We start from the raw sequence: 144,179 nt of genomic DNA on the forward strand, positions 1-144,179 counted from the left end.
TAATTCATGAACGCCCTTGAAACATTTGGTTGCCCAAGATTGGGTTATAAGGGGTATACAAGGCTTCTCAAGCCCAATTAGCCTTAGAACATTGCAAAGGAGACCTTTGTGTAGAGACTTGCACATAGTAGAAACACCGATTAGAATTTATAAGAAACAAAGCTAGATCGAGAGGCTACCTAATCAATAACCATATCTTCTTTTCCTTTGTTGGAGATAATAGAGTTGTCGATGTTGATGATGCCATTGATGGAGGCCTTCTAAGTGAGGAGACAAGAGCTAATGAAACTTCCAATTAGTAGATCTTTGGTATGATTACCAACAATACACCATTCCCTCCCTCAATCAAAAGAACTTTGGTTTCTTGGTGACGATGTATGTGTGTTTTTTGGTAATAAAGAGAAAAGAGGAAGACTTATTGGTTAAATAAAAGTTTGATGTACACTACAATCATACAAGATATATGACAGAGAGAAAGATAACCGAGTTATCATGTGATTCCTTGACTTTTATACTTCGTCCATTTTTCATTGGATGGACATAAAGAAAAAATTGGATTTGTACTATGTTAGCATTATCTCTTTTATGCTATTCAAATGAGTGTTGCTACCCCTCCCTGCCTCTCTCAAGCGTGTAACTCTCTTTATCTCTCAACTTGGTGATGCCACATATAACCACAAAAAAGCTTTGCTTACAAATTCACAACTACCTATCATTTTGAGGTGAAGTTCATGTGATGAAGCCCTTCACATTTCTCTCTAGCTTTATTTATTGATTTATTTATCTTTTCTATCTCTTAACATGAATGCATTGAAAGGTAGTACTCCGTACCACTAGAATCTAGCCAAGCCTACATGGCACCCTCCTAATTATCCTTCGAAAAAGAAAGGAAAAATTTCTAAAATTTTTACTGAGAAAAAGAAAAATATTTTCTATCTCTTAAAAGGAATGCACTGAAAGTTGCACTCCATACCACTAGAACCTAGTCAAACATACATGGTGCCCCCCTAATTTTCATTCGAAAAAGAAAGAAAAAATTTCTAAAATTCTTACTAAAGAAAAAGAAAAAGCTCTCCTATATATGCACATCTCTCTTTTTCACGCGGCTCATCAAATATTCATGTGAGCATCATTGAATACAACTCTCTCCAAGCTCATCAAATGAGTTCTCTCCCTCTTTATCATAGTGTAGGTAGAACATGAAATAACCCCCCTCCCCCCCCCCCCCCCCCCCCCCCCCCTCCCTCTCTCTCTCTCTCTTTTCGTAAATCTCTCTCTCTCTCTCCCTCTCTCTCTCTCTCTCTCTCATGTAGTAGGTAGGGCTAGCCACAATCTTACGAATCCTCCAATCTCATTGAATCCTTTGTGTGTGGGTGTGTGTTTGCTATAGTCCCATATGTAAGTTGCTTTATTTCTTTGTAATTCTTTTATTGTGAATAAAGAAAGGTGGGTGTGTGTGTTTGTTGTAGTTCCATAGGTATGCCACTTTATTTCTTTGCAATTCTTTTATTGTGAACAAAGAAAGGTGTGTGTGAAGGACATATTGCAGCTACAACAATAACAACTATGCAAAGAGGTGAGATGCAAAATCCCCCTCATAGTGAAAGAGGGTTGAAAGCTCTCTCTCTCTCTCTCTCTCTCCTACCAAATACATGTACATACACATGACTCAAGACTTGATAAGGACATGCAAGCTTGGATGGATGAAGGACATGTTGGAAAGGCTAAACATGGAAAGAATAGATGCAAAGTTGCATGACCAATTGGTTCACAAGGGGCCATGCTAAGCTTTGAATTTTAGGGAGAATATTAATATTCTTTGAATGCAAAGCCAATCCAAAACAATGATGCATAATAATAGAGTAAGTCAATGGAGGTGAAGCACAGGTGATCCTTAAATCACTTGCTTGAATCAAATCCTCTTCAATGCAACATTTCTTACATTATGCCTTATTTCAAGTCATTAGAACTTGAGCATGCACACCTTCCCTTCCATGAGAGAGAGAGAGAGAGAGAGAGAGAGAGAGAGAGAGAGAGAGAGAGAGAGAGAGAGAGAGAGAGTACCCTGTCTATGCTAGCGTACATGTTTTGGCTACCAAGTACTTTAAAAAAGCTTCATATTTGGTCCCTTAGTTTGGTGCAAAAGATTGTGACTATCTCAAATTTTGCTATGGATTGTAAATTGATGCAAAAGATGAGTGTGGAGATGGATTCTTAGACTTTCATTGTCTCTCTTTGAGGCAATAGGTAATTCTCTACAAAGGATATTGTTAGCAACATGATCAATTAAAATAAAGATGTTTTGATAAGGGATTTTTGGTTGGCCGGTAAGAGTAAGATTCAATTTCTATTTTAACATTATGGGAGTATGTGTTAGATTTAAAAGTGTGAAGAGGGGGGTTTTGTATGTGCATGTGGGGGATATGTGTGTATGGAATAGAAGGTTCAGTCATAAAGTGCATATATGTGTGAGAGAGAGAGAGAGAGAGAGAGAGAGAGAGAGAGAGAGAGAGAGAGAGAGAGAGAGAGAGAGAGAGAGAGAGAGCAGTCATCCATCTCTCTATAACAAACTTCTTTTTTTTTGGTTTTCTATGTAGGAAAACTCCTTGATAGACAACACTATTTCAGTATGTTTAGGGTTCAACTCCCCTTACGTTTAACTTGCTCTTTCATTTGCATATGTGCAATGTGAAAGCACACTATTTTGATTGGAGTTGAATGCCATATACTTTCTTACACCTTTTCACAGTATCTATTTAAATTTAACAATTCTTAGACTTGACATCAAGGAAGACTTAAACATGCATGGGACTTTTTTTGATGTAGCAACATGGGTTGCCAAATTATGAAAAGCCTCAAGCTAGATTATACTAGGAATATGTTTAAGACATGCACTAAGTATGTGGGACTCTTTTGGGAGCTTTTCCCTTTCTATATAGAATAAGGGGAGAAGGTATTATGTATTAGGATGATGTACAATTTTGTGTCTCTTACAAGCGCAGGACTCCGAAGTAGCCATCCCCTTGGGACCAGCAATGCAGGTCGTCGAACTCTAGTTGATATTGTAGGAAGCGTTAAAATTGTATACAATTGTGACCAAGCCCTTCGCTTTTGTCTCCTAGTTTGAGAGTGAAGCCTGCCGAGCCGAGAGAGAGAGAGAGAGAGAGAGAGAGGGGTTAGAGCTCTTGTATCATGAGTTCTCCATTCTCACCATCGATTCTCAAGGGCAAAGTGGCACTCATTACGGGTGGCGGGACCGGTATAGGCCTCGAAATTGCGACGCAGTTGGCTCAGCATGGAGCTTACATCGCCTTGATGGGCCGCCGCGGGCATGTCCTCGACGATGCCGTAGCAGGACTCCAGGAGGCAGGCTTCCAGGTATCATCATCTAATCAATTGAAGTCATTTTTAATTGCCTGCAACTTTAACGTCTGATCTTCGTGTCTGCCATTGTGACTTTCTATGGCTGCAATCATTCAGAGTGTTTATGGCTGTAGTCGTTCATCATGACTCTTAATGGCTGCAATCATTCAGTGTTTAGCCATTCTGTATCATTGTCAGCTGATGCAATAGCTTTGCTGCGAAAAAAGTCTTTATAGATGCAGCATATATGTACACATGTGTTTGTGTTGGTCTCCGAGTCTTTATTATATGCACATACCTGCATACACATATGTGCGTGTGTCATGCCAGCACATGCCACCACCATTTATCCACTAGTGAAATAAATTCGCTGATTATCATGTGCAGCTGCTGTGGCCAGTATAGCCAATATTACAAAGAATAGCAAAAGCATTGCAAAACCATGAGTTAAGCTAACTGTTCTATCGTGTGAAAGTCAATCTGCTGTAGCCACCTGTGGAAGACAATGAAAGACTGAAACTTTGCGTCTTGAAAGGCAGCATGTTGGTTGGCCATATGGTGGTCCCTAATACCAAAATTCTTGTCCAAGCAAAAAAGTCAGCGTTCTTCATATGGGCGAATAAATCTTTTCCAAAATGCCATTAAAAGCTTTTTGGGTATCAAGAAGATGATGCTTCACCATTGAGGGTGTTGTAGCTCAAGTGGTTTGAGCATATGGGTGTGTACATGGGTGTGTGAGTTCAAACCTTGGGTACACCCTTGGGGCATCTTTCAAAATTCTAGCCTTTCTCCAAAAAAAAGAAAAGAAGAAGATGATGCTTTTTACATGATGCCACAATAGATGTGGAAGTCCGTTTTCCCACTGCATTTGCTACAATGAGAGCAAGATATATGTGTTTTTTGCAAAATCTTCTATTGTTGCTTAAATTCTTACAACATATCATTGATTCAACAAAGGTTTGCTTTTCTCCATAATCCTTGCTTTGAGGATGAGCCCTTTGTATATTAGTGACTCTATCAATAACCACTTAGTAAAAAAAGACCAAGGTAAAATTCAAGGAGTCTATAATACCAAACTGATAGAAGTGGTGCAGCAATGGAAGCATAGACAAGTGCTGAAATAAATTGCTGAACACAAGACAAAAGAACAAAAGAACAATGCTAACGGAGAGAACTCAGAGATTTGCTCAGAAAATGGAATCCATATACCAAACATGAGAGTGGCGCGCACAATAGTGAGTCATTGATTGCGTGGGCACCGACACTGGCTCCTCTCTCCAACAGGAAGACCATGTGAAGAATGATGATAATTGAATGAGAGGAGGAGGAGCCACTGAATAAATAGGCCCAAAATATGCAAAATATGGTAGGTGGTTGGCTAGCAATAAATGCCTAAATAATCACTAAAATGACCAATATAAAATGACTAAATAATATGGAGTCATATGAAGAGGATGATGCATTGAAGGAGGCCGCATCTCGCTTCTTCTTCTTCTTCTGTAAGGTTGCTAACTCCTTGCAGTCCCTTTGCAAGTGACCCTTCTCACCATAGTGATAATATTGGGTCTTTGGCTTCTTCTTCTTGTTGTAAAGGTCTCATTGGAACTGCCATAATGAGATGAGAGCCTCCCATATAAATGCAAAGATGTCTTATGCTCAAGCAACATCGATGACATGTGTAAAGCTCACAGGTGTAGAAGATGTCTCACTCTCAACGCATTCGCCGCTCCAAACTCTGGGGGGAGCTTATAGAGTACTGTGCCCACTAGATGTGCCTTTGGAAGGGCGGACTGCATATGTCGAAGCTGGTCTTGTATTTGCGTAACACGGAGTAAAAATGACTAAATGGTGTCCTTGGACTCAAAACTTCATCCACTGAAGCTATCCATAAAGGGTCATAGCACGCATGGGAGAAGGTACCTCGTACAACATCTGAAGCTTCGATCATATTTCAGGTGATGTCCTATAGGAGGTATTTGTCGGGAGAACTTCTTTAGAAATACACCAAGTAGTGTAGAATACACATGGGCATCGTCCAAATCCCATGTAAGCACAGCTTCCTCATGATTGTCCTCATCAAAATCTTCGCGAAGAGGAAAAGGACGTTGAGGCCGAGGAATAGCTCCATACACAATGTACCAAATCTGCTTCTGCACAAGCCAAGCTTTCATCACAACACTCCATGTAAGATAGTTAGGTCCATGTAACTAATGAAGTACACGGAGGAGCCATCTGGAGATGAGAAGAAGAGAAGACAGAGGATAGAGGGTATACGGAGAGGGAATACAGCCAAACCAATAGCAAAGTCTTCACAAAATAGAGTTCACATGCATTGTAACAAAAATTTTGATAAAAAATGAAGGCCAATGGCTGCAAAATGAAGAAAAACTAGTTAAAAACAGCCAAAAACAGTAAAAATGGCATGTGCAAGCAATCGCCTAGCCACGGTTAGGGGCAAAAAACAAAAAATGCAGGTTGGTGGAGCATTGAATGCAGCTGACTGACGATTGTAGGCTGAAATCTAGGCACAAGCTGAAAATGCAGGTTGCTGGTCTGAAAAACGTAGGTCTGATCAGTAGGGGGAAGAAAAACTTGTAATCAACAGAAAAATCGCAGCAAGAGCCGAGATACTGCAATGTGATACGATATCAGAAGTGGTGTAGCAATGGAAGCATAGACAAGTGCTGAAATAAACTGCTATACACAAGACAAAATAACAAAAGAACTTTGTAAAGGAAGAAAACTTGGAGATGTGCTCGGGAAATGGAATCCATATTCCAAATATGAGAATGACGTGTACAACAGCGAGTCACTGGCTGCATGGGCATGGGCATCGGCTCCACTCTCCAATAGGAAGACCACCTCCACTTGAAGAATGATAATAATTGAATGAGAGGAGGAGGAGTCACTGAATAAATAGGCCCAAAATATACCAAATATGGCAGCTGGTCGGCCAGCAATAAATGCCTAAATGATCCCTAAAATGACCACTATAAAATGCCTAAATTACCGAGTAAAATCAAGCATAGCCCAAACTTACACACAAGCTGACTAGATTGCTAACAAAACCACATGTGCCTCTAAATAGAAGAAGGTGCTAGAGTCCTATGGGACGAGAAAAGTATTTCCTCCTCCTTGTCCTCCTCCTCACGCTTATGTAGTCTTCTCATGATGATGAAGTGTTGAAACTTGGGAGGGGTGAAACACAAGATGTGCTAGACACAAAGAGGGAAGAAAACTCTTGAGAGTGATTCTTGATAAAATGGAATAAAAAACATATATAATACAAGGTATAAAGCCTTGTTTATATAGGTTAAGAGGTATACCAACTAGCTTGACCTTTCCTAAGCGCACATAAAGCATTTTTCACATAGTGCTTATGATCTCATGAAAAAAAAAGGAAGTGTGTTGTGCTATCAAAATTTTCCTTATCTTCTTTTTTTGGCACTTTCCTAGCTCATTAGACAGCCTCAAAAATGCATTTTTTCTTTTTTTGTATGACAATCTCATATTTTTTTGGATTTAGAATATTCTATAAAAGGGACTCAATGTTGCACATCATAGAAAATGCAAAATGTACAACATGGAGAATACAATTTGTACAATGTTGAAGGAAAATGAATGAATGAGAATGTAGATGATACAATTAGGGGACCTCTACTCCAACCTCTATGACTTTAGGATTGGGGTTGAGATGTGGGTGGTGGTGTGAGTGTGAAAGCACAAGAGTAGCCCACTAGGTTGAATGATGATGTTGATGGTAGTAGAGAGAGCAATACTCAATCCTTCACACAAAGAAAATGTTGGAGAAGACAGTAGATAAAGTTGGTTAATAAGGGAGCGAAATGCAGTCCTTCGTAGTTGTAGGTGATGATGCAAATGATCCCTTGGGACAACCACAAAAAAAAGGTCTACTGATGGAAGGACCTATAGTACTGAAACCAGCCTTCCTTTCGTGGATGGGTGGTAATTCCCTGATTACAACTTAGTTATAGCAACAACATTTATTACAAAACTGAGAAATGCAAATTAACTCATAATCTTGGACAATGGACACCTTGTTGGCCCCAAAATTGGCCCCTCTTGCAGTATTTCTGTAACTTAATTGAAGAAGAAGTTGATATACAATGGGATTTTCCTAACCCCTTTCGGTATTCCTGTTAGCAGTCATGTTTGTCATGCCTTGTCATCTCCTGCCTGTGAGCCTCAGTCTGAGTCAGATGAGGACTTTAGGAGCTCTGACTTGTCTGTCACTTGTTTTGACGGAGGAGGTAGCTTATTCTAGAGCACTCAGTTTATTGCTTGTCAGTGCATTTTCTCCTCCAGTCTGGATTTTATGTGCATTTCCCGGGGCAGTTTTTGCATTCTTCAGCCTGCCTCACCTGCCGGACATTGTCCACCCTTTCCGGGATTTTTCTGAGCATTCCTGGCATTTTTACCAGCATTAAATGCTGGTCAGATCAGCATTAAATGCTGGTCGGACATATTTATGGCCTCAAATTTCAGGTCGGCCAGTTTTTGGGTTTTTTGGCTATTTATAGCCATTTCCCACTTGGCAGTCAGTTGTATTATCATCTTCCCTCCTTCTTTGGCAGGTGCACACTCTGACTCCGTCATCTTCCTCTGTCTTCGGTGCTGCCGTCATCATCAGCCTGATCTGGTGCCCTCACTGACGCTTCCGGCTGCGTGCAGGGGCTGATCAGTCCATAGTTTTGTATTCAGCATTCATTACAGTCAGTGCAGATTTTCTTCCTTCATTTTCTGCTATCTCTCTCTCCTCCTCTGTGTTCGTGTTCTTCTTCCGTTGTGCACTCTCACATGGTATCAGAGCCGAAGGAGAGTACACGGAGCTGAGTTTTATACGGGAGAACACCCACAACTTTGTGTTTGTTGGTCAAGACGTCTCCAATAGCTGAGGCGTCACCTTCTGCACCATCTCCTTGATCAAGGCGGCCTATTTTGGTGTCACATATTTGCATTTGCTGCTGGCACCTTCTCCAGTGGCTGCCACGTGATCACCAACCTCTTCCTGCTTGCGTTTTCAGCCTGGGCGGCCCTCCTCCAGCTGGGCAACACTCCTCCAGCCTGCGCCTTGCTGTTCTGGCGGTTGTTCCATCTTCAGGCGGCTCTTTTCTTGCTGGCGACCTATTCCCAGGCTGCGTTTTGAGGCAGGAGGCTGTTTTTCTGTGGTGACTGCATCGTTAGCATTTACGTTTGACGTCATCCTTGCGTTCTGTGCAAGTCGGCCAGCTCAGGAGCTTCTGGTGTTTGTGTTTCGGTACCGGCAACCTTCCCTTGTTGTGTTTTGGTGTTTGCAGATATCGAAGATGTCTTCTCATCAGTTTACGGGCTTTGATGACTCAGATGACGAGCTTTTGTCTCGACACTCATCTGAACGGAGGCGTGATTTTTATCACGAGGACCGTCGTCCGGAGTCTATTCCTCTTTCCCGTCCCCCTTCTATTCATGTATCTCGGCAATCCCCTTCCAGTGGGCCGACGATGCAGCCTTTGGTACCCCCTGTACAGGTATCCGTACTTCCTCGGCTGCCCAAAGAGGACCGGTTGGATGGCTCCAACTTTTCTCTATGGTCTTGCAAGGTGGAGTGTATCTTGGACTCCTTCGATCTTTGGGAGCTTGTTTCTATTCCTATTTCCCGGCCTAAGGTGGATCCCATAGATGGGACATCTATGGATCGTACAGCCTTATGGGATCGGCTTAATTCTAGAGCCAGATCTTTCCTCTTTCTGAGTTTGCAAGATTCTGTCCTTGTTCATGTTCACAGGTTGAAGACTGCAGCAGACGTGTGGAGAAAGCTCGCGTCTCTCTATCAACAGAAGACGTTTGCCCACCGGATATCTCTCGAAAAGAAGTTGCGGATGCTCGCGATTGATGATAGTCCTTCCATGAAGGACCACATCAACAGATTACAAGATATGAGGGATGAGCTTGCATCCCTCGGTCGGACGATATCTTCTGAAGACATGGCTATGATTCTTTTGACTCAGCTGCCATCGCCTCGGTTTGATGTCTTCTACACCAGCCTTCTTACATCGAGGACCCGTGAGAAGCTTCTATGGGAGGAGCTATCCCCGCTTGTCTTGGAGCATGACGAGCGACTCAGAGAGGTCAGTGCTAGTGGATCCGACTCCACTAGAGCCTTTGTTGCAGGTTCGGGAGGACAGAAGAAGAAGAAGAAGAAGTCAAAGGCTAAGAAGAAGGACAGTTCTTCAGGCTCTGACTCAGATTCAGAGAGACTGAAGTGCCCACACTGTGGGAAAGGGACACATCCAGAGGAGAAATGTTGGAAGAAGTACCCTCACCTTCGTCCGAGAGCGAAGGGTGGATCTACATTGGAGCCTTCTTCTACCTCTACACCAGCTGTTACCCATGAGTCAGTGTTCCTTCATATCCATGCTTTGGAGGAGGATCCTTCTTCCGTGGCTGCAGTGTCTTCTGCGCAGCCTTGGTTAGTGGACAGTGTTGCTTCGAGTCATATCACTCCCCGAGGTGATTTGTTACAGGATCTCCGTCCATCAGAGGGTTCAGTCACTGTTGGTGACATTTTATCGGTACCTATTAGTGGTGTTGGCACATTGCCTTTGTTTACCGACTGACCTTCGAGCTCTTTTTCACAGGCCCTACATGTTCCGGATTTGGGCCTTTCCCTCCTCTCAGTTTATGGCCTTACGAGGCTTGGCACACGCGTGATCTTCACCGAGCATGCCGTTGTTATTGAGGATTCTTTTACAGGAGCTGTCTTATCTACAGGTTGGCAGGAGAGCGGGCTTTACAGGCTCCATTCCCCTTCTTTGATGTAGGGTCCTCCGAGGCAGTCTACTGCTACACCCATTCCCGCTTATGCACCTTCTATTCCACAGGTTCCTTCCCATCCCCCACGTTCTCCTCCGGTGGTTCCCTCGTACCCCCCATCCCTTTCAGAGGGGGACGATCTCGGTGATGAGGCTGTGGATTCCCTGGCCCCTAGTGTTTTAGAGGGGGATTCCCAGGATCGTGAGGAGCTCCTTCAGCGGCGGTCTTCATCGACGGACTTCATCGACCTTGGCATTCCTCTTGCCACCCCAAGATCCGTTTCTCCCTTGGCCTTCAGCCACATCTAGGATCTGAGAGGGGGTGTTAGCAGTCATGTTTGTCATGCCTTGTCATCTCCTGCCTGTGAGCCTCAGTCTGAGTCAGATGAGGACTTTAGGAGCTCTGACTTGTCTGTCACTTGTTTTGACGGAGGAGGTAGCTCATTCTAGAGCACTCAGTTTATTGCATGTCAGTGCATTTTCTCCTCCAGTCTGGATTTTATGTGCATTTCCCGGGGCAGTTTCTGCATTCTTCAGCCTGCCTCACCTGCCGGACATTGTCCACCCTTTCCGGGATTTTTCTGAGCATTCCTGGCATTTTTACCAGCATTAAATGCTGGTCAGATCAGCATTAAATGCTGGTCGGACATATTTATGGCCTCAAATTTCAGGTCGGCCAGTTTTTGGGTTTTTTGGCTATTTATAGCCATTTCCCACTTGGCAGTCAGTTGTATTATCATCTTTCCTCCTTCTTTGGCAGGTGTACACTCCGACTCCGTCATCTTCCTCCGTCTTCGGTGTTGCCGATATCATCAGCCTGATCTGGTGCCCTCACTGACACTTCGGGCTGCGTGCAGGGGCTGATCAGTCCATAGTTTTGTATTCAGCATTCATTACAGTCAGTGCAGATTTTCTTCCTTCATTTTTTGCTGTCTCTCTCTCCTCCTCTGTGTTCGTGTTCTTCCGTTGCACACTCTCACAATTCCAACTCCCCTTGCTATCCAAAATGACCAGCAAGTTTTCAATCTGATTTGCCCCTTGATTCAGGCAGCCAATTGGCCTTCACCCACTTTGATGGAGATGGAAAATGCCCCAAATTCATTGATTTGCTGGTCCCTCCGCTTGAATTTGATCGAAAACAACTTCAGCCCTATTGAATCCAAGTCTTGGAGCTTTCAAATTCTGGCACGTTTCTTGAGGCTATTGCTAAATCCTAATTTGTACTGCAGATTAGGGTTTACCGCAAAGAAATCTTAAATTTCTTAGCCTTTGGTGATCTCAATGCTGTAATCTTCAGAGCAAGGCTCTAGAAAGGTTGGGAGATGAGAGAGAAAATTCAGACTCTTTGTAAATAATGGAAGAAAATCAGTCATTACTGTTGTTGCCCTGTGTTAACAGCCTGTAGATATTGTCGCTTGCTCTTGATTGGTCTTCTCTTGCCCCTGGTTGCCTCAAAAGATCCTTCAATGGTTGTAAATCTGACCAGTAGCATCTTCTCTCTTTCTTTTGCAAGCCGAATGTACTAAATGTCTCTCTCCAATCTCTAAAGACGTTTTTCAGTCTTGCACGGGCATTTTTGCCAAGTGATAGCCTTCCCAAATGGTATTTCTAGCATTATCCATAATTAAATATTAATTTTCAGTCTTTAAATACTGAAAATTAATTTAATAATTATTTCATGCCTAGAAAAATAATCTGATTGGCCAATAATTAGATTGGCTAGGCAAATTCCATTCCAGAGTGTCTTTACACTATCTTTAACTATCAGATTGGCGTTAGGTACCATTAAACGCCACTTCTCTAGTGTCACCGATTGACACTTATGGCCAAATGAATGACCTAAGCCAACAACTGGTACCAGATACCGCCAAGTACCTATGCAACATAACTTTTAGCAACTTTTGGCTTTGATATCCCGTGATTTCCTTGGGTCTTGGCCTCATAAATTTACTCTAATCCCAATTACACCTCACACGGGCAACATTTACTTAACCATGTGATTAAAAATTAATCCACATGTTAAGTGAGGTCTCAAAAATACATGTGCTTATGACAATCCTTCCTCTTAATTTCCACAAGGCACCATAGTTAACACAACATTGCGCATTGTTGCTCAACCATTCCATATGCCTAATACATGCTGAAAGTTACCAGTCAACATAACATAACATAACATTAGACTCACAAAGAATCTCAAAAATATTGCTAGATTATCATGTGATATATCTATTTCTCATGAGCTCAACTCATTTGGCAAAAGCAAACCATAGCATAACATAAACCATGGCTAAAACATCAATGGCATCATAACATATGTGTCAGAAGTGGTGCACCAATGGAAGCGGAAAGAATATGCTGAAATAAATGCTGAAACACAAGACAGAAGAAAGAATGAACACAGTAGACAGATGAGAACTCAAATGTATGCTCGGGAAATGGAATCCATATCGAACACGAGACAACAGCATACAACGGTGAGTCACTGGCTGTGTGGGCTCCTCAGCACCGGCTCCTCTCTCCCAGAAGGATCTCCACTGATGGCTGAAGTACCAAAGACTGTGGAGGAGGAGCCCTATAAATAGCCACAAAAGTGGGGAGCATAAAATGCAGGTCGGCTAGCAATAAATGCTAAAAGTACATCATAAATGGCCACAAATATGCGCCATAAAATACTGCATAAAATGCTACATAAAATGCCTAGCCTCTGCACACAGACTCACACCATGAGCTGACTAATATCTGCTAACACCCTCTCTCAGATCATGTGTGATCTGATACAATAAAATAGTACAATGATGGAGAAGCATAAACTACACAACAAAGAAACACCAGAAGGACCATGGATGTCCAAGCGGTGAGTGGCCAGCCCACCACCAAGATGCCTCGGAGAGTATCTGATGTCGATGTCGATCGTACCAACAACACCTGAAAATAGAGAAGACTCATAGCAGCTCTCTGTGTAATGTCACCTATGTCACTCAGGACATACAAAGCCAATCTGCCAAACATGTCTCTGAACATGTGACCATGGATTCCCCGCCTTTGGCCAAACCACCAAAGTGTCCCCTCATGTGAGCTCCAGACGAAAGCCTCTCGCTCTCTGTCAAGAAGAACATCTCATCATGAACCCAGAAATCAACACCAGTCTCTAGGATTTCACTGCCAGATACCGTCGATGCGTCAGGGACATCCCTCTCTGGATCCTGTGCATCTATATCAAAATATAGATGAGGCACTGCAGCCCCACCAACACCCGCTCACACTCCCTCTCTGGCATAAGAGAGTCGTGAGGGATGACCTCATCACCACCACTAGAAAGCAGCCGAGGAAGGGGCAACCAAGCCCTTCCCGCGATCCGAAGAAGAGGATCCCTTCCGCGCCTTGGACTTCCCCTTGGTCGGAGGATCGGAGTCGGAGTCTGATGAAGGAGAGGACTCATCGGTAGAGTCAGCATCCCGCTTCGTCTTCTGCTCCTTCTTCCTGGAAGCCGCTAACTTCTTGCAGTCCTTCCGCAAATGTCCCTTCTTGCCACAGTGGTAACACTGGGCCTTTGACTTCTTCTTCCCGTCACCCCTCTCTGAAGCTACATAAGCCTCACCTCCATAATGTGCCGGAAGCCGCCCCTGTAATCTCAAGGATGCCTCATGCTCAAGAAGCATCGAGGTCATATGTGTAAAACTGACAGGAGTCGATGATGTCTGTGCCCGCAAAGCATTGGCCACTCCATCAAACTCCGGGGGGAGCTTGTAGAGGACCGTCCAGACAAGATGCACCTCGGGAAGAGCAGATTGCATGTGCCGAAGCTGGTTCTGTACCTGCGTAACACGAAGAAGAAAAGACTGAATAGTATCTTTCGGCTCAAACTTCATCTGCTGGAGCTGGCCATAAAGTGTGACGGCCCGCATGGTGGAAGGTGCCTCGTACATCTGCTGCAACTTCTGCCATACTTCAGGAGACGTCCTACAGGAGGTAACCGCCGGTAAGACCGCTTTAGAAATACACCGAAGCAACGCCGAGTAAGCACGGGCATCGTCCGAGTCCCATGTGAGCACCGCTTCCTCATGGTTGTTCTCATCAAAGTCTTCAAGAAGAGGAAAAGGACGGAGAGGTCGAGCAAGAGCTCCACAGACGATGTACCATAGCCGCTTCTGCACAAACCAAGCTTTCATGACAGCACTCCATGTGAGATAATCAGGTCCATGTAACTTATCTTCACTTGAGGTGCACGGAGGGGCCATCTGGAGGAGGTAGAAAAGAGAAGTAGAAGAAAAGAAGGTCGTTTGGAGAGTGAGCACAGCCAAAACGCAACCAAAAACACCAAAAATAGTGAGTTCATATGCAATATAACCCAAAGGCTGACCAGAATAAGCCAAAAGCTGCTGCACAAAGTGAAAAAATCAGGTTAAAACTGCCAAAAACAGCAAAAACGGCCTGAATAATCAGAAAAACAGGCAAAAATAATGCTGTAAACAGCAAAACGCAGGCTGCAAACTGAAGAAACAGGGGCTAAAGACTGTTGCCAGCAGTTTGATGAAGGAAACATGGGCAGCAAAGAGTGGAACAGCAGTAAACGCAAATCTGTCCAGAAAAACGCAAAACACAAATGCTGAAACACTGTCGCCAGCAGCAAATCAGCAGTCGCCAGCAGGAAGGACAGCTGGCTGATCAGCAAGAAGGGTGTAAATCCTGAAATCAGCAAGAAAACACAGCACAAATAGGTTGCAGCCTGAAATTTGATACCATGTCAGAAGTGGTGCAGCAATGGAAGCGTAAAGAATATGCTGAAATAAATGCTGAAACACAAGACAGAAGAAAGAATGAACACAGTAGACAGATGAGAACTCAAATGTATGCTCGGGAAATGGAATCCATATCGAACACGAGACAACAGCATACAACGGTGAGTCATTGGCTGCGTGGGCTCCTCAGCACCGGCTCCTCTCTCCCAGAAGGATCTCCACTGATGGCTGAAGTACCAAAGACTGTGGAGGAGGAGCCCTATAAATAGCCACAAAAGTGGGGAGCATAAAATGCAGGTCGGCCAGCAATAAATGCTAAAAGTACATCATAAATGGCCACAAATATGCGCCATAAAATATTGCATAAAATGCTACATAAAATGCCCAGCCTCTGCACACAGACTCACACCATGAGTTGACTAATATCTGCTAACAATATGCTGCTGTCCACAAAACTGTTAGCAGTCATGTTTGTCATGCCTTGTCATCTCCTACCTGTGAGCCTCAGTATGAGTCAGATGAGGACTTTCGGAGCTCTGACTTGTCTATCACTTGTTTTGACAGAGGAGGTAGCTCATTCTAGAGCACTCAGTTTATTGCATTTCAGCGTATTTTCTCCTCTAGTCGGGATTTTATGTGCATTTCCCAGGGCAGTTTTTGCATTCTTCAGCCTGCCTCACCTGTCGGACATTGTCCACCCTTTCCGGGATTTTTCTGAGCATTCCTGGCATTTTTACCAGCATTAAATGCTGATCGGATCAGCATTAAATGCTGGTCAGACATATTTATGGCCTCAAATTTCAGGTCGGCCAGTTTTTGGATTTTTTGGCTATTTATATCCATTTCCCACTTGGCAATCAGTTGTATTATCATCTTCCCTCCTTCTTTGGCAGGTGCACACTCCGACTCCGTCATCTTCCTCCATCTTTGGTGCTACCGTCATCATCAGCCTGATTTGGTGCCCTCACTGACGCTTCGGGCTGCGTGCAGGGACTGATCAGTCCACAGTTTTGTATTCAGCATTCATTACAGTCAGTGCAGATTTTCTTCCTTCATTTTTTGCTGTCTCTCTCTCCTCCTCTGTGTTCGTGTTCTTCTTCCGTTGCGCACTCTCACAAAAACCAGTTGAATACCACTGAATATTAATGATCATATATTGAAAAACGGCATTCGTTAATCAATCCGGAATGACCATTAATCAATGCAAATGTACAGTTTTAGAGTTGTAGTGAAAACCATACCCATTTGCATACCAAACATAGTGACTAGTACATTGAATAGTGATCTCTTGGCAAACATACTTTCAGCTATAGTACCTTGGATGTATGTTGAATACATTTGAGATCCACTACATCTAGAGCTGTCCACCCCACTGAGGGGCGGAGGTGCTAGCTTCCTCATGAGCATCAGGTAATACTTTGGACCCCTGTTTTACTGAACCTAGTTGAGCCCAAACTAAAGTGGGCTCTAACTGGAAAGCATTAAGGTAAAGCTACAACAACTGAGGATGGTTTGCCAAGTCATCCTCCTCCATCCATTTGGCATCCATTGCTGAATAATTGTAAAACTTTACCAAGTACCTTCCGGAAACCTTACTCCTGATCTTCTGCTCTTTGTGTGCCAAAATTTGCTTTGATTTGCAGCTTTATTTTCAGATTTACCCTATTTCTGAGCCTTGGCCTCAATGACATGTGGCTTGGCATCACTATCTTGGAATCTTGCATTCTTTCCATGCAACAATGTTTCGGTTGTAGTAGTAGTTTCTATAAGTTGAGACATGTTGGAAATAGTGCACGTAATGCAAAAATCCTGAATACCCTTTGACAAACCACAAATATACTTCTCCACTCACTCATGGAGGGGTAGTGTGCGGTGAGGAGTAAATGGCAGCAATGCATCCCAAAACTTCTTATTATATTGATCCAAGCTCCTGCAATCTTTGGAATTAAACTGATTCCAAGTTGTCATAATGTCTACTTCAAAGGTACTTGTCAACTGATTTGAAGCAAACATTTGCTTGAACTAGACCCAAGTAGTAGGTGACTTCCCTTGAATAAGAAGTGTTGACCACCACTACAATGCATTTCCCTTAAAAAATGTGGCTTCCTTTTGTATCTTAGATGCCTCTGTGAAGTTGCCTCCAGAGTAGGCTGCATCAAACTGTTGAATAAAAACAAGTGTTTGAAGTCTATCTTGTGCACTACTAAAAGGCTCAATCTTCACACTTTTGCCACCTTCATCATAGTTCTTTGGTGGACCTATGGAAATCAAGTTATCATAAATGGGCCGCTATAAAAAGGGTGCATTTGCTGTATTTACATGATATTAGCACTATCAAATGCTTCTACGTGACCAGAATCAAATCCTTGTGCTCCAAAGGTCCTTGGGGTTGCAAATACATATCCATATGGCTCAGTTTGTGCCTAGGGATCATCCCTATGTTACCATATATGGGATTAGACATTCCACTTGCATTACTCGGATACATTTGTTAGTAGTCATGTTTGTCATGCCTTGTCATCTCCTGCCTGTGAGCCTCAGTGTGAGTCAAATGAGGACTTAAGGAGCTCTGACCTGTGTATCACTTGTTTTGATGAAGGAGATAGCTTATTCTAGATCACTTAGTTTATTGCATTTCAGTGCATTTTCTCTTTATTCGAGATTCTATGTGCATTTTTGGGGGCAGTTTTTGCATTCTTTAGCCTCCCTCACCTGCCAGACATTGTCTGTTGGGATATAAAGGCTTGGTAACCTCCATGTATAGTACTTCGTGTATAGTACATGCACATTGTACATGTGAACGTACCCTTTACGTGCCCTAAGTATAAATACATTTTATTCTTTGTGTACCAACACAATTGTTGGTACACTCTAATCGTCTCGTACTTTTCACTCTGCTCACAATCTCTCCAGTCGTGACACTCATACGCTTACTTCTTCTCGATCTCCATCTCTCTCAGTTGTGCCCCTCCAGATCTAACAACTGGTATCGGAGTTTAAGGTTGTGTGCATGCTTCCCAACGTCCTACCAGTCGAACATGACCAGCAAGCGGGCGATTGAGCATTCGTGTTGTGGACCAATAGGCGTCAACTGGTAGCAAACGTGCGACTTTCTGCAAGCAGGCGACATGCAGGATCACTTGCTGTAGCTGGGACCAGACAGTCGATGTTTTCTTTAGGTGTGCGATTGGGCAACAATAGGCAGCAACATGCATGTGGCGAACCAGGCCGAACTGGACGCCATGCGATGGCCACGTGACGTGCTTGATCGCTTGACGAACCAGGTTAATGTGACCCGCTTGACCGCCTGACGACCCATGTTAGTTTTTTTTTTTTTTTTGGTTAAAAATAAAAATTTTTCAATCACCATTCACTTCTTAGAGGCAGCTCACACATCGGAGGCACAGGTCCCAATTCTGTGCAAAATCGAGCCTATAATTTGGGGCTTTTCCTAGATTTGGCATCATTCATGCTTGTCAGTGACTTTTGAGTCAGAAATTGTAGACATTGCGAGCGGTGACCTCAATTAAATTGGGGATTTTGCCAATTTTGTCGAAATTTTTCATTTTTGAGTAAAATTTCTTGACATTGGATCCAAGAAATTTGGGGCATTTCATGTATTGGTAAAGCTTTACTTAGCTGGGTCAAATTGACTGACATTAATGCAATTTTGGGGATTTGGGTAGAATTTGGTAAATTTTTGCATCTTTTACCCATTCGTTGGCTGGTTTATGTACAAATAACAGAAATTTACTTCTGGTTGAGAAAGAACAGTAGTGCATCTTATTGGTACAACTTGTGATTTTGTAGATTGGTGCATTTACTCTTGTGTTCGTGATAAAATGGTTGCAACTTCTTCCAATTCAGACATCAAGAGTTTGATGGAGATTAAACGATTTGATGGTCATGGATTTGACCTTTGGAAAGACCGTATGCAGGGCATTTTGTTCCTAAAGGATTGTGAGGATGCTTTGCAGGAAGATAAACCCGCACTAATGTCTGATGTTGATTGGTCGAGAGTGAATAAAAAGGCTGTGGCTTACATAAAGATGGGTGTCACTGATGACATTTTGATAGACATTAAGGGTTTAGACACAAGTTATGGAATATGGGAGAAGCTAAAAACTACTTATAAGATCACCACACCTATTAATTAGGTGCATTTAATGCGCAAGTTGGTGAATATGCAACTAGATGAGTCAAAGTCTGCAGTTGAGCACTTGAATGCATTTACAGGGATTCTAAATCAGCTCAAAGATGCAAACTTGGACTTTGATGATAAGTTGAGGGCAATCTTTTTGATCATGACACTGCCCGATTCTTGGGAGACCTTGGTGGTTTCACTCAGCAGCAACCCCAATCTCTTATATGATGGGGTGAGGGGTTCTATCTTGAATGAAGAAATTAGATGTATGTCTAGAGGAGAAGGCAACAACTCAGCTTACAATGTAAGAGGCAAGGTTGAAAAGAAAAGTGCAAATGCAGGACATAGAAACAGGAGCAAGAGCAAAGGAAAGGATAAGAGTGACATTACTTGCTATCACTGTGGTCGGAAGGGCCACAAGAAACCTGATTGCAGGTACTACAAGAAGGAACAAGAGAGAAAGAAGAATGCATGAGATAAAAAGAAAAAGGAAGAAAAGATAGATGCATGGGAGACAACCAAAGGCAAAGAGAAGGCCAATGTGGCCTCTAGCGTGGTCATAGAAGAGCTTTCAGATACAGAGGCTGATGTATTATGTGTAGTTGATTATGATGCCCTTGTATGTCACATGCAGGATATGCAGATTACCAAGGCTGATGTGATTGATGCACTCTTGTTTGTTGATGATGGTCTCACTCAGACTTGGATTGTAGACTCTGGTGCCTCTTTCCATGTAACTCCTTGCTTGGAGTATTTTGCTATGTTCAATGCAGGCAGTTATGGAAAGGTGTATCTTGGAAATAACCATGCTTGTAGCATTGATGGGATGGGCACAGTACACTTGTCTTTAGACAATGGTCAAGAGCTTGTGTTGAATGATGTCAGATATGTGCTTGGCATTAAAAAGAGTTTACTATCTGTTGGTCAGCTTGACTTGCATGGCTATACCACACTGTTTGGTGGTGGTTTGTATTGTGGGAAGCTCTATACAAGTGGTGCAGCTCGGCTTCTCCAACATCTTTCCAAGACGGGGGGGCAAGTTGCTCCGCGCAAGGAGATCCCTCAAAACATCGTGGATGAGATTCTCGCCAAAATGAGAGGGGGATCTACAACAGGAGGAGGAAGTGGCTTATCGCCACCAACTCCTATGCCTACTAATGAGGAAGCATTAAATATGGGCGTATCTTCAATCAATGCGAGAGAGGCCTCTACCATTGGTGGTGGGGGCTCCACGTCCACATCCGGCTCCGGTAAAAGACAAAGAGTGGAGGCTCATACGGTGCCGGAGAGACAATCCTCTCTCTCTCAAGTTCCCGGTCATGTGTGTGGATCGGTTGCCTTTCTTAGAGAAAGGCAACGACTTGTGGACATTGAAATTGCACGCATGGTGATTGAGTGCAATCTTGCATTCAATGTCCTAAAGTAAGAGTAATGGAAGAAGATGGTAAAAGCCATTGCCAATGTGGGTCCATGTGAGGGATGGACCGGTGTTACATACAATGACATGAGGACAAAAAAGATTGATGAAGAGAAGGAGAGGATTGATAGAGCCCTTGATCCTATTCGGGCGCATGGATAAAATATGGTTGCTCCACTCTTATCGATGGATGGAGTGATCGTAAGAAACGGGGTATCATCAACATACTTGTCTCATGTCCACTTGGCACTTACTTTTTGCGGGCTGTTCGACAAGCTATCATTGAGGTATACATTGCAAATTTCCTTTTAAATTTATTTTACTTTCTTTCATTATGATAATATCATGATTGAATGATTCATAATTGAAATTTGATTTATGCATAACTATTTATCTCCCTATTCTAATAATTAATTTTTCTCTAGTATCTATGATCTATCTCGATTCTCTCTTTTTCCCCAGGCCACAAGGCCTGCCACCCTAGACCCTCGGGCCCCATCTCTCTTCATTCTTGAAAGTTGAAAGTTGAAACTTGACTTGAAAGGCTTAAGTTTCAACTCTCTCTAGACTCTCTCTCTCTAACCTCCAATTTCCAAGTATTATTAGTAATAAGTATACTTACTTGTAATTTGTAAATTGTGGTTGTAGGTGGGCCCCTCAAATGTGGTGCAAGTTGTTACCAACAATGCATCGAATTGTCGGCTCATGGGCCGTTTGCTTGAGGCCGAGTTCCTTACGATTGTGTGGACTCCATGTGCAAGTCATTGTTTGGACTTGCTCATGGAGGATATTGGGAAGCTTAAGTGGGTGAAGAGGGTGGTCCGCAAAGCTACATCCATTGTCACATTCTTCACGGTAAAGGTAAAGGTGCTTGCGATGTATCATGAGCATAGCACACTAGAGTTGAAGAAGCCTTCTTCAACTCGCTTTGCTTACATGTGGTTATTGCTAGAGTGCCTTTATAAGGTGCGGTCCGCCGCCTTGCACCAGACAGTGGTATCCACTCTATGGAATGAGTGGGATGAGCATGAGACAGAGGAGGCCAAGGCCATGCAACGCTTGTGCCTTAATGAGCAGTTTTGGCAAAAGGTCCGTGCCGTTGTCATTGTTGTGACTTCCTTTTATAGGGTGTTACGCATGAGTGATTGCGAGGGGTCCACCATGGGCCTTCTCATTCACTTCTTTAGGGCGGCATTGGTGGAGGCACATGCTTGTATAGTGATCACAGAGACACAAACGTGCACATGTTTTAGAGATAGCAGAGAGGAGATGCGCGTGGATGCATAAGCCCATCCATGGTTTTGCCGCATTGGTACATCCGGCCTACAAGTCATCGGCAGTCATGGATGATAGAGAGTTCCGTTCGGACCAGCTTGCTTATTTGACTCGTGTGGTCCCTGTGGATGACCACAATGCAGTGCTGGAGGAGCTAGGATGCTATGCAGATCAAAGAGGGCATGTGGCTTTTACTTCTCCCACTTGTTGGAGGAGAGAGTCACTTGTGAAGTCTTTTTTTTGGTGGCAAAAACTTTGAATACGTACTGGAGATCCTTCAGCCTTTAGCCATGAGGGTCCTTGCCTAGGATTGCTTTTCAGGTGCATGTGAGAGAAACCGGAGTACCTATTCTCTCATTCACACAAAGATTCGCAATCGGCTTAGCACACGATAGTTAGAGTGGCTAGTCTATTGCTTCACTAACATACGCATGATGAGGGCTATGAGTATGGGTAGTTCGAAGCAAGTAAAGTTTAAACACTTAATCATAACATTTAAAATTTGTTGTTTTAACTTTTAAACTTTGAACTTTGAAGTTTATACTTTACAATTTAGACTTTAGCATTTACAATGATCAATCTTACGTGCATCACTGCATTGTGTAGGTTAATGTTGATACATTCAAGTTGACGGGCGACACTCTTCCGAGTATACATAAGGAGGTGGACGAGGAGGAGGAGATGATTTTTGCAGAGCTCTATAGAGAGCTTATAGCTGTAGATACTCGTAACACTCGCAATCAGTGTGCTTGTGGGCGAGGAGTTTGAGTAGGTGGTAGCAGGGGCATAGTCATTCGACGCCCTCCATCATCGAGGAGGGATGGTTCAAGTGGCTTGCAGACATATGTAAGGCGGGGCTCTAATAGCCCACATCCTGTGCCTCATGATGGCATTCCCCCCTTGCCTACACAACCGCTACCTAGGGAGGCATCATTTGATGATGATGGTAACCTCATCAGTGAGGATGAGTATGAGTGTGTCTCATCATCGGATGTCAAGGAGTCATCTTCAGACTCTCTTGATGAGCACTTAGATGGTTCTGATGATGATGATGATAGTGATGCCTCATCATAGATTCATAGGTCTCTCTTTTTTTTGTATCAGATATATCATATACTAGACTATAGTTGTATCGCATGTTTTGCGTAGCCCATGCGACCGTGATGGTCACCCTCATGTATTCATCTTATTCTGTAATGAAATCGCTATTTCCACTTTAAACATGCATTCTATGATCCATAATTTACTGATTTATGGTTTTTGTTATTTAAAAAATCATCTTAAATTTTTTTCGTATTAATATCGTACGGTACCTTATAAAATCATAAGGTACCATTTAGTACCGTATTTTATCGTACCGTACCTTTCGTACTTGACAACTATGTCTACAACAAAACATAGGTAGAATAGCATTTATGTGGTGGTAGACCGGTTGACTAAATCAACTCATTTAATCCCTACCAAGGCTTAATTTATAGCAAAACAAGTGGCTGAACAATTTATGGAATGTATTTTAAAGCTTCATGGTATGCCATTGAAGATCGTATCCGATCGTAATACTAAGTTAATGGGAAGTTTTTGGAGGAGCTTGTTCATTTCTATGGGAACAATTTTGACTCCTAGCATGGCATATCATCCCCAAACGGATGGCCAAACGGAGTGTGTCAATAAATGGTTGGAAGTCTATCTTCGACATTTTTGCCATGACACTCAAGCTTTGTGGAATCATTGGCTACATCTTGCTGAATTTTGTTATAATAATACTCATCATATGAGCATTGGTATGTCGCCATTTGAAGCACTTTCCTGATATAAAGTGCAAATACCTTCAGCTCTCTTTCATGAAGATGTGAATCCCCAAGCTAAGATTGAAGTTGAGAAAATTGAAGCTCTTTTACATCAATGCAAAGAAAACATTAGAAAGGCACAAGATGTTATGAAGGCTTATGCTGATGAAAGAGGCCTTTGGAGTTTGAAGAAGGAGATTGGGTATTTCTCAAAGTGCCTAAATCTAGGTATGCTTCTCTCAAAGGCGGTCATAATAAGTTGGCTCATCATTACTATGGGCCTTATCAAATCCTCAAACGAGTTGGCGAGCTTGCATACAAGCTTGATTTGCCTTCTTCAACAAGGATTCATTCTACCTTCCATGTTTCCCAACTTAAGAAATATGTGGGTCCAGCCATAAAGGTTTTAGAGGAATTACCTCCCATAGATGAAGATGATCTCATCATTATGAGCCCGAAAAGATTATTGGCAAAAGAGAGAAGGTTTTAAGGAACCGTTCACTGCTGGAATACCTTATGAAATGGCGAGGTTTGCCCATGGAGGAGTCTACTTGGAAACCATCATCATACCTTGATTTCTTTCCATGGCTTTTGCAAGAAACAAAGTAAAATCTGAATAGGATAGCTTGTTGTATAAAAATTTTGTCATAAAAATAATTACTCTACTGTCATCAAAATTAGATTTTTATGCAATGGCTGGATACTAGGGATTGTCCTATGTTTCTATAGCTCATATATAGTGATTGGACATTTTTTCTTGAAGTTATGGCCATTCTTGGGCAGTAGCCTATTTTGGACAATTTCCAGCAGTATACTCAGATTTCATACTTGTACTTCATTGACATATGAGATCTTCTTCAACTTGGAGTTTCATTTCAGCATGGATCCATTATTTACAAAGCTATCCTTGTAATCTTTCCTTGTAAATTGTCCCAATTCTAGCTTTGAGGACAAAGCTCTTTTAGGTCAGGATGGCTTGTAATAAAGCATAAATACCTTAGCTTAGGGTTAAGTATAAAAGGTGGAGATGTAATATGTGAAGGATCTTTTGCCATTTCGAAGAATATAAGATTTGAGGTTTCCTTCCTCCCACCATCTAAGAGGGTGCATACTCTTAGCCACCAAGTTCATGGGGTGCATACCATGTCCCACCTTGGCATGAGGTGAGTATTCATGTTGCAACATTCATCTATGATTCTCAGCCTTCCATGGCAATATAATTTCATGCCTAGCTACCTTGGCTATGGTTTCTTGGCACATATGGTAATCATTCTTTCTTTGTGTCACAAAGGTATATGATTAGCTTCGACACATGTAGTTCACCCTTTCAGAGGCTCATCTTGTGGGGATTGTGCTTTACAAGCTTCCTTCGGAGTTTACTAGAGTAGCCAATGCTTTGAGGGCTCAGATGTCATTAACACTTGCCAATTTTCTACATATGTCCTCAATGCTGCTTGAGGATGAGACATCTTTGCAGTTACAGGGGAGACTTTCATCACAATTTGGTGGTTCTAGTAAGGCCTTTGCAGCTTTAGAGAGGGGATGACATGAAGAAGAAGTCAAAGGCTAGTGTTATCATTGTGGTAAGAAGGGGCATTTGCGCAAGGATTGCAAAGAGTTAGCTTCTTTTTGAGGAAGAAGAAGAACAAGAAGAAGAAGTGGGATCTAGACTCTTCCACCGAGTCATCCTTTTTCTCGGACTCGGACTTGGATCCTTTGGCCAAGGCCAAGGCTAAGGCGTGGACATGATCATATTCTTTGGATCGTAGAAAGGGCTTGGCAGCCCCTCCTTATTTTGCTTTCTATTACAGGTGATGTGGTTATCCCTCACGAGACTCTAGCGCTAGAGAGGGAGTGTGAGAGAGTGGTGAGGTGAGGCCGGTGAGCCTCATCTATACAGGTATACAGGTGCATAGGTTTCAGAGAGGGATGTCCTTGATGCATTGATAGAAGTATGGTAGGCTTTGAAATCTTGGAGTTGGGATTGACTTTCAGGTTCATGATAGTTAAAGTGCGGGATTGGCTCCTAGTTCGAGCTCACATGAGGGGACACTTTGGTAGTCTTAGCCAAAGGTGGGAAATCCATGGTTACGTATGTTGAGAGGAATTTTTGAAAGGATGGTCTTGTATGCTATTGCGCAACGTTGTTGATAGATACAGAGATGTGTTATGATTCTTCTCTATGTTTAGGTTTTGGTATAATCGTTATCGACACTCAGGCTCTCTTCAATGCATTTGGTGGTGGCTTGATCACCCATTGCTTGGGTATCCATGGTCGTATTCTAGTGGTCTTTGTTGTATGGACTATGGTGGGTCATTATCATTGTATCATTGTATTCTATTAGATCACCTATGATTTGAGAGGGGGTGTTAGTAGTCTAGTAAGCTCATGTGTGAACCTGGGCTATGTGTGACATTATTAGATATTTTAGGTAGTTTATGGTGGTCATATTAGTAATTATTTTGGCATTTTATGTTGCCCGACATGTTGCCATTTGTGGCATTATTTTGTCCTATAGATTCTGGGCTCCTTCCTCAGTCTCATTCATTCATCGCTTGAGGTTCTGTCGGAGAGGGAGCCAGTGCCAATGCCCATGCAGCCAGTGACTCACTGTTGTACACGATTGTCTCGTGTTCCGTATATGGATTTCATTTTCCGAACATTCTTATGAGTTTTTTTATTTGCGGTGTTCTTCTATGTTTTTCTCTTCTCTCCTTGTGTTCAACATTGTATTTCAACATCTGTTTATGCTTCCATTGCTGGATCCACGTCTGATAGATGTATACTCCTTGATGGAGCCCCGATCCTTCTCATTTGGCAATGATAGCATGTGACAGTGCATACCAAAATAGGAACACAAACATGGCAAGGGAAGAGGAGACAATGAACACGAGAATGAAGGAACACTTTGGTCCGAAACTAATCCAAGGCTGTACACAATTAGCTTGTGCATGTGCAGAGGGTGGTAGAATAAGTGAAAGATGATGAAAGATGCAAGTGATGGGAGGATGATGGAGATGATACCAATGATGAGTAGCTGAAAGGTAGGTGACAACATCCTATGTAGGCGATGAAGCTTGAGGATGGGTGGCCTACTGCTGAAAACTGGCTGACCTGCTGCCCACAAAATAGCCAAAAAATGCTTTTGCCCATAAATGCACCTAAAAAGAATCGATGAAAAAGTGTGAAACGGGATGGAAATGATTGAAATGCTGCACTAAATGCATGCACATACCTAAAGCATGTCAAAACTCCCAATGACTCTATTAGACTCTCACGGAGCTCACAACTAGAAGATGACAACATAACACACTAAATACTAACACTCTAACCTCTAGGCACTCCCTACTTCACACTCCAAGGCACATTAAGGACATGATATTCCAGGCTAGTGTGGTAGACCTCTCACCTAGAAATCCTCTCCATTGCACCACCTCGTGCACTAATTGGATCTTGAAGTGAAGCCTCAAGTGACATAACGTCAGGCCTATCTTTGAATCACACACCCATCCACCCACCTTGCATGGTAAGCCTAGCTACACCCTTAGGGAGTGTATGTGTACTTGTAGATATGGCTTGGAAAGTTTAAAGCAACATAAACTATGACCATCAACCACCATCATTTTATTTATATCTATTCTCTTTGCCCATTAGGGTGGGGTAAATAAGGTGACATCCCCCATGAGCAGAATGCACCCCACCCCGATTTAGTGATAGCTTTGCATAAAAGATGCATTTTTAAAAGCCACTTAAGGCAATGATACAAATTTTTATATTGAGCACTTTCTTGCCATGGTTCAGAACCAGTCTAGGTATAGACTGAAATCCCTACGGTCTTACAATGGGGGCGCGAGCATGTGTCTAAGGCTTTTAAGTAGCTATGTGATGAGAGGGGTATCAAGCATTAGTTGACCACCCCCCTATACACCCCACCCCAGAATGATATTGTAGAGTGCATGAATAGGACTATTTTGGAAAGAGTCTATAGTATGCTTAGTTAGGCAGGCTTACCACAACACTTTTGGGTTGAGGTAGTTACTACTTGAATAACGTTTTCCAAAAAACAAAAGTCCTCTCAATAGCTAAGCTTTGTTTGTGTGCCACAGGCTACTGGTTTTCAAGGTGATGTACGGAAGAAAGAAGACGCAATTCGTGTTGTTGAGTCAACTGTTAAGAGATTTGGGAGATTGGACATTCTTGTAAATAATGCAGCGGGGAACTTTCTTGTTGCTGCAGAAGATCTCTCTTCTAATGGCTTTCGAACTGGTCAGATTCTTTTTCTTTATGGTCATGTAGATTGATTACAGGCAAACTTTCTTTTTATCTCCATGTCTAATATTTAGAATTTCAACCGCAGTGTTAGATATAGATACCGTAGGCACATTTACAATGTGCCAGGCTGCTCTGCATCATCTTAAAGCTGGAGGCACAGGGAAGGCTGCTGGTGAATCTGGATTGATATTGAATATAAGCGCGACATTGCATTATTCTGCACAGTGGTATCAGATTCATGTGTCAGCAGCAAAGGTATGTAATGTCTTTCTATGCTCTCTAGCCTAGTTTCTTTGTGGTCAATTTAGTCCACATGTGCATGTGTGTGTTTAGGTGCTTTGTTTTGCTTCAGGTTTGTTTGCTTTTCATGCTTGTAAGTTTACATCTACCTGTCAGGCAGCTATTGACAGTTTGACGAGATCTTTTGCCCTTGAATGGGGAACGGATTATGGTATTCGTGTGAATGGCATTGCACCTGGTCCAATAAAGGGTACACTTGGAATGGAGAAGTTGGCTCCAGATGAAGCTGGCTTATCAGATTCCTACGCAATATCAAAAAGCAATTGGGGGGAAAAGTGGGATATTGCAATTACAGCAGTTTTTTTGGCTTCAGAGGCTGGTACTCTTTCTTGTGCCTACTCTTAATGTTGCCTGCATGCAACTTTAATTTTCATTTGCCTTGAAGATCCTTGGTGCAATGACTCATGAAAAGAGATTAATGGAATTAGCTAAACTGAAACTTTTATTTTCATTCGAAGCCAAGAAGCTAGGAGCTATTGTTTTGAGCATCATCATCTGTCTGGCATTTATAAAATGTCATTTGAAATTGATTGTTCCTATTGTTTCTGAGCACACAACTGAACACATGGTGAAAATTTTTCAGCTGAGGACAGAGTCAAGATCCTTGAACCTTATGCCATGTCCAAGATTCAGAGAGGGGGTGTTGGAGGATACACCTCTTGGATGGGCAGCCTTTGGGCAGAAGGATAGGTGTTGGCAGGCAGGCAGGGGCAGCATGGACGGGCAATGGACGTGCAGTTGAGCAGCACGACAGGCAGCTGGGGCAATGGGCTGCAGGCAGTTGGACTGCCATGTGGCAGCAATTGGCCACTTTATTCTGGTTGACCTGATCATTTCCTTTGCCCCCTGCGCAGTGCAGCTTCTGAGTTCTTTCTCTCTCTCTAGTTTCATCTCTTTCACTTTGTACATCTGCTTCTGCAATTCGCAATTCTCGACAAGCATTCTCTGTTTGTCTTGTTCCCCTGTAGGGAATGGGCAGTCAGGGACCAGGTGTTGCAGTCTACTCATTGTGGTGTTCATTTTTGCTTTACTAGTGCAATATGGCCTTTAAAGTGATTCTTTTAGTGTCATTGCATATTTTCTAGGTATTTGTTTTGGAACAATGAGAAATTCTTAAGACCCGTTGCTAGAATGGGGCTTCCACAGTTCTATGCTATTCCCCACTTTTGTTCATCTTTTCCTGTTTTCAGCTCCTAATAGCTATCTTGAATGTGTACTGAAAGCCTCTATAGTTAAGATGTCGTGTAGTCTGAACGTGCCCGAGGGCTAGGGTGGTTAAGGAGTTCTCAATATATATGGCTCAAGGGTTATATGTGTGACATGTCTTGTTGTGAGATCACATTTCAACTCAAGACCCTAGCCAATTCCATCCTCACATGAAGATGGTGTGGCCTGATGATATGGGACATTAATCCTTGCGATGGGAGTTGGCCCAATATGTTGCTGATCCCAGGCTTGGGGATGATCCCGGTTGGCTCTATGGCTGGGGGTGAGCCCGATATTGATCTCTTTATGTTTTCTTTGACTTGAACCATACCACGTGTGCAAGTTGGTATAGATGGGCATGGTGTGGGCATCCCATTGTTATTCTCAGACCACCCTCATTGACTCTCAGATTCCCCCAACCACTCTCCCTCTTGTCCAAGTGCTGCCCCCTTGCTTGTGCTGGTGCCTGGTGGATGATATTATGATGGAGCTGCTGCAGCTCTATTTGGAGCTTCATGGAGCTGCTGCCATTTGAGATTGGCTGTCACCCAGCGGCTGCCTACCTTTGACGACCTTCTGTCCACCTGCATTTTGCATTCGGAGGCCTTTATCTTCATCTACAGCTGTGTTTATTATTGCTGGCCCTTTTAAAGGCTGTCACCTACGTATATCAGCCTTCCATGACATCATTGCAGTTGTCATCTTCATCTCACATCAGGTACCTTCTGCATTTCAAATGTTGTGTGATCCTACAACAGTCGCTTGGTCACTACAGCCTGTCATAACCCAAATGCAGCAGGTTTTACTATCAAACACAAAGTTGTCTTCTACATTTATGCTGGTTCTTGTCTCCTACAAGCCAACGACCATGTCTACATGGGACTACTGCTTTCACCTAACAGCAGGGTTTCTTCCTCTCTAGGTAATCACCATCATCCACATAGGGCTGGACTTGTGTTTTATGCTGCTATAGTCAGTGATACTTCAGCTACAACAGCTGCACTACTTGTTGAAGGTCACATTCGATGGTACATAGCTGCGATTTGTTGCTAGAGGTTCATTCCATCAGCATACACTTGCTTTTCTGCTATTGCAGCTTCTGAAAGTCATTCTTCTTCATCTTCGTCATCACCTACAGCTACAAAGGTTTGCATTTCATCCACCTTCATCTGATGTCTTCGTCATAACCCCTTGGCTTGGAGGATCACATTTTACTCCCTCCACAAAGCATCCTCCTTCAATAACTGCTGCTACCTTGATTAGTTGGGATAGTACAGTCATCTCAAGCCACTCCATCAACTCCAAGCTTTGTGGCTTATGCCTCATCCTTGGTTGAAACTAGCCTTCCTTTCTACAGAGGGGTGGTGGAATCCTATTGCATGAGTTAACAACAATCCATAGCAAGCAATAAATTCAAATAGTAAATGATAAATTAATTCCAAACTCCTATAGTACAACTAAGAATCGACTCAAATCCTCGAGAAGAGTTAAGACCTTGCCTAGGATCTGAGAGGGGCTCAAAGGATCGCCTTTGCCTCTGTTGGCCAAGCCAACTCTCCACACATTTGGAATCCTTTGTTGTCCTTTGTAACTAGCAATCATAGAATCTAATTTACCCGTTGATTCCATGATTAGGGAGTTCCAAATTGAATCCATCCTTGTTGCATGCACATCAGTCCACTATTAGGCGTAGAATCTCACCCATTCTGTTGTCCTCTAGGAGAATTTACATCAGCAACCTTTCTCAATCTGCCCTCATTGTCACTAGCACATTGTATAGTGGCCTCTATTAGCTTGATCTATATGAGAGTGATCTATATGAGAGGAGAGCATTAGAGGATGCATTACAAGTTGATACTACCATTATGGATGACATTGAGTTATGGCATGCTCGGTTAGGTCATCTGAATTATGGCAGTTTGCTTCGTTTGAGAAGCAAAATTATTGTGCTTGATCTCCCTCCATTGAAAACACCTATTGATTATGGATGACTTTGAGTTATGGCATGCTCGGTTTGGTCATCTTAATTATGGCAGTTTGCTTCGCTTGAGAAGCAAAATTATTGTGTTTGATCTCCCTCCATTGAAAACACCTATTGATAATGTATGTGAGAGTTGTGTATTTGGCAAAATGCATCATGCTCCGTTTCCCAAAGGTGGATCTATATGTGCTGATTAGAAATTATAGCTCGTGTGCATAGTGATGGTTGTGGACCCATCCATGTCAAATCCATGGAATGATACTTGTAATTTGTTATCTTCATTGATGACATGACTTGTCATTGTTGGGAAAATGCTTTGATGTGCAAATCAAAAGTGTTTGCATGCTTCAAAACCTTCTTGGTCTTGGCTGAAAATGGTAGTTGATGCAAGCTGATTACACTTTGTATAGACCGAGGGGGGAAATACATGTCACGAGAGTGTAAGCCCCTTAGTTGAAAGGGGCAGTATACATCAATGTACTACGTCTTACACTCCTCAATAGAATGGTGTGGTTGAAATAAAAAATCACACTTTGATGGAAATGGCACATCGTATGCTTTCACACTATATGCTGTCCCCAAAATTTTGGCTTGATGCTATTGTGTGTGTAGTGTATGTGTTGAATCATAGCTCCGCTAGTGCATTGGCTGAATGTATGCATTATGGGGCTTGGAATGGCCGGAAACTAGTGGTTTCACACATTCGTGGCTTTGGTTATTTGGCATATGCCCTGGTGCCATAGCCACGAAGACATAAATTGCAAGATAAGGTTGTCAAATGCATTTTCATTGGTTATAGTGCAGAAAGTAAAGCGTATGGCTTGTACCAACCCTCTACGAACAAGATTTTTGTTAGTAGAGATGTCGTATTTGCTGAACATGCTGGTCAGCCCTTCATGGACTGCAAAATTCAGCCCAATGTGAGGGCTATGGACATGTTTCATAGAATGTTATCATTGTTTCAGCAAAGTGCATCCAACTTTGGTTAATTTCAGCAACCTATTGAGGGTTTACAAAATCAGTAGCAAACACATGCTGAACAACAGCTTGATTTTCAGCTTTGTTGGGTATGGAGCTTGTGAAGATGGACTAGCAGGCTATGGCGGATGAAACTCCATGGAGAGAGAGAGAAAGAGAGAACTCTTTCTTTATTGTTTGGGCGAAGTGTGGATTTCTTGGCAGCATATGACTACTCCTAAAAGGATGGGAAGGCAACTTTATTGGATGTTAATCTCCATATGGTTTGCTTTGAGACTAGCACTTTTGTAGGCTTTATGTATGCAGAGTTATCCTTGGACAAATATTGCAAAATTTTTCATTGAAAAGATTGGTAACTTGCATGGTCGCATGGTTATTCAAGTTTCTTAGTGGTATGTGTTAAATTCCACGAGACCTATTAAGGTCTCCTAGTCTTTTCTCATTTCTCATTTGATTGCATTCTGGCAAGAGATTTTGCATTTCGTAGTTTGGCGTCCTCCTGATCGTTGTAAGGGGGAGAATTTGTGCAAGGAGAAGTGCTGGCTACCTTTAGGTTGTTGGATTGACTTGATAAAGACTTGCAGTGAGATAAATTTAATCGGATGGCTTGCTTGGGGTTGTAGACAGTCCATGATGGTGTCATTCTTGGGCAGCCCTGTCTTTATTCTTTCTGACACATTCGTCAGTACCTTTGGGTGCTTGATGGCTATCATGACATTTGGTCGTCCTTACAGGAGTAGCTTGTGAGGTACTCTCCATTACTTACTTTACAAACCTCATCTCCTTGGTGGGATTGGATGTTTGTGCTACTTGATGATTTTGAGAATAGGTCATCTTATCAGATCTATCATCAGATGGTAGAGGTTAAGAGATGGGTCATTGGAAAGGCTTATAAAATATGGCATATTCGGGACAGAAAAAAGAAGTGATAGGAAAGGTTTCTCCAACTCTGGAAGTCTAAGATTCCTTATCAAGGTAAAGTTTTTATACGGAGGCTGCTTATTGGGGGTCTTTCAATTGGGGATGGTTGCATGCTCGCAAGATCTCTCGTGGTCGCTGTGTATTTTGCACTAATGTGATGAGACATTGCTTCATCTCTTTGTCTCTTGCCCTGTTGCTCAATAAATTTGGAGTTTTGTTTCCTATGTGTGGTGCTCAATGACTCAGCAGTGGATATCGGCTCGTTCGTGGATTATGGGAAGGATGCCTTCTATGTCCACCTTGCAATTAGATCATTCTTGCCTTTTTCATTTCCTTAGTTGGACAACTCTGTGGCATATTTGGCGTACTTAGAATGTCTTCATTTTTGATTTTGCCTTGGGTATCCATGGTCATGTGGCCCATGTTCGTGGTTTATTGTTATGACAGATATCTTTGGTTTTAGTTGGCTCGATTCTTCTTGACATTTTTACCACTTGGCTGGATATTGTTTACTCCACTCTGGATGTCCTTTCTGTGTGATATCTGTGTGTTATGGTCTTAGAAGCCTTTTCGCTTGATTTGTGTTGTTTTGTTTTTCTTAGCTTACTTGATGGCTTGATGTAAATATTGCCATTTAATTCAATTATCTTCATGAAAAATGAGAGAGAGAACTCTTGCAAGTACACACAAAGTGAAAGATAGATTGATATTGATAAGTGAGATATGAGGGATGAAGGTACAAGTGATAGGGCCTAAATATATAGACTAAGGTATCTACCTACACCTTTGACTCTTACTTAATGCTAAGTGGTGTAAAAGGTGTTCATACCTAAACACACCCTTTTATACAGAATAATGTGTGTTTACACGAGGATAAATAAATCTAACAAAGGCCCCTTTGGGTCATGGGTGATTAAACTCGTGACACGTAACATATGAAAACGAAAAAGGGAAAGTCTTACCTTGAAGAGGTAGTGTCTAATCCTGTACAATGATTCCAGAAAAGGAGACACATAAGTAAGAGAGATACAATATGAGATAGGTCGTGATATGGCCTATTGAGAAGTTGAGAGATCCAAAGCAAGTCATGATCTAGAGGTGCGCGTGTATGACTTCGAGACTGATCAAAAGCTAGGGTGGTTCAAAGGCATTGGTTATATGACCAGAGGTCAAATATGTGGGTATAGCTTTCGGGATCAACTTAGAGATCACGCACAAAGTGGTTAGAGTCTCCCCTAAAACATAACTCCCTAGTGAATCGGATGGAAAGGAAATAGAAAGTAATACAACTCATTTTGGATTAAATCTGGGCAGAGAACCCCACATAATTATTTAATAAGCGATGGAAAAGTCCGAGCACATGCATGAGCATGGCTAGTGTCTAATTCCAATGACACATTTATATTTATATTTTTAAATATTTAAATATTTTTTTAAAAAAAAGTCAAATGAAGAATCCTCCATTGATGTTGATGTCGAGGACATGGTGATCAATGTTGTTCGCTTGCAATGGCATTGGCAAACATTGGATGCTTGGCGGGTCCTTTTTCGATTGATGTTGAAGGGGCGAACTTGGGTGGTCTTCAATGTGTCGTCAAAGGCCCCAATTTGATGTAGAAAGGCTCCAGTATGATAAGCCCCAAATTTGGATGAATTTGAAAAAGCCCCAAATTTTTTGGTGATGAAATTTGGAAAATTTTTGTAGAAAATCGAAAGTCCCAAATTTGTGTGAAGGAATTTCAAGAATTTCGATAGAGATCGAAAATCCCCAATGTGCATGTGGACTACCTCTTACAAAAGTTAAGATTTTGAAGTAATTAATGTTTAATGTTAGAAACTTGTGTTGGGAGGAATGATCGTGGCATGTGCTACTGGCGTAGACAGATATGATAGGCCCAATCATGTGAAAGGTTAACAGGAGATGGCAGAGTCAGGCGGCAGATGGGATGTATGCAAGCAAATCTGATGGCTGATGCAAATGTGTTGAGACAGGAAATGAGGCAGGATGGCACTCAGTCTGTCAGGGGCCTAGTTGATTGCCATGCTGGAAAGTCAGGTGCCCAGATGTAGGCAGGCTGAGCGATTGCTGGAGCAGGTGGACTGCAGAAGCTGGTTGTCTCTCTCTCCTTCTTCTTCTTCTTCTTCTTCTTTTAATGTTGCTGCTCTTTTTCTTCAGCAGTGACTGTTTGGCAGCAGTCAAGCAAGTGTGCAAGCAGGTCACCATTGGTCAGAGACCACAAACTGGGTGGTAGAAGACAGAGCACACATATAGGGCTGGGCTATCAAGGCAGCACCAGTGTCTCTCGAATCGAACCTTGCTTTGATACCATTGTTGGGTATGGAGCTTGTGAAGATGGGCCAGCAGGCTATGGTGGATGGAACTCCATGGAGAGAGAGAGAGAGAGAGAGAGAGAGAGAGAGAGAGAGAACTCTTGCAAGTACACACAAACTGAAAGATAGATTGATATTGATAAGTGAGACATGAGGGATGAAAGTACAAGTGATAGGGCTTGAATCTATAGGTTCAGGTATCTATCTATACCTTTGATCCTTATTTAATGCTAAGTGGTGTCAAAGGTGTTTACACCTAAACATACACTTTTACACAAAATAATGTGTGTTCACACACGAGGATAAATAAATCTAACATGATCAAGGAATTGCTAAAGATGACGTGGTAGATGAGAGGGCTACTATTTTGGAAACTAAAACAGTCTCTAGATAGCTGTTAGATACATTACAGGACAACAAATAGCCCGTTCCATTTCTCGGAAAAACTAGAGCAGCCACTCGCCATGCATAGGGTAACTTGGTTGTGCAGGCACTTGTAGCTACTATATGCAGTGAGGAACATCTCTTTACATAATGCTTTAGAGGATGAGCATTGGATGGTAGCTATGTAGTCAAAAAAGAACTTTATTTATAAAATTGGCACATAGGAGTTATGTGACTTGCGTATTGGTAAGTGTGCTATAGGCACAAAGTGGGCTTACAAATTGAAATGTAGCTTTAATGGTAGCATTTATTGCTACATGGCACATCTTGTTATTGAAAGGTATGCCCAACAACATGGAATTGACTATGATGAGACGTTTGTGTTAGAGATCATAGCTAGGGCTGCACAGTCGGACTGCCACGTGGCAGTCCGACTGTCTGCAGCCCAGTCGGCTGCATTAAATGCAGCCGACCTGTCCTATTTTTTGGGCAGATTTCGGCTATTTATACCTGACGTCTCCAGCAGTCTCGTATACCTCTCGCACTCTTCTCTGTCGCAGATTACAGACCGGTGCCGTGCAGATTTCTGTCTCTGTTCATAGATTTCAGACAGCAGACAGTGCAGATTGCAGCAGACTTCGAGGTGGACAGCAGGTCGCATCGTCGAGGTGGAGACACGCAGTCCAGCGCATTGCGCCCATGTATATCTTTGTATTCAGCATTCTATATACAGCAGATCTTCATCATCCACTGTCTCTTTCTCTCCCTTCTCTCTCTGCGTTCTCTCTCTCTCAGTCCTACGCTTCCGCACCGCTGCACTCTGACAGTTTGCACCCACTTACATATGATCACCATTCATAGTGTCATTGCTTTGGCCACTCATTTTGATTTTCATGTGTATTAGTTGGATGTGAAGATTCCTCTTTGAATGGTGATCTTAATGAGGAGGTTTATGTTACACAACCTCTTGGCTTTGTTTAGAAAGGTTTAGAGAGCAAACTGTGCCGGTCGCATAAGGCCCTCTATGGTTTGAAGTAGGCACCTAGGGCATGGTATGATAGACAATTATTTTAGTGCCTAGAAAATTAATTCCACTTGTCAACAATTAAATTGGCTAGGCCAATTTTTCTCTTAAGTGTATGTGAATAATTATTGACTCTTAGACTAGCATTAATGAATTAATTAATGCTTAGTCTCTAATGTCATCATTGATATTAGTGGCCAATAAATTGGTAGAGGCCCAAATTTGACATTGGATAGCACCTAGTACGTGTCAAGCATAACTTATTACAACTTTAGCACACCAACTAATATCTTGAGATCTTGGGTTTCACATTATGAAATAATTAAGTTGCATCTCACATGTGCAAGTCACATTTGCACATTTGATTTACTTTTAATCAAATGCTAAGCAAAGTGTTGTGACAGAGAGCGCAAGGATGGAGACACGTAATGGTTTCTCACGGCAGAGAGACAGAGAGTGTAGAGTAGTAGAGAGGAGAGTGAGCACGACTTGCGGATACAAATGACGAGTGTACCTCTTTAGGTTTTATATATATATATATATATATATATATATATATATATATATATATATATATATATATATATATATATATACACAAATGACGAGTGTACCTCTTTAGGTTTTATCTATATATGAGAGTACAAATGTGCTAACGATGTGTTTACACCCGTGTACATATAAAAGGCATGGTGGTCCTTTATTCCCAACAACCTCCCACCTAAAGGCAATGTGCCTTAAGGGGAGAAAAGAATCAGCTAAGTCTAGGTATGTACAAAGTTGAAATACATATATCTATCCAACTCCCATCATCTGTCGGCAATGAGCAAACCGCTCTGCTGGAAGACCCTTCGTGTGAAGATCTGCAGGATTATCATTTGTATGCACTTTGATAAGCTCAATGCTCTTGCTGTCAAGTACATCTCTAATGAAGTGATACTTCACTTGTATGTGCTTCATCTTTGCATGAAAGACATGATCTCGTGCTAGCATGATAGTACTCTGACTATCACAATGGAGAACATGTAACTCTGTAATGCCAAGCTCTCCCACCAAACGCGAAAGCCATAAAGCTTCATTGCATGCCTCAGTGGCAACTAGATACTCTGTCTTTGTAGTAGACAATGCAACACACTTTTGTAGCTTGGAGATCCAAGAGACTGCTCCTCTTGTGAAAGTAAACACATATCCAAAATTGGACTTTTTGCAATCCGCATGACCAGCATAGTCTGCATTTGTAAAGCCAACGACAGATGCCTTTTGCTTTCCAAAGCAGATGGATAAATCCTTTGTGCCTTTGAGGTATCTCATAATACCTTTCACTGCTTTCCAATGCTTTTTACCAAGGGTTCCATGTATCTGCTAACCACTCCTACTACAAAGGCAATGTAGTAGTGCAGGACGTGTAGTAACCATAGCATACATCAAACTGCCAACAGTTGAAGCATATGGTATCTTGGCCATTTCAGCCTTCTCATCATCAGATGTAGGGCTGTCCTCTGCACTGAGTTTCACATATGGAGGCAATGGAACCCCAATTGTTTTCCCCCTTACATATTGAAATGCCGCAAAACCTTGGAGATATATTCCTGCTGAGATAGATAGAGTAATTCTTTTGACCTATCTTTGACTATTCGCATGTCAAGAATGTGATCTGCATCACCAAGATCTTTCATGTCAAAGCTGCCATGAAGACATTGCTTCAGTGAGTCCAAGGCATGAGTATCCCTGCAAGGAATCAGCATGTCATCAACATACAGAACCAAGATAATCAGGCTACCATCTGCTGCCTTCTTGGTGTATAAGCAGTGATCCACTTGACTTCTATGAAAACCTTGAGACTGCATAAATGTATCAAACTTACGATACCATTCTCTTGGTACTTGTTTTAGCCCATACAAACTCCTTTTGAGTTTATATACCATCTTCTCTTTCCCTTTTTCCACAAACCCTTCAGGCTGCTGCATATATGTCTTCATGCAAATCACCATGTAAGAATACAGTCTTTACATCCATTTGTATGAGCTCCACATCTTCAGCTGCAACCAAGCCCAAAATGGTTCTCAATGTAGTCATCTTGACTACAGGAGAGAAGATCTCATCAAAGTCAACTCCATGTTCCTGTTTGTATCCCTTCGCGACCAATCTTGCCTTGTACTTTGGCGAGGAACCAGAAGTGACCTTCACCTTGTAAACCCATTTACATGGAAGGGTTTTGTGCCCTTTTGGCAACTGCACCAAGTCCCAAGTGCCATTTTTCTCAAGAGATTCCATCTTTGACAACATGGCTTTATACAATTTCTTGCTGTCCTGTCTGTCCATTGCTTCCTTGAAGCAAGATGGTTCACCACAGTTTGTCAACATGACATAATGAGCCACATTGTTTGCACCAGGAACGAATCTATTAGGTTGTCTAGTAGCCCTAGATGATCTTCTAACCCAATGATCATTGTTTGTTGGCTGTTGAGCTTGCAAATTCCATTTTCAGCTGGCTGTCTTGGCATTTCAGCCTCCAAATCAGCATTAACAGCTTGCTGTCCTGGCTGTTCTTGCACATTGAGTGGCTCAACATTATGGGCAGTGACTGGCTGATTATTTCCAGCATTATTTTTTGCATTTGTAAGTTCATTTAGAGCAGGTATTTGCTGCTGTACAACGGGCACATTTTGTTGTCCAAAAGGTATTTCTTCTCGGAATACAACCCTATGAACCTCCTCAGTCTTTTCGGGCTGTTTATGCATGTGATCTTCTCAGAAGATAACATCATTGCTTCACACTACTTTCCTTTTCTCGGGATCCCATAATCTATACCCTATTTTACCTTCATTACCATATCCTAGGAAAATACATTAATAAGACTTTGGCTCAAGTTTGCTATGTTTTTCCTTACGTATGTGCACAAATGCTTTGCAGCCAAACACTTTCAAGTGTGCATACAAAGGTGGCTTGCCCGACCACGCTTCTTGAAGAACTCTCTCCTCCCAAAGACCTGTTTGGTGACTGATTAATCAAGTGTACAACTGTCATAATAGCCTCTGTCCAAAAACCATGGGGTAATGCAGCATGAGACAACATCGTATGGATCTTATCTTGTATGGTCCGATTCATATGCTCTGTAACTTCATTTTGGAGTGGATTATGAGGGGCAGTGAGCTTCCTCTTTATCCCTTTGCTGTCATAAAATGCTTGAAAGGCCTTGGATACATATTCCCCACCATTGTCAAAGCGAAGACACTTAAGTGTCTTATCAGTCTGATTTTTAACCAATGCCAATAAATTTTTAAACTTGTTAAGCACTTCATCCTTGCTACGAATAGGGTAAACCCATACCTTCCGTGTAGCATCATCGACAAAGGTGACAAAATATTTATTTCTCCCTAAAGATAACTTTGGCATCTGACATACATCGGAATGTACTAACTCTAGAGGAGAAGATTTCAGCGAAAGAGACTTCTTATGAGACGTCTGTGTATGTTTACTATAAACACAATGATTACAATGCTCAAAATCAGCATAACAAAGACAAGGCAAGTAACCCAAACGAGAAAGCACTTTCATTCCAATTTGACTCATGTGTCCTAACCGGCCATGCCACAAAGAAACACTTGGTTGCTCGATCGCGACAACAACACGATCACTCACACCAGATACATGGAGAGGATACAAGGTATTACTTTTACAACCTCTGACAATCACTCTAGATTCCTTACAGATTTTCCATTTCCCATCACGAAAGGTGGTATGAAATTCATCGTCATCTAGCGGCCTTGTGCTAATCAAGCCCTTCTTGAGTTGAGGTACATGCTGTACATGCTGAAGTGTGAAGACAGAACCATGCTGAAACTGCAACTGCACATTGCCAATACTTGTAATGTCACATGCATAGTTGTCCCCAAGATGGACAACACCATGTCGACCCCCTGTATAGTCAAAGAACCACTCACGATAAGGGGTGACATGAAAAGCAACACCTGAATCTAGAATCCAAGTATGCATGTCATCATCCGTATCTACAAGTAAAGCATGTGTAGTAAAGTGTGAATAGACCAAGAGTACATCATTCCCACTGTCACTGTCATGAGTGACTACATTCACCTCTTCAATTTTAACACTGCTCTTCTTAGGTTGACTCTCTTTCTTCTCTTCCTTACTATCATCCGTCTTCGTGCCCTTTCCTTTCTCTTTCTTCCATTTGTAGCAGTCACGTTTAAAGTGACCCTTCTTGCCACAATGATGGCATTCAACATCCTTGCTACGTGATTTACTGCGTCCCTTGCTATCAGATTTGTCTTTCTGTTGTGATTTGCCCCTAGTATGCAAAGCACAGGAAGACTTACTGGATGCATTGTTCTGCTGATTCATTTCTTCCATGAGTAGAGCACTCTCTACGTCAGCATACAAAAGGATCACATTAGAATTGCTCATAGCAGTCCTGAATGTATCCCAACTCTTTGGCAGAGTGCAAACCAAGAACGCAGCCTTAAATTCTTCATCAATCATGAACTTCATGGCAACCGGCTGGCTGAAAATGGAGTCAAACTCACTTAAGTGAGTAGACATTGTTGTACCCTCTTTCATACGGAAATCCATAAGCTTTTTCAACCAATACACTTTGCTTGCGGCACTCTTTTGTGCATATAGTTCTTTCAGTCGAGTCCAAAGAGCATAGGCAGAATCCAAACCTTCAATGTTAAACAGCAAGGCATTAGAGATCGATAGCTCGATGGTTGAGCATGCAAGCTTCTTAAACTCATCCCAATCTTCCTATTCCATATTTGCGGGCTTTGCCCCTTTGGTCTTAATTGGCTTTGCTTGCTTCTTTTGCAACAGGATATTGTAGCATTGTTTTTGCTAGATTGCAAAATTATGTGCTCCTTCAAGCTTCTTAATGTGCACGAGATTACTACTGTCACTGCTGCCAGCCATGATTTTTCAGCCCAAATGTGACCAAAAAATTCAGCAAATGCAGGCCCAAACAGCACACAAGTGACCAAGGTACAAACAATTACCCACTAGCAATAAATAACTAGATAGAAGCAGAAATTTCAGACCTGCAAATAAATTTTCAGAAGCAGTAAACCTTGTGCTACAGCACTCCACAACTGATTACAGCTGTTCCAAGGGCAAATACATCACATTACATGAGAAGTCCCAAATTTTAGCTGCAATTTTTGTTGTACATGCGCCCACAGGCACAAAATTTGACACACACGATTAAAAGCCCCAAAATTTTTATGCTCAAAGCATCAACCATACATCTGCACTGTCTTTGACATGCATAGAACAAGCTAATTTTGCCAAAATAGAGCAATTTCAGCAAAACCCCCAAATTTTCCAAGTGCTAGATGTCCAAATTGCATGAAATTAAACCCGCATCTACATAAAATGACCAAATGGTACACAATTTTGCCCAAACAGCAAAAACCCCAAATTGCACGGGGTCTAATGTGCATCAATGTCGAGAAATTGGGTAAATTTCAGCCCAATTCTTGCATGTACATGAAAAGCCCCAAATGTCGAAGCAGGTCGTCGCCCGTCACCAGTCCGTCGCGTGTTGTCCCCGTCTGACACCTGCAGCAGCCTGTTGACTAGTCTTTGTCAGTCCTATCGCTTGTGATGCCTGCAGCCTGGTTGCGTGTGGTCTATTTAGCTGCCCTATTGCGTCTGCAGCAACTGTCGCCTACTCTCCAACAGCCTGCCTTCTGCAGCCCACAACCTGCTCGCGTGTGACAACTCCTACTCGCCTACTAGCCTTCTATTGTTTCTTGCAGCGTGTGGCTTGAGCTTCCTGGTCGCCTCAACCATGTCTCCTGCAGCTTGCGACCTGTTTAGTCTTGAGAAGCGTGCACTCCTTGCTCGCTTACCAGTTTGTTGTGACAGAGAGCGTGAGGATCAAGACACGTAATGGTTTCTCAAAGCAGAGAGAGAGAGAGAGAGAGAGAGAGAGAGAGAGAGAGAGAGAGAGAGAGAGAGAGAGAGAGAGAGAGTGCAGAGTAGAGAGGAGAGTGAGCACGACTTGTGGGTACAAATGACGAGTGTACCTCTTTAGGTTTTTTAGATAGATATATATATGAAAGTACAAATGTGCTAAGGGTGTGTTCACACCCTTTCACATATAAAAGGCACGGTGGGCCTTTATTCCCAGCACAAAGCATCAAAATTTCACGTCCTTGTGACAGAATAGAGTGTTCTGATGGAGAGAGTCAGTAAATGAATGTATAGAATAAAGGTAGTCAATATCCTATTTATAGAGACATTGGTAGTCTTGAGTGGCACCCCAGAATGTGGCTGCCCAATACTTTGTGGGGCGGTAAGTGTGAAACCATGATCAATTAATGAACAACAACCAACACAACTCCACCCCCACCCCCCCACCCCCCCCCCCCCCCCCCCCCCCCCCCCCACCCCACCCCCCCGGGACAAAAAAAAGAAGGCCCAAAAGGGTGCCATAAGAGGTGTGAGATAGAGAAAAGATCTATCCTATTACCCAAGTGTTCCACGTGTAAGGTGACCTCTAGTGAAGAACAATAGACATGATGAGTTGATAGTACCTGAAACTCAACCTTGAGAGAGAAGTCACAAGCTCCGTGACTCCATGCTAGAAGGAATACAAAGGCCTAGCCACCAAGTCATTGTTGAAATATTCAAGGCCATGAACTGGGGAGAATATATAGATCCTAGGTATCAATGAGTGAGATGGCATGGAGATGTCAACTACCCAAGAAGGTAAAGGGTTTGTGAAGAATCTCACCATGAGTAGGGACCCCCTTTGAAGCTAGAGGAACAAGATCCCCCTCGAAAGTCCAAGAAAGATGATTCTTGTTGAATCCCTTTTGAGAAAACAAGGGAATCTAAAAACTCATGGATCATAGGAATCATGGCCTTTGGAGTGTCTGATGACAAAGAAATGTTGCTTGCGGTGCCGAAGAAGGTATCTGGGACTCCAATGGAATAGAAGCTAGGGAATCTAAAAACTCATGGATTGTAGGAATCGCCGTCTCTGGAGTGTCTGATGACAAAGAAATGCTGCTTGTGGTGCCGAAGAAGATATCTAGGGCCCCAATTGAATAGAAGCTAGACAACCCCCAAAGGTAATCTCTTGAACCTGAGTAGAAGAGGGAGTGGAGGGAGGGGTATCACATAGAAACTCCTTGATACCTGCATTGGAGTTGGTGTCTGTAGGTGTTGAGAAACCCTTCACTCGCAGTTTGCATTTTTTGTGTTTTTGCGTTTTGTGTTTAGGGTTTGCGTTTTGGGTTTGTAGTCCCAAAAAAGGGCGCCATCCTTGACTGACTGTGCCTATTTATAGGCCACTCTCTCATTCATTCCTAACGGCTGATTCATTCAGTCTGTCACCTCTTCTCTCCAGGCTCTCCACTACCGTCACACCCCTTCAGGAGGACATTGCGGTTTGTGGTTCGTGGCTGTCTTCATTATCTTCTTTGTGCTACGGCACCCTTGGTCCCTTGTATCACATTCACTCCATGATTCAGAACTTCATCATTCCATTCATCAGAGTTTTTTCTCTCTTCTTTTCTCTTCTCCATGTTTGGCAAGTTCTCTCCGTGTTTCTTCCCACAAACCCTACTGTCTCGCTGGTACGTCATCTTTTGACATGGTATCAAAGCTGGATCTGCTCAAACAAGGGCAAAGATCCTCCACTCCAGTGAAGGCAAAGACCGGTAGCGGGTTCGGCAACCACTTCTCTTCTTCTTCCGCTACATCAAAATCTCGTTTTTGCAGATTTCAGGTGTTTCAGCTTGCTGCCCATACCCCGTTCACGAAGGACATCTCAGTGGAAGTTGTCCATTGCTGTCTCCATCAGTTGACGCCTGATTTCGAGTTCTCCTGTAGGCTGTCCTGCTTGCGTTTTTAGTCTTTCTCTCTCCTGATGCCTGTGTTTTTAGTCTTTCTTTCACTATTGCCTATGTTTTTAGTCTTTCTCTCCTCACTTGCATTTTTAGTATTTCTCTCTGCTCTCCTGCATTTTTCTACTGGTTGCAACCTGTTACTGCTGGTAGCATCCTTCTCCCACTGGTAGCTCACTTCTAGCCCTTCCACCACTTGCGGCGGACATTGCGGTTTGTGCTTCACACTGCCCTCACATCCGTTGAGGCAGATATTGCGGTTCATGGTTTGTGGCTGACCTCTTCCACCTCTTCCTTCTTCAACAAGGCACACTGGTACCCATGGCTTCTTTACCAATAGATTGCCAGATTACTGGGCGCTTCTACTGTGGCATCATCGGACACACCACAAAAGATTGCCGACTTTGACCTTTACTTCCCACCCCCCTGGAGTATATGCGTCTTTCACTAGGCACTTTTGTGCCACCTCTGCTTTCTGGGCTACAGAGATCGTTCTGCATCGGCTATTAGAATAATATGCTCAAGGCAATAAGACGCATCCGATGTGCACTAAGTCCTTTCGAGCACATGGAGGATTAATTGGCGCTACAACCTCATGGAGATCATTGCAATGCCAGTGGCAGTCTTTTTCCACTTATTTTTAGGTACAATGGTTTCCATGATCTACGGATTTGTAGTCCACTCCATTGAGAGACAGCGATTGTTTGATATCGTCTCCTCCTCAATCTGCTCCTTCGAGAGATAGTGGTTGCTCCACTCCTTCCTCTTCTTCGGCTACCCAGTCTGCTCCAGTGAGAGACAACAATTGTTGCCCACCTCTTGTTCATTTTGAGCTCCATCCTTCCCCACCCTCAACAACTCAGGTTTGAGAGGCTACCTTTGGGTGCTCTTCAGCACCCTAGATACCTTCTTCGGTATGACCAGCGGCACTGCCTTCGTCATCAGGCATTTCGGAGTCTGTGATCCATGAGTTTTTGGATTCCCTATCTACTTCAGAGGGGGATTCAGAGGGGGATGTTATTTCTTTGCCCTCAGAGGGGGCATCTACTTCTTCTTCAACTTCAGCGGAGGCCCCTCCACCTCCCACCTCAGAGGGGGAACCTACTCCACATGAAGTTCTTCACCCATCCTCTACTTTCTTGGGGTGGCTGTCTTCGACCAGTCATCTCTTCTACTGATACCCAGGATCTTCAGGTACCACCTAGATTGGGACCTCGAAGGTTCAGCGGCGACTTGGTGACGAGGCCTTCGTATTCCTTTCAGCATGGATACACGGAGCTAGTGGCTTCTCTCCCGAGGTTGAGTTTTGGGTTCTCTAGCTCACTCTGTTTACTGTTCTTTACTACAAGTTCCCTTTCTGGTGGAAATCTTGGATCTTTGGGATCCTCTACATCTTCTTCCTTCTCTTCTTTTTGCCTTCGTCCCTTGGTCAGCATGGAGCCACCTCCCGAGATCGAGTACGGGCATATCCTTATGGTTCTCGGCACCACACAAAGCCTGATATTCCTCCTATCCATTGCATGATTTCATCATCTTTGTACTAGGGCGCTTGGACAAGTGAACAATTTTCCCACGAGGGACACTGTCCAAGTGGCACCTGCCGCATGAGCATTCTTCAGCATATAGCATTGTACCTCCATCTCACTCTTCTCTTGTTCCCCTTTTTGGGCCTGAGAGGGGGTGTTGAGAAACCCTTTACCCGCAGTTTGCGTTTTTGCATTTCTGCGTTTTGCGTTTAGGGTTTGGGTTTAGGGTTTGCAGCCCCAAAAAGGAGTGCCATCCTAGATTGACTGTGTCTATTTATAGGCCACTCTCTTATTCATTCCTAACGGCCGCTTCATTCAGTCCGTCACCTCTTCTCTCCAGTCTCTCCACTATCGTCACACCCCTTCAGGAGGACATTGCGGTTTGTGGTTCGTAGCTGTCTTCATCATCTTCCTTATGCTATGGCATCCTTGGTCCCTTGTATCACATTCAATCCATGATTCGGAACTTCATCATTCCATTCATCAGAGTTTCTTCTCTCTTCTCTTCTGTTCTCCATGTTTGAGGAATTGAAAATGGGTAGGGGAAATATTTGTAGCGCATAATGTTGGTCTCCAAGATGCCTCATTGCCTCATGGGGTCTTAAGAGTCTCCTTTTGCTTTTCGAACAGTATGCGCTGTATCATTCTTTTTGAAGGTAAATCTGTGCATCTTGCCCAAAATACATCCCTTGCATGCATAAGGAGGTGGAGTCTCCATTGGAGGCAATGTATCTACCATATAACACCTTTGAAGGGCCATCAAACTCCCAAAACTCATATGTCCATAGCGGGCACGCCATAGCTCTACATTTTGCATAGTGGGCGATAGAGTAGTGACTGCCAGAGTATCATGAGACTATGCGCCATAGGTATTTAACGAAAACAAACCCTTATATAGGGTCCTAGACAACTTGAGTGCATAATCAATCTCCCTGTTGCTAACAATGCGTTTGTCATCTTCAAAGATGGCCTAAAAGCCATGCTTGTTAAAAGTAGAGATAGACAATAGGTTCTTTGTAATGCTAGGTACAAACGAGACATCTAGAAGCATGAAGTCAGAGCCATTTGCAGCAATAATAGTGACTGTCCCAATGCCACAAATATCATAATTGCTGTTGTTCGCGCATGTAACACGCTTCTCAGTAGGGGCTGAGTGCAAAAAAGGAAACAAACTTCCTAGAAGTGATGTGCTTTGAAGCTTCACTATCAAAATACCATGTCTATGTTGCATTTCAGCAGCATTAAATGTTGAATCAAGCATTGAAGAATCATAACTACAAGTTAGAAATGCATAGTTGTTCTCCATAAATTTGGCTGAAGCATCACCATCATCAAATTTGCTGACTGATGTCTTTTGGACAGCCAAACTGGAGTCCTTTTTCTTCTCTTTGGCTAATCTCTTACGCCATTCATCAATATAGTGACCAGACTTTTTGCAATAATGACATTTTTCCTTCTTTTTAGAATTTTGTGTGTCTTGGACAGCCTTATTTGATGGCTGTCCAGCATCATCCTTTTGCTGATTTTTTACATTTTGCTTGACTTTTTCTTTGTCTTTGAACTTGGAAAGCATAGCCACATCTCCTGAACACAATGCAACATTCTTTCGAGTACATCTCCTGAACACAATGCAACATTCTTTCGAGTCCGTTCCTCTTGCAATAAGAGGCCTTCCAACTCCACAAATGTAAGGGGCTATTGCCTCCCCCCCAAAAGACAACATCGAAGAGGTGTGGAAACCAAGATACAACTTTGGAAGAGAGTTTAGTGTGGTGTTTACCAATTCAGCATCTTGAATGATTTCATCCACATTGAGCAGTTGCTTGCGCAAATCCTATATGTGAGGAAGGTGATCTGTCATGCTATCACCCTTATCCATGTCCACATTGGCCAACTCTCTATGGAGTTAAGATATTTTGGTCTCGTTACGTGCTGCAAACATATACTCAAGTACATTCCATGCTGATTTTGAGGTCTTACAAGATCGGATGTTTGGAATGATCGATCTTTTCACTAACAAGGTAATCAAAGAAAGTGCATGTGCATCTTTTGAGTCCCATCTCCTCTGATCCGACTTTGGAGGGATTTTAGTGTGGTGTTTACCAATTCAGCATCGTGAATTATTTCATCCACATTGAGTAGCTACTTGCGCAAATCCTACATGTGAGTAAGGTGATCTGTCATACTATCACCCTCATCCATGTTCACATTGGCCAACTCTCTATGGAGATAAGATATTTTGGCCTCGTTACATGCTGTAAACATATGCTCAAGTATATCCCATGCTAATTTTGAGGTCTTACAATACCGGATGTGTGGAATGATTGATCTTTTCATTGACAAGGCAATCAAAGAAAGTGCATGTGCATCTTTTGAGTCCCATCTCCTCTGATCGTTGATAGTAGGAGTGGTAGTAGCACCAGCAATCTTTCCTCTACCGTTATGCTGAGATGTTTGAGGTGCAAGATTTCCTGGTTGTTGCAAATCACTTGTAACATAGTCCCACAAGTCCTTCGCTACGAGAAGGTTGCAGACCATAAAACTTTACAACAGGTGGTTTGATCCATCAAGTTTGTCCTCCCATTAGTCCCTTGACATGCCATGCTATCAGTAATGGACAAAAATTTGCAACCGAATACTTCTCTGTTGAAGTACGGATTGTACTCCTCAGAGTATCAAAAATTCCCTTAAGATTATGCAACAACTACAGATAAACGCCAAAGTGTGCCCAATTTGACCCAAATCAGTTTTCAGCCAAGAAATAACAGCAATGCACTGTTGTACCACACCTGCCTCGTAATACGTGACCTCAAAAGTACAAATTATAGCAACTTAATGTCGATTCTTACCAAAATTTACTGAAATTTTCCAAAACTTTTTGCTCAATTTGATTGTAAGAGTAATTAAATGCTGTTGTACCGCTTGTTTGTTACCTTGGAATGCATGCGGAGTAAAAGCCTTAAATTTCTTTCTAAAATTTAAAAGAAATGGAAAAATTTGTACATTTCAGCTTGAATTTTTGCAATAATGTCACCTTGGTGTGCATGTCAACAATGAAACTGCCTCTTGATGCGTGCTAGAGCATCTAGGACAAAAAGCTTCGAATTTCTTGCACAAATTTTGATGAAATTGTGCAATGTTGGCATTTCCAATGAAGATTGCCATGTGGGACTGCAAATCGGGCAAAAGCCCCTAAATTGTTAGCAGGAATGTCAAATAAATTGTGAAATTTCTTCGAGTTGGTGGTCAATTTCAACTCCAATAGTGAAAATTGACAAAAGCCCAAATTTTGGGTGGTATGAGTGAGATTCGGAAAGAGATTGCCAAAATGGATGAGAAATTGCAGAAATTTCGAAAAAACCCCAAACCTGAAAATTAGAATTTTTTCACTTTTTAGGGTTTGCAGAAAATTGCAGCTAGGGCTGAGAATATGGCGGACAAAGGTGAGAAAATAAGGGGCAGAGCTGAAAATAGCAACAGCTCCTCCAAAACAGTAGCTCCTCGGGTTGTGTATGGGACCGCACGTAGGGCTACGTGCAGGCTGAAAACAGCAGTAGCTCATCCTTCTCTTCCTCGGGCTGAGAGTTGGCTGACAGCAACAAGACCTTAGGCGGGGTAGCACTCGTTGATGGTGGTTGAATGGAATCTGCGTGTAGAAGTTGCTTTGATACAAATGTTGGAAAATGACAATCAGCTATGGAGGAGAGAAAAGAGAGACAATGAGTGTGCGCTAAAGCAAAAGAGTAGAGTGTATTTGCTAAATTGAAAGAATGAGAATGAAAGGTACAAAATAGGTCTAAGATAGACCTAGCTTTAACTCAACTAGAGTTAACTGACTCTAACTCTAGCTCTAAGAGTGGTGACACAACTTATAACTTTTGCTGTGTACACAGTAAGAACTAAAAAGTAACTAAAGACAAACATTGGGCATTGCCCATAGAATTGGCAAATTCTAGCAGAAGATGCATGTGCTCCAGTGGGATAGGGAGGAAAGGTCGATGTTGACAATCTTCGGTGGTATGATCGTTTTTGCTGCAAGAGGAGCACCTAGTGGTTGGTTCTTTTGTCTATGGAGAGGCCATAGCGTTGGTGTGGCAAACCTATAAAGGGAGGGTAAGGAAGAAGAAGATAATCGTATCTCCTGATGATGTAGTTGAAATAGGGGGAAATTTGAAGGTTTTGTCGGACCTACAACCTTTGTTTGCCATCTTAGATAAAGAGGATCTTTAGCTTTCTGAGCACCTCTGCTTTGATACCATGTCAAGAAAAGTGACAGGATGATATGCACTCATACCATATCAGAGAGACATAAGGGTTTGTGGGAAGAAACATTCTATGGCAAACACTGAGAGCAGAAAATTCAAAGAAGAGTGAAGAATGATGAACATTGAATCATGCAGTATAGATCGTGTTGATACAATGGAGCAATGCTGTAAGATGACTGCACTGTCTTGGTTGATGAAGTGGTAGTACCTGTAGGGAATCTGCATAGTGAAGGGAGTGAAATTTAGTACTGTGTGCAATAGGGTATCGAGGTAAATGCTGAATGGTGAAGGACAGCTGTCGAGGGAGCTGAATCTAGACCTCAAGTGCCATTGGAGAGAAGAACGAAGATCACTAGCAACCATTGCACTCTAGAGTTAGGAGGACAATAGGGCAGCCAGAGGCCCAATCTTGGTATGGACACTCAGCATGAGTAGTGTGCTGAAAGTGCAGGCTTCAATTTGGAGGCGGGTCGTTCAAGGCCTCATAATACTGAAGACCAGCAACAAGTGGAAGAGGATTTTGATTCCCATTTTTTGAAGGCACAACCAAGGACAACAACTGAAATGTTTTCCCAACTTGCAAAAGATCCTCGGTTTACTGAATTCTTGAATTGAACTAAGGACAACATGGGTAAAAAGAAGAAATCACAATCAAAAGCTTTCAAGAAGCTTGAGTCGCCAAAGGTTGATGCAACACCGTCTCAAGAAGCACAAAATGCTAATAATGAGCAAAATTAAATGTTGACATTGGGGCAAGGACAATAGATGCAAATCCATACTAAGCTCTTGCTATTTACTCTCATGATCACCTAGATTCTTAGAAGTTTCAAATTGTTGCAAAACGGTTCACTTTCAGTAATTCCAGCTTGACTAGCATTAAACATTGCATCTAGCAGACCAACTTCAACCTCATGTACACCAAACATGCTAGTAGCACCAAATGCATTACTAAGCATCCTCATTTGCATACTATTGGGGACCATTCCAATGTGATCGTACATGGGATCTTGCATTTCACCTTCCAGCCTAGGATACATTTGCCTATACATTCCATGCATTATTGGGGTTAGATGGAATGGAGGAAAGAGTGGAGTGGGGTTTTTTGAGTTCTTAGCTGTGTATCAAATACGTTTGTGCCTTGCATACCAAATGAACTGATACCATTACTAGTCATAGCATGAAACACAGATCATCCTTCAAAGTACTCTGAATGTCCCACATTTGGATGCATATCTTACTCTCCAAAAGGAATAATGTTTGCATTTTTAAGATTCCCATATGTTTGCTATCCTTGCTTCAAAGGAAACATCTACATTTGCTCATTTGTTACCGTGAGTGCATTCAAAGGTGTACATGCTCACCTTTATTGGTACATGCTATCCCAGACCATTGGATCATCTTCTGATGATGCATCACTATAATGTGATTCTTCATTTCTTAAGAAATGGTTGCTGAGTTTTATGATAGTTGAATACAACTTTAGCAAATTGCTTGCAATCTTGACTTGCAATCAGGTGCCTCGGTCCACCTACTTGAGAGAGTTGATGTATCCTAGCGATGAAACCATGGAGCCAGCCTTTCATTTTACAAAAGGGTGGTGGAGTCCTAAAATTAATTGATTTATGGCAATTTTCAAGTAATAAATTCGCAAAATTAATAATAAATTGAAAATTCAGCACTTTATCACTTTGAGCTAGAATGCCCTCAAGAATTTGAGATGAGGTGACACCCAATTGGTCCCAAAACATTGGTGCCCCTTGCGGTATGTCTTTTCACATGAATTCTGAACTCTTGTTGTACAATTAAGAATCAACTTAAATCCTCGAGAAGAGTCAGGACCTACCTAGAATTTAAGAGTGATTATCGCTCCAAGGATTTAGATCCAAGTGGACATTGTCTAGCTCTCTAAGTATCCTCTCCACTTGTTGATTGAGCCAATTCTCTGTGACATTTGAAATACTTTGTTATCCTCTATAACCAACAATTACAAAATCCAATTCGCTCCTTGCTTCCACAATCAGGGAGGCCCAAATTGAATCCAATCTTGTTGCGTGAAAATCAGCTGACCTATAGACCCACAATCTTACCCATTTTGCTGTCCTTTAGTTGAATTTACATCGGTAGCCTTTCTCAATCACTAAGGCAGGCATATACTCGCTTCCCAATGTTGTTATGCCTACCCTAATTCTTGTTGAATATATATTGAGGATAAGAAATTGGCAATCCCCAATACATTTAACTTCAAATCTAAGGCTCCAAGCTTCAATTTTCATTGCAGATTCAGCATGCATCTGACATAGATGAGGGAGAATGAACAAGAGGCAGAATTCAGTTCCAGCCCTAGAGATAATGACCAGCAGTAAATATCCCCGAATTGCCTCTTGATTACAAGCACATTTGGGCAGAAATTGGGTCTTCTCCTCTTGCATGCAAGCCACTTTGACTGCAGATAAGAAATCTTTTTCAGATTTTTTGTTCTCTTAGTTTTCTAGAGAATCCCTATGCTGCATGGCTGAAATTCGAAGGCACACACTTCTCAAGATAGCTGAGAAACCCTAAATTTTGGAGAAATTTAGAGCTGTACCAGAAAATTCATCTCTGAATATCCAAGATTGATCAATCTAGCAGTGCATTGGAAGAGAGAGAAAATTGCTGAAGATAGAGAGAGAATTTTGATTTTTTTTCACATAGAAACTGTCCTAACAGTGGTCACCAGCTGCAAATTAGGGTCCTATTGCCATCAACTATCCAGATTAGGGTTCAGTTACTGTCCTTTGCTCGAGATTGTCAAATTAATTGTTGTCAACTGCCCCCAAATTGGTTTTCATAGCCTTCTCCAACCTTGCATAGCCCAAAATCCACCGTAGAGTGGAAAAGAAAGAGCCCAACGTGGAAGATACACTTGCATATCATGCAGAAGATGCCCTAATAGTAGCCACCAGCTGCAAATTAGCATTCTACTATTGTCAATTGTCCATATTAGGGTTCAGTTGCTGTGCTTTGCTCCGGATTGTGCATTAATTGTTGTCATTTGCCCCCAAACTGGTCTTCACAACCGTCTTCAACCTTGCATGGCCCAAAATCCATTGTAGAATGGAAGAGATAGAGCCCAACATGGAAGATATACTTGCATATAGCCCAAACCTAACTCAAACTTGACATTTGGCAAATTCCCATTCTCATTAGGGCCTCCACATGCAAATTTGAGCTGCATAGCCCTTTGACCTTGCCTTCATTAAAATAACTTTAAAGTGCTGCCTAACACCAAATTTTGAATTCCTAACCTCTTTGAATGTGTAAGTGTTGAGACTTTTCACAAATTGCTGCCCATACTCAATTTTAACTTCTTAATCTCTTTGAACCTGTAAGTGTTGAAACTTTTTACAAACCTTAGTCTAGGATATTAAATTATATCAATGTCTAACCCCCATAACACCAGTAGTCATTTCCAAGGGAAATTCAATGTTCTTGATCAAGATCTGTTGACCTAGGTACTCCATTGACACCTATCCACAAATACTTCCACCAATGTCCCCCATTGCCCAAGCGAGGATAATTTGTCATCATGATACACATTCAACTTTATCTCTCATGTGCACCATGCGTGCATAACTCAAGCGTTCCAACTTAAGTATCTCAAGAACATTAAGTTAAAAATTCATGTCCTCATGACATTGGTCCTAGAGGCATGGAGGCATGAGACACCATTGTATCATCATTGTACATAATTCATCATTTCATTCCTTCTCTAGTTAGTTACTTCATTCATTATTAGTGTTTTTGTACCTTTTGTTGTCTTCACTACAAACCCTTCCTCTTCTTCACATTCTCTTAGACCAGTACTAGGGTTTCCCTATGCTTTCTTCATATAACCTTCATGGGAGTGGGGGAAGGGATGGCAGGGATGATCTACTGACAAGAGGTCAACTTACCAGCTTGATAAGTTGCTGTGGACAGAAGAGGTGGTGGCATGCCCTTGAGTAGAAAACTCAGGCATGGAATGTGTAAATTGCTTTAGGATGTCTGCCAAGGATTTTGGGCTTCACCCATTGCAAAAACAGAGGTCTGTGCTGTGGATGTCTGCCAAGGATTTTGGGCTTCACCCATTGCAAAAACAGAGGTCTGTGCTATGGAGCATGAAAACACAACATTCTTGCAAAGACAGCTCCTCCAACCTTGAAAGTGACCTTATGCATATTGCTAGGTTGTTCACTCGTTAAGTGAGAAGTTTGTGTATTAGAGGGAAGGCTTCAAGCTGCAAATGCAGCCTCTTGCAGCCATGAACTGTTAGCATACTGGTTGATTGGCAGCAGAAACCGTTGTTCCGCAAAAACACAGGATCCTTCAGTGACAAGCATATTGCCAAGACTTAATGAGGTAGGAGAGAAGCAAAACATAGCTTTCTAGCTTGCTGCTCTGTGAAATGGGATTGAGGTAGTCGATTTCTAGTCAAATGTAGCTCTCTTGGCCTTAAGGTTCTGGCAACCGCATGCTGGCTGCTGTCTTAGAATGGAGGAGTGAACATTAAGAAATACTGAGGTTTCTTCTCCTTCATGATAGGATTGTTCTACCATATGGGAAGAACATGATATGACGATAGAGTGTGTAGCAATGCACTGATCCATGAAAGCAGTGTGTACAGAGTTGGTGGGACGAATCTCCAGACATAACACGAGTTAGTGGAGGGGGGCAAAAAAGATGCAATGCACATCCCCTAACCATAGTACACGAGGACATAAGAACTGCACAGAAGAAAGAGGGTAGGATGATGGGCTAACTAGCCCAGAAAGAACAATGAGGCCAAGGGATGCCTATATATGCATATGCGTGTGCCAAACATGAGACAATGAGGTAATGGTAGCCTCGAAACTGTTTGCAAAAACATGGGATGGGGGATGGGAATGGGAATGGGATCGATGATGGGGATGTCCAAACCCATACAATGAGAATGGGGCTGGGACAACCTATTAAGAACTATATAAAAATGAGATTTACAACTACTTACACTACTTATATTAGTCCGGGGGGACTGTCTCCTCCATCACCTAACGCATGTTTCCAATAGACTTAGTGTAAGGCTTATACTAATAGATGACTATACTCTTAACACATAAGAGAAATCCCATTATTTTTGGGCCCGTCTTTTTGGTTTATTTATAATATCTCACTAGTTTCAAGTAATGGGTATGTGGACAATGAGGGTGCGTCCGTGTGTCTGTCTCTGTGTGTGTGTGTGTGAGAGAGAGAGAGAGAGAGAGAGAGAGAGAGAGAGAGAGAGATTAATGGTGTTACAATCGTTGATGTGTAATAGCAAGACATATTAATGGTGTTACAATCCCTGTTGATGGTGGCAATTGGTTGAAGAACCCTCGTCTTGTGCCCAAAGAAACCATTCGAGCTATTTCTCGTTCTGTTGAGGGAAGGTCGCGAAGCAAAAATACCAATTCTATGAGCAAGCTTTAAGTGTTCTATGCTGTGCAGGTGTCCTTTTATCGCGCTCTCTCTCTCTCTCTCTCTTTCTCTCTCTGTGCTTTTCATGATAATTCTCAGTATCGCAAATTTGTATCCTTAATTTGACACGGTCTTTCTATTGTTCTGTTTGGTGTAGATAAAGATACACGTTACGGTTACATGTTGCTAGAAAGTTGCATATGGTCTGTTAATAAAATTTTCCTAATATTGTAAAGGAGACGTGTTATTGAGAAGTGTGCTTTTACGAGTAGAACGCCATTGTTATAGAATTGGCCATTTGGTTTCAAGAATGCACGAGTAATAATTTGACAATAGTAATGCCGATAATGACACATTCTTACTAGGTTTTCAATATGGAGTTAATAGTAAAGGAGGGCTCAGAAGTTTAGGGTCCTTGTTTTACAATGCCATAATGCTACTTATGTGGAGGTTTTCTATATCTTTACTTTCTAATGAAGTTGCGTGTGGCATGTGTTATGTCACTAATATATATATTTGAAGGTTCTTTGGCAAGCTTAAACATTAGATGATATATTTTGGTATTATTAAGATTTGGATGTAGATATTTGGCTATATGTTGATAATAGTAAGTTTATCTTTAGCAGAATGGCTTACAGGTGCATGAAAGGCAAGTATTTGCTACCACACTTTCTTTTTTGATTGCAATACATGCTCGCACATGTAGGCATGCGTGCACCATGCACACACACACAGATTGTTTCCTGTAAAGGCTACTTGAACTATGCCCCCAATCATTAATTTCCATTTGTTTTTGGGGAGAGATATTGGACGACATTGACAGCCACATTTACTATGCTAAAGATGGGTAAATATTTTGAAGAACCATCACATCTAGACACGGTGACAAGAGGTCACATGCATGAGAGGTCTTCAACTATTCATGTCTCATGGTGTTGGGTGCTTCCTGTTTTTAAGTTTGCAAGTGGAGGTGGTAGAGCATTTAAGGCATGGAAAACAGAGGTGATTAGCTTTGTAGGCCATATTGCAATTGGGTGATGAAGTTTTTTAGTCATATCAATGGCATTAGCGTCGGTGGGGATTGTGCAAAAGCATAGTGATAACACGGCCAAATCACATTGAACTTTGTCTTCTATCAAGTCACTTGAAGTACATATTTTTTCTACTCGTTTTTGAATTATTCTTTTGTTATAATAGTCATCTTCCATATGGACTTGTAGCGGTAATTCAGCTTAGTACTTGGAGTTCCAATATCTTTGCAAGTACATGTTGGAAAGATGATGCCTTGAGAGTTTATTAACTTTTCAAAGTTGACTTATCTTTTAGGTACATTTTCAAAACTGTGTGAAGCTTGAGATACATTCTATAGAATGGACTATCTTTAAGAGATTGGCAAGTCAAAACACTCTCCTATACATATTACCTTCTCTATTTGGATATGTTTTAACGAATGTTTTATTGCATGATCATACACCCATTATGGGTGGACTAAGTTTTCTAGCATTCTTATTATGTAGTAGTTAAAAGGGGGATTTTATTGCTTAGTCATGTGGTCACACCATTATCTTTTGTAAGTTGAGTTACTCTCTTTTTTCAACTCTACTTTTGTTAAAATCGTTTCTAGCTTAGAATACTTGTTAGCTAGGAGCTTGGACACCATACACTAGTGGCTAACTTATTTTGGTGTTGTCACTCCTATTAGTGATAATTAGCTTTGACATACTCTAAATACTTGAATTATGTACCAAATCATTACTTGTGCTCAATACATCATGATGTGGTTTGTAGGTAGGCCCTTTCATTGGCAATTTGGGAGTTCTAATACTTCTAGTAGAACCATCTATATCTGGTTTTCAATTTCATAAATTTGTTGTGTAGTGCAATTCAGACACAATGCTTAAGATATACCAACATAACTCACTTAAGCATGTTCTCATGAATTTAAGCTTTCTATTATCTTAATGTTATTCTCAAATTGGACCGTTTGAGTGCTATGTCCAATGTTGTAATAAATTACTCTTTAAGATGAGTGAAAAAAAAGAAGAAAAAATGAATGTTGTTGTAGTGTTGTGTTACATTTTGGTAATTCTTTTGAAAACACACACACACACACACACACACACACACACACACACATAGCCAATTGGTGTTGTCACTCTTATTAGTGTTAGCTTAGGCATACTCCTATTAGTGATAATTAGATACTTGTGTTATGTGCCAAATCATTACTTGTGCTCAATAGAACATGATGTGGTTTGTAGATATGTCCTTTCATTGGTGATTTGGGAGTTCTATTACTTCTAATAGAACCATCTATATCTAGCTTTCATTTCATAAACTTGTTGCTTAGGGCAAGTTAGACACAATGTTTAAGATATACCAACAAAACTCACTCAAGCATATGTCCTCATTAAATTAAGATTTCTATTATTCGAATGTTATTCTCAAATTTGACACTTAAGTGAGGTGTCCAATGTTGTAATAAATTACTCTTTCAAGATGAGTGGGAGAAAAAAAAAAGAAAAAATGAATTTTCTTCTAGTGTTGTTATATTTTGGTGATCCTTTTGAACACACATGCTTGTGTGTGTGTGTGTGTGTGTGTATTCTCTCCTTTTTCCCCTTTGTTCCACTTTCATATTATGTGGTTATTGTTTAAATACGGGTTCCATTTAATATTGTTGTGTTGGTATTAGCATGTTCGGATAACATTCTTTGATTATTGTCATTTTATTCACATTGGTCCAAATTATGTTTGTTTAGGAATTTTGTTTATTGGTTATCTTCCTTATGTAATTTAAAATAATTTTTATTTAGAGCAATGTTGGTACATCTATGATCACCCTCTTGATCACTTTACTTAGTTTTTCTATTAGAACAATTTTTTCTTCTTAGTTGATTATAATTAAGGCCTCTTGGTGATTATTGCATTTAATCTCTAAAATTGCAATTTTGTAGGAGTACATTACTATTAACATTCCTTTTATGTTGGATTTTCTTAATTTATAGGGGGCTTTACTTGGCCCTTTTGTAAGCCTCTTACATGTTCTAAACCTTTATGTGGTTATTCCTTTTAATCTTAGCAATTTAATCTTTTTATGTTGAACTGTTTGTTATTTATATGCAATCTATTCCTTCAAAATATGGGGTTGGTGACAACTTATACCTAATACAACTGGCAAGGATTGTAGCTTGCTTGACTACTCTTAAGGTCACTCTACATAGCCCCTTATTCACTATGGTTGGTATTTAAGAAGTTAATGGTTTTTGTAATTTGAAAATTAAATAAGCTTATTAAATCCCACAATCTTTTCTTTAGATAAGTTATTGCTATGATACACTCTCAAGTGCTTTTATCTCTCCCTTTTTGCCTTAGGTACATATTATTAAACAGAATGAAAATGTTTATCCATTTGTAGTATCTTCTGTCCTTGACTATAAGTGTTTTGATTCTTGTGATCATTGTCTTTATAGTAGACAGACCCATTGTTCGCATAAGAAGTCTGGCATTATGCACATGGGTGAGTCTTTGGCTCTTATTCATTTTGATGTTTGTGGACCTATGCCCTACAAGTCATTAGGTGGTGTGAGGTATTTTGTTGCTTTTATTGATGATTACTCACATAAGGGCTAGGCATATCCCATAAAGCAGAAGTTAAAAGTCTTGGCTATATTTCAACGTTGGCTTGCTTTTGTTGAGAACCAATTTGGGTATAGGTTAAAGTGCGTACGATCTTACAATGGGGTTGTGTATATACCTAAAGTCTTTGAGCAATTTTGTGATGAGAGGGGTTTCAAGTGTTAGTGGACCACCCCATACACCCCACCTTATAATGGTATGGTTGAGTGTATGAATTTGATAATTCTAGAGCAAGTTCATAGTATGCTTAGCCACGCAAGCTTATTGTAGCACTTTTGAGCTGAGGTAGTTAGTATTGCTGTACATTTACATTTGATTAATCGATCCCCATGCAATACTCTTGACTATTAAGGTTACAGAGAAGGTACGATGTTTGAAAATCCTCCATTATATGCTTATTTGTGTGTCTTTGATGGTGAGGCTTTTTACTATGTTTCTAATGACAAACGCAATAAGTTGGATCCTAAGTCTATGAAATGCATCTTTCTTATTTATGGGATGCTGTGTTGAGAAATAGGGATCCTTGAGCAAGATCTAGCTATGGAGGACAGAAGTCATTGACAAGAAACATGATGACTGAGATTAGACATTGATTATTACTCAAGTGAAATAGGTTTCAACATAGATTAGCTTGGACTCATAAACACAATCTTGAGTAGAGAGAGACAAGATTGAAAGTACAAAACAAAGTACAATAGCATTTTTCATTTTACTCAATGTCAAGTACATGCTTTTATAGTTGTAGGATGGTTCCCCTTTTCTCACTGTGAATATGGAATTCAGGTAGCTTCTCCTAGGCTATTGCATGTCCCTTGTCCTACTGATCCATTCAAAGAGGGTGTCTTAGGAGTGCAATTGCATAAATCTCAACACCCCTCCTCAATCACAACCATAAAAAAACACTAAAATATACAGAGGCTGTCATGAGTAGAACCTTGCTAAGTGTAGAGATGGAAAAACCAACCATATAAATCTAGAGGCTATCACAAGGCCTCACTAAGTTTGCATAGAGACTGTAGTGCATATGTTACATGAGGGTTACAAAGCTTATGATAAGAACAATAAGGCAAGTACATATAATGCTCTAAAAAGTCTAGTAGTTTAGCATGATAAATCTTTTTTTCCTTGTCCTTTTTTACTTTGATGCTTACTTCTTTGCTTGAATCTTTTTTGACTTTGATATTTCGGTCTTCTTTTTCATGGTCTTCTTCTTTTTTGACTACTTTGATATTCTTTCCATTGTTCTTTTTGTCCACTTTGCTTGCTTTGATTTTCTAGTCCCCCTCAAGTAAAGAGTTCACAAGCTTTGGGTTTTGCATGATGATTAAGGTGGATGAAACATATTCATGTTCTTTTGATAAACTCTTTATTAGTAGCATTTGAATACAAGCAACTCCATTTCTTCCTGCAAGTAGAGTAAAAACATCTTCTATGTAGTACAAGTGAGTAAGAGCAGTTGTGTTACTTTTCATAACAGGTATCCATATGAAACACTTCATTTCCATGAATGAGGATTAGCCTCAAATTTGTAAGTTTTGACTAGAGAAAGAGTTGAAAGCAATTGTTTCAAAGGACACAAGTAAGAGTAGCGTCAGATAACATTATGTAGTATCAAAAGATATAAGCTTGAATATTAAGGTTGGATTTTTTTCTTGATCTTTAACTCGAATCTTCTTGCTGATGGCTTTGTTGGGAACAAAGTGATGCACTAGCTTAGAGTGGCAATGACTTGGTTGAGCCAAGAGAAGTGAGAAAATGAAGTGAGCTTGAAATCAAAATGGATATGGTTGTCCTGATCACTAATTGGTAAATCAGCTTTCATGAGCTCCATAGGTTGAATTTGCTCAAACCCTTTGAGATGGAGCACCCTCACTAATGGCTCTAAGTCCCCCTAAAAGGGTTTATACTCATTTTGATCGAGTTGAAAGATCTATGTCTTCAAAGTGATTGTTGTCAAAACTGTACCTAGTTTTGGGGAAATGTAAATGCCAAGCATGATGCACATTAGTCTCCTCAATTTTGTGCCATGAAGTTGCATCTTGACTTGAAGAACAACTATCGAGAAGAAAGCTTGAAGAGATATGGCCTGGTTGAAGAGACATGGCTGCTGGATTAGAGATAGGTGCTATTGGCTTTGGAGGTCAGGAATGGTAGAGTGAAAGTGAAGCGAGAGATCAAAGATTCTTGTGGAGCTGAGCTAACCAGAGGTTGCGGGGAGCTAGAGAGGTAATGAGAAGAGATAAACTGATCTCCCTATGGCTTTGATATCATGTTGAGAAACATGGATCCTTGAGCAAGGTTTAGCTATGGAGGATGTAAGTCAATGATAAGAAGCATGATGATCGAGACTAGACATTGATTGTTACTTAAGTGAATTAGGTTCCAATATAGATGATCTTAGACTCATAAACACAATCTTGACTAGAGAGAGACAAGACTGAAAGTTCAAAGTATAATAGCATTCTTCATTTAACTCAATGTCAAGTACATACTTTTATAGTTGTAGGATGGTTTCTCTTCTCTCACTATGCCTATGGAATTCATGCAGCTTCTCCTAGGCTATTGCATGTCCCTTGCCCTACTACTCCATACAAAGAGGCTATCTTACGAGTGTGATTGCATAAATCTCAACATGTTGGTGAGATGGGCTATCATATGGGATCCACAAGCTGAGGTCATTCATAGTTGTGATGTTATTTTGCATGAGAAGATAATGCATAAGCATCTTGAGTAGGTCGTTGAGGTAAGTAAGATGATATTTCAAGAGGAGCCTCGTGTTATTGTATAGCCACCTAAAGAGTTTGCTGCAGTTAATGCTTCAATGGCCTAAGACCATGATGATAGGTAAGAGGTACATGCCCTACAACTTGTTTTATGGCGGTCTGGTAGAGATAGACTTCAACCAAATCGATTTTCATCCTCTGTGGATTATGCTATGGTGAAAGATGTTGGTGAGCCTCTTACCTATGATGAAGACATGTGTAGAGAGGTGATAGTCACTCTTGGGAGAGGCCCATATAGTTAGAGTACAACTCACTATAGAAAAATTATATATGAGATTTGGTTTCTTTGCCTAGTGGAAAGTGTGCTTTGCCACACAAGTGGATGTACAAATCGAAAAGTAACCATGGACGCTCCAAGCCAACCTATAGAGCCAAATTGGTTGTGCTAAGGGTTTCAAGTAGGGGCATGATATTGACTTTGATAAAGTCTTCTCTTATGTAGTCAAGATGACTATCCTATGCTTGTATTGCCTTTGGTTGCATAGCTAGATCTAAACATTTATGTATGTGAAGATGACTTTCTTACATGGGGATTCGCATGATGATTTAAATTAATATGTAGTAGCCTAAGGGCTTTGAGAAAAAAGACAAGGAACACCTAGTGTGTAAGTTGAGAAAGAGCCTTTATGGCCTTACAGAGGCACCTAGGGAATGGTACCACAAGCTCGATGCTTTCCTGCATTCATTGGGATATAACTGTAGTGGTATGGATCCATGTTTATACATGGAGAAGTCCCACGATAGCAGCCTTATGATTTTGGTACTATATGTGGATGATATGTTGATTATACTGAGAGTGCTTATGATAAGTTGGATTCCTTGAAAAGTCAGCTCAATAAGAGCTTTGAGATAAAGGACATGGGACATACCTCACATATTCTTAGGACGCATATCACACACAATTTCTCTAAGGGCATCCTTTACTTGTTGCAAAAGAAGTATGTCTAGAAGGTCCTTGAGCAATTTCATATGCAAGATGCTAAGTCTATTGGTTGTCCTTTACCTTACCATGTAAGGGTTAGTCAAGTTGATTGTTTGCAATCTCATGAGTAGAAGGTCGAGATGGCCAAGATTCCTTATGCATCTGTAGTGGGTTGTTTGATATATGCCATGATAGGCACTCATCTTGACATATCATTTGTCGTGGAAGTTGTAACATGCTATATGGCTACACCTGGCAGATGGCATTGGGATGCTGCGAAGGGTATCATGAGATATCTTAGGGTACTGCAGATATGTGCATATATTATGGTGGCTAGGATATAGGAGTTGTGGGATACATAGTCTCTAATTATATAGGATATGCAGATAGAACACAATTCACCTCTAGCTATGTCTTCACCTTTGCTAGAGATGCTATTTCTTGGATGTCCAGGGTGGACAAATGCCCAGCTCTATCCACTATAGAGGAAGACTATGTTGTAGGTCACTGAGGCTTGCAAGGAGGCTATCTAATTGTAGACCCTGGTATTATTGATGTGGTCCCTATAGTATATTCAGATTCTATGACTGCTATTTAGTTGGCCAAGAATACATTCTTCCATGCGAAGATAAATCACATTGAGATGTATTACCACTTTATTCGATCATTGATGACAAGAGCATCGAGCTTTGTTAAGATCTCAATCGACCAAAATCTTGCAGATCTACTTAGTAAAAGTCTCTCAATGGAGCATTTTGCCTTCCTTAGGAAACTAATTGGCATTGGATGATATGACATCTTTCTTCATTCATGTTCTACTTTATATACATTTATACTTTGTTACTTTTTTCTTATTCTTTTCTCACTAGGGACACATTTGCCTTTAAGAGGGAGATTGTCGGAGGTAAGGGTGCATGTGCTTAACCGCTTCTATATTTATTAGACTTATAGTACTTGCACACTTGCACACTACTTACATGTGGTAGAGCCTATTAGTGTCACTTCATTCTTTATTCTTTTAGTGACATTTGATAAGGAAAGGTCGGTCACACATTGTGATCATTGAAGTTCCCACATCTTGTCTCTCTTGCTCTTGCTTTCTTACTTCTTCCACCATAGCTCTTGCTTTTGCCTGTGTGCTTCCACTCAAGGGTTCTTCCTTTGGTTTTGAACCAATTGTGGCCTTTAGTTCCCCCTCACCATTTTGGTTCACAAGGCCAAATTGGAAAAGGAAATTACTTGGTGACTATTCCTTCTTTGGGATTGACCACTTGAAATACTAAACATCCTCCTCTAGTACCTTACTAATTGGAGGTTTTTAAAATAAGAACTACATCCATTTCAATTCTTAGACCAATGTATTTTTTGCATTACATCAAACATTCATTTTATGATGAATTGTTTGTTATATGGTACAAACTTTCATTGAATTGGTAATGATTGTAGCTTGCTTGACCTTTCTTAGGTCACTCTACATAGCCCTTTAATTACTATGGCAATGGGTAGTCGATAAGTTTGTGTTTTTCATAATTTGTAACTAAATCTAAATAAATAAATAAACCAATTAAATCCCACCATCCTTTCTTGAAAATTATTTGTTAGTATGACTTTGTTTTTACCCCTCCCTTTTACCCCTTATCTATGTCACCTACTTGATAACTTTCTTATCGTGGGTATAGCTTGATATTTGTTCAAAGATTCAAACCAATTGGGTCCTTTAGTTGGCTCCCTAAGGTTTTGGATCTCATCACCAAATTGGAAAAGGGATTTACTTGGTTTCTCTAGTAACCATTTCTCCTTTGAGATTGATCACTTGAATTACTAAAAGTCCCCCTTAGTACCTATCTAGTTGGAGATCATTAAATTTTTTTTGCATCTAGTTCATTTCTTAGCCCAAGGCCTTTATATATACATGCTCTCTTTACTGCTAAGCCATATTCTTGGCTGCATTGTATTTTTACAATGCTTTTCAACTTCTTGGCTGCATCCCCACACCCACCACCAACCCCCCCCCCCCCCCCCCCCCAAGAGTTCCAATTGGATTCATGACTAATATTTTTATACCTCAATATATATGGATCCATGGCTAATGATTTTATGCCTATGTGTGTGTGTGTGTGTGTGTGTGTGTAGAGCTTGCATTCATAAAGAATTCAAGTCTTATCCTAAAGGTACACACATATTACATTGTTAAGTAGCCTTCATAGCCTTATATTTTTTTGTCACCTTGGTGGCTAAGTATTTTTTGTTAATGCAACAAGTCAAGTAAAGCTGAGTAGTCAGCACGAGAGACCATCAAAAGGTGACAATTGGACCATTAAACTAAAGGCATGATGATTGAACTAGAGGCCAACTAATTAAATGGAAGGCCAACTGATTAATTTGAAGCTAGACCATTGAAAGGTGGTAAGACTATTGAACCAAATGTATGCTATATATAAGAAGCCAAGATGGCAATGACCTAGACACCAACAATTCTAACTTGCAAACCTATGGAGAGATGTAAGTAGAAGGCCATATTGCATTGATAGCTTGGAGTTATGAAGGTATGATTTAGGTCATTCCCTCTTGCCACAATGTATAATAATCTATGCTTGCTTTTGAAATGATATTCCAACCATTAAACTTGCTTTGGAAGGTGTATACTAATCATATGCTCCTAATACATGAAAAATCTAGTTGAATAGATAAGACTTGATTAATGAAACTTGAAAAGGCGGTTGATGTATGATTAAATTTTGGAATGCCATTTGATTACAAGAGTACAATAATATAAGTGAGCATCATTGGCATCTTTGCTTATTCGTCAATAAGTTGTTGCGGAGGATTTTTCATGGCAAGTCTTTGACTATCAAGCATATAATACATATAGAGATTCATGAAGCAACAATACACAACATGGTGATGTAATTATTCCTTGTAGTTGGGAGTATGTTTCATAAGCAAAAGATGTATACCTTTAATTTATGTATGTACATTTTCCTTAAGGATCATGTGTTTTTGTTACTTATGCATAGTAAATACATACCTCCCTTGGTATGGTCCTCTTATCTTTAAAGGCATACAATTGATCTTGCAACCTTGGGCAAAAGGAAGACGCTCTTATGAGATAGGAATTTTAATAAGGATCATATGGGCTTTGTGCTTATGTATTCTTAATACATAACTCCATTAGTATAGCATGAAGTTATGGCATTAATCATACCATCTTATCTTAATTTTCCATTAAATCTTAAAAGGTGCTCATGCTAATATAGGTGTCAAAGGTGTAGCAAAAATTTTAGAAGACCAACTCGTGCATTCATATACACTACACTTTCTACAATAGTAATGAGTATCTTTAAAGAGGATAGGCCACTAATAATAAGCTAATAAAACTTTTCTTATTGTTAATTCACTAGCAAAATATCAACCATAAGCCTTGTCATGTAATGCATTTAGAATAATAGGGACCTCATATTCTCTTACACATTAGTAATAAATACATTCTCTTAGAAAAATTTATATAAGTAACATCCTAATAATCAATAGGATCATACTTGCATCAATATCTACATTTTCTTTGATTTATTATTAGTACTAGATGGATATTGAGTTGCACTAAAAGAATTAGCAATAATTGCATATAATGGAGCTTGTATTTCCACTATAAAAAGCAATGCATTCAACAAATCATCTTCAACATCTTCTTCTTTATTTGACATTAGAAACCATGAAATGTGATCTACTAGAAAATGAGATTTTTTAGGAGGGCAATTGTTTGAAATTGAAACTCTTGAAAATTTACCATACAATGAACTACTTGACTAGAAACTTTGGCTTTATTAAGTAAATATTTTAACGCTTCACGATAAAAATAGATAATAAAATCTATTCACCAATAAATAACGATAAAATTTATGCATGGTAAACACCATTGATAAAAATTCATTCTCTCGACTTATGTAATAAATCAAATGATCTACATTATTATCATCACCTTGACATAAAACAACTCCCACTACATACATAGATGCATCTGCATGAATGTGAAATTCCTTAGTCTAGTTAGGAGGTGCCAATACTTCTCCTTCAATCAAATTTGGTTAAGAAATTCAAATGTTTTCTAGCAAGTACCCCAATTAAAATGAATATCCTTTTGACAAATTTGTTAAAGATGATGCCACTTTGTCAAAATAAAAAGTAAATCATTGATAATAATTTTTATACTCTAAGAACCCTCACAATTTTTAAAGATTTCCTAGTGATGGAAATACTAAAATTTTACAATTTTTGCAAGACCCATTGCAATACCATATTTTGAGACTATATATCCTCAAATGGCTCCTTATGGAACTCCAAAGAAACATTTATGTGGGCTTAATGAGATAACGACTTCATCACTTTGTTTAGTCACTTGAGACAATAAGTGAGACACTTATTTTATCATTCCAAATACACAAAAGTCATCCAGAAATAGTGCCATCCATTGGCAAGAAAAATCTTGAAATAGTGCAATTATAACCCTTTGCAATGTTGCAATTGTGTTGCACAAACCAAAAGGCACCACCTTATAATTAAAAGTATCCCATTTAGTATTGAATGTAGTCTTTAATTGATGTTCAGGATGGCTTGAGGGTTGTATCCACTAAACCCATCCACAAAAGGATATAGCTCATGGCTTGCAACTTTGTCAAGCACATGAGTGATCTATAGATGGCATAAGAAAGTGATCCTTCCGTATTTTACTCTTAAGTTTTTTATAATCTACAAAAATGCAAATCTTCTTACTCTTCTTCTCAAGAACTACAATAATGGGAGAAACCAAACCTAATGTATACATATTGTGGGTATCTTGATAAAGTTAACTCATATCCCATAGCAACCGACCACATGCCTTTAGAAATATAGATGCATCTTTCTTTGCTTGACAAGTGAACGTCTGAAAGAATGATATAATTAAGGAACACTAGTAGGATTTTTTGCTTGAAGTTCAATTTGAAAGCATTAGGGCCAAAAACACTTCAAAAAATGCATTTTCGTTAATCACGAGATTAAGAAAAGGGCCAAAGAGAGTTTGCCACATGTGCAAGAATATTGTATTCTTGTCACCTCTTTTTTGGAGATATAGAGTCCACTTCGTGATTCTCTCCTTCTTTTTAGCCAAAATCTCCAAAGTTTGACATGTTTTGGTAGTCCCAAAATCCTTATTTACTTATAAAATCTAACAAATGACATAATAAAGATGCTGTGAAGTTAATGATGATTTTTTTGAAAGTCAAGAACTTTTTGGCGCCCAATATATTTTCATTAGTCTTCTTAATATTCCTTTTTTAGTTCATTCACCTTTCTCGGTGAGCTTCTTTCTTTGCTTTTTAGTTCATTTATCTTTCTTGATGAGCTTCTTTCTCTACAAATTTAATTTTAATATGGCAACCAGAAGGCGCTCTTCTCATTTAGTAAACTCTTGCATTGTCTATAGCCACAGAGCTGATGAAAATTGGGAGCCAAAGATCTTTAGTGTAAACAATTAGGTTGCCATGTTGCCCTCTTGCAAGGATTCTCACAAGGTGAAAAGAAAAAAACGAGAGGATATTAAACATCACTGGAAGGGACGTATCATTTCTTTCAAAATTATGCATGAAGGGTGGTTTATCAAAATACAACATGTTTACATGGCGAAGGATATACACTTGCCTCTCCAAATGAGTGTGTTTCACAACAAACACATTGTAAGACTTGAGTTGATAACGTATGTAATTTTTTTCATTTAAGCAAGTACTAATAATGAATTCTTGGTTGTAGATATATTTCCGTCAACAAGTATTGAATGAAAACCTATGGAAAGCTTAAGTGGAACCTTCTATGCGATTCATAAGGTGTTCGCAAACATTATCTATGCTGACCAAATTGTGGGTTCTTTTACTGAGGGAAGGTTTTTTAATATATTATGCATGTTTTGTGGCTTTGTGGAGGGGAGTTGGAATCAAGTAGTGTGATTACCCTATCTAAAATCAACTCAATACATTGCTCCCTTATCCACCACATATATGAGTTAGGGTAATCTTGGCACTACGAGAAAAAATGTAACAAGTTGGTAAACTAAAAAAGGGTCCCTGAAAAAACCAACAATATGAAAGAGACTTACATTCACCCCATCTATCTTGAGTATCTTTGAATCTATTGTCCCCTGCATACATTTGAAAGCATGCTCTTTCCACAAGTATATGTATGACTTTGCAATGGTACTTCTTATTAGAGAGAGTTATATGGTTTTTTAGGATCAACAATATCCTCATATGCGGTGTCCAAGAAGGTAGTCACGAGCCTTCCAACACTGCAAATGGAAACATGCAACTAAAATAGACAATCAAATAAAATAAACAATTAACCAAAAAGCAAGCAGTATTCCATTCAACCCACATTCTTCCTTGGCCATGGATACCAGTTATAGAGTTCATGAGGATAATTTATTTGGTGAGTGTATCTGATGTAATGAAAAAAAATATGGTAGTTTGTGATGGAATCAAAAGTTTTGAAAGACATTACTATGTTTGAACTAGATCTCAAAAACAATTCCATTGATAACAGTGGATCAACAATACATATAATTTTAGAGATTTATTGACTAAGATATGCAATCAATGTCCTAAAGCTAATAGCAAAAATAAAGGCGTGTTATTTGCAATCAATAGCACAATCATTCTATATACAAAAAATTTTGAGAGTCAAAATGCCTTACCTTATGCAATAATAAACTACAGAATCTAACAATTAAATATCATTTTTACAACTAGAATGGACTTGTCCTCAAGAGATATGCTAAGATAGTCTTCTTCCTTAGAAGTGCAAGAAACATTGATAACCATTTGTCCATACACCTCACCCAGTCTCTTATAATTAACAGGACCAAGCACATCGATTTTTCTCTTGCAAACATCATCCTCTTGTGTTTTTTCTTCTTGGACAAACTCTTGTTGGGATGTAGTCCTTGTTGGGTATAGATGTATCACATCCTTGATCTTTGGCCCTTTTGCTTTCCTAGACAATTTTGGGGTTTGTTAAGGATCTCAAAGGCTTTTTTATCAATAGTGGGCAAGGGCCTCAATACCTTGTCGAACATGTACCTTATTCTGTTAATCATATTAAAATCTTTGTTGATCAGGGTGATCTTATGAGCATGAGCAGCAACAATGTAAGTATAATTCATAAAGTCAATAACAAAGTCTTCAACTGCCTCCTAAAGAGAAAAAATCACTGCAAGCTACCATTTTTTTTGGCAGGCCAGTTTTAGTCAATACTCTTGAAAATCTATCAGAAATATCCTTGATAACTTTGATAAAAGTTGTCTTTGGAATAAACCTAGATTTGTTCTTTTTCCTTGGCTTGGAAGGCTCACTTCCTTGAGTAGAAGAGAGTTTAGATTGATTTGTTGACTGATCAAGTACTCTAGGGGAGATTGGAACCTTGGTAGTTGTCTGCTTTGTTCTTGTCATCACTGTTGCCTGAGAGAAAATGACAAGAAAAGTAATAAAAAACTATTTGCTGCTAAGGTCGATACGATATGGAGAGGATAAGTTGATACGACGCAAGATCAACAAAGCCAAATCTCCACAGGATCCTATTCGCACCGTATATCGTGGAGCAGCTGATATGGCACAAGCATGGCAAAGCATAATCTTTGGTACTATACTTCTCACTCTGTATCGTGGAGGAGTAAATATGTGCGTACAAAGTACAACCCCCTTGTAATGTCTTATTTTTTGTGAGACCTTAAACCTATCAAAAAAATTCCAAAATTTTTAAATAAAGTTATTAGATTCTGATTTTTTAAAAGAAATTTTTAGAATTTTTGAGTATTTTTTCTATTTAAAAATATTTTTAAAGAAAAAAAGACTTAAAAATGACAAAAAAAGTTTAAAAAATCACCAAAAAATAGCATATCATGATATGGCGCGAATAGGTGTTCGCAACTCTAAAAATGACCAAAAAATTAATGGCACGAATGGGGGGTGTAAATTAATGGCACGAATAGGGGGTGTTCAGGTCTCGAACACCCCTTATTCACGCTATATCATGGTATGCTATTTTTGGGTTTTTTTTTTGATTTTTTAGTCATTTTAGGCCATTTTTTTGCTTAAAAATAGTTTTAAAATAGCCAATGAGCTCAAAAAATTCTTAAAAAAGTTTAACTTTTTATTATAGCCTAATAACTTTATGAAAAATTTTGAGTTTTTTTTGATAGATTTAGGGTCTTACAAAAAATAAGACATTACAAGGGGGTTGTACTTTGCACGTGCATGTTTACTCCTCCATGATACAGAGCAAGGAGGACCCTTATGGAGATTTCTTTGAGCCACTCTCGTGCCATATCAGGTTATCCACGATACGGAGTAAGAAGTATAGTACCAAAGATTATGCTTTGCCACACTTACGTCGTATCAGCTGCTCCACGATATGGCGCAAATAGGACCCTGTGGAGATTTGGCTTTGCTGCTCTCATGTCGTATCAACTTATCCTCTCTATGTTGTATCAACCATATTAGCGACTAGTTTTTTATTACTCTTCCTGTCATTTTCTCTCAGGCAGCAGTGATGACAAGGACAAATCAGACAATTGCCAAGGTTCCAATCTCCCCTAGAGTACTTGATCAGCCAATAAATCAATCTAGACCCTCTTCTGCTAAAAGAAGTGAGCCTTTCAAGCCAAGGAGAAAGAATATATATTGCATTTTATTGTAGCTTGATTTATAAAGGTATCTTATTGTGGATTAAGGGGGAGCATCTTGTCATGCTTTGTAATCCAATGTGGCATTTTGGGGGGGGGAGAGGGGGTGTGGAGAGTGTATACATGTGAATCTTCCTAATGCTATAGAGGATGAGAGAAGCTGAGTATGAATGGTCTTGAGTGAAAGGGGAAACCTTAACCCAAAAAGAACACAAAGAAATCACAAAAAACGCCATCATGATATGGCACAAATGGGGGAGTTGCGTAATGACCCAACCTCCCTATTCACGCCATATCATGATGGCTTATTTTTTGTGATTTTTGATGCTTTTTTGGGGTTAGGGTTTCCCCTTTCCCCCTTAAGGCCACAAAAAAATAGGCCATCATGATATGGCGGGAATATGACCCAACCCCCCTATTTGCGCCATATCATGATGGCCTTTTTTTGTGCTTTTTGGGGGTTAGGGTTTCCCCTTCCCCTCAAGACCATTCACACTCAGCTGCCCTTATCCCTTACAACATGTAACGAGGATTCTTTTCTCTTTTTTTTCTTTAAAATAGTTTTAAAATAACAAATGAGCTAAAAAAATTCTTAAAAATTTTCCAAATTTTTTTAGAGTCTAATGTTTCTATGATTTATTTTTGGATTTTTAAAAATAGGTGTAAGGTCTTATTAAAAATAAAGATTATAACATTATCAGAGAGTCACATGTGACTATTATCCTAAAGCTTAAAAAATTTTGGGCTATTTCTTTGCTTTCTTTTTCCACCTATTATTACATAATTTGGATCCAAAATAGACTATCTTTTTGAATAGATATTGCATTAGTATATATTTGCTATAGAAATTATATCTCCTTTAAGAGCTTTAAAAATATATAAGAGATATGAATAGTTATATATTTTTGAGATAATATATATTTAAGTAATTTATTTCTAATCATTCTATCAATTCACTAAAATATTTTGATTTTAGAGAGAGTATCTTCTTGAAGAGTTATGGAATATAGTGTATCTTTACTAAATAGTATATTCTATCATTTTGAGTTATAGAAAAAGATTAAAGAGATATTGAATAATTATATCTATTATCATGGGGTTCATATAAGAATTTGACTACTAATGACTTATTTATTCAACTCCATTGATTTGTCAATATTTTATCTTATTATATAAATTAATCCACTAATAACTTATTTATCTAACTTCATTGAATTGTCAAAAGTTTATGTTATTTCATGTAAAGGACTTTGTATAACATCATATAATACTCTTTAAACTATTTTTTAAAAATAAATAAGATCATGAATACTATAGAGTAAAAGAGATCTATAATCACAAAGATTATTTTGATGGTCATTTTTTTTTGTAAAATTGAGATATATTACATTTGAAAAAAGATATACAAGGATAAAGCATCAATAATGTAGTTATACTTTCAATGGTAAAATCAGTGTGCATTAGAATCAGAGTTTTGAGAGAAATAAATAGAGTCAAGTCCTTTATATTTCTTCCTACAAATCAAGAAAAGAGATCTTAAGAGATTTGCCAAGATATGATAGCATGCGTAGTATCATCCCATGACATCAAGCCATCGTTTAGGTATTGAAATCTGATAGTGCTAATAAGAATCGCAATCGAGGATATTGAAACATGATAGTGATATTAAGAATCATATTTGAGGGTATGATGAGAAAAAGACTCCCAAGAGCTAATATCAAGTAAGAAGTTGTATCCTTCATATTCTCTGAAGCATCTTGTACACATAAAATTCTCTTAGTCCTAAAGTTGATATGATACACAATATCACGAATACTTTTATCTATTACTTGTTTGATGTTTTTATATTTTAAGAGACTAAAAATTGAATAATAAATGTTTTTAATATATTACTAGGTAAATATGTTTGTCTCCTAGAAATCAAAGTACTTCGTTTCTTCTAATTATAATATATTATCCTTGTCTTATCCATTAGTGCTTGCTAAAAATTTGATATTACAACACTGTATAATGAAGATATTTTATTTTCAAGTGTCAAGATCAATGTGAAAATTTTCACTTTCTATTCTATTAGCCTGAGGTTCATCCTTAGTATATCTATCCCTACCAATTTGTATCAACACAATGGGACTCTTTTATCCATTTTCTTATGAATCAAATTGAAGAGATTGAAGAAAAAGCTTGGATTTGGTTGAAAAAAAATCTTACAGAATGGATGTCTTAGGGGTCGAAGTAAAGATGCGGCTTGGATGTCCCAACTTAGTTGGGTCTACTAAAAACTAACGAGATGATCTCATTATAGGTCCATGGAGGACCATATCTCTATAGCTCAATCGGCAAGTAAGTGGTTTTGGTCCTCTGTGTAGAGAGTCTTTTGATTGTTGATTAGCTTCTCAAGATTTTGTGAAAGGAGACAAAGGGAGACCAATGTAGATTGCTGGTAAGAACCGGACATGATTTTGGTGAGAAATTTTACGGCAGAGTAAAATCTACTTTAAGAACTAAGAAACAAAGTGAAGAGGAGAGAACGATGATTCGAATGAATGCATATAAAAAAAAAAAGTGATTTTGGTGGGAAACGTGATAGTAGAATATTTAACCATTCAAAAAGAAAGAATAATGGCCGAAAAGTGACCCTTGACATGAGTTAACGTCCTTAGGCATTTAATGGCCGACCTCTTAAATGAATAATATATTCTCTCATTAATCACGCCTGAATGGCCAAATTTGGAGGGTTCATTCTTTTTAAAACCTCAAGTAATTAGTAACTTAATCATTTCCTTACAAGTACCGTTTTTGAAATGTTTTTGGCCCTAATTTGAAAGAAATACAAATTTCTTTTCTCTAGAAATTTTCCTTCTACTCACATTTAGATAAACATTTTCTAGAAATAAATGAGTTTTCTTTCATTTTTTGTATAGCCCTATTCAATATATATTCATATTCCTCTAAATATATCTATAGAAGTTAAAAATATATCATCATTTTCTAAGCTGAAAATTTGATCTCTCCTTGTGAAGCATTGTAATTTTCTTCATTCTTTCATTCATAGTAGTTCATTGCTACTTCTCAGTCACTTTCTAATGTTTCAATTATCTTTTTGATTATTTTTGCATGATTACTCTTGCATACATGATTGTTATACTCTAATCTATTCATGGCTTGGGATGGATCATCCTTATCATTCTTTTAATGATGGCCATTGTGAAGGTCTACAAGCATCTCTTTTTTTCCTATCTCTTTTCTTCTTTTTTAGTTGTTGATAGTAATCACCCTTTTTGGATGCAAGTGGAAGTAATTCAAAAGGCATAACATATATCTTTGAAGGAATTGTTACAAATAAATCATCATCGAGTTGATCATAACCATACTCAATGACACTTCTTTCCTCCAAACTTATTGGACAATTCACTAGAACCTCATTCGGACCTCATTGGTTCCTCCACTTCTTCCTCTTCTAAAGCATCACTTGAAGAGGCTTTCAACCCTTGATATGTTGGGGGTAAAGGTGCTTGTGCCTATGCCTCCTTATATTTACTTTACACACTATGACTGCACATTTGTACATTGTAGGTGGTGGGCATCCATCATTGTCATTTTATTCTTCCAGCTATTGAATAAGGGAAGGCTAGTCACGCATTGTGACTGTTAGAGTCTCCACATTTGGTCTCTCTCTCTCTCTCTCTCTCTCTCTCTCTCTCTCTCTCTCTCTCTCTCTCTCTCTCTCTCTCTCTCTCTCTCTCTCTCTCTTCTCCATAGCTCTTGCTTTTGCTTGTGTGATTTCACTCGAGCTTTACATTTGAATTGGTATTAAAGTGAACCATTTCAAGAGCTTCTTCATCCTTTTCTTCGGCCTAAATTCAAAGCTTTAGCTCAAGGTTTCATGGCAGCCATTGTTTCTTTCTCCTAAGGTATACATTGAGTCTTTTCTTCTCTTAGCTTGTTCTTTCTAGCTTGCTCATAGTTGGTTGAGGAGCTTCCCACGGCTTAGTAGCCTTGTTGAGTGCTTGTTGAGCTGAATAGCTACCAGTCTACCCATTTTGAGTGGATACAAAGCATGTTGTAGAAGTTGTGGACAACTGGAAGCTTGATAGCATTATCGTATTTTGGCAAAAAATTTTGCATATGATATTGGATTTAGGCGCTCCATAGCTAGAAATGAAGAACATGATGAGAGCTACAGATTTGGACTCTCATAGAGTTGATTCTATGAAGTTTTTTATTCTCTATTTCACACAAAATAGAATAGTTTGGATCTGGACAACAAATGGTAAATTTGATAATGCATGTTTGATGCTTTGGGATACTATTTTTGTGCCTAGAATGGCATGCTTTTAGGGTTGCTATTTGGATTTTTTAGAGATTAATTAGCTTCATTTAGTAGATATTTATTGCTGACATAATAGTTTGGATAGCAAGCATACAACAATAAGCTTCATGATTTGAATGCCTATTGTGCCTACATGGTATTTTAGGTATGCTACATGTCAATGGTGATGTCTAGCATTGATGTATGAGCTTGGATATGGTTATGACATGCTTTGGCACTTGTATTTGAGCTACATTTTATGTACTTGGGCTTTGGTAGGGAGGGAATATCGCTAACCAATGCTTAGGGGTTCTGGCATTGTTAGCCACACATGCTACCATAAATTCTGCTACATGAAGATTAGGGTCCTCATTATCCTCTCCCTTAAAAACTGGCAATGGGACTACATTTGCTGGCATGTCATCAATATTTCTAGGACGAATCTGACTAGGAAGGGGACCTTGAGTTGCCATGGGAACTTCTGTAAAGAGTGCTTTTAGGGCGTCAAAGGAGGCTTCTGCTGCGAGCTCATTCTCAGCTTTGATTTATGCCTTCTCTGTTCTTACATACCTCTGGATTCGTTCTAACGCTTGCCTCTTGATTGCGTCATTCATCAGGGGGTTGGCTCCAACCAGTTGGTCTGTACTCAACAGGATAGTATCAAGGAGGGCTTTAATCTCTGATGGATTCTCTGGCCAATATCTCTTTTACTTCCTTCTTTTCAACATCTCTAAATTTGGCTTTCAAACCACTACAAAGGGGAAGATATTCCGTTCTAAAAGTACTAAAACTCATTCTTCTTAGGATTGTTGTTGTGTCATTATAATAATGCCAGCTTCTGAGGGTTTCAACAGTATATATTGTGAAAAACACTCTGTCTATCAACTTCCAGTGGGTTGTAATTGGACAAATAGAAGATTGTCAGTGCACCAAGCATCCCACGTATCTTGTTGTTGAGCATCCACGAACAAATTCGAACTCTTTTCCTTCTTGTTTTCGTGAACCTCCACAGACCACGAGTCCTGAAGCCTCTTCACAATCTCCCACTTGGTGATGCCTGGAAACTTCTCAATAAATGCCAAATCTTCCATGGATGGTCATTCTCTTTGTTTCTGCTCTTCAGTTTGTTCCTAAACAGTTGGCCACAAAGATGCAAGTTTTTGCTGCTTCAACAGGAAGAGGAAACAGTCCACCACATAAAGCATGCATCATGATGGTGATATGTTTCCGCCATTGTGGGATGAACTTCTTATGGAAAGTGGCTTTGATAATGAGAATCTCCATTCTTCAGTGGAAGAAAGAACTTTACAAATATCCATTGAATTCTCCTCTTCTTGGCAATGCCATTTCCTTCCTTTTCAGCCTCTTCTAATCCTTGTTGATGGTAAGTTTCCTCGGCTGCGCACCAGAAACATGGAGCCCCAAGAGGAACACCAAGGAAAAGGGGATTCTACTGCAAGAAAATCTATCTTGTAACATCAACAAGCTTTTATTTCATTCTTTTGATGACCAAAACAAAGAAAACAACAAATCTTCACACAGCATCATAGTAGATATCTCCTACGGATTTGATAGAATCAACCACAATCTTCAACACCTTCATATAATTCTTCAATAGGATAAAGAAAATAAAAGAATACACCATCTTTGAATGGAAATCAATCACATAGTATTCATCTTCAATGTCTTCATAGTTCTCTCTCTCAATCTCTCATATATAGTTACACTGTTTTGATAGAAATTGACTATCTTTGGCTCTCTCTCTCTCTCTCTCTCTCTCTCTCTCTATCAATAGTACATCATATCCTCACTAAAATGCTCTCATAATGGCTCTCAATAATCCTTCTTACATCATGGATACACCTCCCAAGAGGTATGTTTGATGTGAAGAGGCACCAGAGCTACTACAGTGTCTCTTCACAGCTCACTACTGTCACTGTCACTCCAGTCTTCTCTTCAGTCTTCAGCAGCTGCTTCTTCCATTTGTTTTAGCCCTTTTGAACTTAGATTCATCCTTTCCAAAAGTTAGAAAACTTTCCCAAAGTCACACATACTTTCTACAGAACACTTATAGAAGGTCTACAGAACAGTACAGTACAGTACTAGGGCAGATACAGAACAGATACAAAGTAGAGATAGAGCAGAGACAGAGGCTCTACAGAAGGTCTATAGAGGGTTACAAAAGGTCATCAAAACCTCATAACTCATACTAAAACCATTCGAAACTATCAAAAACTATTCAATAAGCTTCCAAAAGATTTCAATCTTCATCAATAATCAATCCATGCTTCATACAAAAGAAAATTAGAACAAAGCAGACGCTATACAGAAGGTATACAAAACCAATCAGAACCTCAACAGAACCTATCAAAACATCACAGAGCTTCATATTTCTACTGAGAATCATCATGAGCTTCCAAAACATAATCAATATCATCCAAAACACTCTCAAACACTTCCATTATCAACCATACATCACTCTAAATCCATAAAAAATTAATCATTCAAACCTCAAAAACAACAAAAATCAGTCAAAAATTCAGTCTTTTTTCACTCTCAACATCAATCCATTTGAAATAAAGCATCCTTCTATCCATACACTACTATCTGGGGTTCCAAGATCTAGGAAGGCATTAGCTATATCTACTTCCTTTACAAGCTCCGAGGCCTTATTGGTCTTGGTCGCTGTTGAAGGAGCGATCCTTAGTCTACATCTTCTTGTCAAGATGCTTTTGAATTTCTTTCGGTAGCTAGGAGACATCATCACGAATTGTCGAAATTTTAAGTTAGGTTAAAAAGTGTCTAAGTCTTTGACCAAGTCATAATATTTGATAGGTTCCACATGCTTCTCCAGCCTATTGGAAAATGGGGCTACACCCATTTTCATCTTTCCTTTTTCTTCTAGTAATGGCAGCATCAGCACTTCTTCTATTTCCGGAGGTGCTTCTGTAACATCTATCTCCTAGACCTCTGGTCCTATTTCTGGGACTATCTTTGTGACTCTCTGTGGCATTGCAGTGCTTTGTATTGCACTGTTCTGTCCTGTAATGCTCTGTCCCTCTGTTGATAGGTTAAACTTCACAGTCTTGGTAGGAGAATTATTTTCGTTTTGAACAATTGGTTTCTTCTTCTTGGCAAGTGTGACAGTGGCAACTTCCAACTCTACCAAATTGGAGGCAGGCTCTTGTGTCTTCTATTGACTATCAGTGCCATTGGCCTTTACAGGGGTTGGACTTGGACAGTCCTTTGCAGTGTGGCCTTCACCTTTGCATCGGTTGCGTAAGGGCTTGTAATCGACAAATCGTCTAGGGTTTAGACAATTCGGGGAGATATGACCCTTTTCTCCACACCTATAACATTCCACTTTTGATCTCTGACCACCGCTAGACTGTCGTCCTCTGTAACTTTGAGAGGGAAACCTCCTTGGACTGAAATTAGGACCAAACTCTCTAGCCTTTGTTCCAATATCTTGTGTTGTCGTTTTGGATTCTAGCAAGTTGAATCTTGCATTTTCATCCTTCTGTCTTCGTTCATGCATCTCTTTCAGAGAGGAAATATCCTCTGTATGGTTCTTTCGCAAACAGTAGGATTAGAAGGCTCCAGGAATGGTTGGTTTTTGGGTACATTCAGTGGCTAAATGTCCCGCTTAATCGCACTTTCTGCACCATGTATTAGAGTGCATCACATCCCTTCTAGGTCCCACAGGAGTGGATATATTGGCGGTATTCACCTTCAGCGTCTGTAGCTGCTCTGTAATCACATCCATAAGCTCTTTCTTGATATTTGCAACTGAGTTGGATAAGTAGTCCTTCAGATTTTCATCTCCTGAAGTGCTTGTAGTAGGGTTTTGGGAAGCTTCTGTAATTACTGCATACACTGGTTGGGTCAATCTAGAGGGTCCTCTATTCTGGTTCTGATTCAGAGCTCCTACTGAGACTTGGGATTGTTGATTCTAGTTGGTAGGGTTCTACTGTTGTTGAGTCGCCATTGGAGGAACTGCTTGAGGCCACTGTTGTTGTGGTTGAACCATCATTTGAGGCATTGTCATCTGTGGTGACCACAGTGGATTAGGTGCATTATACCGCGACACTGTTTGCATCTTGGGATAGGGGTAGGGAACTATCCTTGAGACTGTATTTGGTGGGTATACCATTTCTGGAATGGGAGGAGGTAAGACTTATCTTCTCAGAGTTATTGACAGCATTGCTTCAACTTCGTCATACAATCTTGCATCTTCCACTGCAGCTTGCAGATTGAATGGTCTTCTCAATTCCACGAACTTACGAACTTCTGGTTGTAGGCCTCTGAGAAACACTCCTTTCTCGATACCTTCATTCAAATGATGGTTAGTCCATCTCTTCAGGATGGATTCCATTCGCGAGACATAAGCTTCTACTCTTTCTCCAGAGGACTGACTTAGGTTCATGAACTCCTCTTGCATCCGCTCTTCAAAACCTTCATGCTTGAATTTAGTGAGGAAGGCTAACTTTAGGTCGTCCCATGTGCCAAAAGTTCCTGCTACTTGTCTCTCATGCCGCTAAAATGCTCTGCCTTTGAAATTGGTGGGGAATATCACTAACCAATGCTCAGGGATTCTGACATTATTAGCCACACATGCTACCATGAAATCTGCTACATGAAGATTAGGGTCTTCATTGTACTCTCCCTTAAAAACTAGCAATGGGACTACATTTTTTGGCCTGTTATCAATATTTCCGGGACGAACCTAACTAGGAAGGGGATCTTGAGTTGCCATGGGAACTTCTATAAAGAGTGCTTTTAGAGTATCAAAGGAGGCTTCTGCTACAAGCTCGTTCTCAGCCTTCATTTTTTCCTTTTCTCTTCTTATGTACCTCTGGACTTGTTCTAATGCTTGCCTCTTGATTGCGTCATTCATCAGGGGGTTGGCTCCAACCAGTTGGTCTGTACTCAACAAGATAGTATCAAAGAGGGCTTCAGTCTCTGGGGGATTCTCTGGCCAACATCTTCTCTACTTCCTTCTTTTCAACATCTCTAAATTCGGCTTTCAAACCACTATAGAGAGGGAGATATTCTGTTCTGAAAGTATCAAAACTCATTCTTCTTATAATAATGCCAGCTTTTGAGGGTTTCTAAAGTGTATGTTGTGAAAAACACCCTGTCTACCAACTTCTAGTGGGTTGCTAATTAGACAAACAGAAGATTGTCAGTGCACCAAGCATCCCATGTATCTTGCTGTTGAGCATCCACGAACAAATTTCAACTCTTTTCCTTATTGTTTTTGTGAACCTCCACAGACCACGACTCCTGAAGATTCTTCACAATATCCCACTTGATGATGTCTGGAAACTTCTCAATGAATGCTAAATCTTCAATGGATAGTCATTCTCTTTGCTTTTGCTCTTGAGTTTGTTCCCAAACAATTTGCCACCAAGATGCAAGTTTTTGCTGCTTTAACAGAGGAGAGGAAACAATCCACCACATAGAGCATGCATCATGATGGTAATATATTTTCGCCATTGTGGGATGGACTTCTTGTGGAAAGTGGCTTTGATAATGAGAATCTCCAACTCTTTAGTGGAAGAAAGAACTTTGCAAACATCCATTGAATTCTTCTCTTCTTGGCAATGTAATTTCCTTCATTTTCAGCCTCTTCTGATGCTTGTTGATGGCAAGTTTCCTTGGCTATGCACCAAAAACATGGAGCCCCAAGAGGAACACCAAGGAAAAAGGGATTCTACTGCAAGAAAATCTATCTTGTAACATCAACAAGCTTTTATTTCATTCTTTTGATGACCAAAACAAAGAAAACAACAAATCTTCACGCAGCATCATAGTAGATATCTCCCACAGATTTGATAGAATCAACCATAATCTTCAACATCTTCATAGAATCCATCAATAGAACAATGAACATGAAAGAATACACTATTTTTGAATGGAAATAGATCACATAGTATTCATCTTCAATGTCTTCATAGTTCTCTCTCAATCTCTCATATATAGTTACACTGTTTTGATAGAATTGACTATCTTTGGCTCTCTCTCTCAATAGTACATCATCTCCTCACTACAATACTCTCATAATGACTCTCAATAATAATTCTTAGGTCGTGGATGCACCTCCCAAGAGGTATGTCTGATGTGAAGAGGCACCAGAGCCACTACAGTGTCTCTTCATAGCACACTACTGCTAGTGTCACTTCAGTTTTCTTTTCAGTCTTCAGCAGCTGCTTGTTCCATTTGTTTTAGCTCTTTTGAACTTAGATTCATCCTTTTCAAAAGTTAGAAAAATTTTCCAAAGTCACATATAATTTCTATAGAACACTTACAGAAGATCACAGGACAATACAGTACACAGGAACAGAGCAGATACAGAACCAGAGACAGAGCAGAGACATAGGCTCTACAGAAGGTTTACAGAGGGTTACAGAAGGCCATAAGAGAACATCAAATCCTCATAATTCATTCTAAAACCATTCCAAACTATCAAAAACTAGTCAATAAGCTTCCAAAATATTTCAACCTTCATCAATTATCAATCCATGCTTTATACAAAAGAAAATCAGAACAAAACAGAAGCTATATAGAACCAATCATAACCTCAATAGAACCTATCAGAACATCACAGAGCTTCATATCTCCACTAAGAATCATCATGAACTTCCAAATCATAATCAATATAATCCAAAACACTCTCAAACACTTCCATTAACAACCATACATCACTCTAAATCTATCAAAAATCAATCATTCAGACCTCAAAAATAACAAAAATCAGTCAAAAATTCAATGTTTTTCCACTCTCAACATATTCCCACACTTAGAAAGGAAGCGTCCTCGCGACCTAAGGAAAATAAGAATATAAGTTCACTAAAGAGCTCAATTTTATCTTTCGTAGGATCTTCAACAATCACTCCACCACGACCCCAACTTATTACTTGTATCTCTAAAAAAGAATACTACTAAAGGAAACCTTCGTTATTCATTAATACATCTGATAATCAATAAAAAGTCATAAAAAATTTGTAAAGGATATAAGAGGTTCTTTTTCAGCTTTCCATCATAGGCTTTCCATCCACCATCACCATCAATAGTTGAAAAGAGAGCTCTCGAACAAATTATTCAACCAGCACGAACTCATCACATACAAATTATTACAACACACACACAAACACTAATCAACCATGTGAAGAATGACACCTCCAAAAAGAGATATATATAATTAATCATCCAAAATACATTGCAAAGGCATCAATGAAGGTGATCCCTTTTGAAGGCTTGGTGGTTTCGAAAACGATCCATGGAGAATGACTCATCCACAAATGTCTTTGGAGGATTTTGAAAGAATTGAAGGCAGCACATCCTTTCTAGCAAAACAAGGTATCTACTAGGTAGACATAAGGCATGAAAATATAGGATATCCAACTGTTGGGGATCAATGTTCACATTGACATTCATACAAAGCTTTGGAATGGCCTTTTGATCATTATGGGAATGCTTATGCATATATGCTAGATACCAAGCAAAATGAGCTGTCAATCTCATTGAAGGATCTAGAAATTGTGAATATTGGTGAGCAAAATGGAGGTAATTTTGGTATACTTGACTAGCAGTGGTCCAGTCCCCTAGAATTAATGGCTAGTTAATCTGTGGTCCTGTGAGAGAATTTATTTGAGCTCCATCCTCTTCTTCTTGGAATCTTTTGATCAAATCCTTCGTACCCACTAACCAATTGAGGGGGTTGAGAAATAGAAGTGGCAGAAGATGGAAGTGGAATAAGTAAAAGAGGATGAAGAGATGGGTAGGAAAAATCATAAAAGGAGGAATAAGCTAACGAAGGAGTGGCTGAAAATTTAAGTGAATCAGTTAGGAAATGTGTCAATTGATAAGCATGAAAAGTAGAAGGTATATGGATAGATGGAGAAGGGCATGGCGGAGAAGGGGAAAAAACTTGATCTTCAATGAAAGAAAAATAGGTAAATATAGGAATTTGAGGAAAACCCTGAGGTTGGAAAATGAGAGGTAAGATAGTTGCTGAGTTGGCTTGATAAAGGGAAAGATAAGTATCATAGCGATGGGCCATTTGTTGATAGTACAATAGGCTAGGAATATAGGGACCTAAAACAGATCGTCTCTGGTAGGCATCAAAGAAGGATGAATCAAATGGATGGTTCTTGGAAAGATAAGCTAGAAGATCCACCCTCAGTTGGTTAGTGCTCTGCACATAAGTAGAAGCTGTATTCTGACATTGATTTAGGACCACATAATCAATCATTGAATGCCATGAATTCTCAGAGCAAGTAGCCACTTTAGAAGAATAACACTGGAACGTGTCATTTTATCCTCAACTCCAAATAGTTGACATACAAAACAGCTTGCAAAACCACATCCCCCACATACCAAGCCAGATCTACATCATTTTATTTTATTTTTTGTTTTTTGAAATTTGATTATTTACGGTGTGCTGGTTATGTTGTGTTTTGTTTTTATTTGTGTTTTTTTTGGTGTTTTGTTTAAATTTTTTTTTGTATTGGGAGTTGGTTTCTTTTTGTTTTAAAAAAAAAATGTTGTGAGTTATTATGATTTATTATTATTATTTTGTTGTTTTGTTTGTTTGTTTTTTTTTAAATTTTTGTTTTTGTTTTGGGAGTTTTTTCTTCTGTTTGTGTTGTTGTGGGTATTTGTGGTTTGTATGGTTATAATGATTAGAAAAAGTGAGCGCACCCCTGTCCCTCGTACATGCGCGAGGCGGGGGTAAATAAAAAATTTGCAGCGGTGGGATCAGACGGGGCAGGGACGATGACATGCGAGGCACCGAGGTCACGGGGACATCTCGAGGCATGTAAAACCAAAAATAGGCGCGTGCACGTGCGACACGAGAAACATGGCCACACGGCAAAAATGAAGAAAAATTAATAAAACCGAAATCGCATGTCGGATCGAAAAACCATAAAAAGGAAAAATGTGCCAGTAATATGGGAAAGATGATGGAAAAATACGACACTGGCTCCGGGGCAAAATCAGGATGTTCACATGGGAAAAACACAAAAAATAGACCAAAAAATACATATGTAGATTAATATCGGAAAATCCGCGGGTCGGAACGAAGTGTAAAAAGAAGGAAAAATGCGCAAAACAATGTGTCCAACAATCCTATCATGGCAAAACACAGTTTCGATCAAGATATGATGCGTTCACATGGAGAAAAACCCAAAAATAGACCCGAAAATGGACTCAAAAATTAATATGGGAAAAATTGTGCACCAGAATAGAGGATAGTGAAAAGAAAAAGTGTTCGAAAGAAAGGGATTCACAGGGCTGGTGCATCAAAACTCAGTTTGGGGGAAATTAGGAGGGGTTCACATGGGAAAAACACAAAAAACACATCCGAAAACACTCGAAAAAATTAATAACGAAAAATCCGGTAGTTAGAAGAGGGGGGAGGAAAAAGAAAAAAGTGGGGGAAAGGCTGGCAAAACATGGCTGTCAATTCAAACTAAAATTCTGGTGCAAATAGGGCATATTCACATGGAAAAATGTGAAAAATAAGCACGAAAAAGGCTCGAAAACTCACAAAAATTAATAATGGATAAACCGTGCATCAGAATGATAGGGAGTAAAAAGAAAAAATGTCAGGAGGAATGGGTAGGACAAGGCTAGTACATCAGATTAAGGTTCCGAAGCAATAAAGATGCGTTCACATGGAAAACCGTCCAATTTACGGGAATTGCTTCAAAAATTAATAACTCAAGAACCGTATGTCAGAACAGGGGTTGGTAAAAAGAAAAAATGGGCAGTTCGAAGGAAAAAACAGGGTTGTAAGGTTGGATGTGAGTCTCAGTGAACGTAGGGTACATTAGTATGAAAAAATCACAAAACAAAGAATAAAGGCAAATGGTCAAGGAATAGCTCTGAGGACAAGGTGAAATAGAATGGAAGAGTGGGTAAGGGACTCCATCAAGGTAAAATGAAGTCATGGCGTAGATACATGATTATAGCAGGGTATATGCATGGGGGTATGCAAAATAGACGCGCAGGGACGCGTCCCCACACTTAAAACCTTAGCAGGAAGGGTAAACCGAACATCAAGGACCTAGTACCACACATTAGAACAACCACGAACGTCCCCACACTTAAGACATGACCGTCACTGAGAAACAAAATGTGTAGGGTTAGAAAAACTTGGCCCATATTGCCGAGGAGTAATGTCGACTATTGAGGTTGCGTCTTGTATCGTTGTCGGTTGTAGGAGGTAACAATGTGTCGTCACAGCACACATTCTTCGTCCTTCGTGGCAAGGACCATGCGGCAGCACCCAGGGAGGTAGCTGGTTGAAGAAATCGCAGGAAATTCATCGATGATGAGGGATATTGCACTCATCACGATCACTCAAATGGAATGAAAGAACAGTCACTCAACCCATTACTAACATCACTCGAGGAAATAATGATGAAACCCAGAGCTTACACCCAGTTTAGGAATCAACAAGGGGGTGGTGTAGAGGGAGTATGCCAGGGTGCACAATTGATGGTGCATCAGTGTGTCCAACCCCGTCTGGCATAGGTCTAAGGAGGAAGGCCAGGGAGCCTTGCAGTGTAGTGTATAGAACAGAGTGACGTGTCCTGGGCTGATGGCAGAAACCCATCCCATGGGTGCAGAAGGAAACGAGAACGTACCTGACTCCAATGGTCGTAACGTCCCTCAATCCTCACCTCTTGATAATTGATTGTAGAAACGCCAGTCACACTTAGCCCACTCTCTATTTCACGCTTTGTTGAAATACACAGAGGGCAGCCCATCCGGAAACCCATTGATGTAATCCTCACCGGTCACTTGTGCAAAGGTTACATGCCTTGTGCGCTTTTGATGGTGCAACTGTGCATCCCACCCTATGTCGGCATATAGTGCAAGAAGGAAGGCTAGGGAGCCTTATGGTGCAGTGTACAGAAACAAATTGTGCTTTGTGCATTGAGAGGGCCATCCCGTGCATGCAACACTCCGTTCACACATCTCACCTCTCATTTGATTGGAAGGGAAAGACTGGTCACTCACCCCACCCTCTGTCTCACGCTATGATAGATATAGAGGGCAGCCCATACTCACATCACCATCCTGTTAGGATGAAAGCTCACATCACTGAAGGGGTTGGTGATGAAGATCATGTCGGCTGTTGTCATTAGAAACTTGAAGATGAGGCGTACCCAAGGAGGCAGCCTACAAGTCTCATACTTCAATGATTTGTAAGAAAAGGCGTCTGTTAAGAAGGGTAGATTGACCGATATTGCAAAGATAGCGCACCAAGGGAGGTGGTGTCAAATTACTTATTGAAAAGGTTCTGTTGGTGAGTTAGCTATCCTGCACTGCGGGGTGTTACCACTTTTTCCACAGTCAGCTTCTCGCCTAAGGGTGTTTCCACCTTTTCTTGGAACGAGGCCTGTTATGACAGAGAATTTCTTTCTTTTCTCCCATAACAATTTTGTCTTTTTTTTTTCGTTAAGAAAGAGAATGGTAGAAATACCATGTGTCAGGACCAACCTTGCCACTGTTTTTGGATCAGACGAGAAGAGAACAAGGTCGGATTGAGAGGTATCTGAGGGGCTAGCAGAAGGAGACCACCTCATGAGGAGAATCATAAGGGCTATCAGAAGCACGACGAGAAGAATAGTGCGATGCCCAAAAGGGGGAGGGTAGGTCGACTGTGATTTGTTGAGATATCGAGCTCCAGTCGTGATATGCTAGGGTGACCGTTGTGCATTTATGTCACCGACTTGTCAGTTGCAGATGCGGTTGGTACACCGCCCATGAATAATAGCTACATGATAGCTATCCTTATCTACTCTAGTTCGTGGCTCAGTTAGTATGCCACCTTAGTTAGTTGAGTTTGGTTTGAGACCCATATATAGGGTTCTTCTATTTCCTTGTACTAGTGTTCTTTTGGCTTACACAACTAAGAAGAGAAAAACTGTTTTCAGCCTCCACCTGTGTGTGTATTTCCCTATTGTGCAAGCAAGAAAGCTACAAGTGAGACTCCTTCCTTCTCTCCCACAATCTTGACATGGTATCAGAGCCTTGTTCGTGGTAAGGAGCTCAAGAAAGCAAGCCAAGCTCGCGGTGTTTTGGTAAGAGGAGCAGTGTTGCTTTCATTTTCCGTTTTGGGAGCAGATCTCTACAGGTAGCACAGCCGGAAATTGCAAGAGTGCATTGTCTCAGGTTGAGACGCCCTTCGCGGTGAAGCAAGAGGGTAGTATACGCTGTGGGTAAGGGCTTTAGCCCTTGGCGACCCTGTTTTTTTGATTTGAGGCCATTTCGGGGCCTGTTTTGGAGGCGGAAGTTTTATGCACGCACTTAGGAAAAGGCCCAGTTTTATGATGTGCAGCCACTGTTCTACAGGTCGGTGAAAAGTTACTGTAGAAATTACATCGTATGCTTGTGCGCAGAGACATTGGGAGTTACAGAATCATCCTTGTTGCCTGTTGATGCAAAATCATCACTAGGAAGTGACTGTGTGGTTAAATACCACTTTCGTCAGTTTTGCAGATTTGCCCTTGTGAGGCTGAAGTTGTGTTCTCTGCAGTAACATAATTTTTTGCAGTATTCTGTAATGGCGTCTGATTCTCTTTCACAGATTGTAACTGAAAAGCTTGACAAGAACAACTTCCAAGCATGGAAGTTTAGAATGACGAATTTCCTTATGGGAAAAGGATATTGGGAATTTGTTGCAGGAAATGAAGAAGAACCAGTTCTTCCTGATGTTCCCAATCAACATCAAATGTAGGCATTTAAAGCATGGCATGAGAGAGCCAGGAAAGTTATGTATTGACTGTCTATCAGCATTCAGACTCTATGATTGTGCATATTCAGGATGCAAGTACGCCAAAGGAGGCATGGGATACTTTGTCAAAAATATATAGCACAAATACGCAAGCCAGGAAAATGCAGCTCAAGCAAGAGTTGCATAATGTGCAAAGAGAAAGTATGAGCATGAATGACTACCACATGAAGGTGAAGAAGATTGCAGATGCACTTGCTTCCATTGGGTCGCCAGTGGAAGATGATGATTTAGTTTCTGTGACCTTGAATGGTCTAGGAAAGGATTATGCACAGTTTCGGACATCCATTTCAGTTTGTGAAAGATTTCCCGATTTTGAGGAGTTGATTGCTCTTCTAATTTCTGAGGAGCAAAGAAATGGTGGTGCATCTTCTTCAGGAGGAACTTCAAAAGAAGCTGTCTTCTACTCAAATGCTGGAAGAGGTAGAGGCAGAGGTAGAGGAGGCCGATTTGGAGGCCGTGGTAGAAATCAGAATATGCAGCAAACTCAAGAAAACCAGTCCTATGGAGGAGGACGTGGTAACTCTAGAGGCAGGGGAGCCAAAGAGGTCGTGGTGGATGGCAAAGAGGCCAAAATGCAAACAGTAATATTGAATGCTACTACTGTGGTAAAATGGGTCATATGGCTAAAGACTACTATAAAAAGCAGAATGACATCATGAATGGAAAATTGCAACAAGGGAATTATGCGTCTTCTAATAGACAGGGTGATGACAGAAATGAGCATTTGTTTATGGTGCAGCACATGAACAATTCTGTGACAAGTGCAGAAGAAAGTAATAATGTATGGTATGTTGACTCAGGTGCATCAAACCACATGACAGGTCATGTAGAATGGATGGAGGATGCAAGGAAAATGAAAAAACCAGGATTTGTGGAGACTGGTGATGATACTGCACATCCTATTGTGCAGATTGGAAAAATTCCTTTGTCTATGTAGGATGGGAAAAAGAAATACCTGTCCGATGTATTTCATGTCCCGAATATTACCAAGAATCTAGTTTCTGTTGGTCAAATGGTTGAACAGGGCTTGCAGGTCAGATTTAATCCTCATGGATGCTTTGTTGAGGATATGAAAAATAAAGGTCGCTTGATAGCAAAAGGAAAGAAGAAGGGAAGAATGTTTACGTTGGATGCATACATGTCTGAATTGAGTGCAACAATGTTTGCACATGGGACCGGTGTAGTTGCAGATATTGATATCTGGCATAAACGCATTGGTCATGTTAATGTACAACGACTTAAATCAATGCAGGCCCAAAATATTGTTGTAGGACTGCCTAAATTCAAGGTTGCAGAAATGCATAAGGTATGTGAAGCTTGCCAATTTGGAAAACAGGAAAGGAAACCATTTCCTAGACATGTTCAAGAGAGTAAAAAGCCATTGGAATTAATCCACTCTGATGTGTGGACCACTAAAGCTGCATCTCTTGGAGGCTGTCATTATTTTGTCACTTTTATTGATGACTATAGTAGAAAAGTTTGGGTGTATTTCATGAAAAAGAAAAGTGAAGTTTTTGGGCATTTCAAAACTCTTAAAGCTATGGTTGAAAAAGAAACAGGTCTGCAAATAAAATGCCTAAGGTCAGATGGAGGGGAGAGTACCTCTCAAATGAGTTTGCAAGGTTCCTGCAGGAGCATGGCATAAAGCAGCAATATTCATGCAGTCATACCCCACAACAAAATGGAATTGCAGAAAGGAAAAATAGGCATATTGGAGAGGTATCTCATGCTATGCTCAATGAAAAAGACTTGCCAGATTTTTACTGGGCTGAAGCAGTTGCTACAGCAGTCTATATAATGAACAGGACTTTGACTGCAGCAATACATGGGACGACTCTAGAGGAGAGGTATACTGGTAGGAAACCAGATATTTCTCATTTGAAAATTTTTGGTTGCATTGCCTATGTACATGTGCCAGATGAGTTGAGATCCAAGTTGGATCCAAAAGCTGAGAAGTGTATCTTTATTGGTTACTCTCTGCAGCAAAAAGGGTATAGATGCTATAACCCTTCTACTCGTAAGTTTACAGTGAGCAGAGATGTTGTTTTTGATGAGATGAGTAGCTGGTATAAACTAGTAAATGTGATTGATGATGTAGATGCACAAAATGGTAATGCTGCACAGAATTCACAGCAACAGTCACAAAATATTAGTGGACCTGGAGCGTCCTCTAGCAATGGTTCACATTCTTCGCCATGGACAGGCATATTAAGATCAAGAGAATCTTCTCAAAGCAATGCAGATAGTGGTATGCAGGTATCACGAAAAGGAAAGGAGAAGGTTGATCAGCCCATGTTTGATGTGAATGCAGGTCACTCTTATGTGGATGGTGAATCCAGTGGCTCAGAACAGAGCATTGACGACGAGTTGGGTATTCCTTCTATTGTTACACCTGGAGTAAGGAAGACTAGGGATGTTTTGAGAGCACCTGGGAGTGAACCTATTTTGTGCAGGTCTACGAGAGCTAGGTATCCTGTGGATAGGCTGAAATATGAGGGATTTACAGCCATTCACTATGCATATATGGTCAAAGTGATACAGGAACCAGAACCCACTTCTTTTGAGCAAGCCATGGGAAAAGAAAAATGGGAGAAAGCCATGGATGAAGAAATGGATGCCTTGGAAGCAAATGCTACATGGGAATTGGTACCTTTGCCTAAAGGTAATAATGCAATTGGCTGTAAGTGGGTTTATAAGGTGAAGCACAATGCAGATGGTTCTGTGAACAGATACAAGGCAAGATTAGTAGTCAAGGGGTATGCACAAACATATGGCATTGACTATGAAGAAACATTCAGTCCGGTTGCAAGGATGGCAACCGTAAGAGCAGTCATTGCTATGGCTGCATCAAAGGGATGGTCTTTACATCAGATGGATGTAAAGAATGCCTTCTTGCATGGTGATTTGCAAGAAGAGGTCTATATGGAGCAGCCACCAGGTTATGTGCATGCTGTTCATCCTGAGTTTGTTTGCAGGTTGAAGAAAGCCTTGTATGGCTTGAAGCAAGCACCTAGAGCATGGTCTGACAAGATAGGACAGTATCTTGTCACTATTGGCTTTTAGATTTCCAAGGTAGATTTCTCACTTTATGTGAGAAAAACAGAGAAATGTATTATGCTACTTGTCATTTATGTTGATGATTTGATTATGATAGGTGACAGTGATGAAGATATCCTTCATGTGAAAATTCTATTGAAGCAAAATTTTGAGATGAAGGATTTGGGAGAGCTGCGTTATTTCTTAGGTATTGAGGTGATTAGATCACCAAGTGGGATATGGCTCTTGCAGAGGCAGTATGGATTGGACATGCTATCCAAATATGGGATGACAGGCTGTAAGCCTATTTCAGTTCCTTTGGAGCAGAATGTGAAGCTGAGCGCAGATGTAGGTGAGCTTCTGGAAGACCCTACTATGTATAGACGCATAGTAGGAAGTTTGATTTATATGACTATTACCAGGCCAGATTTGAGCTATGTTGTTGGATTGGTAAGTCAGTTTATGCAGGCTCCAAGGAAATCGCATTTGGATCCGGCTAGACGCATACTCAGGTATGTGAAGTCCACATTGCAGTATGGACTATTTTATGAGACTGGGGTTCAGATATAGCTGCATGGATACACTGATGCTGATTGGGCTAGTAGTATTTCTGATAGACGATCTACCAGTGGATATGTGTTCTCTTTTAGGAGTGCTGCAGTCACTTAAAGCAACAAGAAACAGCCTACAGTTGCCTTGTCGAGCACAGAGGCCGAGTACAAGGGTGCAGCAATGGCTGCATGTGAGGTAGCTTGGTTGCATAAGCTACTTTATGATATGCATTAGTCTACAGATGGGCCAGTTGTCATTTATTGTGACAACATGAGTAGTATACACTTGGCAAATAACCCAGTCTATCATGCTAGAACAAAGCACATTGAGGTGCATTATCACTATGTGCGGGAGAGGGTTTTACTAGGTCTTATTGATTTAGTTTATGTCAGCACAGAGGATCAAGTAGCTGACATATTCACAAAGGCATTGGGTGCAGAGAAGCTGCGCAAGTTCAGAGACCTGCTTGGTGTGCAGGAATTGGGATTGAGCTCGAGGGGGAGTGTTGAGATATCGAGCTCCACTCGTGATATGCCAGGTGACTGTTGTGCATTTATGTCACCGACTTGTCAGTTGTAGATGCGGTTGGTACACCACCCATGAATAATAGCTACATGATAGCTATCCTTATCTACTCTAGTTCGTGGCTCAGTTAGTATGCCACCTTAGTTAGTTGAGTTTGGTTTGAGACCCATATATAGGGTTCTTCTATTTCCTTGTACTAGTGTTCTTTTGGCTTACACAACTAAGAAGAGAAAAACTGTTTTCAGTCTCCACCTGTGTGTGTATTCCCCCATTGTGCAAGCAAGAAAGCTACAAGCGAGACTCCTTCCTTCTCTCCCACAATCTTGACATGATTATCAAGATCCCCAGGGAGGGAAGTACTTCTTCAAACGATAGCCATTGATCAGGAAGGGATCATTAGAGGCATTAATGGTCTGTGCCTGAACAGAGTCGTTAATAGGATTGACAGCAAGTACCTTGTACGGGCCCATCCATCTTTGTTGAAGCTTACCAGGAAACTTGTCAAATCTTGAATCATAGGCCAGGAAAAGATCACCTTCTTTGAACTCCTTATGCTTGATGAAACTGTCATGATAGGCCTTGCATCTCGCTTGAGTGGTTTCCATGCACTGTAGGGCCATCCGCCGTATCTCATCCAAGCATTCCAAGTGCAAGAGACAGTGTTGCAGTGACTCATCATCTCCCAAGCATTCTTTAACTGCCACTCGTAAAGAGGGCAATTCCAGCTAAATAGGGAAGACGACTTCTATAAAGACGACTTCTATACCATACACTAGCTGGAAAGGGGTCTATCCGGTAGCTGACTTATGTGAGGTTTTGTATGTCCAAAGAGCCTCTGTAAGTCGATCGTCCCAGTCGTGATGATGTATGGCAATCGTTCTCTTCAGAATTAAGCAAAGGATGTGATTGGTGACTTCAACTTGGTCATTGGCTCTGGGATAGTAGGGAGTAGACTTGCGATGGCAGATCTTATACAGCTCTGTCAGCTCCTCCATGATTTTGTTAAGGAAATAAGTACCTTTGTCACTTACCAGCTCGAGGAGACTACTAAAACGGGTGATAATATTTTCGTACATGAATAAGGCTACGCTATTACCATAATCTCGCTTCAGGGATTTAGCTTCACACCACTTTGTGACATAATCCGTACATACTAAAATGAATCCATTCTGCTTTCGTCTGGTGGGTGGATCAATGGGACCCACAAAATCAATCCCCCCACTTCTCAAACAGCTTTAGGGGAAGAATAGGTTGCAGTGGCATAGCACTTGTTTTGGTAGGTTTTTCCATTCACCGACAAGCATTACATCTCTTACAATAGTCATATGCATCCTTACGGAGGGTCAACCACCAGTATCCTGCTAACAGAGCCTTCTTGGCTGCCGCTTCTCCTGCGAAGTGTCCACCACATGGTTCGTCATGGCATGCTTTCAATACTATGCCGATTTCATCCCTTGCAACACATCTTCATAGCACTTCATCTTTCCCTCTCTTGTACAGTGCACCGCCTAGCAAGGTGTAGGGGGCTGATTCTAACAGAAGCTTCTTCTTCTCATGGCTTGAGATGCCAGGAGGATACTGTTGAGTTGCCAGGAGGTTGGCTATGTCTGGATACTAGGGAGTGACTGTTTCAACTAGAAACAAGGAAGCATTAGGAATGTCTATATCATCCTGTTCCTCTTCTGCAATTTGAGGGATCCGTGATAGATGATCGACAAGGACATGGGAATGACCAGGCTTAGTGACCATTTCAAAGTTGAGCTCCTGGAATAAGAGCAACCATCTCATCAGTCGTCCTTTAATATATGCTTTGTTTATCAAGAAGGACAATGCCTCATGATCCACGTAGAACTTCAAATGTGTTGACAGTAGATAGTTTCAAAATTTCTCCAGTGCAAACACCATTGCCAAACATTCAAGCTCTGTCACTGTATAGTTCCGTTCCCCTATCGGTGACCTTTCAGCTTGCATAATAAATTGGTTGATCTAATTTGGAGGGGCCCTTTTGACATAGAACAACACCTAGCCCTTCAACTAATGCATTTGTGTGCACATGAAACTCCTTCGTCTAGTCAGGAGGCTGTAAGATAGGTGCTTTGATAAGGCACTATTTTAGGGTATTAAAGGCTTCTTCACAGTCATCAGTCCAAAGGAAATCAGCATCTTTCCTTAGGAGCTTGTGCAGAGGAGCTGCCTTGGTTGCAAAATGTGCAATAAATCTTATGTAGTAGCCCACATGGCCAAGAAATCCTCTCAATTGCTTGAGGTTTGTTGGTGCTGTCAAGGCGGCAATCTTCTCAATCTTCGCCAGGTCTGTTGCAATCCCTTGTGCAGAGACAATATGGCCCAGAAGAACTCCTGATGAGACGCCAAAGACACATTTTTCGGGGTTGAGAGAAATCTCATACTCTCAGCATCTGTCAAAACATTACTCTAGGTGTCCCCAGTGCTCTCGGATCAAACTATAGACACAAAAGTCATCAAGATACACCTCAATGAAATCATGCAAATGATTCTGGAAGGTATGCATCATTACTCTTTGGAAGGTGGCAGGAGCATTACAGAGCCCAAATGGCATCACTTTGTAGGTATAGGTCCCCCATTCTGTGGTGAAGGTTGTTTTGGATTGGTCCTCTTCTGCGATTTGGACTTTGTTATATCCACTGAATCCATCTAAGAGGGAATAGAGCTCATGGCCTGCCATTGTGTCCAACAGTTGGTCTGTAAAAGGGATAGGGAAATGGTCCTTCTTTGTCTTCGAATTGAGCTTTTGAAAGTCGACATATGTTCGAAGTTTCCCGTTCTTTTTGGGTACAACCACAATGGGCGAAACCCATTTACTGTTAGCCATGGGATAAATGAACTCGGCTTCAAGAAGTTTCAATAATTCAGCCTTCACCAGAGCAGAATAATTAAGATTCATATGCCTTTGTCTTTGCCTTACAGGTTTGGCATCAGGCTCTAGGTCAATGTGATGCTGGCATATTGTGGGATCAATCCCCTTTAGATCTTTATATGAGCAAGCAAACACGTCTAAGTTCTCCTTTAATAAGTCTTGCTGGACCACTAGTTCTCCTTCTGGAAGATTGAGACCCACTTTCAGGTGACGTTCAGTTTCGTCAGTATCCAAGAATGTTACTTGTCTTTCACCTTTCACTTCACGGATAAATGTCCCACAGATTGCTTTTAGATAGAGGTCAGACTCTTTCAAGTGAGTAGTATCCTCGTCTGATGTTCCACTAGAACTAGTGTCCTCCTTCTGAACATATGACTCATTTGTCTCTTGAGGTTGCTGGAAGGGTATCTGAGCTTTGTTTACTTTTGTGTGAGTGGTGATTTCTTCTGGACTTAGGGATTCATATTCAGAGGATGCGTCTAGGAATGTCACATAGCACGGACCTTCTAGAAGCCGAGGCTTTGATAGCTCTCGCTTCTGTTGGCAGTGGACATCATCATCATCTTTTCTTTGGACTGAACAGTCAGGGCGATAGGAGCCATTGGTGAACTTAATTTTTATGCCTTTAATCCATTGCTTATATAGATTCTACATACTTTGTGGTCCATTGGCCAACCCAAATGGAACCATGGTCATTCCATCCAGCACCCTAAGATCTTCGGCCTTTGAGGTCTCTGTAGAGACATCAACAAGATCATCCGCTATCAGAGGAAATTCTTCATCTGCACTTTCATAACCTGCTTCATTTTCTTCCTCATCATTTTCATCCTCTTCCTCTAGAGGGTCTGTCTCTACTTCTGTAGAGGATTTGTAGGAGAAGAACAGATCTTCTGCATTTGCTTCTGTCTTTGTTTCAGTTACAGTCATTGTCTTTGTGATTGTCTCTGGTTCTGTCACTGCTTTGTATCTGCTCTGTCTTTGTTCTGTTACCGTCTCTGTTACTGCTTTTGCGACTGTCTGTGTATCTATTACTGGTCTATACCTATTCTGTCTCTATTCTGTCTCTAGGACTGTCATGTAATAGGGAGAACAGTACATCCATGCTTCTATTTCATTATCAGAGATAATTTCAGAAGTCAATTCAAGTTGAGGCATGAGGTATTCTCCCATGGACAAGGACTTTGCTTCCCTTGGTAGTTGGCTTACATTGCCCACTCCTATTAGGGATTGTGCCTCTATTTTCTTGGGAAAAATCTATTTAACAGCCTCTTCGTCTCCTGATGTACCATCTGTTATCTCGTTGGACGAGTCTGTTATGACTTCAATGGATGTGGATCCATTGCCTTTTTGCGATCCATTCAACTTCAACACCACTTTGTTGGGTCCTCTGCCTAGGGTTAGGGTTCCTTTGAACTAGTCCGTCCTGGCTCTCGCCTTAAAAAGTCGAGGTCTTCCCAACAGTAGAGGAAATGGGGTCCCATAAGAATTTTTTTGACCACCAGATATGTCAACCAATAGTCTCTTCCTGCAAGGGTTGTTTTTACGTATGGGAGGATGCCCAATGGTTTGATTCTTCTTTGGTCTACCAATCTGATAAGCCATTGTGTAGGTTGAATTCCTTGCAATCCTATGTCCTTCATTGTCACATCTGTCATTATGTTTACTGATGAGCCTCAATCAATCAATGCATATGAAATAAAGCATCCTTCTATCCATACACTAATCTCTAGGGTTCCAGGATCTAGGAAGGCATTAGCCACATCTACTTCCTTTACAAGCTCCGGGGCCTTACTGGTCTTGGTCGCTGTTGAAGGAGTAATCCTTAGTCCATGTTTTCTTGTCAAGATGCTTTTGAATTTATTTCGGCATCTGGGAGACTGTAATATTCCTGTGATCCCCCCCTTAATGAAAAAAATTATAATTAGTGCAAATTTTTTTAACTTCCTCTCTCTCCCCCCGTCGACAGGACGTCGGATAGAGAGAGAGAGGGAGTGAAGTGGAGGATAGGGGGGCATGCAGTCCCCAGGTCGGAGGGGTGGTGGCCATGCCACCCTCCTCCCCCTCCTATAAAGCGTAGCCCTTCCCCCCTCCCTGGTACACACAGCACCCTTCCCTCCTCCTATAAAGCGTAGCCCCTAGGTCAGAGAGAGAGAGAAGGAGAAGAAGAGGGAGAAGAGAGGAGAAGAAGAAGGAGAAGAAGAGGGAGAGAGAGAAGAAGAAGAAGAAGAAGAAGAAGAAGAAGAAGAAGAAGAAGAATAAGAAGAGGGAGAGAGAGAGGAGAAGAAGAAGAAGAAGGTGAGAAAGAAGAGAACTCGAAGAGAAATCAGAAGGCCAAACAGAAGACTCATTCACTGCCATCAAGAAACATCAAGAAATCCCCTCGAAAATGGTGTCCTCTAACCCTCTCGTTATTCTTATTGCTTATCGTTCATGGTTTTTCTTTTATACTTAAAGTGCATGACTATGAAAAGTCAAGTGTATGTTGCATGAAATATTGACTAGCCTAGTACATGAAATATTGTTGTACGAAATATTGCAAATACGTGATGATTGCATGGGAGTCAAGTGGACAAATAGAATGGATTCTGCATGGATTGACGCACATGAAATGATACGGTTTTCATAAATTTTTACATAAAATGATAGACCTTCGCGTAGAGCAATGCTTAAATTAGCCAATAAAAATCATGATTTGCATCCATGATTAAACTAAACACATGAAATGATAGTTTCTATTCACAGGATGCATTTGCACTGATGTAAGGAAACTTAGGCCATAGAAATACCTGCACATTAGGGCTAATTACTCATTGACTAAATGTGAAAAGAGTTAAAGATTGCGGATGGTATTAATGCATTAAGAATCCCAAGTGCAAGTAAGAAGAGTCTGATCGAAAAATTCTACATAGTACCGCACTAAGAGAGATGGAAGGGACGCATGCATCTTGATTGTATCCTGAAGGACTAGATGAAAAGTCTTGTGTTTCCAACTGTGTTAACTGAACTTGGTTAGAGGGAGATGATGTAAAGAATTGGAAGAATAAAAGACCCTTAGTTGGGTTGCGAATAAGGCTTGTCCGTTGCCTTGGTTAACCAGTTAATGCTTTGAGTTAGGGTTAAGATAGCATAAGGTAAAACCCAAGGGAAAGAGCAAGTCAAAATAAGTTAACTTACCAAGAACATTTTCTTGCATGATCTTGTTTGAGATTATTGGGATCTCGCCAAGTCGTGAACGATCCAGGATTGAATGCTGGGAGCATTCGGAAAAAAGGAACCACACCTTAGCAGTTGGTCATACAAACGGCCCTTGAGATGATCATGATTGTACACTAAGGTACATTATTTGAACTTCTTTGCTCAAGGAACTAATTCAAGGAAAAATGCTTAATTGTTTAGGTAAAAAGCCTAGAGGGAGAGGCAAGATCAGTTACCTTCGACTGTCTGCCTGGTCCTATCCAAGGGGGTTGTTAGCCACGCTAGGTATATGGACCTAACCTGCCATGAGAGGTCTCTCCATGGGTGTTGCTTTGAGCAGGAGGACACTTGGGTGCCAGGGGAGACTCTGGCTGTAAATCCCTTGCCTTTGGATCTCGCACAAGAGGCTGAGGTGACTCGAGATGGGATCTCGAGGCCCGTGTACTACTCTACGGGCGAAACTTAGAGCAGCAATCTTGTAGATTGTTGGGATAGCCTTCGGGCATGATACTAGATGTATTCAGGGATATAGAAGGATTATTTCTACAGAGGTAGAAAGGAATACTTAATTCTTCTGTATGGGCAGGAGATAAACATTAATCTGAAGATAAGTTAAGGAAGTGTTTGATCTTGTTTTATCTTTTCTTCATGTCTGTGCCCTAAATTATGTAAAGGAACCTGTGATTAATGGGTTAATTAAGGAGGCTGCTTTTATGTGTTAAACATAATATGGTAAGTAATTAGATAACTAAAATAGGCCTCAAGGGAAGCGTGGTGGATGTGACCGTCGGGTCCATCCTACGGAAGGGTGGCCTCGGTTGGTCGAGAGCTTTCCTCAATGGAATTTATTTGATGCGAATGTTAGATAGACAAGGACCTTAGAACTTGTAAGTTAAAAACTTGATTCATGCCGTTTTAGGGGACCGAAATGGGACCATGCCTTATGGGCAGAGAGGTTGAGCGATGTATCCCTCTCATTTTCCATTCTCTTTGAACCAAGTGCGGTATGAGTCTACCTTGGTCCAGTTGTATCTACGCAAAGTGGAGCAGCTGTCGACCGATGCTAGAAGGCTGTTAGGAGGACCCAACTACTAGGAACCCGAACTTCAGGTCGATCCTAGTGGAAACGTCCGGATAGGTTCCATTGCGAGGGAGACTCGAGAGACCACTAGTTGGCGAACCCCGTGTCATTCCTTGGGAGTGCCGGGCAGCGTCCTCTAGATTGATCTCTCAATGGACTGCTAAGTCGTGTTCCGCAATTTGAGGGGCAAGCACATTACAGTTGGTATCAGAGAAAAACTTCATAATGATACATGATTGATTAATGTTTGGTTCATAGACATATCCTAAACAGAAATAACCTAAATTGTATGGCTTGGTTGTCAGGCACCTTCTGCACCCATGAATGCTAACATGCAAGAGAAGAAATTTCTTCTCAAGCAAATTAAGGCACTCGAGTTTGATGGCAAGGGAAGGACTATTCAAGCTGATGCCAAGATCTGGATTAAGTCCATGGAGGACTATTTTGAGGCAGTAGGAACTGCACTTGCTAACCAAGCCATGCTCGCCAAACTTAAGCTTACAGGCGAAGCAAGACTTTGGTGGAAACAACGGTGTAGAGACCAAGCAATCTCGGAGGGGACCGTCACTTGGGATAAGCTTAAGGAAGTTGTGCGAGGTAGGTATCTGCCACTTGCCTACCGCATACAAAAGATGAATGAATTTTATGGCTTGAAGCAGTCGAGATTATCCCTTAAAGTGTATTATTCGAAGTTCGTTTCACTCCTAAAGTATGCACCCCCAATGGATATGATACAACAGGTGTCAAAATTCTGTGTTGGGTTGAATCCACCCATAAACACTCAATTGGAATCAATGCACCCAACGGACTTGCAAGACGCATTACTTTGAGCGAATCCAATCATCCAAGAACTTAAATCGAGCAATTGTAGCAAAGATGACTATGGAGATCAGGATAAGAGATGCCATACGTGCGGAGAGATAGGGCACATCCGTAGGAGATGTCCCTACCGTCAATGCTTCCATTGTAATGAGCTAGGACACATTCAAGCAGACTGCCCTGATCTAAGTCCAGAAGACTTTGAGCCTCCAAGAAAACAAAGCTACACAGGTGTAGTCTATGGATATATAGACGGATCAGATGAAGACGAAGATCTAGAACCCACTAAACCTTATTAGGAGGACTAAAATTCCTAGAAGCTTAATTGACATGTAACACAATTGAGAATAGATCCTACTCTTGTACCTAAGGTTAATTCGAATAATATGAGCGCACTACTAGAAACATCAAGAGTAGCGCAGCGGATGCATGGTGGGTTTTAACCCACAGGTCGTAAAGCCCCATTAGTGCTTGTCTTCCCCAGGTCCTCTCAAGATGAGGACATCTCGATTCCTCTAAGGGGGAGAGGATGTAATATTACCGTGCTTTTCTCCCCCCCCCATGATCAGTGTGAAGGAGAAGAAGAGGGAGAAGAGAAGGAGAAGAAGAGGGAGAAGAGAGGAGAAGAAAAAGGAGAAGAAGAGGGAGAGAGAGAAGGAGAAGAAGAAGAGGAAGGGAGAAAAAGAAGGAGAAGAAGAGGAAGGGAGAGAAAGAAGAGAGAAGAGATGGAGAGGGAGAGAAGACAGGGAAGGAGAAGAAGAGGGAGAAGAGAGAGAGAAGGAGAAGAAGAAGAAGAAGAAGAAGAAGAAGAGGAAGGGAGAGAAAGAAGGAGAAGAAGAGGAAGGGAGAGAACGAACAGAGAAGAGAGGGAGAGGGAGAGAAGAGAGAGAAGGAGAAGAAGAGAGAAGGAGAAGAGAGAGAAGGAGAAGAAGAGAGAGAGAGAGAGAAGAGGCAGAGAGAAGAGAAGAAGAAGGAGAAGAAGAGGGAGAGAGACAAGGAGAAGAAGAGGAGAGAGAGGAGAAGAAGAGTGAGAGAGAGAAGAAGAAGAAGAAGAAGAAGAAGAAGAAGAAGAAGAAGAAGAAGGAGGAGGAGGAGGAGGAGGAGGAGGAGAAGAGGGAGAGAGAGGAGAAGAAGGTGAGACAGAAGAGAACTCGAAGAGAAATCAAAAGGCCAAACACGAAGACTCGTTCGCAACCATCAAGAAATCCCGTTGAAAATGGTGTCCTCTAACCCTCCCACTATTCTTATTGCTTATCGTTCATGGTTTTTCTTTCATACTTAAAGTGCATGACTATGAAAAGTCAAGTGCACGAGTTGCATGAAATGTTGACTAGCCTAGTACATTAAATATTGTTGCACTAAATATTGCAAATATGGGATGATTGCATGGGAGTCAAGTGGACAAATAGAATGGATTTTGCATGGATTGACGCACATGAAATGATACGGTTTTCATAAATTTTTACATAAAATGATAGACCTTCGCGTAGAGCAGTGCTTAAATTAGCCAATAAAAATCACGATTTGCATCCATGATTAAACTAAACACATGAAATGATAGTTTCTATTCACAAGATGCATTTGCACTGATGTAGGGAAACTTAGGCCATACAAGTACCTGCACATTAGGGCTAATTACTCATTGACTAAATGTGAAAAGAGTTAAAGATCGCGGATTGTATTAATGCATTAAGAATCCCAAGTGCGAGTAAGATGAGTCTGATCGAAAAATTCGGCACAGTACCGCACTAAGAGAGATAGAAGGGATGCATGCATCTAGACTGTATCCTGAAGGACTAGATGAAAAGTCTTGTGTTGCCAACTGTGTTAACTGAACTTGGTTAGAGGGAGATGATGTAAAGAACTGGAAGAATAAAAGACCCTTGGTTGGGTTGCAAATAAGGCTTGTCTATTGCCTTGGTTGATCAGTTAATGCTTTGAGTTAGGGTTAAGATACCATAAGGTAAAACCCAAGGGAAAGAGCAAGTCAAACTTAGTTAAGCTATCAAGAATATTTGCTCGCATGATCTTGTTTGAGATTATTGGGATCTCACCGATCCAGGATTGAATGCTGGGAGTATTCGGAAAAAAGTAACCATACCTTAGTAGTTGGTCGTACAAACGACCCTTGAGATGATCATGATTGTACACTTAGGTACATTGTTTGAACTTCTTTGCTCAAGGAAATAATTCAAGGCAAAACACTTAATGCTTCAGGTAAAAAGCTTGGAGGGAGAGGTAGGATCAATTACCTCTGACTGTCTACCTAGCCCTATCCAAGGGGGTTGTTAGCTGTGCCGAGTATATGGACCTAACCCGCCATGAGAGGTCTCTCCGTGGGTGTTGCTTGGAGCAGGAGGACACTTGGGTGCCAGGGGAGGCTTTGGTTGTAAATCCCTTGCCTCTAGATCCCACATAAGAGGCCGACGTGACTCGAGATGGGATCTCAAGGCCCGTGTACTAGTCTACGGGTGGAACTTGGAGCAGCAATCTTGTAGATTGTTGGGATAGCCTTCAGGCATGATACTGGATGTATTTTGGGATATGGAAGGATTATTTCTGCGGAGGCAGAAAGGAACACTTAATTCTCCTGTATGGGCAGGAGACAAACATTAATCTGAAGATAAGTTAAGGAAATGTTTGATCTTGTTTTATCTTGTCTTCATGTCCATGCCCTAAATTATGTAAAGGAACATGTGATTAACAGGTTAATTAAGAAGGCTGCTTTTATGTGTCAAACATAATGTGGTAGGTAATTAGATAACTAAAACAACCCCTGAGGGAAGTGTGGTGGATGTGACCGTCGGGTCCATCCTACGGAAGGGTGGTCTCGGTTGGCCGAGAGCTTTCCTCAATGGACTTTATTTGATGCGAACGTTAGATAGACAAGGACCTTAGAACTTGTAAGTTAAAAACCTGATTCATGCCGTTTTAGGGGACCGCAATGAGACCGTGTCTTACGGGCAGAGAGGTTGAGCGATGCATCCCTCTCGTTTCCCATTCTCTTTGAATCAAGTGCGGTATGAGTCTCTGCCTTGGTCCAGTTGTATCTACGCAAAGTGGAGCGACTGTCGACGACGGTAGAAGGCTGTTAGGAGGATCGATTGCTAGAAACCCGGACTTTAGGTTGATCATAGTGGGAATGACCGGATAGGTTCCATTGCGAGGCAGACTTGAGAGACCACTAGTTGGCAAACCCCATGCCATTCCTTGGGAGTGTTGAGCAGCGTCCTCTAGATTGATCTCTCGATGGATTGCTAAGACGTGTCCCATAATTTGAGGGGCGGGCACATTATAGAGATAGCATCAACAATTGCCAGAATGTTAAGTTAGGTTTAAAAGTGTCTAGGTCTTTGACCAAGTTATAATCTTTGATAGGATCCACAGGCTTCTCCAGCCTGCTGGGGAATGGGACTACATCCATTTTCATCTTTCCTTTTTCTTCTAGTAATGGCAGCATTGACACTTCTTCTATTTCTGGAGGTGCTTCTGTATCATCTATCTCCTGGACCTCTGGTCCTGTTTCTAGGACTATCTCTGTGACTCTCTATGGCACTCAGTGCTCTGTACTGCACTGCTCTGTTCTGTATTGCTCTGTCCCTTTTTTGACAGGTTGAACTTCATAGTCTTGGCAGGAGAATTATTTTCGTTTTGAAAAATGGTTTCTTCTTCTTGGCGCGCGTGACATCGGCAACTTCCAACTCTACCAAATTGGAGGCAAGCTCTTGTGCCTTCTGTTGGCTATCAGTGCCATTGGCCTTTACAGGGGCTGGACTTCGACATTTCTTTGCAGTGTGGCCTTCACCTTTGCATCGGCTACATAAGGGCTTGTAATCCACAGATCATCTAGGGTTTGGAAAAATCGGGGAGATATGACCATTTTCTCCACACCTATAACATTCCATTTCTGATCTCTGACCACCGCCAGACTGTTGTCCTCTGTAACTTTGAGAGGGAAACCTCCTTGGACCGAATTAGGACCAAACTCTCTAGGCTTTGGTCCAATATCTTGTGTTGTCATTTTGGATTCTAGCAAGTTGAATCTTTCATTTTCATCCTTCTGTCTTTGTTCATGCATCTCTTTCAGAGAGCAAATATCCTCTGTATGGTTCTTTTGCAAACAATAGATATAGAAGGCTCCAGGAATGGTTAGTTTTCGGGTACATTCAGTGGCTAAATGTCCCGCTTGGTGATACTTTCTGCACCATGTATTAGAGTGCATCACATCTCTTCCAGCTCCCGCCGCAGGAGTGGATATATTGGCGGTATTCACCTTTAGCGTCTGTAGCTGCTCTGTAATCATATCCATAAGATCTTTCTTGATACTTGCAACTGAGTTGGATAAGTAGACCTTCAGATTTTCATCTCCTGAAGTGCTTGTAGTAGGGTTTTAGGAAGCTTCTGTAATTACTGCATACACTGGTTGGGTCGATCCAGAGGGTCCTCTGTTCTGGTTCTGATTCAGAGCTCTTGCTGAGACTTGGGATTGTTGATTCTAGTTGGTAGGGTTCCATTGTTGTTGAGTCGCTATTGGAGGAACTACTTGAGACCAATGTTATTGTGGTTGAACCATCATTTGAGGCATTGTCGTCTGTGGTGACCACAGTGGATTAGGTGCATTATACTGTGGCACTGTTTGCATTTGGGGATAGGGGTAGGGAACTATCCCTGAGATTGCATTTGGTGGGTATACCATTCCTGGCATGGGAGGAGGTAAGACTCCTCTTCTCGGAGTCATTGACAACCTTGCTTCAACTTCGTCATACAATCTTGCACCTTCCATTGTAACTTGCAGATTAACTAGTCTTCTCAATTCCATGAACTTACGAACTTCTGGTTGTAGGTCTCTGAGAAACACTGCTTTTTGGATACCTTCGTCCAAATGATGGTTAGTCCATCTCTTCAGGATGGATTCCATTCATGAGACATAAGCTTCTACTCTTTCTCCAAAGGACAGACTTAGGTTCATGAACTCCTCTCGCATCCGCTCTTCAAAACCTTCACGCCTGAATTTAGTGAGGAAGGCTGACTTTAGGTCGTTCCATGTGCCAAAAGTTCCTGCTGCTTGTCTCTCATACCACTGAAACGTCATGCCTTTGAAAGTGGCGGGGAATATCGCTAACCAATGCTCAGGGTTGGCATTGTTAGCCACACATGCTACCATGAATTTTGCTACATGAAGATCAGGGTCTTCATTGTACTCTCCCTTAAAAACTGGCAATGGGACTACATTTGCTAGCCTGTCATCAATATTTCTGGGACAAATCAGACTAGAAAGGGGATCTTGAGTTGCCATGGGAACTTGTGTAAAGAGTGCTTTTAGGGCATCAAAGGAGGCTTCTGTTGCGAGCTCGTTCTTAGCCTTCATTTTTGCCTTTTCTCTTCTTACGTACCTCTGGACTCGTTCTAACACTTGCCTCTTGATTGCGTCATTCATTAGGGGGTTGACTCCAACCAGTTGGTCTGTACTCAACAGGATAGTATCAGAGAGGGCTTCAGTCTCTGGGGGATTCTTTGGCCAACATCTCCTCTACTTCCTTCTTTTCAACATTTCTAAATTCAGCTTTCAAACCACTACAGAGGGGGAGATATTCCATTCTGAAAGTATCAAAACTCATTCTTCTTAGGATCGTTGTTGTGTCATTATAATAATGCCAGCTTCTGAGGGGTTTTCTACAGTGTATGTTGTGAAAAACACTCTGTCTACCAACTTCTAGTGGGTTGCTAATTGGACAAATAGAAGATTGTTAGTGCACCAAGCATCCCACGTATCTTGCTGTTGAGCATCCACAAACAAATTCCAACTCATATCTTTATTGTTTTTGTGAACCTCCACCCACAGACCACGAATCTTGAAGCTTCTTCACAATCTCCCACTTGATGATTTCTGGAAACTTCTCAATGAATGCTAAATCTTCAATGGATAGTCATTCTCTCTGCTTTTGGTCTTGAGTTTGTTCCCAAACAATTTGCCACCAAGGTGCAAGTTTCTACTGCTTCAACAGGGAGAGGAAACAGTCCACCACATAGAGCATGCATCATGATGGTAATATGTTTCTGCCATTGTGGGATGGACTTCTTGTGGAAAGTGGCTTTGATAATGAGAATCTCCAACTCTTTAGTGGAAGAAAGAACTTTGCAAACATCCATTGAATTCTTCTCTTCTTGGCAATGCCATTTCCTTCATTTTCAGCCTCTTCTGATGCTTGTTGATGGCAAGTTTCCTTGGCTGCGCACCAGAAACATGGAGACCCAAGAGGAACACCAAGGAAAAAGGAATTCTACTACAAGAAAATCTATCTTGTAACATCAACAAGCTTTTATTTCATTCTTTTGATGACCAAAACAAAGAAAACAACAAATCTTCACGCAATATCATAGTAGATATCTCCCACGGATTTGATCGAATCAACCATAATATTCAACATCTTCATAGAATCCATCAATAGAACAATGAACATAAGAATACACAATTTTTGAATGGAAATCAATCACATAGTATTCATCTTCAATGTCTTCATAGTTCTCTCTCAATCTCTCATATACAGTTACACTGTTTTGATAGAATTGACTATCTTTGGCTCTCTCTTTCAATAGTACATCATCTCCTCACTACAATGCTCTGATAATGACTCTCAATAATCCTTCTTAGGTTATGGATGCACCTCCCAAGAGGTATGTATGATGTGAAGAGGCACCAGAGCCACTACAATGTCTCTTCATAGCTCACTACTGTCACTGTCACTTTAGTTTTCTCTTCAGTCTTCAGTAGTAGCTGCTTCTTCCATTTGTTTTAGCTCTTTTGAACTTAGATTCATCCTTTCCAAAAGTTAAAAAACTTTTCCAAAGTCACATATAATTTCTACAGAACACTTACAGAAGATCTACAAAACAATACAGTACACAGGAACAGAGCAGATACAGAACTAGAGACAGAGTAGAGATAGAGGCTCTACAGAAGGTTTACAGAGGGTTATAGAAGGCCATCAGAGAACATCAAATCCTCATAATTCATACTAAAACCATTCCAAACTATCAAAAACTATTCAATAAGCTTCCAAAATATTTCAACCTTCATCAATCATCAATCCATGCTTCATACAGAAGAAAATCAGAACAAAACAGAAGCTATACAGAAGGTATACAGAACCAATCAGAACCTCAACAAAACCTATCAGAACATCACAGAGCTTCATATCTCCACTAAGAATCATCATGAACTTCCAAATAATAATCAATATCATCCAAAACACTCTCAAACACTTCCATTAACAACCATACATAACTCTAAATCTAGCAAGAATCAATCATTCAGACCTAAAAAACAACAAAAATCAGTCAAAAATTCAATCTTTTTCCACTCTCAACAAAAGCATGCAAGGTAGCTCAGAATGAGAACCTAGGTGAGGGTGGGGTTGGATCATGTATTAGTAGATTGTTAAAGGCAAGTACATTGGAAAATGCTTTGAGTAATCCTAAGTTTAAGGCTGTGAAGGAAAATGTGATTGAGTGCACATTAAAAGATGTGGCAAATGAATTCTCAGTTGTGGATGCACAATCTATTTGTGACAGGACTGGTATTAGCACAACGACTTACTCAAAGATATTCAAATGTGTGAAGGCTTGGTTTGGTTGTGTACTGAAAAGAAATAGAATTTTGCCTCTTCGTTAACCTTCAAAGTTAATAGAGGCCTGACAACAACTTAATACAAAGGTTTTGGAGCTGATAGGAGATCCCATGCATGTTCAATGCATAGAAACACTAAAGGTCGGGGCCAAAAATGCATATAAGGTGAAGTTTATCGAACTCAACAATTACTATTTAGATTTGTACAAGGTGCAGTTGGCGATGGTAATGTACTACAACATGTCTATTGAGGAATGTAATAGTAAATTGCAGTTTCTCATAAAATTGGATGAAAGTGAGGTTGTCAAAGGAGTAAAGCTTGAAAGAGTTAGTGTAACTTTGATGAATAAAGCTTTGCAATTTGACAAGAACAACCCATGAACCTTTAGTGTTCAATCTGAGTGTCATGTGTGGTGGCTCGATGCATTTGAAGTTCCTAAGGAAACATTTGAGGTGCTGCAGCTGTTCTTTATGCACATAAACATTCCAAACATCATCGATCATCAGGAACATGGTGAGATGCTCTCGATTGAAGGATATGGTAAATACGTGGTTAAATGGCATCTTGCAAGAGACTTGAAAACTTTAAAATGCATATGTGGAATCTCCAATGGTGCAAATACAAAGAATCCATACCTATATTGCTTTATAGAGAGGGTGGAAGGAAAGGACAAAAATAAGAACTGGCAAAGGGTGATAAGTGCTACACTCAATGCGTAATAGAGAAGATCCCACTTGGAAGCCCATCTTCAATATTCCATTGGATCGTATTCACATTTGTTCATTGCATGCTTTGTCAGAATAATGCAGAAACTTGTATATGAGTATATTTGCTTTGCTTATAGGATGCAACCAGAAAAAGAAGCCATTGCAACATGTAGGAATGTGGAATGAGAACTATCAGAAATTGGGCTACACAAGCATCAAGTGACGATTGAAAAAGATGAGAAGAGATCAATAAATTTTGGTAACTTGCCAAAAAAGCCTTGCTTTTGGAGGAGCAAAGGTTAGGAAGTTTCTCTCATCACCCATCAATGAGGAAGGGAATGTTATGGTTCGTAGGCCGCAGGACTAGGGTGGGTAGAAAAAAGTTGCATTTTGCAGTTCGTGATTGAAGTAATAGAGGGAAAACAAGGTTAGCCAAAGATAAGGTTTGGATAAGTCTTAACAAATTGGCTTCCTTACTTTGCAAGTTGGTGTTTAACAATGAAGATAAGCAAGAATTTATCAATGCTATGTATAGCTTCTACAAAAACATAGTGGAAGTGCGAGGCAAAAGCTCTATCATACATTACATGGTAGTCAATATTTTAAAATTGTATGAATTGTATAAACTATTGAGCATAGTTTTACTCATGTGTGATATGTGTCTTTATAGCATGTCCTTGAGGCACATGGGCCATACTTTGTAGAAAAGGGAAGCATCGGAGTTTGATCCACACAAGGGATGGAAAATTCACATTGGATAGCATGTGGTACATACCAAAGAAAAACTGATAATGGCGGAGGGGTGAATGGTAGCAATCCAATGATCCAATTGCTATCTTAGTGGTATATGATTATAGTAGCAGATGAAGCTAAACTCTCACAAAAGAGAGCAAATAAAAGTGTTGATGAATCAACTGCAAACATGATTGTAAACATGATGGAATCACATCATGTCACTAAAAGAGTGCATTATGAAGCCTTAAGTGCCAAAGAAAACCATGCTAAGTGGCTAGAAACAAGGATTTGATAAGGCAACAAATGGGTTCGAAGAGAGCTAAGATAGTAAGATGAAGAATGTGTTCAATGTGAATGTAATTCATAGTTTAAGAGAGAAAGAGAGAGTGTGTGTCTATGCGAATGAGTCTTACAATTTAGGGTTATATAAAAGAGGGTTTCACTTTCTATCTTATTCATTGAGTTCTCACATCTCTTGTGTAAGAAAGATGGCTAGGCCTAAGGTAGTTGCAAATAAGCTTCCACTTAGAGTCCCATATTGTGTTCAACCCCTTGGAGCATCTACTAGCTCAGATGTACCCCTTTCTCAACCTAATTCAGCTTCCTCAAGATGCTCTCACAAGACTCCTCCTCAACATCCCCATAAGAAACACAAGTGGAAGCTAGGTACAGTGGCCTTGAGAGAAATCACAAGGTATCAATGCTCTTTTGATCTCATCCTTCTGAAGGTGAGCTTCTCAAGACTTGTTCGCGAGATTGTGCAATACCTCTACTACACAAAAAGCAAGAGGTGGTTTTTGGCACAAGGTCAGGATAGACCTGATCGCTTCACAAAAGAATGCCTTCATGCTCTATAGTATGCTACATAGGCCTTTTGAGTTGACTTGATTTGACTAATGCGCTCAGCGTTGTGCAATTCATGCGAAGCGCATCATTATAACTCCCAAGGACTTCCAACTTATAAGAAATCTTCAAGCAGTGAAGGATGCGTTCGTTCTAATGGAATGAACACAGTTTGTAATGTTATATCTTTGGCATAGTATTCTCCTCGTGCATTAGACATATGACTATGTCCCAAGTGCAAAACTGTTGTATGCACCCTTAAAATATGAATTAAATTTTTGCTCTTGTCCTTCATTCTCAACTTTGGCTGTGCATCTTTGTTGTAATTTCAACTCTTACTTATAGTTTTTGCTAGCACTATCAATTTTAATAAGAAAACCATGCAAAAACTTTTTATGTCTTGTTGCAGGCTTTACTCTTGATGCCTCTGTATAGTCTATGTGCTATGAAGTTTCTAAGGGCCAGTAGTCGCGATGTTGATTTCTCGATTATCAATCCATCTATAATTTTGGTGTGGGATAATTTTTAAAATACTAAACTGTATCGAAATGCAATGAAACTTCACAAACGCACTTGTTAGGTGACCAAGAGTCCAAATTTTTTTTTTTTGAAAAAAATGCATGTAGACTCCTGGTCCAAAGTCTGGCATCTAGAAAGTGGCTCTAGATGCTAGACTTTCAACCACTAGGTAGGAAAGTGGCTTCAGATGACGCCAGACTTCCGACCAAGGATTTGCATGTATTTTTTATAAAAAAAAGGATCATGGCCGCCTACTAATGAGGGTGTGTGTGAAGTTTCATCGCATTCCAATAAAAGGTTATGGATTTATGATCATACAATGGACAGTGCGTATGTAGTTGCATTAACCTGTTTTTGGGGTTTAAATGGGTTAAAAGTTCATTCTTCTTCTCATTTTCACATCTTGCTTTCTTTGCTTCCTCAATTTCACATCCCAACCTCTGTCTCTTCTCCATCTTGCCCTCCTCGATCTTGCATGGCACACACCAAGCAAGCATGTCGTCATTTCGACCATGGGAAGGCCTCACGCCAAGGCCCACCACCTGGAGCACAAGGTGAGCCTCCTCTAGTGCAGTAGTAGGTGCTTCCCATAGAGCACAAAGACCACCATAGAAAATGAGGAGATGGAAACTTGACACTGCTGCCCTTTGGGAGATAAGGAGAATCTAGTGTGGATACGAGCTTCTCATCCCGAAAAGATCTTTTCATAAGGTTGTTCGGGAAGTTATGCAAGACTTGGAGCTAAAAGGAATGGGAAGATTTTGGGCCGAGTGTGGGATGGCCCACCAGAGTAGGAAAGTGGACTACTACAGCTATGGATGCCCTTCAAAAACAACTGCAGAGGGGTTTCTCATAGACTTGTTCGATGATACACAACTAGTGGCCATCCATGCAAAGTGCGTCACAATCACAAATAAAGATATGAAATTTATCTTTCAACTTCGATACGACAAGGGGACTCCTCCATAGGTTATGAGACTAATGATGCAAGGTTTTGTAATGAGTGTTATAGCACCATAGCATCTTGGAAGGCCAAAACATTTACTCTGCTACATTAGAATATATATATAGATATATATATATCATGCAATATGTACTGAATTCAAATAATTGAGTAAAATTGTTTTTGTTTTGTTTCTTGAAACACACGACTCTTAATTTTTGTTTAATGTACGTATGCATAAAAAATAGTAATAGGTATGGATACGAGTTTCGTTATTGCCTATGCACAATCACAAGTGTAGTACTACACATTGACATAATTAAATCAGATTATGTTAATGTATGTGAATGTATCATTCACGTACCACACATTATTGTCACACTTATACAAACCACACATTTATTCGATAAATATTTATTTATAGGAATAAAGTAAAATATCTTATATTCATTAAGAAAAATACATACAATGGTTGATAGTGATGGCAGATACAAAATGCCGATAGCCAACAAGAAACTCATTTGTTCCTTGGCTTTTTCATCGGTGGAGAGGAGGGGCTAGCTTTCGATGAAAATAGAAGTTCATTCTTTGCTTCAAAAATAACATGCTCCCCCTTTAGCTATTTTCCAGGAGAAGTAGATCTAACACTTAGCAAGGTTATCTAATGTAGCAAGCATACACATTGCTCCACCATGCGTTTGGTCAAATAAGTAAAGAAGCTTTGACCACTTGACTAGCACCACCTTCTCCAAGCTAGATGTCACAAGTATCACTTGAAAAGGTCCAAACTTGGTCAAAGCTCCAATTTTTATGATTATTTCCTGCCCTTGTGGTGAGCACTTCTTATGGAAGACCACCAAGTCTGCAACAAGGTTGCCAATGTACTCCTTCAAAGCTTGAATCCTTCCATCGATCCACATGCCGAGCTCTTCCTTGCCTTGATGTAAACTCATCTATATACAGTATGTCCTGAATGAAAAATTCAAATCAAACAATATAATTAGCAAATAACCTAGAGTTATTAGAAAGCAATAAAACTTGACGATAGGGTGCATCGGGTCCCCTGGAGTCCACCGGTCTGGGGCTTGGGAAAAGTGGCCCCAGATGCCAGACAAGGCAACTGGAGGCATCATTTTTGACCAAGATTTCATCGATGGACTCCGGGAGACCCAATGCACCCTATCGTCAAGTTTTGCCGCATAAAAATATATGGTAGTTAGAAATCTCACATTCTCTAGATAATCTTATATCTTCATTTTCTCATGTGTTAGCGAGGCATCTCTTTGGGAAAAGGGATCTACAAACTCCTTGGTAGAAAGCCGGGGCCTTGGTCCAAACAAATCATGCTGTAGTGCTTCAAATTCAGCATTTGGCACAATGTAATCTTCTTCAACTGAGGTAATCTGCTCCTGTGCTGCTAAGATGGCACTCACTGTATCTAAGCTTGTGCCATCATATCTTTCAATCTTTGCCATCATTGGATGCACATCCATGTAATCATAACCGATTAGGTCTTCCATTGAATCCCTGACTAGGATAGAAAACAACTCTTCTTACTTTATTTTCAAGTATTGTAGCCCATCCGATAGAAGCAAGTACTATATACTATCTACTTCAATGGGCGTCAAGGAGGCAAGGCTGGGTTTGTCAACTTGTGGCCGTTCTGAAGAAGATGGCACCATGAGAGACAATCCTTGCTCTACCAACCCGATGTTTCTCTTCAACATTTATGAGCTCTTGGATCGGCTATTCTCCCGTGTATGTGATAGCAATAACCTATGGAGTTGTATCTTCATCACTCTTCTCCTCTAGGGGTGTATCCAATGCAAGGAGATAAATTGCCAATGCGAGATCCAAAGGTGTTGTACCTGGTGCACTGTCCATGGGAACAATGTATACTTTGTGCGATGGATCCACATGGGCCAAACACCTATTCACCACTTTTTGGAGATTCTTCCCTATCGAAAATACCATGAGTTGTTCTAGAGGCACCGAAGTCATGTTAGATCTCTCGATGGAGTATGTGCAGGGGTAGAAATGATGCTTACAAAGTCTTCCAAAACCTAAAGGGGGAGATCCAACGATGAGAGCATGCTTTCAAGGTTGAAGTTCTTAGAGAAAACTTGAAATATTTCGTCACCATGGCTGGCAAAGATAGTCTCTTGGATCCACTCACCAAAGCGTGCACGTACATCCATCGTAGCAGGTAGAAGGGATATGGTGGATGTAAAGAGATGAAGAGAGAAAGTGTAAAATGAAACAATGAAACAAGAACTAACCTAGTTCTACCTTAAAAACCTTGAGTTTTAAACCATTAAGGGATGTTTGCATATGATATTTAGTTATGACTTTACTTAATGTCTTTGTAAAGTTCACATGTATATGTAAATGTGTTGAAGTGAAAAGTGTATAGCAGGTGTACGATTTTGCATAAATACCATAATTTTTAAATATTGCAAGTTTGCAAGCGATCATATTGTATTGGCCAAAATATCCCAAAAAATTTAGAAGTGTTGGATATTATAACTTGTGGTGTTGGGATTTTTAGGGAGACTCTACAATTTTTTAAATATGTGAAGGCACACACTTTCCACTGGTAATAATATTCTTAGCTTAGCTTGTCGAATTTTCCTACCATCTAGTTTAAAATAGAAATTGGTAGGTGGATTCTACATTAACATTGTAATTTCCCGGTGCATTATACTCAAGGGCCAATCATCCTCCATTTGCAACACTTGGGGCTCGCAGCCCTCACAAATGACAGTAACATCCACAGCTACACTTTCATGCATGTCTTGATCAAGGCACAACCATTTACCCTTGAGAATTCTCCATCTACGATACTTAAACACTAGGCATAAAGTCTGTTGTGTGACGAAGTACCTTTAATTGGAAAGGAAAGTTAGTTGATCCATCCCAAAGTAAGATAATAGTCAACTAAGAGATAAAAATTTCACTTGAAAGCCATGGCCCTTGTTGTGACTCGATACTCCATTGTGTTAGGACTATGAGTCATTTTTTATGTCCAAGTTTTGCGTAGAATCCTTGTTATATAATTCTTCGATGCACTTTTTATGATGCGCGTGCTTTTGGTACATCTCAAACCCTTACATTCCTTGAACATATGTGCCAAAATTACAAGTGGTATGAACCAGCTTAGATGTGTATTCTTTGAGCCAATGCTTAGCTTCATAGAGTTCAATATGTTTGCTAAAATTTTTATGCTACACATGTGCGAAATGTTGCTACTACACAATGGCCATTCTATGCTATTGAAATTTAGCATGTGCATAGACTCAAGGGTTCCATATTCTCGACCCCCCCTTGGGAAATATGTACTTGGAGTCATAGAAAAAAACAAGGTTCTCTGCAAGCTACTTAGCTATACGTCCCTCAAAGAGTAGTCTATCAATTTTGAGGTGGTAATACTTAAAAAAACTTGTGAAACCCTCAAAATTTTGCCACTCACTGCAATCCGAAGGGTATACTTCTGTAAATACAAGACAAATAGTTACATAGATATCATGAAATTTCCCATTCTCAATGAGTCGCAAATACTTATTGTTTGTAATGTTTCATTGAAAGGGTACAATGGGCACAATATTTATTTGTTTTTGCATGAATACATGTTGTACCAATGTCTCTGTTACAAGATGAGAATCAAAATTCCTTTGTTTGAGAGCTAAAATTTTACCCTTCGAGTGCTTTGATACATCTGCAATTGTAAATGCTTTCACCCTGAAAGCTCCCTTCATACTTGGATGCATATGTACCCAAGATAAGCAATGATATATATCAGTGATCCAATTCCCTGTTTCATCCTTTCTGTTACATACTTTTATCGAGAGAATGCTTGTTCTTCTCTCAGTCATTATAACCTAGACATTAGATGTAAAGAAGTGTGTATTAATCCCTAAACAATAAGCATTTTAAGCATGTCTAGAATCACAAATATGCCATACAAATCAACATGGCATTAAGAGATGTTACACTTTTGTAAAGTGACATAAACATTGATATCAAAACGCATGTGGATATGTACATCGACACGAACTATAGATTCAATTTCAAGGCATTGCTTTAATCATACCATTTACATGAAATATAATGAAAATAATAGCACAAGAATACTAAGAGAATTTTGCCAAAATAAATTTCATTATAATGAATAGGAGTTTGATTTGACTCCATACATTGTATGAAACGTGGGTATTATAGAGTAGTTGCTACAAGGATAGTAGCCACATGGCATGCAAATCTTAATATACCCATTGGATTAACACCTGAGATATTCTATGACTCAACACATTATGCGTTATATGGATGATATGATATAAGAGTTTCAGTGGATCATTGCCAATTGGCATGGAGATCTGAGTGGACACATAGGACCACTAAAGCAGAGGAATTTCGAACCATCGACTTTCAATAGATCCATATCATCCAGCACAAAGGAATCACTCACCACAACAAAATAGTCGATCAAGAATCATGTGCTTCATCTAAACCTTGTACAATACGTGCATGTTTAAAAAAAAAATATATGCATGAATCTCTTTTAACAAAAATATCTAGATAACCGCATGAATAGAAGCAACACAAAATAGGGCTAATTTATCTATAAGCTGATCTGTTGAAGATAAGATTGAATCATTGCTGATCAAAACCCATTGCAAATGATAGACAAAAGAAAACATCAATCCCATCAAACAAAAAGGTCACTAATCAAACAAATAAATTTTGGCACCACAAAATATGACAGATTTACTCGTAAATTGAGCTACAGAATCGCTGCTCTACCTTGTGTTAAGTGCTGCAACAACAATTGATCCTTAAGTTAAAACTAGCATCAAACCATATTATAAAGATAGTAGAAAAGGAAAAATGCAGAGAGGAAGAAAGAGAGAGTGTGTGAGTATGCGGGAGAGAGAAAGAAATGAGCACCTATCCAATCTTTCTCAAATTGATCTCTACAAAAGACAACAACAAGAGTTAGTATTTACATGAAGGTATATTGAAAAAACAGCAGAAAAGAGGAGACATAGAGAGAGAAAGAGAGAGGGAGAGAGAGATGAGCACTTATGCAATGTCACCCAAAATGATCTCTGCAATAAAATAACAAGGGTTTAGAACAAATATCATGCTGTATTGAAAATATATCAGCAAAAAAAAACCAGAGAGAGAGAGAGAGAGAGAGAGAGAGAGAGAGAGAGAGAGAGAGAGAGAGAGAGAGAGAGAGAGAGAGAGAGAGAGAGAGAGAGAGAGAGAGAGAGAGAGAGAGAGAGAGAGAGAGAGAGAGAGAGAGAGAGAGAGAGAGAGAGAGAGAGAGAGAGAGAGAGAGAGATTAACACCTTTGCCTCTTACTCCAAATAAACTCTGCAAGAAAACAATAATTAGAACCAACATAAAATTCTATTGAAAACACAACATAAAAGAGAAAAAATACATAGAGAGGAGAGACAGAAAGGAGAGAGAGAGAGAGAGAGAGAGAGAGAGAGAGAGAGAGAGAGAGAGAGAGAGAGAGAGAGAGAGAGAGAGAGAGAGAGAGAGAGAGAGAGAGAGAGAGAGAGAGAGAGAGAGAGAGAGAGAGAGAGAGAGAGAGAGATCATATCAATGTACTTATTGTCTCATGCTTTTGTTGAGAGTGGAAAAAGATAATAAGTACATTGATATGATCTCAACAAAAGCATGACATCAAATCCTATTGAAAAAATAATAAATAAGAGAAAATGCAAAGAGAAATGGACATCTATGTTTTGTCCAAAATTTGGAGCTTCATGGAGAAGAAAGTGTAGAAGGTCATCAGATTGCAGGACCAATCCAAAACTCACAACAGCACAGTGAACCTATGCTTACAAGGTGATGCCATTTGGGCTCTGTAACGCTCCTGCTACTTTCCAACAAGTGATGATGGCTCCCTTTCAGAACCATCTATATGATTTTATTGAGGTGTACCTCGATGACTTCTATGTCTATAGCCTAATACATGAGCATTGGGGACACTTAGAACAGTGTTTTGACAGATGTCAAGAGAATGGGATTTCTCTCAACCCTAAAAAATGTGTCTTTCACATCTCATAAGGAGTTCTTCTAGGTCACATTGTCTATGGACAAGGGATACAAATAGATCTTGCTAAGATTGAGAAGATTGCTGCCTTAATAACCCCAACCAACCTAAACAATTGAGGAGATTTCTTAGCCATGTGGGCTATTACAAAAGATTCATTGCGCACTTTGTGACAAAGGAAACCCCTTTGCATAAACTCTTAAAGATTCAAAGTTCACATGGACCCATGATTGTGACAAGGCATTCAACATCCTGAAGCAGTGTTTGATTGAAGCACCCATCCTGCATTCTCTTGATTGGACGAAGGAGTTCCATGTGCACACTGATGGTATTAGTTGAAGGCCTAGGTGCAGTCTTATGCCAAAAGGGCCCCTCAAAGTTAGATTAACCTATCTAGTATGCAAGCCGAAAAGTAACCAACAGAGAGCGGAACTACATACTGGCAGAGCTTGAGTGTCTAGCAATGGTGTTCACTTTGGAGAAGTTTTGATACTATTTACTGTCAACGCACTTCAAATTCTATGTGGACGATGAAGTCCTGTCCTTCTCGATGAACAAGGCCGATGTGAAGGGAAGAATGATAAGATTGCTCCTTTTGTTTCAAGATTTTGACTTTGAAGTGGTTACCAAACCCGATTACTCTCATGTTCTAGTGGATCATCTGTCATGAATCCCTCAAAGCAATGATGGAGAAGAGCAAGATGATCCAGACCTTCCTAATGCTTCCTTGTTTCTTGTCGAAATAGTTAACCCATGGTACACTGACATAGCCAACCTCCTAGCAATCCAAGGCATTTCAAGCCATGAGAAGAAGAAGCTTCTATTCAAATCAGCCATGTACACCTTGTTAGGTGGTTCTATGTACAAGAAAGGCAAGGATGAAGTCTTGCGAAGATATGTTTCAAGAGTGTCAAGATTGTGGGAGAGAAGGAAGGAGTCTCGCTTGAAGCTTTCTTGCTTGCACAATGGGGGAAGACACACAAGGGTGGAGGCTGAAAACAGTTTTCCTCTTCTTACTTGTGTAAGCCAAATGAACTCTCTTACAAAGAAATAGAAGAACCCTGTATATATGGGTCTCAAACCAAACTCAACTAACTAAGGTGGCATACTAACTGAGCCACAAACTAGAGTAGATAAGGATAGCTATCGTGTAGCTATTATTCAGGGGCGGTGTACCAACCGCGTCTGCAACTAACACGTCGGTGACATAAATGCACAATGGTCACCCTGGCGTATCACGAGTGGAGCTCGATATCTCAACACTCCCCCTCGAGCTCAATCCCAATTCCTGCACACCAAGCAGGTCTCTGAACTTGCGCAACTTCTCTGCGCCCAAAGCCTTCGTGAATATGTCAGCTACCTGATCCTCTGTGCTGACATAAACTAGATCAATAAGACCTAGTAAAACCCTCTCTCGCACATAGTGATAATGCACCTCAATGTGCTTTGTTCTAGCATGATAGACTGGGTTATTTGCCAAGTGTATACTACTCATGTTGTCACAATAAATGACAACTGGCCCATCTGTAGACTGATGCATATCATAAAGTAGCTTATGTAACCAAGCTACCTCACATGCAGCCATTGCTGCACCCCTGTACTCAGCCTCTGTGCTCGACAAGGCGACTGTAGGCTGTTTCTTGCTGCTCCAAGTGACTGCAGCACTCCCAAAAGAGAACACATATCCACTGGTAGATCGTCTATCAGAAATACTACCAGCCCAATCAGCATCAGTGTATCCATGCAGCTGTATCTGAATCCCAGTCTCATAAAATAGTCCATACTGCAATGTGGACTTCACATACCTGAGTATGCGTCTAGCCGCATCCAAATGTGGTTTCCTTGGAGCCTGCATAAACTGACTTACCAATCCAACAGCATAGCTCAAATCTGGCCTGGTAATAGTCATATAAATCAAACTTCCTACTATGCGTCTGTACATAGTAGGGTCTTCTAGAAGCTCACCTGTATCTGTGCTCAGCTTCACATTCTGCTCCAAAGGAACTGAAATAGGCTTACAGCCTGTCATCCCATATTTGGACAGCATGTCCAATCCATACTGCCTCTGCAAGAGCTGTATCCCACTTGGTGATCTAATCACCTCAATGCCCAAGAAATAACGCAGCTCTCCCAAATCCTTCATCTCAAACTTCTGCTTCAATAGCATTTTCACATGAAGGATATCTTCATCACTGTCACCTGTCATAATCAAATCATCAACATAAATGACAAGCAGCATAATACCTTTCTCTGTTTTTCTCACATAAAGTGAGAAATCTGCCTTGGAAATCTGAAAGCCAATAGTGACAAGATACTGTCCTATCTTGTCAGACCATGCTCTAGGTGCTTGCTTCAAGCCATACAAGGCTTTCTTCAACCTGCAAACAAACTCAGGATGAACAGCATGCACATAACCTGGTGGCTGCTCCATATAGACCTCTTCTTGCAAATCACCATGCAAGAAGGCATTCTTTACATCCATCTGATGTAAAGACCATCCCTTTGATGCAGCCATAGCAATGACTGCTCTTACGGTTGCCATCCTTGCAACCGGACTAAATGTTTCTTCATAGTCAATGCCATATGTTTGTGCATACCCCTTGACTACTAATCTTGCCTTGTATCTGTTCACAGAACCATCAGCATTGTGCTTCACCTTATAAACCCACTTACAGCCAATTGCATTCTTACCTTTAGGCAAAGGTACTAACTCCCATGTAGCATTTGCTTCCAAGGCATCCATTTCTTCATCCATGGCTTTCTCCCATTTTTCTTTTCCCATGGCTTGCTCAAAAGATGTGGGTTCTGGTTCCTGTATCACTTTGACCATATATGCATAGTGAATGGCTGTAAATCCATCATATTTCAGCCTATCCACAGGATACCTAGCTCTTGTAGACCTGCGCAAAGTAGGTTCACTCCCAGGTGCTCTCAAAACATCCCTGGTCTTCCTTACTCCAGGTGTAACAATAGAAGGAATACCCAACTCATCATCAATGCTCTGTTCTGAGCCACTGGATTCACCATCTACATAAGAGTGACCTGCATTCACATCAAACATGGGCTGATCAACCTTCTCTTTTCCTTTTCGTGATACCTGCATACCACTATCTGCATTGCTTTGAGAAGATTCTCCTGATCTCAATCTGCCTGTCCATGGCGAAGAATGTGAACCACTGCTAGAGGACGCTCCAGGTCCACTAATATTTTGTGACTGCTGCTGTGAATTCTGTGTAGCATTACCATTTTGTGCATCTTCATCATCAATCACATTTACTGGTCTATACCAGCTACTCATCTCATCAAAAATAACATCTCTGCTCACTGTAAACTTACGAGTAGAAGGGTTATAGCATCTATACCCTTTTTGCTGCAGAGAGTAACCAATAAAGATGCACTTCTCAGCTTTTGGATCCAACTTGGATCTCAGCTCATCTGGCACATGTACATAGGCAATGCAACCAAAAATTTTCAAATGAGAAATATCTGGTTTCCTACCAGTATACCTCTCCTCTGGAGTCATTCCATGTATTGCTGCAGTGGGAGTCCTGTTCATTATGTAGACTGCTGTAGCAACTGCTTCAGCCCAATAAAAATCTGGCAAGTCTTTTTCATTGAGCATGGCACGAGATACCTCTCCAATATGCCTGTTTTTCCTTTCTGCAATTCCATTTTGTTGTGGGGTATAACTGCATGAATATTGCTGCTTTATGCCATGCTCCTGCAAGAACTTTGCAAACTCATTTGAGAGGTACTCTCCCCCTCCATCTGACCTTAGGCATTTTATCTGCAAGCCTGTTTCTTTTTCAACCATAGCTTTAAGAGTTTTGAAATGCCCAAAAACTTCACTTTTCTTTTTCATAAAATACACCCAAACTTTTCTGCTATAGTCATCAATAAAACTGACAAAATAATGACAGCCTCCAAGAGATGCAGCTTTAGTTGTCCACACATCAGAGTGAATTAATTCCAATGGCTTCTCACTCTCTTGAACATGTCTAGGAAATGGTTTCCTTGCCTGTTTTCCAAACTGACAGGCTTCACATACCTTATGCATTTCTGCAACCTTGAATTTTGGCAATCCTGCAACAATATTTTGGGCCTGCATTGATTTAAGTCGCTGTACATTAACATGACCAATGCGTTTATGCCAGATATCAATATCTGCAACTACACCGGTCCCATGTGCAAACATTGCTGCACTCAATTCAGACATGTCTGCATCCAATGTAAACATTCTGCCCTTCTTCTTTCCTTTTGCTATCAAGCGACCTTTATTTTTCATATCCTCAACAAAGCATCCATGAGGATTAAATCTGACCTGCAAGCCCTGTTCAACCATTTGACCAACTGAAACCAGATTCTTGGTAATATTCGGGACATGAAATACATCGGACAGGTATTTCTTTTTCCCACCCTGCATAGACAAGGGAATTTTTCCAATCTGCACAATAGGATGTGCAGTATCATCACCAGTCTCCACAAATCCTGGTTTTTCCATTTTCCTTGCATCCTCCATCCATTCTGCATGACCTGTCATGTGGTTTGATGCACCTGAGTCAACATACCATACATCGTTGCTTTCTTCTGCACTTGTCACAGAATTGTTCATGTGCTGCACCATAAACAGATGCTCATTTCTGTCATCACCCTGTCTACTAGAGGATGCATAATTTCCTTGTTGCAGTTTTCCATTCATGATGTCATTCTGCTTTTTATAGCAGTCTTTAGCCATATGACCCATTTTACCACAATAGTAGCATTCAACATTACTGTTTGCATTTTGGCCTCTTTGCCATCCACCACGACCTCTTTGGCTCCCCCTGCCTCTAGAGTTACCACGTCCTCCTCCATAGGACTGGTTTTCTTGAGTTTGCTGCATATTTTGATTTCTGCCACGGCCTCCAAATCGGCCTCCTCTACCTCTGCCTCTACCTCTTCCAGCATTTGAGTAGAAGACAGCTTCTTTTGAAGTTCCTCCTGAAGAAGATGCACCACCATTTCTCTGTTCCTCAGAAATTAGAAGAGCAATCAACTCCTCAAAATCAGGAAATCTTTCACGAACTGAAATGGATGTCCGAAACTGTGCATAATCCTTTCCTAGACCATTCAAGGTCACGGAAACTAAATCATCATCTTCCACTGGCGACCCAATGGAAGCAAGTGCATCTGCAATCTTCTTCACCTTCATGTGGTAGTCGTTGATGCTCATACTTTCTCTTTGCACATTATGCAACTCTTGCTTGAGCTGCATTTTCCTGGCTTGCGTATTTGTGCTATACATTTTTGACAAAGTATCCCATGCCTCCTTTGGCGTACTTGCATCCTGAATATGCACAATCATAGAGTCTGAAATACTGATAGACAGCCAATACATAACTTTCCTGGCTCTCTCATGCCATGTTTTAAATGCCTGCATTTGTTGTTGATTGGGAACATCAGGAAGAACTGGTTCTTCTTCATTTCCTGCAACAAATTCCCAATATCCTTTTCCCATAAGGAAATTCGTCATTCTAAACTTCCATGCCTGGAAGTTGTTCTTGTCAAGCTTTTCAGTGACAATCTGTGAAAGAGAATCAGACGCCATTACAGAATACTGCAAGAAATTCTGTCACTGCAAAAAAACACAGCTTCACCCTCACAAGGGCAAATCTCCAAAACTGGCGAAAGTGGTATTTGACCACACAGTCGCTTCCTAGTGACGATTTTGCATAAACAGGAACCAAGGATGATTCTGAAACTCCCAATGTCTCTGCGCTCAAGCATACGATGCAATTTCTACAGTAACTTTTCACCGACCTGTAGAACAGTGGTCGCACAGCATAAAACTGAGCCTTTTCCTGAGTGCGTGCAGAAAACTTCCGTCTGCAAAACAGGCCCCGAAATGGCCTCAAATAAAAAAAACAAGGTCGCCGAGGGCTAAAGCCCTCTCCCGCAGCATATACTGCCCTCTTGCTTCACCGCGAAGGGCGTCTCAACCTGAGACAATGCACTCCTGCAATTTCCGGCTGTGCTACCTGCAGAGATCTGCTCCCAAAACAGGAAATGAAAGCAACACTGCTCCTCTTACCAGACCACCGCGAGCTTGGCTTGCTTTCTTGAGCTCCTTACCACGAACAAGGCTCTGATACCATGTCAAGATTGTGGGAGAGAAGGAAGGAGTCTCGCTTGAAGCTTTCTTGCTTGCACAATGGGGGAAGACACACAAGGGTGGAGGCTGAAAACAGTTTTCCTCTTCTTACTTGTGTAAGCCAAATGAACTCTCTTACAAAGAAATAGAAGAACCCTGTATATATGGGTCTCAAACCAAACTCAACTAACTAAGGTGGCATACTAACTGAGCCACAAACTAGAGTAGATAAGGATAGCTATCGTGTAGCTATTATTCAGGGGCGGTGTACCAACCGCGTCTGCAACTAACACGTCGGTGACATAAATGCACAATGGTCACCCTGGCGTATCACGAGTGGAGCTCGATATCTCAACAAAGAGAATATTGGAATTGTTTTTAAATCATGCCATGACGAGCCCTATGGTGGACAATTCGTGATAGAAGTGACAATCAGAAAGGCCTTACTTATAGGATATTAGTGGCAAACCCTCCACAAGGATGCCTATGATTAATGCAAACAGTGTGATGCTTGTCAACGATTGGGAAAGCCTACAAAATCCAGTGCCATGCCCCTGCAACCTATTCTTCCCCTACAACCGTTCAAGAAGTGGGAGATTGATTTTGTGGGCTCCATTGATCCACCAACCAAATGGAAGAAAAATAGATACATCTTGGTTTGTACAAGCTACATAACAAAGTGGTGTGAAGCTAAAGCTTTGAATCAGGACGATGGTAATAGCATGGCCTCATTCCTCTAGGAGAACATCATCACCCATTTTGGCAATCCCCTAAAGCTTTTTAGTGACCGAAGTACTCATTTCCCTAACAAGATCATGGAAGAGTTGACAGAATTGTACAAAATCCATCATTGTAAGTCCACAACCTATTACCCTAGAGCCAATGGCCAAGTCAAAGTTACCAATCGCATCCTATGCTCAATTCAGACAAGAACGATTACTATACATTGCCGTGATTGGGATGATAAACTTAGAGAGGCCCTCTAGGCATATAGAACCTCCCATAAGGTGGCTACATGACAAACCCCTTTCCAACTAGTATATGGAACACAAGTTGTCTTTCTTGTTGAACTCGAGCTACCCTTTCTACATGTGCCCATCAAAGAATGCTTGGGAGATGACGAGTCCCTGCAACATCATCTCTTCCACTTGGAGTGTCTCGATGAGACTCGTAGGATGGATCTGTAGTGCATGGAGGCGATGCAAGCTCGCAGAAAGGCCTATCATGACAACTTCATTAGCCTGAAGGAATTCAAGAAAGGCAACTTAGTCCTAGCTTATGATTCTCGATTTGACAAGTTTTCAGGAAAGTTTCAACAACGTTGGATGGGCCCTTATAAGGTACTTACTGTCAATTCTAATGGTTCGGTGGTCGAAGTCTAGACAATTGATGCTTCGGATGGCCCCTTCCTTATTAATGGCTATTGCCTCAAGAAGTATTACCCTCCTTAGGGATCTTGACAATCACTATTGATAGCTTCCTCATTCCTTATATGACGATCAATATGCCTTTATCTAATGCTCGTAATAACCCTCTTGCTAATCTTGATGATGTGGTTTCATTCTGATAGCCCCTCGCAGCCATCTTCCCCTCCTCCTTGGCTTCCTTTCCATCTGATGCAACAGAGGTGGCGAGGATGGTTCTGATACATGATGTTCCTGCCATTTTATTCTTCAAATAAAATAAGAAAGAAAAAAAGATAAATTAAAAATAAATAAATAAAAATCTATCGATCATGGGATAAAATGACTTCGGTCCTTGTCATGCCGACATATTCTTCAAGAAAAGGTGGAAACACCCTCGGGAGTAGGGCAAAAGAAAAGAAAAGAAAAAAAAATGAAATTGCTATGGGAGAAAAGGAAGTAATTTTCTGTCATAACAAACCTCGTTTTAAGAAAATGTGGTACAAACCCTTGGACGGGAAGTTGGCTGTGGAGAAGCTGGTAACACCCCGCAGTCCAGGATTGTCAAATCTCTAATCGAACTTTTACAGAAAAAGTTTTTGAGCCACATCCCTTGGTGCATTGAATTTTTAAACCTCATTAGCACTTCTGATTCCAACAACAATATACTGAGTTTTCAATATGCAATCCAAGCATCAGACATGTTTGCTACCTCCTTGGGTATGCCTCTTCATCAACCAATCCACATTGACAACATCAACCAGACAAAGTTAATCCTCATCGACAACCTTAGAGCACCACATCGACAACATCAACTAGACAAAGTTAATACTCATCGACAATGTTAGAGCATTGTGAGCTTTCCTCCTAATCGAATGGGGATGTGAATATGGGGCTACCCTTTGTATTCATCAACAGAGTATGATACAAAGGGTGGGGTGAGTGACCAGGCCAACCAACTAAGAGGTGAGATGTGTGAATGGAGTGTTGTATGCACGGGATAGGTCTCTCAATGCACAAAGCACAAACTTTTTCATGTGCACAGCACTATAAGGCTCCCTGGCCTTCCTTCTTGCACCGTATGTCGGCACATGGCAGGATGCATAGTTGCACCATCAATTAAGCACAAGGCATACACCCTCTGCATAAGTGACACTGAGGATTACATCAAGGGGTTTTAGGAATGGTGGGCTATCCTCCTGTATCTATCAATAGAGCGTGAGACAGAGGGGGGATTGAGTGTGACTACAACAATTATTGAGAGGTGTAGATTGAGGGACATTACAACACTTGGTGTCAGGTACACTCTTGTTTTCCTATGCATATACATGATGGGTCTCTGCCATCATCCTAGGACATGTCACCTTGTTCTGTATACTACACTATGAGGCTCACTGGTCTTTCTACTTGCACCTATGCCAAACGAGGTTGGACACTAATACACTATGAACTGTGCACACTGGCATACTCTCTCTAAACCATCTTCCTCATTGATTTCTAAATCAGGTGTGAGATAGGGTTTCCATCATTATTCAATTGATTGATGTCCATGGTGGGACGAGTGACTATTCTTTCATTCCATTTGAGTAAACATGAGCTGAGTGTAATATCCTTCGCCATCGACTATTTTTCACAATTCCAATAGTATAGCTACGTCTCTAGATGCTAGTGTGCGTAGTCCCTTCCTCGCTAAACATGTGTTGTGAAGGCACTTTAATACCTCCTACAGCTCTGACGGTGACACATCATGTGACATCGACAATCAACTTCAATTCTTAGTAACATGGACCAAGTTTTTCTAACCCTACACATTTTATTTCCCATTGACGCTCATGTTTTAAGTGTGGGGATGTTTGCAGTTGGGGTCTAATGTGTGGTCTTAGATTCACTACAAGGGAATGGGGCAATAGCGATAGCTATTTGCGTTGCTAATTCTATTAGCGATGCAAATAGCAATGCATATAGTGATGCATATAGTGATGCTAATAGGGATGCATATAGCGACATTAATAGCGACACGGGTCTGAGGAAAAAGTTTCAAAAACCCGAGTGTAACATTTGCCGAGAAAACATTTGCGAGAAAGAATGAAAGAGAAAGCGAGAGAGCTTAAAGCTTTGTGAGAGAGAGAGAGAGAGAGAGAGAGAGAGAGAGAGAGAGAGAGAGAGAGAGAGAGAGAGAGAGAGAGAGAGAGAGAGAGAGAGAGAGAGAGAGAGAGAGAGAAGAGAGAGAGAGAGAGAGGAAGAGGGAGAGAGAGAGAGAGAGGGAGAGAGGAAGCTCATCACCATTGTCATTGCCGCCGCCACTATATATGAAGAAGAAAAAGAAGTGTGCAAGGGAGAAGGGAGGGAAGGTGCAAAGAGAAGGTACAAAGGGTTTCATCTTCAGGCCTTTGAGGTAGGTACATTTCCTCTTCTTGCTTTATTTTTGTGTTCTCTTGTTTTCTTTTTTTGTTTTTTTTTGCAAAGAGATACATGGAAAGAGAGGGAGGGAGGAAGGGAGGGAGAAGAATGAAGGGAGAGGAAGAGAGAAAGAGGGAGAGAAAGGAAACAAAGAGAAAGAGGAAGAGAGAAATGAGAGATGAAGGGAGGGAGAGAGGATGAGTGAGAGAAACAATGAGAGAGAGAGGGGGAGAAACAAAGAGAGAGGAAACAAAGAAAGGAAAATAGAGAGATAAAGAGAGGGGGAGAGAAATAGAGAGAGGGAGAGGGAAGGAAGAGAGGAGGAGGAGGTAGAAAAGAAGGGTGAGGTAAAGAGAGGAAGGAGAGTGAAAAGAAGAGAGAGAGAGAGAGGGAGAAAGAGAGATCGAGAGAAAAAATAGAGAGCGACAGAGAGGGAGAAAGAAATAGGAAAACAATGAGAGAATGAGAGAGAATGTTAGTAAAGAAAAGTAAAGGCAGAGGGGGGAGAGAGAGATAAAGAGAGGCAGGGTGACATTTCTTTCAATATCTTTGTTTCTTAAGCTTTTTATTTTCTATCTTTGATTGTCTTTGTAATGAGATGAGTTGAGAGAGAGTGGGGAGGGAAGGAGGGAGAGAAATAGAGAGAAGAAGGGAGGGGAAGGACGAGAGAGATGGAGAGAAATAAAAAACAGGAGAGAGAGAGGCCTCATAAAAAAGTGTCAAAACCCGAGCATGGCATTTTACAAGTTTATAAACAAGCAAGAGAGAGAGAGAGAGAGGCCGCCGCCACTGCCACCATCCACGAAGAGGGAGGAGACAAGTGTAAAGAGAAGGAAGAAACTCCTGAAGGAAAAAAAAAGAAGAGAGAAGTACGAAGGGATTCTTCTTCAAGCTTTGAGGTAAGTGTATTATCTCTTCTCTCTTTGTTTTTCTCTTTTCTTTACTTCTCTCTTTCTTTTTGTTGATGAAGAGTATATAGAGAGAAGAAGTGAGAGAGATCAACATGCACAAGAGAGAGAGAGAGAAGAGAGAGAGAGAGAGAGAGAGAGAGAGAGAGAGAGAGAGAGAGAGAGAGAGAGAGAGAGAGAGAGAGAGAGAGAGGTCGCTGCCACCGCCAATCCACCAAAAAAAGAGAGGGGACAACTGCAAAGAAGGAGGGAACTTGTGAAAGAGAAGAAGAAGAAGGAGAGAAGCGCGAAGGGATTCTTCTTCAAGCTTTGAGGTAAGTGCATTATCTCTTCTCTCTTTGTTTTTCTCTTTTCTTTACTTCTCTCTTTCTTTTTGTTGATGAAGAGTGTGTAGAGAGAAGAAGTGAGAGAGATCAACGTGAGCAAGGGAGGGAGAGAGAGAGAGAGAGAGAGAGAGAGAGAGAGAGAGAGAGAGAGAGAGAGAGAGGTCGCTGCCACTGCCAATCCACCACAAAAAGAGAGGGGACAACTGCAAAGAAGAAGGAGGGAAACCGTGAAAGAGAAGAAGAAGAAGAAGGAGTGAAGTGCGAAGGGATTCTTCTTCAAGCTTTGAGGTAAATGCATTATCTCTTCTCTCTTTGTTTTTCTCTTTTCTTTACTTCTCTCTTTCTTTTTGTTGATGAAGAGTGTATAGAGAGAAGAAGTGAGAGAGATCAACGTGTGCAAGGAGAGAGAGAGAGAGAGAGAGAGAGAGAGAGAGAGAGAGAGAGAGAGAGAGAGAGAGAGAGAGAGAGGTCGATGTCACCACCAATCCACCACAAAAAGAGAGCGGACAACTGCAAAGAAGAAGGAGGGAACTTGTGAAAGAGAAGAAGAAGAAGGAGAGATGCGCGAAGGGATTCTTCTTCAAGCTTTGAGGTAAGTGCATTATCTCTTATCTCTTTGTTTTTCTCTTTTCTTTACTTCTCTCTTTCTTTTTGTTGATGAAGAGTGTATAGAGAGAAGAAGTGAGAGAGATCAACATGCGCAAGGGAGAGAGAGAGAGAGAGAGAGAGAGAGAGAGAGAGAGAGAGAGAGAGAGAGAGAGAGAGAGAGAGAGAGAGGTTGCTGCCACCACCAATCCACCACAAAAAGAGAGGGGACAACTGCAAAGAAGAAGGAGGGAACCCGTGAAAGAGAATAAGAAGAAGGAGTGAAGTGCGAAGGGATTCTTCTTCAAGCTTTGAGGTAAATGCATTATCTCTTCTCTCTTTGTTTGTCTCTTTTCTTTACTTCTCTCTTTCTTTTTGTTGATGAAGAGTGTGTAGAGAGAAGAAGTGAGAGAGATCAACGTGCGCAAAAGAGAGAGAGAGAGAGAGAGAGAGAGAGAGAGAGAGAGAGAGAGAGAGGTCGCTGCCACCGCCAATCCACCACAAAAAGAGAGGGGACAACTGTAAAGAAGAAGGAGGGAACCCATGAATGAGAAGAAGAAGAAGGAGAGAAGTGCAAAAGGATTCTTCTTCAAGCTTTGAGGTAAGTGCATTATCTCTTCTCTCTTTGTTTTTCTCTTTTCTTTACTTCTCTCTTTCTTTTTGTTGATGAAGAGTGTATAGAGAGAAGAAGTGAGAGAGATCAACGTGCGCAAGGGAGAGAGAGAGAGAGAGAGAGAGAGAGAGAGAGAGAGAGAGAGAGAGAGAGAGAGAGAGAGGTTACCGCCACCGCCAATCCACCACAAAAATAGGGGGGAGAATTGCAAAGAAGAATGAGGGAACCCGTGAATGAGAAGAAGAAGAAGGAGAGAAGCGCGAAATGATTCTTCTTCAAGCTTTGAGGTAAATGCATTATCTCTTCTCTCTTTGTTTTTCTCTTTTCTTTACTTCTCTTTTTCTTTTTGTTGATGAAGAGATGTATAGAGGGAAGAAGGGAGACAGATCAACATAAGGGAGATTGAGAGAGAGGGAGAGAGAGAGAGAGAAGCTACCATTGCCACTACCATTGCCATTGCATCCACTAAAAGAGAGGGGACAATTACAAAGGAGGAGGGAATCCCCAACCTCTGTCTTTTCTCCATCTTTCCCTCCTCGAGCGTCCATGGTGGGCACCAAGCAAGCATGTCCCCATTTCTCGGCCATGGGAAGGCCTCATGCCTAAGCCCGTCACCTGGAGCACAAGATGGAGTCTCATCTAGTGCAGCAACAGGTGCTCCCCATAGGCACAATGACCACCAGAGAAGAAGAGGAGATGGAAACCGGACACTATCTCCCTTCGGGTGATAAGAGAATGCAGTGCAGATACGAGCTTCTCATCCTGAAAAGATCTTTTCATAAGGACGTTGTTTGGGAAGTCATGTAAGACTTGGAGCTGAAAGGGATGGAAAGATTTTGGGCATGAGTGAGAGACATCCCACCAGTAGGAAGATAGACTGCTATAGCCATGATGATAGAAAGAAGAGTCTACATGATGTACTACATGTACCTTCTATTACCAAGAATCCATTGTCGATTGGACAAATGGCAAAACAAAATTTGCAAGAATCTAGTGTCAGTTGGATAGACGATTTCAAATGATACACATGGCTATACATTCGGAAGTACAAGGATGAGGTACTCGATGTCTTTAAGCAAATGGTTTTATAAAGAGAAATGCAAGTCAGATGGTTCGTTGGAAAGCTATAAAGCCTGGCTCATTGCAAAGGGATATGCACAGCAATACAACCTAGATTATGAGGAGACTTTCAGCTCGGTTGCCAAGATGGAAATGGTGAGAATAGTCATTGCATTAGTTGCTTCTAAGGGCTAAAACTTATGAAAAATGGATGTCAAAAATGCATTCCTAAATGGTGACTTGCTTGAAGAGGTATATATGGAGTAGCATGAGGGTTATGTACACAACCTGAGGTGTATATGGATGTTAGCTAGCAACCCCATCTATCATGCTAGATCCAAACACATAGAGATTCATTACAATTTCATCAGAGAAATGATACTTGCAGGACATATTGATCTACTTCATGTGAAGACAGAAGACTAGGTAGTCGATATCTTTACCAAATCACTTGGTAAAGAGAAATTCGTTTGTTTCATGGATCTACTTGGAGTACAGTAACTAGTCTGAGCTCAAGAAATGGAGTTTGAGAAGGGGGACAATGAGCTTGATTCTTTTGATCTTAAAACACCTCCATCCATTGAGATTGAGGGTGAAGACAAGAAAGAATAGATAGAAGATGACTTAGACGTAGGTAAAAACAAAAAGAAAGAAGTAGAGCTTAGAGACACTACCACTCTCTATATAAGTGTTTTTGGCTCCAACACCATGGTATAACTCTTACAGATGTCCAAATGCTCCCCCAAAAAGACTTAAACAAGTTTGGAATAAGCTGGAGTGAGTAAAAGATCAATGGGACTTATTCATACCTCAAGGTCCTGACTATAATGAAAGCTTGAAGTGAAGCTCTTCTTCTTGGGCCTAACAAGTGATAAAAAAGCTCCTTGAGTAATACTTTTTTGAATTGATTATATCTAGCTTTTGCAATCACAAGCTCTTTTTCTTCTCGGGCCTAAGCAAGTGATGAAAAAGCTCCTTGCAAAATTATACATTTTCAAATTAATTATATCTTGCTTTTGCAATCAAAGGATTCGGTTTTTTTAAAATAATGTGATACACAATTTTTGACATTAGGTGTAGGTGACATTGGCATATGAATTATGCAAGAATATTTAGTGCATATAGCTAGAAGGGTGGCAGGGTTGCATGCCCTGCCACCTAATTTTTTTTCTCTCTGTAACCGTTGCTATTTGTGTCGAAAATTTACTCTACAACCGTCACTATAAGCATTGCTATTAGCGTTGCGATTTGCGTTGCTATTAGTGTCGCTAATCCAATTAGCGATGCTAATAGCGATGCAAATAGCGACCCTAATAGCGACGAATTGATTGTGCCGCTAACAACGATGTGAATATCGATAATAGAGGTAATTTTTTCCATGAATAATTTTGTCGTTTTAAATGTCGCTATTGGGTCTATAGGTTGTAGTGGTTCTTGTTGCTCAGTCCATCCTTTCTAATAAGGTCTTAAGTGTGGGGACGTGTCCTTGCGGGTCTATGTTGCATAACCTCATGCATATACCATGATCTAATCATGCATGTATGCCATGTCCTGATTGTACTCTAATGGGGTCCCTTCCCCACCCCCTATCCTCCTTTATCCCCTTCTTGGGATTGTTTCTTTTTTGGTTCTCTTTATTAATTATTTTTACATTTTTCCATATGCACGCATCCTCGATTCACCAAAACCTCCATCAACCTAATAGCCCTATTTGTCTCTTCGATTTAGCCACTTTTTCTTTTTACAACCCCTTATTCCAAGCCACGGATCTTGAGTTATTAATTTTTGAAATTTTTTTTACCCATTTCAGGTGTTTCCATGCAAACGTGCCTTTGTAAGTCAAAACAAAAAAGATAGTGTTGGTACCACCTTGAGCACATGTTCAAGCTTTGTCCTAAAGAGAACTCAAAGCCACATAAAAATGGAGAGGGTTTATATAAACTTGGGTAGATGCTCAAGTTGTGTCCTGTTATCTTGCCAAGTTTCCCTCCCCTATGTCTCAAAAAAATCTCAAAGACATATAAACACAAAAGGCTACTGTAGGCTTGATCATATGCTCATGATCCCTCTTAAATACGTCTAGAATAGAAAGGAAGTCAATATAAAAAAGATAGTGTTGGTACCATCTTGAGCACATGCTCAAGCTCAATGAGAGAGGAGGAAACTATCATGTCACCATTAGTAGAGGCAGATGGGAAACAAGCCAGTAGTTGGTCTGTGAAAGGGATAGGGAAATGATTCTTCTTCGTCTTGGAATTCAACTTCAAAAGTCCACACATATTCCCAATTTTCCGTTTTTCTTGGGTACTACCACAATGGGCAAAACCCATTCACTCTGCTAGCCACTGAATAAATAAACTCAGCTTCAAGGAGCTTTAGTAATTGAGCCTTCACTAGGGCAGAATAATTTGAATTTATGCACCTCTGTCTTTGTCTCACATGTTTGGCATCAAGCTCTAGGTCGATGTGGTGTTGGCATACTATGGGATCAATCCCCTTTAAATCTTTATATGACCATGCAAACACATCTAAGTTCTCCTTTAGTAGGTCTCACAAGACAACTGGTTCTTCTTTTGAAAGATTTAGACCCATCTTCAGGTGATGTTCAGTACCATCAGCATCCATGAACTTCAATTGCTTTTTACATTCCACTTTGTGGATGAATGTCCCACGAACTACTTCTAGGTAGGGATCTGACTCCTTTAAGGGAGTGGTCTCTTCTTCTAATGATTCACTAGAACTGATGTCCTCTTTTAATAGAGGCTTAGCTTGCTCTTTGGGAGGCCAAAAAGATATCATTGCGGTTTGGCTCAAGGAAAAAAATGAACTCACAAATGGGTCCTTTAGCCCCCCCTCTCTCCTCCTTAAAACAAGGAAAAGAGAAAAGAAGAACATTAAAATAATCCTCTTCTCTCTCCACTTTTGCAATCTCGTTTTACCTTTTTTATATTATCTACAAGGATATACTCAAATTCATTCTCTCTCCTTATTCAAGAATTCTTTTTCAACCAAATTTTATATTAAAAAAGGAGTTAGCTACAGGAGTGTGGTGCTTTGTTTTCAATGCAAAATGATTAGTAGATACGAGGTAATTGATTTTTTAATCAAGAATAAGGAAAATGAAATTTCAAAAGTTCCTTTTAAGATATTTTGGGGATTTTTTATATTATATCTTTTGGTCAAAAAACAAACCAATTGGTCAAATTTCATGTTAACATCATATTTGGGAATATGGGAATTTTCCATAAGTTTGGGACACATGGTCAAATCTTTGTATTTGTCATAACTTGAACGCCATAATTCCAAATTGAGTACTCTATAGCTCAATAGATTTCCATTTTCAAGCACTTTCCAATGATAGGTCACACCATATGGTTTTGAGAAACTTATGGGCATGTTATCTGGGTGCCACCTTTTTAGTATTCAAAAAATGGGAATTGGGAGATTCCCAATCTCACTAATATTGTGTTTGTTTTTTGGAGGTAAAATAGAAATGTCTAAAATACAAAAAGTCTTGGATATCCCTACCCTCTGAGCTATTTTTCCCCATATCTATACTCTCTCATGGCTCTATTGTGACCTCTTTTCTGTGTTTATGTAGCCTTCATTAATAGAGTGAATTACTTACACCCTCCTTTTCCTTGGCACCTTTGTGTGCCTCTCTGAGCATCTCCACTCTACCTCCTGTGACAACCAAGTAGGCTCTCCATTTCTATTAATAGTAAAATGAATACAAGAAAGAAGAAGTTGCATATTGAGGTGGAGATTGAATACACCCTATTATTCAAAAGAACTCAACGTACCATTGTCAACCCTCAGGTTTTGCAGAGTTACAAGAAAATGGGCAAATGATCTCCCGGCGGGATTCCATGCAGAACTCGTGGTGTGGAAGGTACAAGAACTAGCAAAGGAGTCATTCTCCTTCAGTTTCCTCCTACCCAACAATCTGCGGAGGGTCCTGCCCCTCAAAGTGATGGACGAGGTGATCGCGGTCGGTGGTCGGCTGGGGATTAGATGGCTAGAAGAGCGGGGAAAGACCCCAACCTCTTGGGGCACCGAACCGGACGACTACTGGCACGATAAAGTTTTTGAAATCCCCTACACTATACAAAACTATAGGGACCAACCCCTGTGGAGGAGGCGAGTATGCGACATAAGCATGCTCGCTTGGATGGCTTTTTGTAACACCCTGCCGTTCGAGTGAAACGACCCTACTTATATGGCATACCCTCAAAGAGTAGGCGTAGATTTTGATGACAACCTCCACGGGCACTATGACTTCCCCGTCATTTATAACTCCACTGTAGCATCCTTCGACAATGCCCTTCTTTTTACCGTAGAAATCCTAGATGAATCCATGATGCGCTTCCTTGCGGATTTTTCCTCATGCCCTGACCCCGCCTTCATAACCACCTGTAACTATCTTAGGCTACTTAGGCTACTCCTTAAGCAGGACTCGACTCCGCAAGAGCGTGGCCTGCCTCCCCTATTCTTCGACCCTAATGCTATAGATAATTGTGCCATGGCTTGTCTCATGATGAGGGCTACTCTCCTCCCTTCTTTTTGCCTAGCCCTCCTAGAGGACATGAACGACAGCCAATTGCTAGATGCAACCACCCCTTCCTCTCCACTACGTCTCTACATGTCCGCATGAATCTAAAGAATTACATGCAGAGTCGCCAATTTTTGAGCAATTCTCTCCGCCCACCTTATCCTCCTCATTTCGACTAAGATACTTGGGCCTATGTCTCATCCAAAAAAATAAAAAAACACCTAGGGATCTCCCTAGCCCCCTCCCCCACTTCACGCCTAGGGCACATCAAGGGCAAGACTTTCCGACCTGTCACCCTAAGGCTCGCACCACACTACCAACGAAGCACAAGCTGGGTCCTCAAGTGTGGGACATTATCAAGCCTAGTGTAACCAAGCAACCCATTTTCACCCTCACACACATACTTTAGCAAATTTGTGATTCCTAAGAAAGTTGGAGGTCTATTGTTAAGTAGATTCCCCAATCAACCCATAAGTCCACATGTTCGGGGAGAGGCGCGGATGGTAGCACGGTTGGTTTGGCTCTCATCTTCTGTTTGGCCTCCTCCACCAGCTTTTTTCGCCTTTCTTTAGAAATGGCTTTTCTTTCTGTAGCTGGGTCTGCTTGTGGTGGATCTTGGGCCTGTGGCGAGGGGGGCTGTGGGACCACATCTTCCCTGAAGTGATTCACATCAACTTCTAGCTCGGATTCTTCCCCCTGCCATTCTGCGAGTTCTGCTTCTTCCTGGAACCCGAGGGCATCTATTTCTTGGGGGGTCAGGCCGGCTCTCGTCAGGTATTTCTGCTGTTCCTCCAGACTCAGCCTCACCTCCGCCGGTAGTGGTGGCATCTGCAGTCCAGCGTGTAGAGCCCTTCTTGCCATGCCAAGCTTCCTCTGTACCGCTTCCAGTGACTCTTCTTGTGCTGTGTGGGTGGCGTCCAAGATGGTGTCAAGGAAGATCTTTTGTTGAGCAGCGCTGAAGGCCACTTGGGCTGCCTCTACCTTGCTTTCCGCAATGATTTTCTCTTTTTCTGTTAAGGCAAGGCAGCGCACCAGTGTCTTCACCTTCTTCTCGTTATGCGCGGCCCACTCCTCCGCCCTCTTGTTCATCACTTCCAGGCCTTCCCCTTTTCTCAAGGTCAACATCATGATTTTGTGTCCATAATCCTCTAGTTCCCTGACCAGTCTCTCTTGTTCTTGTCGTTCATAGGTCAGCTGATCTGTTAGGCGCTTGAGCTCCTCCTCCTGCTCCTCCATGCCTCGTTGCCTTTCTTCGTCCTTAGCATTCAGCTCCTCCCTGAGTGCATCCACCTTGGCAGCTTTTGCAGCAAGCTCCTCGTACTGCCCTATGAGAAGCTTGTGCCCTCTTTGCATGTTCACTAACTCTTGCGTCTCATTCTCAAGTAACTGCCTCCAATGTTCCTCTCTCTCATCCCTAGCCTTCAGTTCCTGTTTCAGCTCTGCAATTTCGCGCTGCTGCAAGGCCACCATTTTTGTCTTGTCCAACTGGAAGGCGACCATGGTTTCCTTCTCGGCTGCCAACTCCACCACGGCTGTTTTGCATTGCTCCTTCGCTCTCTCCAACTGGGAGAGCAGCTCATCGACATATTCGTCGTAATTAGCTGGTGGCATCATCGTTGCATGAATAGGCGAGGTGGAGGCTTCAACTTTTTGCTTTTTGGGTTCCTGCCTGGACTCTGCATCTGCTGCTGGCCTTTTCTATCTTGTGGCCGTAGTTTTCGTGCTCCGCCCCTGGCCCATTTCTTTGTTGATAAAATATTACATCCACACCACGAAATTCGACACATCAGCGCTAGTGGGGATGCTAGGGGTGACGGTGGTGAGTTCCGTGGGAGGTACCAGGAGGGTAGGGATTGGATGAAGCGGGGCCTTGCCTTTGCCTTTGGAGACTGGGGGTGGCACGAATTCTGGCACCTGTGTGCTGGATCCAGGCCCCTCCTCTCTGCATGGGCTTAGGTTCCTTAGTTCGTTCGCCCGGCACTGTTGTTTGATGGACCGTCGTGTGGCCTCCGCCAGGTCCTCCTCCTCTTTCCTTCGCAGCTCCTCCTCTTCTTCCTCGGCTTTCCTCTTCCTTTCCTCCTGCCTTTTCTTCTACTCCTCCTGCTTTTTCCTTTTTTGTTCCTTTTCCCCTCTTTTCTCTACTTCAGCATCTTGTTTGGATGCCTCCTTGGCTTTTTGCAACTCCTCTCTTTCCCTCTGCTCCTCCTGCTTTTTCATCCTCTCTCTCTCTTTTGCTTCTTTCAGGGACTCCTTCTTTGCCCTTTCCAAGTCCTCCCTCTCTTTCTTCCTGCCTTTATCACCCTTTTTCTTCTTCTGCGCCGCCTTTTTCTTTGTTGTCCTGATTGCCCTCTTACTAGTTGGTCCTTCCCCTTCTTCTTCTGTTTCTGTTCTGTCGGTGGACCTCTCCTTGTCTTGTTGAGGGGGCGACTTCTCCGGCGTTTCCCCTTCTCCCTCCTCCGGCTCTTGTGCTGCTTTTACTGCCTCTTGAATTAGTGCAGTTAAGACTCCTTCGTAGCCGATGAAAGAGGCCTTGGAGGAGGCTTTCTTCCTTTCCGTTACGTTAGAAGCAGGAGAGTCTGCTCCTGTTGGTGCACTTCCCAGGGCTAGTGCTTTGGCCGCCTGATCGATAGTCTTCCGCACGTAGCCATTCCAATCCACCTCATCTAGTGTGAGGGCTGCTACATTCTCCAGCATGGGCACACTAATCCGATGCATTAAAGACTTGTATCGTTGGCTGGAGAAGAGCACGTGCACCAACTTTGCCTGCAGCCTGGCGTCAATGTTGGGGATGTCTTGGATGCTTATGCCGTCGTTTGTAAGTACCTCTTCCTTCTTCATTTTTAGCAAGGCATAAACATCCCTTTTTTGCTACCTTTCGGTCCTCAGTGCCAATCCCAGAGCTTTTTCCACCAAGATTGGGTCCAATCGGACCGGTACCTTCTTTGTGCCCTCTCCTCGGCCTACTGTTACAGTGCCCGCTTCCTGGTCCGAATTGTATGTCCTGGGGAATTCCACGCATTTGAAGTGATCAGGCTCCTGCGAGAAATTTTCACTATATTTTGTCAAGTTGCACTGTTCCACCACTCCTCTTGCTGCCTCCTTCTTCGCCACCACGACTCCGATGTTGTGGATGGTTCGGAACTTCAGCTGGACGAAGGCGCGGTTTTCCAATTGGATGCAATATAGCTCCCTTTCTTCGTCAGTGAATGGGAGCTGATGGGCTCGGTCTTGCTGCGACATTTTCTGCTCCTGCCACAATTCATAACTTCCGTTAGTGTTTTCCATATAGCGCTTTGCTGTTTTTAAACTCTTAACTGAATTTTTGGAAGCCATTTTTTCCATACTAATGCTTATGTCTTTCACTCCTTTTATTTTACCATACCCCCCTTTTTTATTCATTTCCTATCTAATTCCCTCCACCATATTTTCCACTTTTCTTTTCATCGGGTTTTTGCACATACATGCATACCACCTTTCTTTCGACAGCTGAGAGAAGAATCCTTCCTAGGATTGGGAGTTAAAGGGTGGCATTGGTGCTGTTGGGGTAGGAATTTGCGTGTGAAGAAGCCACGTGTAGAATCGTGGGATGTATTCCAGTTGCGCATGACAGTCGAGAGCAGTCGGTTGGATAGAGACCTGGGAGATGTAGGTCAAGACATCATGAAAGAGATCCCTAGTATTAAGGCAGCTAGCGACATGTAATTCCTCTTTGGTGAGGAGTTGGTCAATAGAGGGGTGGGCGAGCACATGGTCGTCTAAGTGCTGATTGCGGGTGATGGCCAAAACCCTAAACGAGATGGGTGCCACATAAGTGGGGTCGTATTCAATGGTCTTAATTGCCCTGTGTTGCTCAGCATTGGTCATTATTCGGCAACCTTTTTTCTCCCATTGGATTCGCAGAGAAAACCACTGCTGTAAGAAGGTGGAGGGCGAGCTTGCCATTTGCATCAGCTTGTGCAATTCGTTGTCAGGAACAGAGCGGGGAGGCTTTCGATATGAAGTGACTAGGCGTCTGAGCGCCGCTTGCTCCCTTGAGATTTCATTGTTTGCTACGAGTTCTTCAGCGATCTTGGGGGATTTAGTAGTTATGAGTTCGTATTCCTCCCATGTGCAGGGTAAGGCACGAACCTCCAAAGCAAGGGTTCTGTCAAGGAGGCCTAGGTCTAGCCTCTCATAGCTTCTAGTGAATGTGGTGAAAGTGTCATCCAATATCATGATGCAAGTTATTAAGTCATCCCCAGAGGTCGCCGCAAGGTCATTAGCCAAGGAAAGGAAAGGTCGTACCGTGTATGAGGGTCTAAGACCTGCTGGTGGGATTGGTGCAACTAGACTGGATAGTGGTGACTGCCTCATCGGTGTCACAGGTTGGGCTTTCTTCACAGAAACACATTGAGGTGCTGCAGGGAGCTCTGGGGGTTGGGCTGGGTTCTAAGTGAGCAGTCATAGGGTTTTTTAAGCTCTCTGGATTAAGCAGGTTTAAGGCTTGTGGCGGTTGCTTTGGTCGATAGATAAGTTGAGGCTTACTAGCCATTGCTGGTAATGGTGTGCTAATTATGCACTGGTTACCCCGTGTGCAAGCCTTCCTTTCTAGGGCGATATCACATGTAGATGAGCTTTTTAGCTGGCCATTTTTAGGCACCCATATCCAGGGGTTGCCCTCATAGTATCCTTGTGTCCGAAAGAGATCCTTACGAATCCATCGCAGCATGGTCGTTTGGCTATGGCAATAGCGTCTATACTGCCTTTTAGCCGGAACGGCTGACATTTTTGGCAGTTAGGGTCCCATTTGGGTGGTGTACCCGAATGCGGTTTCTGCCGTTTTGGCACCCACATAAGTCTGGGCTCCTTGGCCTTGTGAGCATTCTTGGTGGGTTCGGGCCTTCGGTCGAGTGCGTGGCATGAAGCCACAGGTTTTGTTCGTTTAGACTGGGTCTGGGGCGTGGTTTTAGGGGTTTCTACCATCGGCATCGTGATGGTGGAGGAATCATGACAGCCCTTGTTGAAGGTCGTTACTATTCGGGTGCTGCCGAGGCAAGATGAATGCGGTTTAGGTTGTAATCCACATTACAATGCGTTAGATTCTTGAAGGTGCGACCCAATAGTGACACATTACCAACTTCTTTAGTGTTAGGCAACACATGGAAGAAGGCTAGTAAACTTTCAGTCTCAATAGAAACAAGTGTCTTGCACTTCCCTAGGAGTGAATAGGCAGCACCCCCAAATGGGGTGAAGTTGGCATTAGTGGGCTGTAGCATTGGTTGACCAATGCGTGCCCAATGGTCATGCGTCAAGATGTTGTAGTCAGCCCCTTCATCAATCAAGGCGTTGAAAGAATATACCGTGCCTACTGTGACTATGATTCGTAGATACGCCAGTGCTACTGCTTCCTCGTCCTGATCCGTAAGATTGGTTACAGTTGCCATTCGGATGTTCAACGAGGCTGCTAGCATGGGTGGCTCATGTAATGGATGGGAAGGAGAATAGTACTTCTTTACGCGGCTGCCGTTAAAAAAGCCCACTCCTTCACCTCAAGTGTCGCCAACTCAACATTCCCGGTTCTACCAATCATGCGTACTCTAAAAGGGCCTAGTCCTCGGAACTTCATCTTTTGTTTGTGTCCTTTCACTGAGTATAGCAGAACAAGGTCTCCTTGTTCGAAGTCTCGTTGCTTGATATGCTTGTCAAACCACATCTTTCGTCGAGCCTTCTCGCAGATGAGCGTGTAGATGGCCAGAAGACGAGTCTTTGATAGGCGTTCTAGCTTGGTCAGGCATTGCGTCCATGCTTCCTTCCCTTCCCATCGTTCTTGGAGTGCTATTCTTAGGCTAGGGACAAAGAATTCTACCGGTAGAATTGCTTCACTCCCAAAGGTTAGCCTAAAGGGGGTTTGATCGATGGCTATTTTATAAGTTGTGCGGTAGGCCCACAAGGCTGCCATCAACTTGTTGTCCCAGTCGCTTCTCGAGGCTGAGACCACCTTAGTCAGGATGTTAATAAGAATCTTGTTAGTCGATTCTGCCTGGCCATTAGCCTGAGGGTCGTATGGCGAGGATTTGCGATGGATGATAAGAAAGGTGGATAGGAGATGTGCTATCACTTCGTTGATGAAGTGTGTGCCTTAGTCGCTAACCAGTTCGATGGGGCAACCTAAGCGCGAGATCACTTGCTCCCATAAGAACTTGGCAGTCATTCTAGCGTCATTTTTTCGTGTTGCTCTTGCCTCTGCCCATTTTGTGAGGTAATTTGTGGCCACTACGATGTACTTGGCTTGCGAGTACTACGCTGCAAGGCTTATTGGTCCTATGAAGTCAATTCCCCATTTTTCGAAGGGTTGGCGAGCAATAATTGGGGTTAACTCCATTTGATCCTTACGAATCGGAACTTTTGCCCATTGGCACTCGTCACAATGCTTGACATATTTCTTGGCGTCGCGGAAAAGTGTGGGCCACCATAGTTGGGACTGCAGCACCTTCCGTGCTATCGTGTCGCCGCTAAAGTATCCACCTGCAATGCCGCTGTGCGCTTCTGAGAGCACATCATGTATCTCATGTTCACACACACACCTTCACAGCAATCCGTCTTGCCCCAACCTATAGAGTTGGCCTGCAATCAGCTGGTAGGGCTGGAGCTTCAATATCAAGTGCCTAAGTCGTGCCTTTTCTATAGGTCGCTCAGGTAGTCCGTGCTCGAGTACTTGGACTATGTCATCTGCCCAGTATGGCGTCAGATCAGCCTTAAATAGGTCTCTTTCTCTAGACAGGTGGAATAGGTGGGCGTCAGGTAACTCGTCAATGATGCCTTGTCCAGCTGCTTCTCCTGTGGGTATATGGGACATGTGATCAGCCAAGTAGTGCTGCTTTCCCTTTCGTACCACCACGGAGAAATCGAACTCTAGGAGCAGGAGGAGCCATCAAGCTATGTGTCTTGTAGCACAAGGTTTGTTTACCAAGTAGAGTAGGGCTTGATGGTCCACGAAGAAAATGAAAGGTGTGGCTAGTAGATAGTGCCGGAACTTCTTCATGGAAAACACCATGGCTAGTCCCTCCCTTTTTGTTGTTGAATAATTCATCTCCGTCTCAGTGAGTTGCCTGCTAGCGAAACTCACTGGGTAGTCCAAGTTATGCTCACCCGGTTGGCACAACACTGCCCCTACGGCAAACTTAGAGGTATCAATGTGTACGTGGAAGGTAATGGTCCAGTCCGGGGCTCGCAGAATCGGTGCCGTTGTTAGAGCCTTTTTCAATTGTTCGTATGCCCGTTGGCATGCTTTGGTCCACTCGAAGATGATTAGTAGCTTGTACAATGGCCTAGCGATTAGCGTGTAGTTCAGTACAAACTGACGATAGTATCCTGTGTGATCTAAGAAGCATTGAACTCCCTTGTAATTACTTGGGGGTGGAAGGTCAATGATAACCCTGACCTTCGAGAAGTCCGTGGC

At 41.1% G+C, this 144,179-nt stretch overlaps 1 protein-coding gene across 3 annotated transcripts; it reads left to right on the forward strand.

The window, feature by feature from the left end:
* The first annotated feature begins 2,985 nt into the window (after positions 1-2,985).
* On the forward strand, positions 2,986-57,705 carry SDRB (short-chain dehydrogenase-reductase B). Of its 3 annotated transcripts, XM_087682053.1 has the most exons (6): positions 2,990-3,378; positions 27,645-27,804; positions 27,896-28,065; positions 28,207-28,429; positions 55,906-56,075; positions 57,372-57,705. In XM_087682053.1, exons 1-5 carry the CDS (start codon positions 3,193-3,195, stop codon positions 56,055-56,057), a joined length of 891 nt encoding a protein of 296 aa, XP_087538179.1. In that variant the 5' UTR covers positions 2,990-3,192; the 3' UTR covers positions 56,058-56,075; positions 57,372-57,705. The 3 variants fall into 3 exon arrangements, with proteins under 3 accessions (XP_087538180.1, XP_087538179.1, XP_087538178.1); XM_087682054.1 differs by lacking the exons at positions 55,906-56,075; positions 57,372-57,705 and adding an exon at positions 28,694-29,081 and having other exon boundaries at positions 2,986-3,378; XM_087682052.1 differs by lacking the exon at positions 57,372-57,705 and having other exon boundaries at positions 55,906-56,161.
* Positions 57,706-144,179: the final 86,474 nt, after the last annotated feature.

This window comes from Lygodium microphyllum, chromosome 7 (assembly GCF_053477565.2).
Source record: "Lygodium microphyllum isolate KBCC chromosome 7, Lygodium_microphyllum_v1.1.10, whole genome shotgun sequence".
NCBI lineage: Eukaryota > Viridiplantae > Streptophyta > Polypodiopsida > Schizaeales > Lygodiaceae > Lygodium > Lygodium microphyllum.

Excerpts from the sequence above, each read along its gene's own strand:
- SDRB (XM_087682053.1), top strand. The coding sequence starts at position 3,193 with ATGAGTTCTCCATTCTCACCATCGATTCTCAAGGGCAAAGTGGCACTC. Across the intron at positions 3,379-27,644 it reads TCCAGGAGGCAGGCTTCCAG|GCTACTGGTTTTCAAGGTGA; the intron begins GTATCATCATCT and ends TGTGTGCCACAG. Across the intron at positions 27,805-27,895 it reads TTCTAATGGCTTTCGAACTG|TGTTAGATATAGATACCGTA; the intron begins GTCAGATTCTTT and ends TTTCAACCGCAG.